Source organism: Dysidea avara, chromosome 11, assembly GCF_963678975.1.
Source record: "Dysidea avara chromosome 11, odDysAvar1.4, whole genome shotgun sequence".
Lineage (NCBI taxonomy): Eukaryota > Metazoa > Porifera > Demospongiae > Dictyoceratida > Dysideidae > Dysidea > Dysidea avara.
Window position 1 is genome coordinate 25,600,513 of NC_089282.1, and position 144,179 is coordinate 25,744,691.

Consider the following 144,179-nt stretch of genomic DNA (forward strand, 5'->3'; position numbering starts at 1 on the left):
GCATTAAGTTCCCTACTTGATATTTCTGAAGATGAAATCACTGAGTCAGCTATTCCCACAATTAGTACTTCGTTACTAATGACAACCAACAAGAACCCACAATCGATCCTTAAATTCGTTTTATCTTTCTTGGGGTACGTTTGATTACCTGCTGGAAGTGCCACTGATAACTTGTACAGCAATGGTAAGCTGCAAGCTTCAATCTGAGAAAGCATTCCGTTCCGCAGTTTAGTCCATCATTCCGTTCCGTTCCGTTCCGTTCCGTTCCGTAGAATAGTCCCCACCACAAAATTCATAAAATGCGCAACAATTTATATATTGTTGCGCAGTTTGTGAACTACCGTAAGAGCTGCGCATTTTATGAACTGGGTACCGCCGTTACGTTCTTGGCCGATCCAAGTACGTATCACAGGGAGGAATGATAGGCTTCTCATTTTACCCCCTTTTACTACCTGAAGGGACATGGATAAACTGAACTGATGACGCATTCTACCCGACTATCTCTGCAGCTAGCCTGGATAAGGTGCACTGTCTTTCTCTCTCAGTGTTCCGCTACGTATACTACAGCATTTGTGGCAGGCTAAGCCATTCGTTTTGATCAGCTGATATTGATGGGCACAGTCCAGCCTGCATGTTTTACTTTTCCTAGCAGTTGTCCAGCACATGCAAGCACTGCACAAGTAATGAAATGAATATCAGCACATAATGTTTGGTACATTGTAACTCAAGTCCAACATCATATATTTAATGTCCAGCCTTAAATGGTACACGTAGTTAGTTTCACTCTCACATTATCCCTTGCATCCAGATGCAACACAACACGTGGTTAGCTACATAATGTCACTTCTGTGTGATACAGTTATTAGTGCAAACATATAGTGTTTGGAATCAGGTATGCTGTGTTACATGCACACAGCGGCGGAGGAAGTAGTTGATATGAGGGGGGGCTGGGCTAACCCAGACTTATTTCTATACTTTGGTAAGGTGAGACCAAAAAAAAAAGGTCACAACCAACTGACAAGAGCTTTCCACCTCACCAGCTACCATTTCTAGCTGATAAACTACATAAAAATCCTTACATAGCTCGCTACACACTGACTACTTTATTAGAGTGACTGCTCTATTGTAGAGTATCTCGATCTTTATCACGGTTTTCAGCCCCACTCCAAGAAAGATAATTTCGTTGTGATATCATTCTGAGGGGGGGCTTTAGCCCCCTAGCCCCCCCTTTCCGCCGCCTATGCCTGAAGTACTGACTCGGAAGTATGGACAATTACCTTTGTTGTATGACCGAGTCTGACAAAGCCAGTCTTACAGCCCAAATAATATTGTGTATCTCCTTTTCTGTAAACTACAATGATTCTGTGAAAATCTACAAGGATTTTATAAAGTGGCAACAGACCTTCAGTGGAACTTTGTGCTGTAAAGCTTTAATAAATAAACTAATGTCCATTAGGTTACACATGGGGTACTTTGCAGTGGCATAGCTAGACTTTTAGTTATGGTAGGGCCAAGGTGGGGCACATCTCCACATAAGTCTGTCCATGCAATTATAAAATTAATACACAAGTTACAAGTCCATCTCACTTTGTACATTATATAGAAAGCTTATTAAAGTGCATGGTTGTGCCTAGCTAGCTAAATATACCGCTACACTGCTGTTTCTGAAGCCTAATTGACACTACAAGCTATGCTATTGCATGATCAGCATGCAATCTTACCCGATTTCCACAGCTCTTATGGATTAATTCTTGAACCAAATCTTTAATCAGCTAGCATCTTGTAATATCATCTCAGCGCTATTGAAGATTTGCTAAACCATAGCAGGCATTAAAAGGAATGTGTAGTGTGCACGTGCCTCATCATGTCGACAATCTCCTTTACTCCTTACTATCATTGATCCAATCTCTGATCATCAGCAACTTTTTATTCGTAACATTAGTATCACCGGCTATCAGCTCACTATTCACAATCTTATTCACAGCGGGCATGAAAAGGAATACTTCACTTAACCACTTGCACATCTTCTATCAGGAATGCCTCACTCAACACCTCAGTTATACAGTAGTGTGTTATCACCTTGACCTTGACTTGAGAGTGGATAGTAGTATACAACAGTACGTCATCAGCATATAATTTTATGTCTGTTAGGCAGGTCATTGATAAAGCAGAGAAAGAGTAGGGGCAGGGACTGTCCCCCGAGGAACACCAGAAGAAACTCTAAATATGTCACTTTACTGACTGTCAATTATTACCTGTTGAGATCTATTCAAGGTAAAGTTCTTTATCCAATCTAGTATATCTCCACAGATACCATGATAGTGATGAAGCCGCTTATGAAATAGGTGATGATGGGATACTCTTTTGAATGCTTTGAAAAAATCCAAAAATACCACATCAGACTGATCTCCTTTATTAAGTGTTTCAGCAAAGTTGTTAACAGTTAGTATGAGCTGGGACTCAGTGATTGTTGAAATCCGTGTTGTTGATCACATAAAATTCTATGGTGAGATAGATGGGTGAATATGTGTGGATCACTATACTATGTGTTCAAGAATTTAACAAGTTAAGGACACAGGCCTGTAATTGCATATATATCCGCATGTAGTGCATAGCTACAGTCAGGGGCGGATCCAGACTTAAGGAAAGGGGGGATCAAAAATGAACTGGGGCACTACATTGTTTCTGATTTGATAAAGTGAGACAAAGAAAGGTCACAACCAGCTGACAATAGCTGCCCACCTCACCAACCACGAATTTATAGCTGATAAAGTAAATAAAAATCCTTAAATAGCTCACTACACACTGTTCTAATACTGTGACTGCTTTATTAGAGTGACTGTTCTATTAGAGTATCTCGATCTTGGTATACTAAAAAATTTGGAGGTCAAGACCCCCTTTCAGCGGCGGAGGAAGTAGTTGATATGAGGGGGGGGGGGCTCCGCTGAGCTGACTCAGACTTATTTCTAGTTTGGTAAGGTGAGACCAAAAAAAAAAAAAAAAAAAAAAAGGTCACAACCAACTGAAAAGAACTTTCCACCTCACCAGCTACCATTTCTAGCTGATAAACTACATAAAAATCCTTACATAGCTCGCTACACACTGACTACTTTATTAGAGTGACTGCTCTATTAGAGTATCTCGATCTTTATCACGGTTTTCAGCCCCACTCCAAGAAAGATAATTTCGGTGTGATATCATTCTGAGGGGGGGCTTTAGCCCCCTAGCCCCCCCCTTTCCGCCGCCTATGGTTACACATATAGCTAAGTATGCTCCAATACATGAGTTACAAAGGTACAGCTCCATTTGATGAACAGCAAGACCCAGAAAAGTTGTATCCATTTTCATCTTGCCTGGCTATAACCACATGTCTTCCTAAACACCGTTCATGGTACCCCCATGAGCAACTATTACACCTGACCTATGGAATCCATACATTAATTTGTATGCATAAATAGACCTCACCATGTCAGTTGTATCATCATCCAAACTAATCATCCCACAAGATTGACAATAGTCATCCAATGATTCTAAATAAACAAACATTAAAATTCATGTGACACATCATAACTCATCAGTACAATACAACAGACGATGAAAAGAAATTTGCTGGTTCACAAAGAAATCCAACTATTCATCAAGAAGGTTATTTAAGCTAATATAGATACATTTTACCACAACATGAACAAACACGTACATGTTTACTTAATGGTACAAATGACACAATGTGCATGATGATGTATATCAAACTGATTGCTGAAGCAATTAATAGGTGCATAATTATAATAATTTTTGAGGGAAGCCATTACATGGTGCTAGCTACCACAAATCAACACCTTCCGCTGTCAGCAAAGATACATAAAGGAGGACTCAAGTAGGTCCATGGTGTTCTCATTATACATACTGCAGCATGCCAAATTAAGGTACCAAGCAATGTTGAACAGTGAAGACATCAAGCCCGTAGCAGGGGGTCTGTTCCAGGTAGTTGTAAAGCTGAGTACCGTGTACAAAATACACACATGGTCTTACTAGGGGGTCTGGAGGCATGCCCCTACAGATGATCACTTACTGACTGCTCTATTAGAACAAATGACTGTTCTATTAGAATGTCGTAATCTTTTTGCAAACTAATATATCAGAAAATTGATAGGTGGGCTCCATAAATTGATAGGTCAATGGGGACCACAAAGGTTTGGTCTCTTGCAAAAATATCAGCTAAAATCCAGCCTGACTTGTCCTTCACAACTTGGCATTATTACAAACTTGGGAACCGGACTACTTGTTCAGTACAGAATATTGGTATCACCCATCTCCACAACGTATGACTAGTGGCAATAAATTTTTGTGATGCTTAAGAATATGATAGCATACATCATTCACTATACTTCCATATCTCTGCAAGTATTTTCTTGTAGTCTACATGTCCATTTTCAGTTGAATGCACACGCTCTACTATGTCATAAAATTTCTCAACTGTCGCAACTAAATGATGGTCATTCTCATTCTGTAATTACAAAATTTTGTGAAGGGCAGGCACAAAGTTTCTTACCCTTTGTTTGTTCCAACTTCAGCTCTGGGTAGTTTAACAAAACAAACTTCTTTGTTGTAGTAATGAAAGGCAGGGCTAATTAGAGAATAACTTCTTTCCACTCCATTCAAAACGGTCTGGTATCAAACATGATCTTCTGCACCTTCTCCTCCGTTACTGTTTTATTTTGCTTTTTGGAAGTGTGATTGGGACTAAGATAATTTCCTCTACAGAACCTTTCGAATAGCCAGCTCTCTGTAACCCTTTTTTGACGTACCTCACAAACTCATAGTGAAATCCCACTCGTGAAATCCACACCTCGCATACACTGCCACGAGGAAATCTCGTGATCCAACACTTGGAATGACAGAAGGTCGGAAACCGATACAACAGGCTGTACGTGTCGCATCTCGCCTTGCCATATGGCAGCGCGACCAGCGCAATTTATAAATTGTTGCGCATTTTATGAATTCACAAAATGCGCAGCGCAATTTATAAACTGCGCAAATTCACAGATTGCGCCTTACAGTAACTTTGCTTCGCTATGTCAAATCCCGTGTTGAAACTAGGGCCAACAGTGGGGATTTGACACGATATGTTTGCCCTACTATGGGGCATTTGACATTCGGCTGTGTCAAATCCCCACTATAGCCCCATATATGCCCGAGGGGTAGTCTCACGTAGCCAGACCCTATTTCTCCGCACGGCGCTTATCGATTGGAAATTATAAGCGCCTGCTCCGAAAGGGTCTGGGGACTCTACAATAGAAAAGTTCTGCAGGCAAACTACCCCTAGGTAGGTGAGCGTTGATTGGTCTTAAACCACTTTCAGAAGAGGTGTGGATGACCACAGTTGGCTTCATCCTTAGCTATAGGCAAGGCTTCAGCCTGTTCAAACTCTAAAGCAAGGTAAGAGAGCTATAAAATTTGCTTGTAATGAGCGTAATCATGCCTGAGGTGTGAGCCGATCAGTCTCGCCTCCAGACAGCTCGCAGAGAAAATGGCAGATGTAGCTGGTATATATAAATCAAGGTGAAAGTAGTAGCTAGTACTGTATTGACTATGCCACGAGCCCGGCTATCTGGATGCGAGACTCAGTATATTTGCGTGACATATCTCAGACATGATTACGCTCATTTCAAGCAAGTTAGTAACTTTTACCTTGGTTGTAAGGCCCCTATTTGGTGATTATTAGTTTCTCATCCAGCCTTTCTAATTATTATGATGCGGGCGGGAGGGTATTACCATTATGCCATTATTTTCACACTGATGTACAGACCTTGTTCAAATTGTCTTTCCTTCTTACTACAAACATTTCCTTCACCAGCTGATTCTACTTTTCGTAATCGCCGACTGTTTTTCGACAGTCAACTGAAAGTGAAGTCGATAGAACACGATTGCAACTGGCACTGCAGCAATTTGCTAAGGAAAACAACAGTTCTCCTGGCGATATATAGCGCATTGTAGCGTTCATCAACAAAAAATTATAAGAGCTTGGCATCACATGTTCTTCTGAGCATGCACAGTGTAATAATGGCTTACCATGCGGTAGCTTAAGAAGGATGCGGGCGGTGGATGAGAAACTAATAATCACCGAATAGGGGACTAATTAAAGTTTGAACAGGCTGAAGCCGACCTTGCCTATAGCTGAGGATGAAGCCAACTGTGGTCATCCACACCTCTTCTGAAAGTGGTTTAAGACCAATCAACGCTCACCTACCTAGGGGTGGTTTGCCTGCAGAACTTTTCTATTGTAGAGTCCCCAGACCCTTTCGGAGCAGGCGCTTATAATTTCCAATCGATAAGCGCCGTGCGGAGAAATAGGGTCTGGCTACGCGAGACTACCCGAGGGGGGTAGTGGGGCAATAAATTGATAGGTGCATAAAGGAAATCACACACACAACACGTACGCACACGCACGACCATAACGGCAAGTCTAGTAATCTCCAATCGATAAGCCCAAGCGCTGAAATATTGGTCTGGCTGCGCGAGACTAAGCGAGTAGCTGGAGTTTAATGGCCCTGAATTGGGCATATTTACGGATTTTTCATGCGTCACGAAAATTTACGAAACTGGACCATGACTGGACGTATAAAACTTGGCAGTCAATAGACAAAATGTGAAAAAGCAGCTCTGTCAGGTACTCTTATATATAAAGAAAGTTTAGGATTGGTTGCTAATGTTTTTAAAAGCTTTCTATCGACATATTTAGCGAGAAAATTCGATAAGAGGGTGGTTTTGCTCGTACTCATGCCTGATACGGACATTGGCATAACAGCCTCACTGTTAAAGCTTCGGAGCTCAAACTCCCGACACAACATTGGTGTGAACTGGTTAACAACAAGACGTGTTCAGGGGCGGATCTAGGATTTATAAAAGGGGGGGGGGGGCTAACTCAAGGTACTAATCTCTTGGGTAGAGGTGTGCAAAGCACACTTCCCAGCATGCAAAATATGCTGGAACTAGGGGGGTGTAGGGGCATGCCCCCCCAGGAAATTTTTGAAAAAATAGATGCTAAAATACTGCAATTTGGAGACATTTCCACATAAAATTCATAATATTTTCTGCCTGTAGATATTTCATATACTGCCTTTAGATTATAAGTATGGCTTTCTAAAGCATTTTGCTAATGGAAGAGTTTGGGTAGGTACAGACAACCAAGTACATGATGCACCCCTCTCACAATTGCACAACACTGAATAGGTGCATGTTAGAATAATAATTTGAATATGGAAAATTTTGAAATTTGAACAATACAAGATTGAATCTGAGAGCATTTTCAATGGAAATTGTGTACCTGAATTAAGTATTGCCATATATATTAACTACACATCGTCAAGTGGATAAATGAAGCCCTTTAAACAAACCAATGCACTTCATTGTATGTATAGGTGCAGGCAGATTTGGAAAAATTCCATAACAGAACCAACTACATGAATGTTCTATTAGAGTAGTTAGCTGACTGCTCTATTAGAGTATCTCGATCTTGTACACCCCCAATGCTGATCCGGGTCCTTGTTGCATAAACTTTAGCATAAATCCACTGATAATACCTTGGAAAGATGTTTATAAGGTGGTTTTACGAGTATTTGTATTATTAGTAATCATATAATTATGCTAAGACAAAATTTCATTATAATACTCAGCATATTGATCAAGTAAAGCCTAAATATGAAGGGGGGCTTCAGCCCCCAAAGCCCGCCCCTGGTGTTCAATTACAAAATCGGGCTGCTTGTTCAGCAGAAACCTCGACTTCAATTTCGCCATTGGAAATGTACGGTGATATTGAAGTCGAGATCTCTACTGCATGAACACGTAGCGCGATTTTGTAACTGAACACGTCTTGTTGCTAAGCAGCTCACAGCAATGTTATTATTATTATTATTGTTAATTAGCAAAGCCCACTAGGGGCAACACGCCAATGAGCATTACAATCACATATTATATTATTATATTACTTACAGCGTTCTTAAATGTTTCAAGATCTATTGTGTCGATGTTAGGAATTTGAAGGGAGTTCCATTGAATAATTGTTCGAGGGAGGAAGGAGTATTTGTACACATCAACTCTTGTTTGCAATTGAGTTAGCTTGAGAGGATGTTGAGCATGGGTGGAGGACACTGGAGTTGGTGACGGTAAGCAATGATCAGGTATTGCTAGTAAGTTCCTGACAATCTTGAATAGGAAGGTGAGTCTAGCAATTGTTCTTCTGTTTTGAAGTGTAGGTCATTCAAGACTGGTTAACATGTCATGTTGTGTCGGGGGTTTGAGCTCCGAAACTTTAACAGTAAGGCTGTTATGCCAATGTCCGTATCAGGCATGGGTACGAGCAAAACCACCCTCTTAGCGAAGTTTCTCTCTAAATATCTCACTAGAAAGCTTTGAAAAACATTAGCAACCAATTCTAAACCTTCGTTAATACACAAGAGCACCTCATAGGGCTGCTTTTTTACGTTTTGTCCAGTTGCCTCATAAATTTATACGTCCAGTTTTATTTATGTTCCGTATACTTCGAGTATGCATATACCACAAATTCCCCTATTAGAGTAAACCACCGATGTTCGACCACCATCGGTTCGGACTCGATTTTTCTTTAAATCCGCAAAGAAAATTTCTGCTCTTGCTATGCCTTTGGAGAGGTCTAGGCCATAAACTCTTGCATGCAAAATTTCAGACCTGCAGCTTTCTTTGTCTGGCTGCAGGAGCTGCAAAAGTGACCTGTCCGAATGTTCTCAATTCTCGGACAAAAAATATGTACTATCGGTCGAGTGGCACTGTTCGTAATGCTTGAAGCTGATCAAGTCTTTCTGTGTTTGATATGAAAGAGCAACTCTTATACTCTCCAAATATATGCAGATATTTGGCTTAGTCCTTATTGGCTGTGAATTACAAAGCGTCAAAGTCATCTCTGTCGAGCAATCTTAAATTCGGCCACATGTGAAGCTCGTACAAATCAATTATTATTATTTATTATTTATTACAGGTAATTTATAAGGCTAAACAGCCTGTTACACCTGATCAACAGGTAAAAAAAGTACAAGTAGACTAATTACATACATTTATACATAGTGTTAGATGAATATTGGTCAATCAATTTCTTAAAATCATCAACTGATGCTGCACATGCTACTTCTTGGGGTAAATAATTCCATGGTTCAACAACTCTTCTTGTAAAAAAATATTTCCTGGCATCTGTTCTTGAAAAATATTTAAATAGCTTAAATGTATGACCTCTGGTATGGGTAATGGGTGAAAAAGTAAAAAAATCAGAATGGTCTATATCATACTTATCATGTAGCATATTGTAGACAGCAATCATGTCACCTCTATAACGTCTATAATGTAATGATGGCAAGTTAAGTACTTTCAATTGCTCCTCGTAGTCAAGATTTCTTATAGATTTGATCATTCTAGTTGCTTTCCGTTGGATTTTTTCTAATTTTTTGATGTCTGTTTTATAGTGAGGTCCCCAAACCAAGTTACCATATTCTAAAATAGGACGTACTATTGATTTGTATAAACATGTAAATGAATCTACAGAAATATCCGAAAAGGTCTGTTTAATAAGGCCAAGAAGTCTATTAGCCTTATTAACCACTGCTGAACACTGACTATGAAACTTGAGATTGCAATCAATCAACACCCCCAAATCCTTTTCCTCATTTACCTTAACAATATCCATCCCATCCATCTTATAACAATATCTTGGATTAAACTGACCTATATGTAGTATTTTACATTTAGAAATGTTGAAAGGCAACTGCCACGTTACTGACCATTCAATGCAAGCATTAATATCATCTTGCAGGGAGGATAATGGGTTAGCACGACTAATGCTGGAATATATTTTTGTGTCATCTGCAAATAAAAGAACTTTATTCCTTAATAATGATGGCAGATCATTGATGAAAATTGCAAAGAAGAGAGGACCCAAGACTGATCCTTGAGGTATTCCACTTATTACATCACTCCAACCAGACATTGAACCATTCACAGAAACTCTTTGTCTGCGTCCTTTCAAAAAGTCTTGTATCCAATTAAACAGATCACCTCTAAAACCATATGCATAAATCTTTTTGAGCAACTTTTCATGAGGAACAGAGTCAAAAGCCTTCTTAAAGTCAAGGTACAAAACATCTACTGAATTACCACTGTCCAAAGTCTCTGTCCAATCATCAAGTGCACACAGTAACTGTGTCATACAAGACTTGCGAGGGAGGAATCCGTGTTGACATGGTGACATCAAATTGTTGTTAAACAAATGCTCTAACATTCCCTCACGAATAATAGATTCGAAAACTTTGGAAACAACAGATGTTAAACTTACAGGACGGTAATTACAGGGTGAAGATTTGTTTCCTTTCTTGAAAATTGGGATAATAGTTGCTACTTTCCAGTCTGGGGGTAGTCTACCCTCGCTTAATGACTTCTTAAAAATTATAGACAAAGGTATGCTTATTTCAGCAGCAGCTTCCTTCAACACTCTGGGGGGAGCTCATCAGGTCCAGTAGCTTTGCTAGAATTTAAATCACACAACTTTTCTTTTACAATGCCTACATCAATTGCTATGCCATCGAGACTAGTTACAAAGTCACGGTCTTGAAACTCAGGGATGTTATCCATGGATTCTCTGGTAAATGTGCCGGTAAAAAACTTGTTCAACATTTCCGCTTTACCTTCATCAGTTGCTGCTTCAGTATCATTAAGTGACTCATCAACCAGGGTAGGAATGGAGGGTTTAACTCTGACCTTAGAATTTACATATCGCCAAAAAGCTTTAGGGTTGGTCTTCACTTCCTTAGCAATTCTCATCTCGAACTTAGATCTCAAGTCACGTGTAAGGCGTCTAAGCGAATTTCTTACTTCAGTAAACCTAAGATGATCCAAATGATTGCCAGTTCTACGGAACCTTTTCCATAATGTTTCCTTCTTATGTTTAAGATCAATTACTTTATGATTAGTATATGGTAATTTTCTACATTGGGGTTTATGGTACCTTGGGATAGAGCATTCCAAAGCAGACTTAAAACGTTTCATAAAAAAATTCCAAGACTGGCATACATTTAGATCCTGTAATTCCGTCAACCAGGCAGTTTCGTTAAGGAGGCTTTTAAGCTTCATATAATCCCCTTTGTTAAAATTGTAAGATAGTACATCACTGGACTGGTTGATAGTTATTGGAGAACATGAAAGAGAAATATTCAAACACAAATGATCACTCAACCCCAGTCCAGAAGAATATTTGATGGATTTTACTATGTTCTCTTCATTGGTAAGTACTAGGTCTAGTACATGGGGGGATGAACCTGGTCTGAAACGTGTTGGCTCATTAACATGCTGAAATAAAACACATTCTTGTACTGTATCATAGAATTCCTGCTCATACGAATTGCCAGAAAAAGTATCATCACTCCAATCAATGCCAGGCAAATTAAAGTCACCAGCTATCAATAAATATGGTGGTCTTGACTCTAAAACCTCCTTAAATACACAACACAATTTGGATATGCTAACATTGGGATCAGTAGATGGTGAACGATAAATAGTACCAATTAGTAAATAGCTGTAGTTTAATAACTTTATTTTAATCAAATAGTTACCTATATCGAATTCAAAGCTATTTTTATGAACATTGAGAGCATCAGCTACTGTTCAATAGTAAATAGATGCATGCACAATGACCGCACCTTGATTTTTGCCCACAATGCATTTAGGCTTCTCTGACGGTAGCAGCCTACCTACTGCACAAAGCACACATATACACAATCCAAATCCACTTAAATGGGGTTTTTACTATCCCCAAGTCTTAAAAATGTCAAAAGTTTCTCTTCAAAATGTCCAGGATATTAGCCAGATCGAAATACTCTAATAGAGCAGTCAAGTACTCTAATATAACGATAATTATTATTATTATAATATTATTGTTTAATTAGCAGAGCCCGCCTGGGGTATAAGTGCTAATGTACATTAAATTAAAAGTGATTGTATAATAATTGTTTGAAGCTGTCAATAGTTTGTTGGTTGATGATGTCTTGTGGTAGTCCATTCCATTCTGGTATTGTTCTTGGAAAAAATGAGTACTTATAATTGTCTATTGATGTATGATAGTGTAGGAATTTTTGTTCATGATTAGATCTTGTAATAGTGACAGGTGTTAATGTTGGTAAGTAGCTGTTAGGTATTTCAGTTAGGTTGTGGATAATCTTGTATAATAGAGTTAATCTTGCACATTTTCTCCTTAATTGGAGTGGTGATCAGCCAATGTAATATCACGTGTAATCAGTATTTAAGCATTGTAATCAATGAAATTCACATATTAATAGTCTTATTGAAGTGAATATGCCTCAGTGTGGCCCTCAGATTTCTGACTTGTCCAATTGTATAATAGGTGACTGTTCTATTAGAGTGTTTCGATCTGGCTGATGTCTTTGACATTTTGAAGACAAACTTTTGACATTTTTAAGACAGGGGTTAGTAAAAACTCCATTTAAGTGGATATGGATTGTGTATATGTTTGCTGGGTGCAGTAGGTAGGCTGCTACCGTCAGAGAAGCCTAAATGCAATGTTGCTATTCGGGCAAAAATCAAGGTGCGTCATTGTGCATGTATCTATTTACTATTGAACGGTAGCTGATGCTCTCAATGTTCATAAAAATGGCTTTGAATTCGACATAGATATCTATTTGATTTGTACGAGCTTCACGTGTGGCCGAATTTAAGATTGCTCGACAGAGGTGACTTTGGAGCTTTGTACCAATAAGGACTAAGCCAAATATCTGCATATATTTGGAGAGTACAAGAGTTGCTCTTTCATAACCAACACAGAAAGACTTGATTAGCTTCAAGCATTACGAGCAGTGCCAATCGACCGATAATGCATATTTTTGTCCGAGAATTGAGAACATTCGGACAGGTCATTTTTGCAGCTCCTGCAGCCAGACAAAGAAAGCTGCAGGTCTGAAATTTTGCATGCAAGAGTTTATAGCCTAGACCTCTCAAAAGGCATAGCAAGAGCGGAAAATTTCTTTGCGGGTTTAAAGAAAAATCGCGTCCGAACCGATGGTGGTTGTTACAACTTGAACTAGAATTATGTAATGTATTTTTTGGCCATTTTGATATGATGTAATGCACGTGATGCAATATTGTTGTAAGTTTTCTTTTGATTGTTAGAGATTAGTAGAAATTGTATTAAAGTTAGCAGCTTGTTTCTGTGGCTCGTGTCAATTCGACCGTATCTCCGCAATATCTGGCGCCCAACGTGGGGCTCGAGCGACTCACTCCGTGACGACAAGCTACCGATTATCCTGCAGCGAGCAACCGACCGAAATCGACTGGGTAACTACCAATCCTTCATAGAAGTCAGTTGATCACGTCCCGAGGACTCCGTGCCAGGACTCCCTAAACGCTAATTCCTTGGTGCCGGGTGTTAATAGGCACCCCAGAAGGTTAAGTAAACCATTTTCGATACTGTCGATTCTTGTCTATTTTGTTCTAGCTCGCCATTTGGAATGTCGGACGATGAGCGATTACGTGCAATTAGAGGGGGCCATCGTGGAGTGGTTACCAAGCTAATAAAGGAAGTTGATGAGCTGCTTACTACAGGAGAAACGTTTACCGCAGAACAACGGACACTGCTGCAGTTGCCAAGAAAGCTAACAGACTACTAGCAGTTATTCACAAGACATTTCAGAATTTCGACCATGCTACATTCATCAACTTGTATAAATCATATATCCGCCCAGTGTTAGAGTATGGTAACGTCATCTGGGGACCACAATACATTCTAGATCAAGAACAAATAGAGAAGATACAGAGAAGAGCCACTAAATTGGTCCAGGATCTTCAAAACTGCACATATAATGATCGCCTCACTGCTCTAAACTTGCCATCACTTAAATACCGCAGACTGCGCGGAGATATGATAATGTTCTATCAGCTATTACACAGCCATTTCAGTCTAGATACATCAGATTTGTTTACTACTGCAACTTCATCAACAACTAGGGGTCACAATTACAAGTTATTTAACCTCAAGCAACATCAAGAGTGAGATCTACTTTTTTCACTGTACGAGCCATTAATGACTGGAACAGTTTATCCAATCACATAGTTAATGCTCCCACACTTAATGATTTTAAAAATTTTCTTGACAGTGGCTGGTCTACTTTATTGTATGATTATTAATTAGTTAACTATTATTGTATATAATTTTTGCTATGTAGTTGCAAATTTGTTAAATTCTTTTTGTACAGATCAGGCTTTACAGGCTCCTTGAGCCTTCTTTACCTGTAATACTAATACTAATACAAGTGAAACAACAGCAACTAGACTCAAAATTGAAAGTGCTAGACGACATTGACAAACAGATTCTTGAAAAGTGTGAGACTTCACAGATCGAACAGGAAATAACTGAAGCTGAAGTCGTCTCTGCTAAGATACTTGCGTGTAAACAGCGCATTTCGGAAGCCATTAAACGACCTAATGAAATTCATCCACCATCTGCCAGTCTGTCTGTCGGCTCTCCTCCAGTCCTTAATAAACCAAAGTTTCCTAAATTAACATTACCTAGATTTCGAGGCGATCTGACGTCATGGACCACATTCTGGGACCTTTTCCAATCCACTGTACACAGCAATGCAGGGATGTCCAAGATTGACAAGTTCAGCTACTTGAAGTCATTGTTGGAAGGGGCTGCTGCAAGAACTATCCAGGGGCTTACACTATCAGATGCAAACTATGATGCAGCCATAACACTGTTGGAAGAACGTTTTGGAAGATCTAAGGAAATCATTGCTGCCCATATGGATGAATTACTCAAGATACCAGGCTGTACTGTGGATCATCCCTCTGCACTTCGTTCAGTTTATGACAAGATCATTGTTCATGTACGTGGTCTGGAGACTCTTGAGGTAACATCTGACCAATATGGAAGTATACTCACTCCAGTCATCATGTCAAAGTTTCCACCTGATGTTCGCCTCAGAATAGCACGAGAAAGTGAAGGGAAGGTGTGGAATATTGTTAATGTGCTAAAGATAATCAAACAAGAAGTAGAAGCTAGAGAAGCAAGTGAGAACACACATGTCAATCCTCCCAAGTCTACCAATCAGTCCGGTCGTCCACCAAGTAGCCATAACTCCACTGGAAGCTCATTAGTGATAAATGGGAGCAATGTCAGCTGTGTTTACTGCCATCATAATCATTTTTTGGCTTGTACTAAGGTTGTTGAGCTGAATGAGAGAAGAGATATCTTGAAGAGAAGTGGGTGCTGCTTTAACTGCTTGCGCAGCAACCATAAGTCTAAGGACTGTGACAGCTCCAAAAACTGTAGATATTGTCATCGTCGACACCATCAGTCAATTTGCGAACAGTGTCCTACAATCAAACGTGAACCTGTGACATCAGACAGAGGGATTCCTTCTCAACAGAATGCTGATCAGCAGGTTTCTGTTAGCAACTTTGCTAGCCAGGTTGATGGGAAACGAATTGTACTGTTGCAAACTGCACACGTTGAAGCCATTGGAGATCAAGCTGCCGTACCAGTTAGAGTATTACTAGACAATGGAAGTCAACTGTCCTACATCACCACTTCGGTAAAGACCAGACTAAACCTTAAACCCATTCGACAAGAAAGACTGTCCCTGAATACCTTTGGGAGTAATTCCTTTACTACAAGAGGCTGCGATGTAGTTAGACTGGCCTTGCAGAAACCTGGACACAGTGAGAGGTTAGAAATAACTGCACATACTTCACCTGTTATTTGCTCAAACTTGCCTGTGCTGGTTAATGCCAGTAAGTATATCCATCTGCAGGGACTTGATTTAGCTGATAATAGTAGCAACCACCAAGGTGGCATTGACGTGTTAATTGGATCAGACTATTACTGGCAGATTGTAACTGGTGATGTTGTCAGTGGCGAATCTGGACCCGTTGCCATGAATAGTATCTTCGGTTGGCTCGTGTCAGGACCTATCAATGACTCCAGTGTTGTCAATTCAAAATATTCCTCAAATTTAGCTATTATTGGAGATCAACACACAGTGAATAAGCACAATGACCAGCTTACAGGAATGCTGAGACAGTTCTGGGATACTGAAACCAATGGAATTAGAGATGTACCTGAGGGGGAGGAATCTACTACCTTCATTCCAGATATTAAATTTGAGAGAACCAGGTATGAAGTGAAGCTACCCTGGAAGGAAGAGTGTTCAGGTGATAATATTCCGACCCATTTTAACCTATGTTTTAACCATTTGAAGTATCTGCAGCAGAAGCTACTGAAAAGGCCCAGTATCTTGAAGGAGTACAGTAAGATCATCAAGGAACAACAGGATCGAGGAATTATTGAAGCCATTCCCAACCTTACTAGTGGTGAGAGAAATTGTGAAACCCATTCGCCAGTTCATTATCTTCCACATCATGCTGTTATTCGCCAAGACAAGGAGACCACCAAGGTTCGTATTGTGTATGATGGGTCTGCAAAATCGGCTGATGATCCCTTATCCTTGAATGACTGCTTGCAGACTGGTCCAAATTTGATCCCTAAGCTGTTTGATATTCTTCTCAAGTTCCGTTGGAATCCCATTGCAATCACAGCAGACATCAAAAAGGCTTTCTTGATAATTTCCATTCACCCTAGTGACCGAGACACAATACGATTTTTATGGCTTGACGACCCTGCTAACTTGAACAGTGAGCTGATTCATTTCAGATTTACTCGACTCGTATTTGGATTACGTCCATCGCCAGCCATCTTGGGCTCTGTGATCTCTCACCATTTGAGCAAGTATCGTCAACAATACCCTGATGTGGTTGGCACAATAGAGAGCTCACTGTATGTTGATGATTTGATAGCTGGTGCAGCTAATGTTCAAGATGCATACAACCTTTATGTGAAGGCCAAGTCAATAATGGCAGAGGGTAACTTTAATTTGAGGAAGTGGAATTCAAACTCTCCACTGCTTGTTGATCAAATAAGAAAGGCAGAACAACATCCCGTGATAGTGCCCAAGAAAGCCACTGACCTCAAGATAGATGAGTCTAGTGCTAAAGTTTTCGCTACATCCGATAATTCTTGTATTGAATCTGGACTGACGAAGTTGCTTGGAATTACTTGGAACAGTGAAGAAGATGTGTTTGTGTTTTGTTCCACTGAATTAGTCACTTTTGTACAACAGCTCCCAACTACGAAACGTTCCTTACTAAAGACTTCAGCCAAGATATTTGATCCCTTGGGCTTTCTGAGTCCATTTGTTATTAAGCTAAAGATTCTATTTCAAGTTTTATGTGTTGAAGGGTCAGATTGGGATGAGCCATTGAAGGGTAATGCCCTAGACCAGTGGAATCAATTTACCAATGAGTTTGCAATGCTTGATAAGGTTAGAATACCTAGATGTTATTTTTTGTATGGGTCAGATCCTGTTCATGTTCAAGTACATGGTTTCAGTGATGCTTCTGAACATGCCTTTGCTGCTGTTGTGTATATAAGATCCAAGTATTCTGATGGTAGAGTTATAACAAGATTGATTGCTTCCAAGACAAGAGTGGCTCCCGTTAAAAGACAGTCTATTCCTCGACTAGAATTACTTGGAGCATTAATACTGGCAAGGCTCACTGAAACTATTTTGACATCTTTGGGTAAAGATATTGAAGCAGTTTACTGGTCAGATTCAATGCCTGCTCTTTGCTGGATCAGAAATGAAAGACAATGGAAGCAGTATATTGCTCGCAGAGTCAGTGAAATTCGTCGTCTAACATCCAAACAAAATTGGAGACATTGCCCTGGCCCTCTGAACCCTGCTGATATGCCCTCTCGGGGATTGAATGGACAGAAGCTCTTGCAAAGCACTTCATGGTGGGAAGGACCGGTTTTTCTACAGCTACCAGCAGATTCTTGGCCTGATGAGAATACTGCAGAAGATGATATTGTATGTAAGGAACTGGCAAAGAATCCACCACAACCAACACATGCTTTAGCTGTCCCCAGCACTGCAGTTCCACAACTTGAGGAAGTTATAGATTGTAACCGATTCGGTAACTTTAATCGTCTTATTCGTGTAACAGCATATGTTTATAGATTTGTGAATTCCCTTAGGAAAAGAGGTGCCAGTCATCATTCCACTGTTCAGTTATGTCCAGATGAGCTGTGTAAGGCTGAGACATATTGGGTGAGTCATGTTCAGTCACAGAAGTTTCCCAAGGAGTTGCAGTATTTAGAGAAGAAGAGTGGTCAAGCTGCTCCAGCTTATGTGAAACAGTTTGGAACCTACCTGGATGATAGCCACCTTGTAAGATGCCGAGGAAGAATCAACAACGCTAATATTGCATTCACTCAGAAGAATCCAATATTGTTGCCAGCCAAGCATCGTTTTGTTGATCTCCTGATCAAGAACTTTCATGAAAGGGTAAAGCATAATGGAGTCAATGACACACTTGTCGCACTTAGAGAGAATTATTGGATAATACGTGGTAGGCAAGCAGTCAAACGAATTGTTAGGGCCTGTGTCATATGCAAGAAGTTTGAAGGCTCACCTTATTCAACACCCGTAAGTCCTGATTTACCTGCTTGTCGTGTGTCAGCTGATCCACCATTCACTCATGTTGGGCTGGACTTTGCTGGTCCACTGTATATTAAGGCAGGTAGAACCTCAGCAGAAGAAAGTACCCAGAAGGTATACATTTGCCTCTTTACTTGTGCCAGTACAAGGGCAATACACTTAGAGCTTACTGAAGGGCTTAATGCTGAGACATTTCTTTTAGCATTTCGACGCTTCTCTAGTAGAAGAGGGTTGCCTGCCACATTAGTTTCTGACAATGCTCGAACATTCAAGTCTGCTTCCAAGGAAACCTGTAGTATTACTCGCTCCTGTGAAGTATTCTGCTATTTGACAAACCAACGAACAGCTTGGCATTTTATAGTAGCTAAGGCCCCATGGTGGGGTGGATTTTGGGAGCGTATGGTACGAAGTGTCAAGAGATGTTTACGAAAGATCATTGGTAGAAGCTCACTTGGATCAGTAGAGCTACACACATTGTTAGCCGAGATAGAATCTGTCATCAATTGCCGACCACTGACATTTGTTTTTTTTTATTGTTTACTGAGCAGTCAGCCCTGCTGGTGTGCTCAGGAATCACATAAACAAATACATTAGGTACAATAATATGATTGGAGTCTAGCTGTAAATAGATCAGTATCTGCAATTTCAATTGTGTCAGTTGGTAGTATGTTCCACTCGTTTATTGTTCTTGAGAAATAGCTGTTTTGGTATGCCGTGGTGGATGAGGTAGGTAAAATATAGTGAAGATGATGTTTATGATGACCAAGAAGGAGTTAGTTTTGCTTTGACACCTTCTCACCTGATTTATGGTCGTAGAATCACTAATGCTTCTAATGCCACACATTTTGAGATTATGAGTACTCATGTATCCCTGAACCGGAGAGTGCAGCATCACAGACGACTGTTGGAGCAGTTCACCAAGAGTTGGCAACGAGACTATCTCTTGAGCCTCAGGGAACATACAACCAACAAGCAGCGTTCCACAGGACAGAGTGTGAAGGTGGGTGATGTTGTATTACTGTCTGACGAAGGGTCAAAACGAGCATTCTGGAAGCTTGCCTTAGTCAATGAACTGTTACCAGGAGAAGATGGACACGTTCGGGATGCCGTGATTAGAGTGGCAAATGAACAAGTACCTGCCAGACTACTAAAGAGAAGTGTTCGTCATTTGATACCAATAGAGGCATCCACTGATGATGAAGCTAGCCCACATGATCATTCCAGTAATGAGACTGACCAACCAGAACCGGAAGTACCTCAGGAAGTCATCCATCCAGTCACTCCACAGAGTTCATCACTACGACCCAGACGTCAGGCAGCTGTTGAAGGTGAAGCCTTACGAAGGAGTTGGACCATGAGTAGTGTTTGATCAGGGATTAAACCCTGGGGGAGTGTTACAACTTGAACTAGAATTATGTAATGTATTTTTTGGCCATTTTGATATGATGTAATGCACGTGATGCAATATTGTTGTAAGTTTTCTTTTGATTGTTAGAGATTAGTAGAAATTGTATTAAAGTTAGCAGCTTGTTTCTGTGGCTCGTGTCAATTCGACCGTATCTCCGCAATAGTGGTCGAACATTGGTGGCTTACTCTACTAAGCAACGAATAACATAACAAATGCACCACAGCTTTCTTTTTTCAGTAGCGTTCTTCGGCTTGTAATGCACCTATCAATGTCAAGCCCCACCTACCCCAGGTCGGGCAGAGGTGGGGATTGTTGGGGATTTGCAAATGCGAGAATGCAAATTCCCCACCCCTGGGGACAACTTTGAGTTACGAATCCCCTACTAATCATCCCGGGAATCACAACAGTACGGAAAAGTATGGATATTCGTGTTGCAAATACCCTGGGGACGAGCTTGGGTGACAAATCCCTACCTGCTGCCCGAACTGGGGCAGGTGTAGTCTGGCGCGGCCGCCCCTTCGCAAATAGGAAGGGTCTGGAGATTCTAGCATAGTGTACTTGTGCGAATGGAATGTAATTAGTGGTAGAGTCGTGGTTTTCCGTAATTAGATTGCACCATTACCGTTAGTCATTGCGATATTCATATCCAGTGGAACGCTAAAAAACTCACTGCTTCTAACTTACAAGACAACGTAACGTACTCTTTGTTCTTTTTAATATGTCATCCTTATTCGTGACAAGCAAAACAGAAGCCATAGTTTGCCGCCTATCAAGTTAGCCAAAACGGATATTCACGTCACGGGCTTTGCAGTGTGAGGATTCTGATTTTCCTTTCCCCAAACCCCCGTTGTAATTAATTGTGTTTGTAGTTTAGTTGTAGAGTAATTTGTATTGTAACTGTATTAAAAAAAAAAAAAAATTAAATAAAAAAAAATTAAAAAAAAGATATTCACGTCACTAAATGAGGGTCTTGCAGAAATTTACTTAAAACGCAAAAATTACCATACCCTTTACGGGAAAATTTTAAGTAACCAACGCCATCATACTTACGGAGTAACTTTAAGTTATGTGTTCCGTCTTCATTACGGGGAAACTTTAAGTAATCATCTCCGTCATCTTTACGGGAGAATTTTAAGTCATTGCGTCACGTGATCTTAGTTATCTGTAGTTGTGACGTGTCTGCCTCCCACTGTCACGCAATCCTTCCCATGAATTCACTACTACAGTACCGTATTTATTAGCTTATTACTGGGCTGCTCCAAATCAATTGTGGTACCATCGCGAACACCCTCTATGATCACTCGCTGCCTTAGCCAGTATCCCGTGATTTTAGCGGCCCTTAACCACTTGATTTTGATCACGTGACTTTGGCGGTTCAACCACATGGATTATGAAGTGTGCTGTAATGAGGCTGCAGATTTTCTATGCTATGACTGCAGTCCTGAAGGAAGGCCTCTTTGCAGCAGTTGCTCAGAATTATTACAACATAACCCCAAAAGAACTGGACATTCACTGGTGAGTCTTCCAGTGAGTCTTATACCTCATGAATCTTCATACAATATTAAATAAAACTGTGTTGTGTACATAGGTGCATGTAGAAGAGAGTCCCAGCACCTGACTGCCCAGCACCAACACTTAGTTCTCAGAGCTCCCATCACAGTAATGATTCTTTGGATGGTGCCGAGGCCAGTAAAGTTTTAACTTTAGTTGAATCTTTTTCGCTTCTCTCCTTTTATCCATATCAGAAGTCCATCATTGATGCTGTACTGGATATGAAGAACACAATCATTATCCAATCTACTGGAAATATGAAAAGTCTTTATATAGCAATATGTTAATCTGTGTCAACCTTAACCATAACTTTAGTATTGTCTGTTTAGCAAAATGATGACTTTCACTGTCCGTACGAAGGTAATTTTTTCTGAACTCAAGGCGAGCATGGATTGAAGTGAATAACTGAGCAGACCCTAACCAAAATTTATACTAGTGTGTTTGATAATACTGAAGTCTGTTGATAAATATTAGTGGTAACATACGAAGAATTAAATAGACTGGTTAAGTTGGCTGGAAGAATAGCCTCTATGCTTATTAATGCACTATCAACAGGGTCAGTAAAATATTTGCAAGTGTTAATATACCCTAGCAAAATATTGTAGGTATGTAGCAACTATGGGCAGCACTAGTTAGGTACCATAAATGATGGTGACTTAATTTTGGCGAATCAGCATGCAAAGCAGGAAATGTTTGGCAAACATACTGTATATGGCCAGTACTGAACAGTATAAAAATAACTAATAGGCAAATAAAGTTTGGCAAATTTCCTTTGTTTGTCAAATTTGCTTAAGCCACGCTAAACTTTCGTTGTTTATGGTAGTAACAAACCTAACAGTATCTTCAGAACAGCCAATAAATGTTTCGGATAGATTGATACAAAATTTTTAAAAACAGAATTTTGGAATGACGGACTGCCTTCAGTCAGAACGGCTAAGGATACAAGCTCGCTGTTAGATGTTGACCGTTGCCTTTTGGCATACTGTAGTATATACAATGCACACACATCATGCCATTCACATGCTTTCATTTGTCCTCCTTTTTGTCCAATTTCTTACAGCGCAAGGTGTTGATTCTGTAACTCTGGCCACACAGTGGCATTTATGGTTTCCCAGTGAATTGTCCATTTCTCCATAATGACTGGATTGAATACAGAATGGCTTTTCTACTAAGTGTTGTTTAAATGCTGTGTAACGGGGACATAGCTGTAATGATAATGATACGGCTAACAAACTTTTACAAATTAATAGGAGGGACACACATTCGGACAATAATTAATGTCTGTGTTAGCTATGCCAAATGAGCTATGCACAGGATTACCAGCACACTGATTCTTATCTAAGCACACCATACAAGTACAAGAAATACGATTACATTTGTTTACTTATTTGCACCACAATTATCACTGTAATTAGAGTCTTGTATGTAACATGTACTGATAAACAAGTTATTAAATTCTGTTATAACAAAAACAGGTAGAAAGAAAAATATTAATAAGCTTTGGATTCATGGAGAAAGGTCAGGAAACAAGGGAGATTACCAGCACCTGTGGACCCCTACTGACTGTTCTGTGTGTGCAACATTACAATACTGTTAATATATGTGACCAGATTTTACAGAACCGATCCAAATCGCACATCAGGCAAAATCAAACTAACACCACCAGTGGATAGCTACACTATCGTACTACAAGTTTGACCCTCAGCACTACTCAAACTACACGAGGCTGGTTTTTACACACGTCTTTTCTGGGTGGTGTGGAGTGCTCAAATGGCGGTTTCAAGCCTTGTGAAGGACCTGGCTTGGCAAGAGTCAGTGGTTTACTGGTGGACAGCCTTATAATGTTGGCCAGACGTGTTCTCTGTTGATTTTGCTACATATCAGCCACTAAGAAGCCAGCACAGCCCTGTAATCTCGTGTCTGGACTCCAATCGTGGTCTGCCTCCATTTTGAGATCTATCTCTTGCCCTCCCCGCCACTCCCCAGCCTCCACCTCTTTGTGAGCACTCGTGATACTACTTCGCTCGTCCAACTGCTCAGATTTTCTATCTTATTTGGCGGGAAACTGTACAAGCAGCTACAAGTACTGGAAGTGGCTTGAAAGGTAACAGATTGATGCATCTTTTGTGTAAATTTCATACGCGTGCTTGCTATCCTTGGACAGTTATGCTAGCTTCAATTCTTTAAAACCGTTTATCTCGGAACTTCTAATGTGCGATTTGGATCGTTTTTCCAAAATCCAGTCACATATATTAGTTAATGGCTTAATGATTAATGTTATATGCTATTGGTAGATCAGAGGATGCTAAAAAGAAACGATTACAAAGCAAAAGAAGCCAAGAGATACTGCAGCTATCTATGGTCCTCCAGACAAGCAGCAACACTTTTTGAATGATGAAGATGACTTAAAGCAGGCAAGAAAAAGAAGGGTGCCAGTCCTAACAATAAACCCAAGATAGGAGGAAAAGTAAAGGCAAAATATGACTGAGAGTGGTTTACAGGAGAACTGGTTTCCTACAATAAAGACATTGATCAGTGGACAATTTACTTTAAAGATAATGATTATACCAATTATGTGATTTTTTCCAGACGGACATTAAAATGGAATATGACAAGCTTTAAGCAGGAAATTTTTATTATGTAATTGTGATATTGACATAAAATTACAATTTCATGCCTACATGTACTGAGACATATCGACAATATAAACCCCCATGTAGCAAAACTTGAGGTTCATGGCTAGGAGGGGATATACACAGTTGCATGTATATGTGATCTATATTCTGACTTTGAGCCAGGCTTTAGTAATACAAGTGTAGTGGCTGGCATCCAAAGAATGTTTCAAATCTTGCATTGGTATTGCTCTTGGGCACCCTTAAATTTTAACAATACAACCTCCACCTTCCCTTAATGGACCATATCCACAATTAGAGGTGTACCGATAATCAGATTGGCCACCAATATGGGAATTTTAGCCCATATCGGTAATTGGTAAAGGTGCTACAAGAATCGATATTGCTAGCAATATTCACACAGTGGGATTACATTGGTTTCTTACTTAATCAGTGGCACTTTTAGTGTCACTGCTCCTTGTTTATTGAGGCTGTGCTGAACAAAGCTAGAAGCCATACAAACACAGGCGATTGTTTCCTTGCTGAAGTGCTTATCCATTGTTTAAAATGAAATAGTAAAATCCAGTACTTTAGAGATGATGAAAAAGCCACAGGAGAACTAAGGAAGGCAGGATCTGTCTTCTCTACCAGCCATTAAAATGTGAAGTAATGCAAAGTAATCCGTTTAAGCCTTGATGGGAGCATGCATAAAATAATTATTTGTGGTGCTTCTGGGTTGCACAATGGAAGCGACACCACAAACATAGACCATAGATTGCATTTAGCATAAAAGAGCTACAGTAGATCATAGATAGGTGTAGTATTATCTATGGCTGGCTATATACATTTGTTGAAAACTGTGCCTTGCAAATATCAGATCGACCATCTGTTATTGGTTTAATTTCTTTAGGTGACATCAGTATCGGATATCGGAAAATGACAAAAACCCATATCGGTAAACCTCTATCCACAATGACATCATAATTGACAAAATAGCCATGTTAGTGGGGTCTTCACTACGTTTTCAACTGTAGTAGCCAAAAGGAATTTCACTTGTGGCTTTTACGACATGGAACCATTAGATAAGGTAGCATGTATGATCAAGTGATGTGACTAAGCAAAACCAGACCAAAGTTGTGATGTGGTTACAGACTATCAGAATTTGTCTTGTAAGTAGATGTATATGCCTCACCTTCCCACTTGCTGCAGTGCATGCATTATCACCACATCTCCCAATACCCCTCTGTACAATTGCAAGTTCCCCACTATTGCCACCATTTTTATGTTGTAATATCATTGTGTATAAGGTTCATACCCTCAGCCCATACTTGTGGTATTCGGACATTACATTGATAGGTGCATTTAAGGGTATACAGGACTAAACAAGCTGAGAGATACCTTACTACAACTAATTGGTTTCTCGTGGTTTGAATTGGCCATTATGATTATCAAATGTACAACTACATTAATTTTATTCCCATAATGCCTATCCCCCTAACACAGTATGGGCAGGGTGAGGAATGAGTGGGGATTCACAAATCGAAGTGGAAAATGCCCCACCGTTTCCCTTCCCAACTTTGAAGTAATTCCAAAGAACCAACACGAAGCCCGGCCAGAAAACTAATGCCAAAGGCCATTATAAATGGTGAATCTCCATATAGCTAATTCCCTCTGTACTGTGGGTATACCAGGGGCGGATTTAGGGAGTGGGTGGGCTAAGGTGGCTGTAGCCCCCTTTCCTTAGTACTTAGCTAATAAAACCCTATATCTTCTGTGTATCATTATTTCAGGAACTATATACATCACTACCAACACAAATAATGTTTATGTAACTATACCTATTGTTCAACTCTGTTCCAGTAGAATATAGCTTCCATTTCCTATAAGTTCTTCAAAACAAGTTTCGATTGTAGGTTGCATCTCCAGTTACAAAAGTTGTATCTGTGGGTTTTTTTATTCAAATGATTAGCAGTGTGGCTATAAGAGGTGATTAGTGTGGTTTTTATATTTAAAATAAATTATATGATTCAAAAAGTGTTAGTTGGTTTAATTGGTTAGATTTATCAGCTTCAGTATAATATGTAACTACCAATTCAGCCATTTAGCAAACTGTAGTCTTTGGAAATTTGCAGTCTCATAAGGCAGCTATAGCATATTCACCCACTTTGCTTTAAATATAAAATATGTATCAGTTACCTTCTGATATGACCCCATGCTGTGGGTTATGGTGCTGGCATTTGAAACTAGCCTATAGTTCAGTCTTCATAACCTGGCAGATCTAATAAATTGACTATCACAACAATAAATTCAGAAAGTCCATAAATGCAAATATAGTTGCACTTTGCTAAGGATTACCAGTGGACTAGCTAATAACTACTGGTACCCTTCATTGCATTCCATTTTCAGTACACTTCATTGGTTTTATGGCTAACAAATAGGCTAAGGAGCATGCATCATAGTTGTGACGTTCAACACCACTACTTAGCTATACATGTTTCTGCTTCACAGATTTAGGCAAGGCTAAGAGGAGCTGATGCATAATGGCATATAGCTAGCTATATCTAAAAGCTTGGTAGCTACAAGTAAAAAGGAATGCATGATAGCTATACTCAATGCATATTGCAATCAGTCTTGATTTAATGGAAAGGTAAAATTTGAATGATAAAATAATAAACTTCCATTATTTTCCACTGAAAAACTGCTAAAATACTCTCAGATTCACTTTAGAGGGCCTAATTTTCAAACATTTCCTGGGGGAATGCCCCCAGACCCCCTAGGTTGGTTTGCACACTAATGTAGTCATTATTATTATTATTATTATTGTTACTGAGCAGACAGCACAGCTGATATGCTCAGGAAAAAAAAAAGCAATCATAAAATGAATTTAGCTACGTAGTTACAAAGATTACAGTTATTGGGTTCCATACAATGTTTGCAGTTCCGCTGAAAAAGAGTCAATATTGTTGCTCTCAATGATGGAAGATGGTAAGTTGTTCCAATCCTTAATTGATCTGGAGAAAAAGCTCTGTTGGTATGAATAGGTAGATGAATTTGGTAGAATAAAACGATGTGGGTGATATAGTCTGGTGGATCTTGTCATTGAAATAAAATGAGGAGGAATTGACAGTGAATAATCTTGATGTATAATTTTAAAAAGTGCTTGTAATCTGGATATTTTACGTCTCAGCTGAAGGCTTGGCCAAGAAAGATGCTGTAACATAGCTGTGACTGAACTGAATCGATTGAAATCATTTAGGACCCATCTAGCTGCCCTACGCTGTACTTTCTCTAGCTGTTGAATATTGTTATGGTGGTATGGGTCCCAGATGACTGCAGCGTATTCCATTGACGGTCGTACTATCGTAAGGTAGGCTGTTGCTTTGATGTTAGACGAGCAGCAACTCAGATTGCGTTTCAAGAAGTTTAATGTTCTATTGGCCTTAGCAGCTATATTACTAATATGTGGAGACCATGATAGTTTGTTATCCAATATAACACCAAGGTAGGAGTGTTGGTTTGATGTACCCAAGTTGTGATTGTTTAGCTTGTAGTTGAAAATGATTGGTGATAATGATCTGGTAAACCACATAATAGTACATTTGGTTACATTGAATCTTAATTGCCACTTAGTTGCCCATTCGTGTAGTTGATCAAGATCATGCTGAAGTTGAATGGCATCCTCCTTGGTGGTGATAATTCTGTAAAGTAAACAGTCATCAGCAAATAACCGTAGTGGCGAATTTACATGTTCTGTTATATCATTAATGTATAGAAGAAACATCAAAGGGCCGAGAACCGTCCCTTGAGGGACTCCTGAGTGAACAGCTATCGAGTCAGAAAAAGTACCGTCCAAAGCTACTTGCTGTGACCTTCTGGTCAGCCAAGTATTGACCCACTGACAGATGTGATCGTTGATACCATAGTGTCTTAATTTAACTAATAGTCTTTGATGTGGGACACTATCAAACGCTTTAGCAAAGTCAAGGAGAATGACATCGGTTTGTTTCTGTTGGTCTAGAGCATGTGACAAGTCTTCTATCAGTGAAATAAGTTGGGTAACACAAGAGTGCTGGGATCTGAAGCCGTGCTGGGTATCAATGAGAATGCTATTTGAGTTTAAATGATTCATTATGGAATGATATATAATATGTTCCATAGTTTTGGAGCATACAGAAGTCAATGATATTGGTCGGTAGTTTGCGGTACTAGTACGGTTTCCTTTCTTGAAAACTGGACATACATTGGCCATGAGCCAATCGGAAGGTTGTATACCTGTGTCTAGTGATTGAGTGAATATAACTTGCAGTATAGGAGATATTTCGTTTGCACAATTCTTCAAGATATATGGATGAATGTTGTCTGGCCCACTGGCTTTGTTGGTATCTAATAGGGATAATTGATGTTGGATACCAGCCACTGAAAATGTAATACTTGGCATAGTAGGCAGAGCATTCACAGGGTTGTTGCAACCATTCATGGAAGGGATATTAGATAAGTTTTCTTTAGTGAAGACTGACTCAAAATAGTTGTTTAATGCATTGGCTTTACTCTTTGTATCTGAGATAGATTCACCATCTACAATTAGGGTGGAGATATTATGGTAGTCCTTACGTTTTGCTCTAATATACTTCCAAAATTGTCTACGATTTCCATTAAATGAGTTGTCAAACATTCTATTAAAATAATTATTGTGTGCTACTTTAATCTTGCTATTTATAGAGTTTTTAATCTTGCGATAGGCATTCCAGTCATTACTAGATTTGGTTCTTTTAGCTATGTTGTATAATTGTTTACGTCTCTTCATATCCCTCTTTATTTCTCTGTTTATCCATGGTAATTTGGAGTTGGAACGTATAGTTTTGTATGGCACGTGCTTTGCAACACTGTCATTGATTACACCTTTTAGATCAGTCCAGTTTTGTTCGACGGTTTTACAGTAAGGATCATTCCCAAGAAAATGAGTTTGAAATTCAAGTAGGTCTCTTTTAATATTCTCAAGATTAGCTCGGTGGTATAAAGCAACTTTGTGTTCAGATTTAGTATTAATATTTGTGTTATCTATATTATGATGGAAGACAACGGCCTCATGATCCGACATTCCTGGTGCAGTAGTTAAGTCCAAAATGGTAGATGAGGTAGAAAGTACAAGATCAAGTATGTTGTTGTTTCTAGTCGGAGTATTGACAAATTGATTAAGGCCAATATCATTAATTTGATCAAGAAATACATTATTTAGTTCTACTCCATAGCTAGGATTAGAGGTAACCTGACCACTTCCATCTAACCAATTAATACCTGGAAGGTTGAAATCACCCATTACTATTACATTAGGTAGTTCAGTAAACCTACGTGTAAGAGTGTCATTATTCCAAACAGGGGCAGATCCAGACTTATGGAAAGTGGGGGTCAAAATTTAACTGAGGCACTACATTGTTTCTGGTTTGATAAGGTGAGACCAAAAAAAAGAGGTCACAACTAGCTGACAATAGCTGCCCACCTCACCAACCACGCATTTATAGCTGATAAAGTACATAAAAACCCTTAAATAGCTCACTACACACTGTTCTAATACTGTGACTGCTTTATTAGAGTGACTGCTCTATTAGAGTATCTCGATCTTGGTATACTAATAATTTTTGGAGGGGGGTCAAGAGCCCCCCCCTGTATCCGCCTTTGATTCCAAATAGCTAATTTTACCTTGGATACTACATGAATCTTACAACTAGGGCCTTGTGAGAAGGTTTGGTATCTTCTGATGTCTGGCTAATTACCTCTGTCCCTGTCCAGCTTAGCCCCCCTTTCAAAAAATCACCCCTGGGTACTAGGTGATACAAATTATAGGTGTATAATTACTAGCTTACCACAACTGGATGTCAGGAATTAGTGTGATACCAATTCTCAGCTATTCCGGATGCCGCAAAGGCACCATGCTACAGCTGACTATTCACCATTTTGTCTTTCACGTCAACACTAAGGTTAATGGATCACGTGATCTTTTGAAAAGTACTTAAAAGTTCCCCGTATAAGGTATGGAGTTGCTTACTTAAAATTTCCCCGTAATATAAGTGGCGTTGCTTACTTAAAGTTATCCCGTAATAGATATGGAGTACCTTACTTAAAGTTTCCCCGTATATATCAAGGAATTCATTACGTTTTTAAGTAAATATATGTAGGACCCTAAATGAGCAGGCAAGCGATTTGATAGGACGCACCAGTTTTCGGTAAGTTCGCACAAGTGCACAATGCTAGAGTCCCCAGACCCTTCCTATTTGCGAAGGGGCGGCCGCGCCAGACTTGGGTAGGTGGGGCGTGACATTGATAGGTGCATAACTCACTCTTGCTTCACGAAGATAACCTGTAATTATACGGAAAATATTTAGTGTGACGTCAAACGGATAAGCTCTATACGTCACACTACATTTTACACTATTAATAGTTTAACACCATAATTAGTCCGCGACGGTAGAGATCTAACAAACTCAATAGAGAGGAGGCTGTTGTGTAGTGCTACCTCGCGCTCAGCGCGAGGGTCGGCTACGCTAGACTACTAGACATGGCGGATGGTGTGGTGAAACTTGAAATGCCTTGTAAGTCAGTATAGTTTTTAGTCAAATATTTATTGGCGTGTTACCGTTTTTTCCTTTTTGTACTGAAAAAAAACTTATACTTTTACACTCAACTTTGAGTTCTGTACAATAATCACTAATAAAAAGAAACCATTTTGTTCTTAATCCCCAGATTGTTGGATTATCAAGCTACGAATAAGATGTTTTCTTGTTCCTTATGCCTGCTTTACTGTACCGAGCGATTACTGCAACAGTGCACGAAGCACAAAACACTTACAAAAACATAATCTTTACTTTGTTTGCGAGTTGTTCGCAACCATTCCAACTATCCTTTTTTCCTTTTGTATTGTGAGAAAGGGTCTGGTGTAACTCCAATAGCCATCTCGTTCTGAATCCCCAGATTCTAGAATAGTTTGAAGGGGCTATTCGTCCGGTTCAGTAAACGAAAAAAAATGAATTCTTTCTGGGTTCGAACCTGGACCACCGGTGTGAAAGGTCATTGTGGTGTCTTAGACAAAATAGGTTAAATAACTGCAAAACTTCCCGTGCTTGAACCTGGACCACTGCTGTTAGCTCCCTTTACTTTTACGAAGTGGATATTTAGCCGGTCACCGGTCATGGTGCAAATATTTATTTAGCCGGTCGTTTGTTGGGAAGTGTCACCTATAACTCTAGTATCAAACACACTAGTTGTATGAAGGTAAGTTTTTGGGTGAGTTTGAGGCGAGCTAGGGTTGGAGCGAGCGAAGCGAACGTCCCGGCGGAGCCTGGCCTTACAGGCAGTGAAAGTCATCATTACGTTTAACAGGCAAACGTCAGGTTAGCGTTAGGGTTAGGGTCGGGTTCAGCTTTGGTTTCTTCTTCACTGGTATGGTTAGACTATATAGTATTTTATATTTGTAACATTTAAATAGTACAAAAACAAGAGGAGTAGCCAGCAAGCACTGGTGGTACAGTGGCAGAGCGTTGATACTCTAAATCTGGGTGTATAGGTTCGAGTCTAGGTCACATCACACTTTTGTCTTCGTTTCTTAAACCTTTTTGTGTCACGATTTTTTCTCTCTAAATCTGGATGTATAGGTTCGAGTCTAGGTCACATCACATTTTTGTCTTCGTTTCTTAAACCTTTTTGTGTCACGATTTTTTCTAAGTTTTTTTTTTAAATTGCAATGACCGGCTAAATATCAACAACCTTACTTTTATTATAAAGTTGATTTAATAACTAACCTGTATAGTAAGAAGACTGGTGAAGAAAAAACCAAAGCTGCACCCAACCCTAACAAACCTTAAGTTTGCCTGTTAGTACAATGATGTCTTTGAGGTGAGCTAGGGTTGGCTCGCCTTTGTCGGGATGCTTGCTTCCATCCTAGCTCGCTTCAAACTACCCAAAACTTACTATTTAAATAATAACATTTTGAAAATCAGCGTATCACTATTTTATTGTGTTATTTCTATTCAACCTGTTAATGGTAGTAGCCATATGGCGGCATAGCATTATAATCACGAAGGAAATAAAATCTAGCTTTGCTATAAACTGTTCAGTGCGTTTAATAGTGAGATGTGCTAGTGCTAGAGTGCACACACCCATAGGGGTCCTATTTCTGGGATAACTGGATTCTTCCCGGACTAGTGCGCGTTTGTTACCGTATAGTAAAAGACTTTGGCGGTAAATAAGTGTGACGAAACCCCTCTGTTGAAAAAATTGGTGGAAAAAACTTTGGCGATTGAAATAATATTTGCCAAAGTTTTTACTGTATGGTACGTAAGGATAAAATGACAAGGTGTCAACTCATCAGTTAAGTAATGTAGTAAGCGTATAGGTAGCTAGCGTTGTTGTTGTAGCAGTACTTTGTAGCTATTGATCTAACGACCTGCTAGCAAAGGCATGCTTCTCTATCTCTTGCGATGCCGAGAGGGACCGTATTTGCTTTTTCAGTGAACTCCAGTAGCAGAGGTTATCAGTATTTGGCCAATCCATCACGAGATGATGAACTAACTGATGTCTGAACTGGGAAGCCAGTTGGAAATGCTATCCAAGGAGTGCTTACAACTGTGGGACACATTCCTAGGAAGATCAAGATCTCTAAAGTCAGCTCGATCTTTATTGCGTGGTGGTAAGAGCTGACCTTCATCTCAAGTTCTAGTTACTCAATGTGCTCATGTGATCATCTAAAATAATTGGCGGAAAAACTTAGGCGAATTGAATGCTATTCGCCAAATTCGTCAAAGTTTTTTGCTGTCAAAGTTTTTTACTATATGGTATGTAATAGCGTAAAGTGTAATCTTTCATAATAGGAGAATTAAATCGTTCTTTGAGTTGAAAACAAGTTGTTAATAACAAAGAAAGTGTTATACATTGATGGAGACAGGTAAACTCAACAGTTGGCTACCTTATCCCAGATGTGGCATGGTGGACACGAGTGCAGATATGCATGCGCAACAGCAAAAATGGGACAAATCGTGAAGAGACAAGCTGTGGTGGCATGGATCACATGTACTGTAAGTAAACGGTATAGAATAATTCTTTGGAGTGTAAGGCACCTTTGTAGATAGCTTTGGTTACTTCAGATATCAGCTGTGTCAGTTACCAGTTACTTTTACTTTCATGGGTGCACCTGTTTTACAGCCTAGGTGTTCTTGTGTTAAAACTTTGGTAATTATAGTAAGATTGGTTCTTGGCCACTCCAGATATCAGCTCTTTAAAATTTTACCAATTATTTTTACTTTCATGAGGTATTTCTCTACAATTGAGCTGTTTTTACATTGGATTGCAGGTACTTGTAGTTTCTTGGACGTGCCTTTTTTACAGCAAAGGTGTTTTGGGGTGGATGAGGGTTATGCAAAATATGTGTAAAAACGTTACACCACAACCTTTATCATTGAATAAGATCTAATATAGGAAAGACTTTTTACTAACAAGGCAGGAATGGCCAAGCCCTATATGATAAACAAACTATAAAAATTAACAAGAGTAATGTTGGAATTAATTACACCAGCGATTTCACATATTATGAAAATCCTGTATAAACATTCATAATAAATGTAACTGGATCTGTAAGAATCCCATACGTTATAGTACGTTCACGTTGAGCTGAATCCTGGGTCGTTGATTAAGGAGCCATACAAGATTAAAGGCTTCAAAAATGATGTTCATGATGCATTAATTTGTAAGGTGATGTTACGGGCACGCACTTAATTGTTGAGAATATGGCGTCCAGTGTGCAGCGTCAGTGAGTGTGGAGCGAAACCCTCTCGCAAAGAGGTTAAACAGCCAAATGAAGTATCTACTAATGAAACTATCGGAGTACTTTAAGCAAGAAGCGAAGAAGTGTAAATTTTCTGTCATCATCAAGGAGAGAATCTCAAAGGCCACCAGTAATGCCTTCTTTGCTGGGTTTTGGCATACATTATGCCACGCAGGTATTTCAAAGGCATCCATTATAAGAGTTAAAATGGAGTACTGCAAGAAAGGCGGTTTATCTATGTCAAGAAAAAGGTACTAAAAGCACTTTGCACAAGCCTGCTCAATTGTAATCGTCAGATACAAACGTTCATGAGTCCATGTTGATGCAGACAGTTTCGACCGAGATGCCATCAGACGGAAGATCCATTCATTGTATGGAAGGAAGGAAAATCTATCGCTCTCAAAGATTTTGTTAGGTTAAATTTTGAACCCTGGAACTTTGTCACGTACTCCGTCTTAGGCCAAACTTAAGAATGATGGTTTTTTTCTCTGGGGGTAGAACATAGCTTTAAAGAGTGTTGAGTGATATGGGATTTAAGTACAAGACGATTAATGACAAGAAGCTAACATTGCAACAGTTTGTGCTTTAATGTCACTACACATATACGCAGGGTATACTATGAGCAGCCCTACATAGCCTATCAACGTCATAAATATTAAAGACAATGAGGTGCAACAGAACTGAAGGAAGACCAGTTGTGTACTTGGATGAGACTTGGGTAATGAAGAACTTCTAGAGCAATTCCTCATCCAAATCAGCAGTGATAGTGAAGATTGTGATGGTGGTATTAATGACTCTTCCACTAGCAGCAGCAGCAGCAGCAGCAGCAGCAGCAGCAGCAGCAGCAGCAGCAGCAGCAGCAGCAGCAGCAGCAGCAGCAGCAGCAGCAGCAGCAGCAGCAGCAGCAGCAGCAGCAGCAGCAGCAGCAGCAGCAGCAGCAGCAGCAGCAGCAGCAGCAGCAGCAGCAGCAGCAGCAGCAGCAGCAGCAGCAGCAGCAGCAGCAGCAGCAGCAGCAGCAGCAGCAGCAGCAGCAGCAGCAGCAGCAGCAGCAGGTCCAAGTCTTCTTATGAGCTTATTTCATCTGACGTAAGATTGTTTGATATTTGCAGCATTGGTGTTACAACTTGATGTTGTTCCCCAGGAGTCATTGGGTAGCTGGGATTAAACTCTGTGAAGTACATAAAAATACAGATGAAGTGTAAGTGTGTGAATTTTAATAAAAAAATTATTGCTTTATTATGCTAGCAGAAGTTGAACATACCATCCCTTGTATATTTGATCAGTGCAGGAGTGTTTGGAAGTCACTACAGGTATTATCAGCCCAAATCCATACAAACAATATTATTTCAGTTGTTGAAACTTCTAGAGCTTTGTGGGAATATTACTTCAAAAACACAATGCTGGCTGGAAAAGCTGTTGTGGCGAAGTGATGAGAAAAGGATTTAAACGACAAATTGACTAAATGGGGATAGAGGACGATGGGCAGCTGTGTGGTAAATGTGAAGTAAATACATGTTATTTGGCTCACTTGCAGGTACACCAATGCTGCATAACAGATTTTGAGCTGTTATAATTTGGGGGTTGGCTGAAAAAGTTTTTTCCCTTAACATAAGTAGGCCACTTATCTTCTAAATGCAATGCAACAGTGGCTCCAGCTCTTCTACTCATGCTACTCTGTTATACACACACAAAAACTGTTTTATTTTCTTGCAAAAGTGTACTACAACCTCTTACATAATGGATGGTGAAATCATTGGTGTTGAGGGCGGGAGCGTGACGTCTGGCTTCACCACAAACATGTGTCAACATGAACATCAAAGGGCCATGCTTTAGGGGCTTCCCTATTGAAAATGTATGGCAAAACTTTACTGTGTCATAACTGGAGTGTCTTACATTCGAATGAAGCACTTAAAATATATTTGTAGTGATTGAGAAGTGCTACCTAACGAGTGATACTGGAAGCGCGTGCGCGATGTAACAATGGCGAGTTATTAATCATTTTTGGAGTGTGACGTCTGGCTTCACCTCAAACATGTGTCAACATGAACATCACAGGACCGTGTTTTAGAGGCTTCCCTATTGAAAATGTATGGCGAAACTTTACAGTGTCATAACTGGAGTGTCTTACTTTTGAATGAAGTGCTTAAAATATATTTGTAGTGGATTGAGAAGTGCTACCTAACGAGTGATACTGGAAGCACGTGCGATGTAACAATCGCGAGTTATTAATCATTTTTGAGGATTCAGCACAATGCGTACGTACTATAGTGCAATCCAAATTTTACAGTAGAATGCAATAAACGCAATGGGTGAATGATATATGAAATTGAAAAATTCCGTGAAGTTTCTGAGTACTTGTTTCATGATGAAGGAAGGTGATAACAGCAAAAACTATGGTAGCATTGTGATTCCCAAAGCAAGAGGAGTTTGAAAATCTTTATTTTGTGTCAATATTCCTAAGGAGAGAGAAGATATGAACGTTAATTTTCCTTATATTAGACAAGCAGTTCGTCATCATTTTTTCTCATGTTTTCACCTTCACCCAGTTTCTATGAAAAGTCTGAAAGACATGAATTTGAACCAAGTTTCAAGTTTTGGCAATTTTTTTACAATTCTATATCTGGTCGTCGCTAAGTGTTTTCTTGTTTTTAATGCTGTATTTCATGTTAGATGGACTAATATTATTCCATAAAGGTGATTTTCGTGGTGTAAGATGTGTTTAGGATGATTTTTGAAGGCGGCATTTGAGGTGGTGCGCGTCAGTTTTTGGGGGATCCCTACTTAAACAGTACTACCGTGCTGTTTGATTAATATGTTTATTGCACTAATTTCATTATGAATAAACTCAATGCCTTGCATATAAGTTCAAGCCTATGGCACAGATTTGTGTGTATTGTGGTTGTATAATGTGTAGTGTGTGAATATTAGTAGTCTCATGGTAAGACATGAAGCACCATGCAATATGTATTCCAATGTTCAGAACAGGACAACATGTACTTTAGACATCATTCATATCCTGGTACTATGACCCCCACTTAATTGCACACATTATCTGCTTGTATATGTTACATTATTACCATTGTCATTATATATCTACAGATGACGAGAAGCCTGACATGAAATACCTTGGCCAAGTACTGACCGACTACTGTGAATATTGGGAGGACATTGGTGCTCAACTAGAATTGAGAACTGGAGTACTTGATAACATAAAATCTAGTAATACGGACAATAGGTATCGTTTTAGAGAGGTTATTAAGAAGTGGCTTAAGATGGATCCAAAATCAACCTGGTACAAACTCGAGCTTTCCATTAGTAATGCAATCCGAGGAACCCTTGGTCTTCCTAGATTGCCATCAAGTAAGCTGTGATCTATACTAATAATTTTTTGTTATACTACTTCTAAAATGCTTATGTGATTTGATAACTAAATAAGGGTATTATTTAAATAATTAGTTATTAATTTGAATACTATTCAAGTAACTAATTCTATAGCTACTTGCAAATTTGCTTATTATAATTTGAACGAATGTTGTAATAATATACTAATCATTCCATTACTATGCACTGCTATACAGAAGCATAATACTCAAACAAGGTATTTTAAACTACAAAATATGAACAGAAATGTCTTCTGTACTGTTTTATAGTCATGTTGTCTCACACAGATCAGATTCATTAGAGAAAGCCTCAAGGCTGCCTTTCACTTTGTTTGCATAAGTATGGGGGCAAACACCCCTTTCAACTTGAAAGCATGCGCTATTTCTGGTAGCTTATGTTTCCTGCAATGATCTTATTCAGTTGTTAAACACCCGCTAAATCCAAAGAGTAGGTCATTCATAAAGATTGTGGGGAGCAATCACATGGTGCTCCCACATCAAGGCCATGGTACATTTTAAGCATACCATGGCCTTGATATGGGAACAGTAACACCATATTCTTTTTGTAAACATTATTATTTTTAGGTTGAAATGATTATGGGAGTTTATTATAGTTCATATGATGAAAACCATGTCCTATTGAGCAGTAAAAAAGTAATTTGTCACCCTTGGTATCCTAGTACCCCATGAGTTGAGCAATGCTAGTTTATGGTGAGAACTAGTGCTATTAATAAAGCAGCTAAGCAATAAAGTCATTCACTTTTTGATAAAAGCAGAAACTTGGTAAAAATTCATACAAGATAAGGTGCCATTAAAATTACAAATCATACCACACACAAAGAACCCGACAAATAAAACCAATACAAAATATATGGGGAAATCACAATAGTAAAATGTGTAATGAAACTTAGCATCTTTATTAGCATAGTCATAAACCCCAATTTCGCGACTATCCTCTGGCTAAGATGTTTTGATGATGGAATTGAGTTCTAGAGAGCTTTTCTAAGAATTTAGCCCCATAAAATCCTTCCCAAAAATGTTTTGTCTGAGGATGGAATTTAAAATGGCCGCCAGCATGCTAACTTTTGAAGTATTATAGCTAAAATCTTTAAGGACACTTTTTTGGCACGTCAATCATCAGGATTCTGATCCCATCATCAGTTTGATGCTATGAAGTCATTGTGATCCTAAATTTGAAGGTATGTAGTTGCCATCCAGTAGTATATGTGACCTGCTGAGTAAAAAACAGACTAGTTAATTTTTCTCAAACTTCTATTTTGTTATCCAGAGGGAAAAGCCAATGGTTTGTCAAAGTTTTCACCATTTCTGGTGAATAAATGTGCGGTAGACAGCTGGAAAAGCAAAACAATTGATTTGTACAGTGACCATACAGAAAAGTTAAAAATTACAGGCACTTGTCTAATTGATCATAATTCACGAAGAAAATAAGCTATGGAGAATGGGACTTGGTTCATTGTCTTCACAATGAATTGGAACATTTAGCAAGGTATAGTGTTTGTCCTACATACTCAAGAAAGAAGGCTATTTAAGCTTAGAAACGGCGACGTTTATGTAATGTGTTACTGCAATGTAAACAAATACTCATAACTCATGTTTGCTTCATGGCACTGAAACGAAACAAAGATATTCTTACTCACCATTAACAGGCAAATCCGTTGGTCATGTAGTTCTCTTGGTTCTTGTTTCGATTACAGAGCTACATAGGTGTGAAAATTGCGTTTTCATTCTTCCTGTTAATATACTCACGGTGTGGTGCACTGGCTTCTTGGGCCGCACAACACACTACTATGTGTTGTGATATGTACGAATATGTATATGTGTTGTGGCAGTAGGTACAGGTGACCCACAGACCTTTAATGTAGACCTGATTTGTCTGCATTAAAAGCCTATTAAATAAATAAAATGGCTAAAATGATGCAGTGGCCAAGAATTATATAGCTGCAATGAAGCTAATGCCAATCATTTTTGATCATTAAAATGATTGGCATTAACGTCATTGCAGTCATTTCTTGGCCGCTATCTTTGATTTTATAACTTTTTTTCATACTGGCCTTTTGGAGAGCTGTACCCTTTTTTCATAGCTTACATGACTGTTATGGCATAGATATTAATTTTGCTGCATTTTCTGTTTGTAATAAGCACTTCTTTTTGTCAAAACACCTTACTGGGGTTATTACCCATTATACAGTTATACATGCATTTCCAGTAAATTCTTCGAACATGCATGGCTTCACAGGAATGTAAGTAGCTACAAAACTTTAATTTGTTAGTTGTGTTGCTGCAACCATTTATGATATTGTCTACAGTTTACCTTGGTCAACCACAAGATCATGGCATTCAAACCCTAAGCGAACATCAACTGACCAACAACTGGTACAGTAAGGGTGCCAATGAGAACCCAGAAGAAGTTGTTCCATCTAGTATTGCTAAGATCACAAAGAAAACAGGTATGTATGATTGAATAAAAGTTAATGATGTTTCATTTCCTAATTATTTCATTTTCTGAAATCGTGCCGTGTGCCCCAATTATCATCTGAAAAGTGAAGTATCCATTATGCTTCTCGGGTTGATCTGAAAGCTTGTTTGGGCTTAGTTTTACCTAACCGATACTGCCTCATCGTCGTCTGGGAAAACTGAGGCTGGTTTTTGGTGATGTTATTTTGTGGGCCATGCCTACTCCTTTGTGGTCCCTACTATACAGTACTATCATACTGTATGATAATGCAATACAAATAAGTATTTGTGTCTGAATTTAAAATTTTCAGTCTGCTTTCCTTGTTGAAGCACGTTTTGCATCATTATGACTTGTGTAGTACTTCTTACCTTTATTATCTCATGGTTCCAAGTGTAGAAAACTACAAACAACATTCAGTTTGAATACTGCATGCTAAAGTCTCTGAAGCTCCCACACTAACACAGCCATTTTTACATCAAAAATTTTGTCATTGTGGAAATTGTCCATTAGAGTAGTGACTTGATATTTAAAATTTTTCTTTGTGCTATTTTAAGGTTATTTATACATAGTTTCAGTGATATGGACTTTTCAGAATTATAGACCACTCCTGGTCCCAAGGGGTTCGGATAGCTGAAGTTCCATTATATTAGCTAGCTAGGTACGTATATTTATGCACTTCTGAAACAGTTTTTAAGCAGATTGTATGTAAAGTCCACTAAGGATGGACTTACATTTTGTGCTAGTTAGTTACATGGGGTGAGTGTGCCCACCCATCCCTGAAGGCCTGGCTATACCACTTGTATCTATATTCTTGTATTTGTGAATTCTTGTAATTAAGTGTGTGAATGGGAGTAAACAAAAATAGCCACATTTGTTGGTGATTCCAGATTTCAGGTTTTCTAAACATTTAATGAATTTCTGATTGAATTTGTTAGAGAGTCCCAGCTCTACAACTACCCCTACCATCTTTTATCTGGATAGCCAAAGGTATGGTCAATCAAAGTTTCAGCCTTAGAAGCTGAAAACTTTTGAAGCTACAACACTGCAAAGTGGCAACACAGGATGTTTTGTGCAGTGACAATATCAAAAGTGTACTACAGCTGCTTAACTTTAAATGGTCGACTTATGAATGCAGTCCTTTACCAAGATGCAACTTACACTATCACTTTCTCCATAAACAGGCGAATCCATTGCTGAGTAAGTTATGTCTTCCAGGTCCTTCTTACGGCTGGTGGCAAAATTTGAGAAAAATGCAAGTGAACCAATTGCTCATATCTTCTGTGCCAGATCCTGACTATGCAATGGCTGGTAGTACCAAGCTATGTAGTTGACATCATGCTAGCCATATCTGTGACTTCAAAGTTCTCTATATACAGTACAAGGCTTTCCAGGATGAGATGGTACCTCTCAACCACCAACATAATTAAGATTGTGAATATCTAACACCTTGAATCATGGTATAAATGGATACATTTCATTGATGGAAATATATTATATATATATATATATATGTATATATATTATATATACTGCTAGAACTATCACTAAAGGCACCATGTATATATAGAAATATACCCACTGTAACTGATTTGAAAATCATTCTCCATGTGAGCTTCATTGTAGCTTTGCCATATACAGGTACTTTCCAAGAGACAGGAGATGTCTTTAAGGCTTTTGACATCCCTCGTTTCAATGCTACAAGGTTAATTACTACCTATACCAAAGCATAGTCTGGAATGCCTCACATGTGTTGGAGAATATGCTGTGAATCTACCAATACTTCTTGTCAACAACTCACGAGACAAGCAGCTGATGAAACCTTTTATGTGTGGCTGACCCAGTGGTGGGAGAGACGATGGGTGAGCTCAATTGAATACCTTGCTCATGATATAGTCAAGCTACTTTGTGGTTAGTGGTCTTAGATCACTGACCACCTTACACTATTAGAACATCTAAATTTGGAATTAGCATTTCCTGTAGGATTAAGTATAGGTATTTTGTTAGGGTTTTTACCTTTATGTATTTGTGGCTAGTTTTTGTGGTATACATTTGCTTTAATATGCAGAAAAACATTACTAACTGTATAGTTTAATAACTGTATAGTTCAAGGGTTCTAGTTTGTCAAGTCTATTACTAAAAATGGGTGTGTTAGTTGCTATTCACTAACATACTGTATCTGAGTAGTAGGTTCAAAACTAATAATCAAATCAATCAACAATCCATCACTGACATGAAACAAGGATTGTTGAACTCTTCTTTATTTGGGGAGCATGATGCCACCAAGGTTCTTGTTATTAGCACCTTAAAACAGGTGCTTGAAAGTTTTACAGATTGATGTCACAGAAGGACTTTTAAGTTATAACAAAAGTCCTTATGATTCCTTCAGTACAAAAGCCCTTGTGACAGAATTAATATCATAAAGGCCTTATAAGGCAGTAGCTACCATTTTAAAACACTACTTTACCATTTTAACATGTGGTTGAGTAGTGATCTGTTGTACGGTATGATAGTAACTTGAATCAAACATACAAGTTGGCACAAGTTTAGAGAAACAATAACAGTTTTTAAAATGTGACTGGATCTGGGAAAACCAATCTTATCACCCATTATAACAGATTGGATTTTTCACCAAGAACACAAAAGTACGTTAATATACTGTCAAATTTCATATTCAAAATCAGCTAGACTTGAGTGGTCTGCTTTTGCTGGCTGCTTTTCCCAAGCATGGTGGCGATCCTACAAATGATCTGGGGCTCCAATGGAGCTCTGGCCAGACTGGGAAAGGCTGTGTGTGGCTGTACAGCTCCAAGGTATTGAATAAATACCTGTGCTGTAAATGGCCTAGCTTTTATTTTAGCCAGTTGTGCTACTTGAATGGCTCATAACTTGGCATCCTCTTTAATTTAAAAAAAGTCCCTTGCCCACTACCGGCCCCAGCCTCCAACCCTTTTTTGGAGCTTGCTTGGTAGAGTCAACATCGAGTTATGGTGGGAAACTCAAGTGTTGGCTACTTCTACTGTGGATGCTTTTGAAGGTAGGAAATTGGTGTAAAACGTGTGAAAATGTGGTACACATAGCTTCTACCATTGGCGAGCTACAACACACTGAATACTTAAAACCGGCATTTCTAAATTGATTGTTGATTGATTGATTGGATTAATCTTGCAGCATTTGGACTAGCCATTCTTCCATGCTGGAGTGTTACATATACAACATACACAACAACAACAACAATTACATACACATAGTGCAACAAAAACTGTTTTTTCGTTTCTTTGATTGCTGGTTACTTAGCTTTTATATAACTTTGTTTGTTTACTAATTGTATTTTTTCTTTTTTTTTTAAAGTTCGGTATTGAATAGTAGATTCAAATGGTAGCCATCCAAGTCTGGAATGGTGGGCAGAGACTTCTTGAGCCTTTTAGATAAGACTGGTTTTTCCAGACTGGGTCACAAAAATGTCCAGCCAAATCAAACGATCTCCACTCAACTTTCACATTGCCCTGATAGGTTGTCAGCACATGTCTGATGTCTGAAAAGCTATTTCACACACTGCATTAGTAACACTAAGACTTCCTACCAATTTTTCACATATATATGTATTTGCTAATCAAATTACACACCTTCAACAAACATTTGACGAGCTACTGTTATATATGTTGTAGCCAAAGCTTTGTACTTCGTAATACACTTTGCCGTATTAAAATTCATGCAGTATTTATTTAAATACACAAAATCAAAGTTGAAGAAATAAAATTCCCCATAGGGAGCAAATACAAAAATAATCATATGTAGAATTCTACGAGAGTTTATGGCACCACTTATAGTCAAAATTTGTCAAGTTTTCTGCGAGTTTCTGAAGCGGTGAAGCTGAAAGAAGTATCCCTGGGCAAAGTAGATATGCTGATTTCAAATTTACCTTCTGTTTTTTGGTGAAAAGACATCTTCCAGTGGTTCACAACGAAAATATGCCTTGTAAAATGACATATCACTATCTAGGACTGTTCAGAATTTTACGTAACAACCACACTGGAATTCAAGACATTCATCAGCATCAATCCAAGTGTAGTTTGAAAGTGAGCAGTGTGTTGTGTTGTGTGGAATTGCTTTATAGCATGCAAGGTCATGGATAACTTCTGAGAAAACAGTGTTTAGCATGTAATACAAACCTGGTAAGGCTTTACAACCACTTGTTGAGATATACTGATGTATCTATACTCCTGTTATTATTGTCTATTTATTGTGACTGCAATGACTGTATTTTTGGTTAAAGACAGTTTATTATTGCTCTTGATTATGTAGTGATGTCATCATAATTATTGCCATCCTCCATACTTTTATGTAGCAAATAAAGGAAAGTTGTATCCAAAAATGCAACCTTACAATAATATTGAATGTTACTGATTGTATACGTTGCAATATGATTGTCGTGTTTTATAAAGTAGTTGTTAGCTGTGACCTGTAATGCCAAAGTTCACTGTGTTATGCAATATCACTTGTTATTATCTCTGAATATATGTGGTATACGAGTGTATTATTAATTCTGCACAGACAATGCAGTATTATTTATTAGCAAAATCAAACATATTATGTTTCGTCATTCTACAGAGGAGTGGTCATCCTTAAGAGGTTTTACCTAGCTCATGCATTTTACTGCACTAAGTGGTTCTGTGGTGAAAATTTCATGTCATTAGGAGTTTACTATTCAACTTTATGACACGTATGATATTGTGCTTGGTGCCATATAATGTACAGAAAATCCCTAAAAATGCTGTATTCAAAAATCACCGATCTATCAACGTCTTTTGCTAATATCTCTTGATAGGAAGCATCAATTGAGGTGGGGTTTGCACTAAAATGATTCTAAAAGATTGGACATTATTTGTCATATCAAAGAATGTAAGGAATGTAAATATTTTAATTTGGTTGGAAATCCCTATTGACAGGAAGAAAATGCAATTTTCATACCTATGTAGCTCTGTGATCCCTTATCCAATTGGAACCAAATTTGCTACAGAAATTTCGGCCAGGTAGGGGAGTCTACATATCAAATTTGAAGAAAATCGCTCCAGACAGTTCCGAGATACGAGCGATCAAAATTTGTTTTAATTTCTTCATTTTTTTTCTTTTTCGTTTTGCACACTTTGCAAAATCTGCCATAAAAACACAAATGCGTACTCCAGTCAGGCTGAAATTTGGCATACTTAAAGGGCTCATTAAGGTGGATCTCAGTATTAAGTTTGGTAGGAATCTGATGAGCACTCACAGAGTTATGACCGATTATTCACATAAATTAAGGTCAAAGGTCTGTCACGCCCACAGGGTAAACTCCTTGAAGGAGTGAGCTGAAAATTTGTATGTAGATGGAGTATCCATCGTAGGAGTGCCTTTTGTGATTTGAAAAGAATTGAGGTAAAGACCATGGAAATATGACACAAACCCCAACCTGTGTCACAATTACATGATCTATTTTTATGAATAAAAAAACTATTAGTTTTTACGCCTACTAGGCAAACCGCTTAGAGCAATGAGCTGAAAATCGGTATGTTGCTGGAATGATCATCATAAAAAGTACTTGCAGTAGTACAGATGAATCGGATTACAAACCACTTTGTCATGATTTGAAATCAAACTATATGTAACAAAAGCAAGATCAAGATACTCTAATAGAACAGTCACCCTAATAGAGCATTCAACTGCTAAAATGCTCTAATAGAACAATCACCATGCAGCTACAAACAAATCACTCTAGCAATTCAGACCATTTAATACAGATCACTGAGATCAGCTTGAAACCCATTCACGCTGTAGAGAGTTCAGCTAGAAAAAACACCCTGTGGAGAGATCAGCTACAAACAAGTCACCCTGTAAAGAGTTCAGCTACAAACAAATCACCCTAGTGATATCAGCAATTCACCTTGTAGAAAAATCAGCTACAAACAAGTCACCCTGTAGAGAGTTCAGCTACAAACAAATTGCAATGTTGAAAATTTGGCTACAAACAAATCACCCTGTACATAGATCAGGTCACCTTGTAGAGAGATCAGGTCACCCTGTAGAGAAATCAGCTACGAACAACATCACCCTGTAGAGAGTTTATTTACAAGCAAATCAACCTGTAATATAGTTCAGCTACAAAAAGATATCCCTGTAGAGAGTTCAGCTAGAAACAAGCCACTCTAGCCGTAGAGATAATCTGTAGAGAGTTCAGCCGCAACTAAATCACCGTGTAGAGTTCAGCTACATTTCAAGTCACCTAGTAGAGAGATCAGCTCAAGTTATCCTGTACGGAATAGTTTGCATGTAATAAGTATATATCTGCATCTAACTTGGCACCAAATTCACCTGAGTTGCCGTTATTAAAACTTTTACCATTAACCTACGATCACAGCCATTTCTTGGCCGCCACCTTGGATTTCACATCTTTTCACCATAGTGTTTTTGAGGGCCGCACTCCTTTTTTACAGCTTGGCTGTTTTTGGTTAGATATCACTTCTTTTTGTATGTATTTGTATACCCCAAAGCCGGCCATAGGCCAGCTTTGGGGCTTTTTAAACCAATTTTTTTTCTTTACCACAGGACAAAAAAAGATTCAAGGTTTAAAGCAGATATTAATACTTAAACTATTTTGATTTAATCAGTAATTATACAAATTATATATATATATATATATATATATATTTATATTTATTAAATGCCAATTATTTCCTACAGGATAACTTGTTTGCAGCTGATCTCTCTGCTGGGTGACTTGAAATGTAGCTGAACTGTCTACAGGGTGATTTCCGTGTAGCTGAACTCTCTACATGATGGTTTTTTTGTAGCTAAACTCTCTACAAGGTAACTTCTTCTAGCTGATCTCTCTACAGGGTGACTTGTTTCTAGCTGAACTCTCTATAGGGTTATCTATTTGTAGTTGAACTCTCTACAGGGTAATTTGTTTGTAGCTGAATTCTCTACAAGATGATTTGTTTCTAGCTGATCTCTATATAGGGCAGTAGCTGAACTCTCTACAGGGTGATTTGTTTGCAGCTGAACTCTCTACATGATGGTTTTTTTGTAGCTAAACTCTCTACAAGGTAACTTCTTCTAGCTGATCTCTCTACAGGATGACTTGTTTCTAGCTGATCTCTCTATAGGGTAATTTATTTCTAGCTGAACTCTGTACAGGTGGTTTGTTTACAGCTGAACTCTCTAAATGTTGGTTTCTTTGTAGCTGAACTCTCTACAACGTGATTTGTTTGCAGCTGAATTCTCTACATGATGGTTTTTTTTTTTGGAGCTGAACTCTCTACAAGGTGATTTGTTTGCAGCTGAATTCTCTACATGATGGTTTTTTTTGGAGCTGAACTCTCTACAAGGTGACTTCTTCTAGCTGATCTCTCTACAGGGTGAATTGTTTTCTAGCCAGTTTCTCTATAGGGTGACTTGTTTCTAGCTGAACTGTCTACAGTGTGATCTGTCAAGCTTGTAGCTGAGCTATCTCTTGTTTCTAGCTGATCTCTCTATAGAGTTATAACTTGTTTGTATAGCTGAACTCTATAAGGTGGTTTTTTGATTGGTTTCTGAACTCTCTACGTGGTGACTTGTTTGTACTACATAGTGACTTGTTTGTACTACATAGTGACTTGTTTGTAGCTGAACTCTCTACAGGGTGACTTGCTTTTAGCTGAATTGTCTGTAAGATTAACCAGTTGTAGCTGAATTCCCTACAAGGTGATTTGTTTATAGCTGAACTCTCTACATGATGTTTTCTTTGTGGCTGAACTCTCTACAAGGTAATTTCTTCTAGTTGATCTATCTACAGGGTGACTTGTTTGTAGCTGAACTATCTGCAGGGCAATTTGTTTGTAGTTGAACTCTCTACAAGATGATCCTTCTAGCTGATCTCTCTTCAGGATAACTTGTTTCTAGCTGAACTCTCTACAGGGCGATCAGTTCGCAGCTGAACTTTCTACAGGATAATTTGTTTGCAGCTGAACTCTCTACATGATGGTTTCTTTGTAGCTGAACTCTCTATAGGGTGACTTGTTTCTGGCTGATCTCTGGATGACTTGTTTGTAGCTGAACTCTTCCACAGGGTGGTTTCTTTGTAGCTGAACTCTCTACAAGATAACTTCTTCTAGCTGATCTCTCTACAGGGTGATTTGTTTGTAGCTGAACTCTCTACAGGGTGGTTTTTGTAGCTGAACTCTCTACATACAAAGTGACTTCTTCTAGCTAGTCTCTCTACAGGATTACTTGTTTCTAGCTGATCTCTATGCAGAGTGATCTCTCCGTAGCTGAACTCTCTACAGGGTGATTTGTTTGCAGCCGAATTCTCTACATGGTGGTTTCTTGGTAACTGCAAGGTGACTTCTTCTAGCTGATCTCTCTACAGGGTGATTTGTTTGTAGCTGAACTCTCACTTCTTCTAGCTGATCTCTCTATAGGGTGATTTGTTTGTAGCTGAACTATCTGCAGGGTGATTTGTTTGTACTTGAATTCTCTACAGGGTGAATTGTTTCTAGCTGAACTCTCTACAGGATGACTTGTTTCTAGTTGATCTCTCTACAGGGTGAATTGTTTCTAGCTGAACTCTCTACCGGGTGATCTGTTCGTAGCAGATTTGTTTGCAACTGAACTCTCTACATGGTGGTTTCTTTGTAACTGCAAGGTGATTTCTTCTAGCTGATCTCTCTACAAGGTGATTTGTTTGTAGCTGAACTCTCTACAAGGTGACTTCTTCTAGCTGATCTCTCTATAGGGTGATTTGTTTGTAGCTGAACTATCTTCAGGGCGATTTGTTTGTACCTGAATTCTCTACAAGGTGATGTCTTCTAGTTGATCTCTCTACTGGATGAATTGTTTCTAGTTGATCTCACTACAGGGTGACTTGTTTCTAGCTGAACTGTCTACAGTGTGATCTGTTAAGTTTGTAGCTGAGCTCTCTCTTGTTTCTAGCTGATCTCTCTATAGAGTTATAACTTGTTTGTATAGCTGAACTCTATATAGGATGGTTTTTTTGATTGGTTGCTGAACTCTCTACGTGGTGACTTGTTTGTACTACAGAGTGACTTGTTTGTAGCTGAACTCTCTACAGGGTGATTTGCTTTTAGCTCAGTGGTCTGTAAGATTAACTGGTTGTAGCTGAACTCCCTACAGTAAAAACTTGCAATGTAATATAATTCTATTATGGAGTAAGTTATAAACATAGCTGAATGCTCTATTAGGGTGACTGTTCTATTAGAGTATCTTGATCATGCATTTGCTACACGTAGTTGGCTTTCGAATCATGACTCCGTGGTTTCTAATCTGATTCTTCTGTACTACTGCAAGAGCTTTCTATGATAATTATTCCAGAGCTACTACTGATTTTCAGCTCATTGCTCTAAGCGGTTTGCGTGGCGGGCGTGAAAACTTAATAGTTTTTTTTATTCATAAAAATTGATTGTGTAATTGTGACACAGGTTGGGTTTTGTGTCATATCTCCATGGTCTTTATCTCGATTCCTTTCAAACCACAAAAAAGCATTCCTATGATGGTTACTCCATCTACATAGCAATTTTTAACCCATTCCTCCAAGGGGTTTACCCTGTGGGCATGACAGACCTTCGACCTTATTTTACGCGAATAATTGGTCATAACTCCGTGAATGTTCATCGGATGCCTACCAAAGTTGGTACTGAGATCCACCTTAATGCGCCCTTTAAGTGTGCCAAACTTCAGCCCGATTGGAGTATGCAATCGTGCTTTATGGCAGAATTTGCGAAGTGTGCAAAATGAAGAATAAAACGAAGAAATTAAAACAAAATTTTGATCGCTCGTATCTTGGAAATGGCTGGAGCAATTTTCTTCGAATTTGGTATGTACACTCCCCTAATTGGCCAGCAGTTCTCCAACAAATTTGATTCCAATTCGATTAGGGATCACAGAGCTACATAGGTGTGAAAATTGCATTTTCTTTCTTCCTGTTAATATACTCAAGGTGTGGCACACCGGCTTCTTGGGCTGCACGACATACTACCGTGTGTCTTGATATGTACGAATATGTATATGTGTTGTGGCAGTAGGTACAGTTGACCCACAGACCTTTAATGTAGACCTGATTTGTCTGCATTAAAAGCCTATTAAATAAATAAAATGGCCAAAATGATGCAGTGGCCAAGAATTATATAGCTGCAATGAAGCTAATGCCAATCATTTTTGATCATTAAAATGATTGGCATTGACATTATTGCAGTCATTTCTTGGCCGCTATCTTTGATTTTATAAATTTTTTCACACTGGCCTTTTGGAGAGCTGTACCCCTTTTTTCATAGCTTACATGACTGTTATGGCATAGATATTAATTTTGCTGCATTTTCTGTTTGCAATAAGCACTTCTTTTTGTCAAAACACCTTACTGGGGTTATTGCCCACTATACAATTATACATGCAGTTCCAGTAAATTCTTTGAGTATGCATGGCTTGACTGGAATGTAAGTAGCTACAAAACTTTAATTTGTTAGTTGTGTTGCTGCAACCAGTTATGATATTGTTACAGTTGACCTTGATCATCAACAAGTGAAGATTGCTGAACAACCACAAGGTCATGACATTCAATCCCTACATTTTGGACAACAATTGACCAACAACTGGTACAGTAAGGGTGCCAATGAGAATCCAGAAGAAGTTGTTCAATTTATAATTGCTAAGATCACAAAGAAAATAGGTATGTATGATTGGATAAAAGTTAATTATGTTTCATTTTCTGATTTAATTGTACCATAGTGGAGGAGCCCAAAACCGTTAAGGTATTTGCTGGTGGTTGTCTGGAACTGCTGTTTCCAGAAGAGTCAGCACATGGAGTGAATATAATATACTTATGGTTCCGGTGTTCCAAAGATGGACTTGTCGAAAAGTATCTAGAGTGCCGCAATAGCAAGATGGTAATATCTAATGTAACCTCTTCTCATGAAGGCTATTACAAGTGTATATTAATTCCTGAGGTGATCACTTCCAGAGTAGTATATGTGGAGGTGATAAGTCGAGGAAATATTACACAACAACCACTTAACCAGCATACAGAAGTTGGTAAAAAATTTACAACAAATTCTGAGGCTGGATGTAAGCAATACCCAGATACCTGCCATGAATTCTGTGACAAAGATCAACCCATTAGGAGTCAGCTATTGATACAACAAATAAGTAAGGAGGATGTTGGTGTTGTATTACTGTAAAGCTAGTAGTGAAGGGGGTAATCCCTTCAGAAAATAATTAAGTACAACTAAGTGAGTTTCTTACCATGTAAATGTTACTATATAGTACAATTAAAATTATTAGTTTAAAAATGAAGTACGGTTCCAGCTATATGAAGAAATGAAACAAGAGATATGAATAATGGTAGCTATTATTTTCTACATGGCAATGTGGGAAGATCCCGTTATTTCACTATCCAGAACTAGAAAGGAACAACTCGTGTAACAAGTATTGATCGTAATGAGCTACCAGCCAGTGGATTTTCGGTGCTGGCTGCAACTTGGTGGGTCGTGGAGTCTTTTCATGGCACAGGAGTATCAAATCCATGAAGGATTTGGTGTGTTCCTGGTAGCCAGCTGCAGTAAATCGTGATAAGGATGGGCAGGGTTTAAGCCGATTTTCTACTCATTTAGGGTTTCAGTAGCAAATCTACCTAATGCATCCAGTGGAAAAGTATTCAATGTGTTTCTTTTGAATGGAGTGATGGATATTGTGTATATTGAGCATTTGCTTCCCCAGTAAAAACTAGGTACCCATTGATGTTACTATGACAGCTGGACAGGCTGCTTTTCCAGTTGACAACAGGTCCCCAACAGTGTACAGATGGAGCAATGTGAGTAAAGTTTCTTGCTCAAGGAAACAACAATTTGGCATAACTGGCCAGGCATCAAACTTTGACCTTTCAATTACCAGGCCAGTAATCTAGCCATTTGGCTATGCTGCCTCACGGTCCTTGTCTCAACTTTGTGGTGTAAGGGTAACTTAGTGCTGGTTTGCTTAAAGTCTCTTTATAGTCTATCTAGATGTTAGTCCACAACATCAGTTTCCAGCACTTGAAGGGTTTTAAGAATACTGTCCATTTTTGTGACAAACACAAGGACATCACTTGATATCCAGTGGATGGTATTTGCTGTGAGCTGCTACAGTTACATTATTCCCTGTCTAAGCTTGATGTCATGCTATACTACTTTTTACCACCAGTAGCTTCTTTGTGTTGATGCTGTGCAACACCTTTTATATCCCATTTTCACATACTTTGATGGCTAATGCCACATCTGAATTTAAGCTCGTGCATATTTGCATTACACCACCAAAACATTGAGCTCTCTTGTGCTGAATAGTAACTTGATGCTTCTTCACATAGTACCACGATAAAACCCAGCACAATTAAACAGCTTCAAACCATAGTTTGGGTAAATAGTACGCCTACACAAAGCAAAGTATCATGCTCTATGATTAATTCTTTATATACATTGTTTGGAAAAAAAACTCTTTAGTTTCCTTGTTAAAATTCCAGAAATGTAAAAACCATGAAGCAGAGGGCCTTATCTTGTGCTAGATTTTGACAGTGTATGTCACTCTTTTATATCATCAGATACTTACCTGAGTAGTTGTATGTTCATTTGGAGTAAACTTTATGTCTTTATTGAGTGGTACTCTGCTACAACACAAAGAATGAAGCGGTCTGTGCATCTAGCAACTGGGTGAGAGGGCGTGTTAACTGGATGATGAAGAGGATTGTATGTGACATCACTACAGGTTTAAAAGGTGTGTTGCCAATCCTATATTATGTGTACTATCCATGGAATAATCCCATACAGCTGCATTACAATAGCTACCATCATTCATAATCTTGTTTCATTACTTTTAATCGCTGGAACCATACTTCATTTTTAAAGTAATAATTTTTAATGGTACTAGTTCGTTGACGTTTTTGCTCTGACATAGCTATGCTATACCCATGTGCTGTGACTGCATAATATCAATCTCCCTGCTTGTCTTGAATGATCTATGTAATACATGGTTTACCATATCTGCAAAACCATAGCTAATTGCAGCTAAATCATTGAGAGGTGTGGTCACAGAATGCACTCACTATTCATTATTATCGTACTCTATAGTAGGGACCACAAAGTGGCCCACTAAATAACATCACCCAAAAACCAGCCTCCATTTTCCCTGACGACAATGAGGCAGTATTGGTTAGGTAAAACTAAGCCCAAACAAGCTTTCAGATTGACCTGAAACGCTTTCAACAAGTTGCTACAAAATTTAAAAAAAAAAATTTATTTTCTACTGACTGACTGACTGCCTGATGCCTTCAGACAAGTGTAACTCAATAATGACTAAAGCCACAGGCTTGCTTTTTTCACTGTTTGACGTTACTTCGGCCTGAGAGGTGCCTTTTGGCATATCACAGTACGTACAATGCATTCTACATGAACTAACCAGTGTCCTCCTTTGTGTCCCATTAATCTTTGCTGACAGCAAAAAGAGTTGATTTGGCGGTAGCATGTGATGGCTTCCCTTCATAATGGAAATTGTCCGTATTTTTCATAGTGGCTATTTTGATTGCAGAGATGCTTTTCAAACAGTTCTTGATTCGTATTGCTGTGTAACAGGTTGAACATAGCCGACGTGTAATGGATACTTCACTTTTCAGACAATAATTGATATAACTGGGAAACGCGGCACCATTTTTTCAGTATGCATGGATTGTAGAGGTGCTCTTTGAACAGTTCTTGATTCAAAATGCTGTGTAATGGGTTGAACATAGCTGACTCTAATAGAACAGTCACTGCACAATCCTAATAGACAAATAGTACAATCATGTATACCTTACTTGGAAGGAACTTATTAAACTCTATTGCAAACAAATACAGGCAACTTTATAGTCATAAACAAGTGAGCACACAATTATTACTAGTATATAAATTGACTTTGGGTATTTTTCTGAATTGGTAGAATGGTTTGTCTTATTATCACCTTCATTGCATCTGTAGATAATGATTTGTGTAAAAACAAACCTCAAAGCCAGATTATGGTTGGCTTTGGGGTATATATTTAAAATGCAAAAGAAATGAAATCTGTACAAAAACAGCCATTCTGTATAAGAAGAGTGTGGCCTTCAAAAGCTTGGGTAAAAAAGTTGTAAAATCAAAAGTGGCAGCCAATGATGTTGATGATAATAAATTTTAATAATGGCTGCACTATTAAAATGTATTGTCATCAATATCATTTCAGCCATTTCATGGCCACCACCTTTAATATCACAACTGGGCTGCATTAATAAAACTTATTATCATCAACATCATTGAAGCCATTTCATAGCTGCCACTTATGATTTTGCAACTTTTTTCCCCTAGGCTTTTGAAGGCTGTACCCTTGTGTGGTACTATTTGCATAAATCTACTGAGGGTTTGTTTTAGGTGAAGATAGTGCTGATACTGCAAGGTGTCGTCGACGTGATAAAGTAACCAGTTTTGTAGCAAAGAAAAAGTCTTTCCTCATACCATCTGAGCAACCAACCAACAATACAATTGAAGGAGAGTACATTCAATTGTTACTTGATGTTATGAGTATGCTAGATAAGGCTACTGGTTTTAAGGACTTCTTGAAACCTTTAAAGCTTTATAGAAACGTAAACACTAGAAATCCAATTCCAAAATACCTGTATGAAAATGTGCAAAACTTCGAAGAACTAATATTCTCATTTAACGACCATGATTATATATCACATTTCAATGTTTCATGGCTGCAACTCTTTGCTGAAACTATTCTGTACTATCCCGTTGTGCTTGATAGAATTAAAATGTACAAAAAAAATATTGGGCTGCATTTGTTGAGTAAGTATTTATGGAAAGATTATCATTTAGAAGATGGATTCTTCGCAGAGACTGAAACCCAGGAAGAGCATGCAACTGTTGATTATATGTGCAAGGTTGAATTTGTCACGAATGTTTTGTTTAGAGTTGATGGCATAAACAGTGAAATATGTTCAGTGAGTGCTGACCCACTCAAATTTTACTTTAAGACATCCTCTCAGCTGATTGTAATTCTTAAACTTCCTAAAAAGATCTCACCAGCTACAAAACAACTGTGTGATGACATTAAACTTACACGTATTGGAATAATTGATAAGAACCGACACAAAGCCATTGATATTGGTTGTCTACAAGTAGAAAATAGTAAGTGAATTTAATACAGCAAATCTGATGCTAATATTTATTCCCTAAAGACTGTCACTATCATACACTCAACTTCTCATAAACATTGCACATAACATACGGTAATGCATTACTTGGGATGCAGCTGTCCTTACTTCCATCAGTTTGTTTGCTACCTTGTACAATGTTCACTGCTACTAATATATAGCACAATACAGGTATATTAAGTATAAAAACAGCTAATCTTAGTTTGTTTGTTTGTTTTTACTGACACACTATTCACAAAACTAAGGTACTCTTTAAATCTCTTTCTTTACATAATTATATGCTTATTCACAAGTTGACTTTCTGTTTTTTCATCTCTCTCAGCTTCCAGTGAAAATTTACTACTACAAAAGCAGCAAATAGAAGGTAACATTGATACCTACATATTGTATTATTGATATTATTTACTCTTACTACAGCTGAAGGAACAGTTGGACATGGTAAGTGATGGCAGCTGAGCTGTGATATAAATGGTTTAAACTTCACATAAATTTGTGACTGGTCTAGCAAAAAATGGGCATGTTGGCACATAAAAGATGCTTAGTTTTCCAAACTTCATCACCCATAATATTTCGTGTCATCACGCTATGGCTATGTAATTTTCAGTGTATAGTAAGCATTTAATGGTGGTGTCTAATCACTGGACTGGACAACTATGGTGGAATGCTGGACTGACATTTTTTGGTTTTGCACAATTGTAAGGATAGGGGTAATTACTGTACAGTGAGTGACGTGACAACATTTCAGCACTGTGTGGTGATATGATGTTCATATCGTAAAAACACAGAGGACATGTGTAAAATGTGACCAGATCTGCAAAAATCCGACATAATGGCACAGCCTAAATTTTCAGTATAGGCTATTGATTGCAATGGGTAAAATATTTGTGTAAATGAAAAAAAAATGTAAAATTTTAAAATTCTGTGTTCTTTGTGAAGAAAGGGTGTAATGATAAAAACATGAATACCATATTATTCGCTCACTCAAAGGGAGTTCGAAAATCTTTATTTCATAGCAGTAGCCTAAAGGATATGTGAGTTATGGGCATTTTTTTACGTCGTGAGGAAGTGGTCATATGTGATCAATTTTTCTTCACTGATTCCATCTCTGTATGTAGTGAAGAAAGGTGGTAGGAGAAAAAAGTACCATGTAATGGACTCCCCTATTCATGGTGAACACGATGGTGCAAATTGCAACTCTGTCCTGCATTGCGTTTGTAAGTTACAGTTGTTTTTGTAAGCACCTGTAATTTATTTTCTCAATATTTGCTGTAAAAATCAATCTTTCTGTTGCTGCTACTTTGTAGGGCTGTAACTCCAAAAGTTGTTGGCATACAAGGATGAAACTTGGCTAGAGCATATACTCAGCTAAGTAGATTATAAGTATTCAATAATAAAGAATTTGAAAAATGCACCATTATGTCGGGTTTTTGCAGATCCGGTCACAAATAATTACAGCTACCACTATGTGCTGCTACAGATCATTCTAACTGAGCTATGCATAAAAATTCCCAGTGTCAAATTTTAGCTTCCTTGATACATAATGAAGCTTATTAATTAAAGAATACTGAAACACAGATTTGTCCTGATTGTGTTTGCAATTTACTTATCTATAGCTGCAATAAGCCAAATGAGTTCATGGATTCCTTTCACAATATCTAGTCTGCTTTTTAGCAGATACACACTGAAGTGTAGGTATATTCAAATGTTTCTTTTACTATGTGATTATTGTGACACGACTTTCTATTATGTAAACAGGTGACTAGGAATCCATGTGATTGCAGGGCTACAAAAACAAGGCATGTAGGCACATTACTTTTTCAAGGTTATATGATTCATAACCTTTACTATGATTGTGCAATTTTCTGCTCTTGCTTCATTGGCTTTGTAATGCAAGTTACAGAATGCATATATTCAATTCCAATAATGGGATATAATCTGTTGTGTGATGACAGAGTGTAGCTTGTGCCCACATGCTCAATTACATAATCTGTTTATATAGAATCTTGTAACCATATCATGCTAGCAGCATCAGTCCTGGACATTGTAGACAGAGCTTGAAAAAGACTTGTTAATATCAGGCCGTAAATTAACATACGGTCAGTGGACAAAATCCACTCAAAGAGCACAGTATCTGCACATAATTAGTTTTGGGCGGACACACATGTCCTTGCAAAACCAATAGTGGTACCATAAAAGCTGATGTGTACGGGTGTCTAGATTCAGTGGAATGGAATGGACTGGAATGGTATGGACTGGAATGGTGGAATGGATTGGAATGGAATGGTACTTTGGTAATCGCAATTGGTGATCACCTCTTTATAAGACCACCTTCTAACAAAGACCACCTCTTTATAAAGACCATTTAAATTGCTATCTTGTTGTTTTAGAGTGTATCCCCTAGGATGTCTTAATGATCAGTTGTGTGCCACATGCCTAGAAAAGTCAGTGCACGATATCTGATTTTATACAGCAATATATCCCATGCAAAAACAGTCAACTTTGGCTGTACAAAAATGACGACCCCTTCAAGCTAAAAGTAACTGACAACTAAAGGAGCTAATATCTGGGTGAGACCAAGAAATACTGGCAAATAACTCACTATAATTTATAAAAATTTGGTCCTTTATCATGGACTTATATATACAATCTTGCTGCATTCCTAATTAATTCCCTGTAACTCTAATTGGCTAGTAATTTAGCCACCTTTTTTCTCCTCTACAATGCTGGACTATTGGGAAAGGTACCAATTTACTAGCCTATTAGATTTACAGAGAATTAATTAGGAATACAGTCAGACAACACAAGTCAATGATAAAGGACCAAGATTATTGTAAATTATACTTAGTTGCCAGTATATATTAACATTCATCTCTTGGCCTCACCAGATATTAGCTCCTTTAGTTGCCAGTTGCTTTTAGTTTCGTGGACACATCTTTTTGTATATATAGCCATGCTGTTTTTGTATGGGATATATGGCTATTACTGTATCGTATCATAAATCAGATATCACTGGCTTTTCTAGACAACATCTGGCACAATTCATCAATAAGACTAGCTGTCTTATAGGGTTCTAAAACAATAATTCAGATATTAAAGTAAAACGGTCTTTGTAAAGAGGTGGTCTTTGTTAGAAGGTGGTCTTTATAAAGAGTTGACCACTAATTGAAATTACCTACGTACTACTCCATTCCATTCCACCATTTCAGTCCACTATTCCATTCCACTGAATCCAGACGCCCAATGTGTACATGTTTGTTTGCAGTGCTAACAATAACTGTGACTTGGTTGCTAGGAGATACTACATTTTCCCAACCCAAGGATTTACCAATGCCACCTCTCCTTTGTGTACTGCTATCACCAGCAGCTGTAATGACCACAGCCTGGTGATACGTTGCAGCTATGTGGTTGTATTTAACTTCAAAACTTTCAATAGAAACTCCCTATTCTAATTCCAGCAGTTTAAAGTGCTCCTCTAGCTCATGTCTGTACAATTTGACTCTTTGTCTGTACATTTGTGAATATGTAAGGACATTTGTCCTCAGTATCTTAAAAATTAAATTAAAGCCTATAATACACATTATTTTTTATTCGCAAACTTGGTTTTTTAAATTTAGTCCAAGTCCAATATCCAGTCCAGGATTAGACACTATCAGCATTTATTATATCTTCAATACAAGTTTTAGAATTCAAATAGTCTATTGTAGAACTGTTGTGTGATAGGTTATAGTTGGTGCCATGTGCCATATTGTAACAGGCCCAGTCACATTTATTGTCTATGATGTTATTGTTGCCAATTTATTGACAATAATATTGCTGCAGTTATTTCTTACCACAAATGATATTATATCTCTTTCACGCTAGCAATTTTGAAGTTCTAGTGAACAAAAATTTACCCTAATGAAGATTCCATCTGTTTTGTCTAGGATTAAGAGTTGTCTTTTGTGTGCTAGCACTAGTTTCATTGTCATGGCACACAACATACCTTGTGTCTTGTTAATAAGGACAAATTATTTAATTTTATGTGTTTAGCGGCTGATCATATGGCATTGCTGATTGGTAACACCAACTGCAAAGGAAGTACAAGAAACCTGAAGAGTCCATATAGTGATGTGAAAGCAATGGCAAAAGCGTTACAAGATCTTGGCTTTAAGACTCTTACACTGGTGGATGTGACACTCAATGAAATGTCCAGAGCAATAGATTATTTCTGTGGACTTCTTCGTAAAGCAATGCATGTTGTATTTTATTATGCAGGATATGGACTAGGTAATGAAAGTACTACCTATCTGATGCCCATTGATGCTAATGATAAACAAGTGAAGATTGAGGAGTTTATAAGCTATAATGATGTCAGGCAGAAAATGCAGCATCGACATGTCAAAGTCATTTCCATCTTGGATTACTGTAGGCCGTGGATAAAGTAAGTTACCTACTTTTAAACAAACTATTGGGTAGTTAGTATTATGTATGTTATTGCTAAAACTCAAATTTGTAAGAAATCATTGTATGTGTTTATTGGAGTAGTTAAGTAAATGATTTCGTGAGCAGAGTTGTCCACTTACCAGCAAACTTCACTGACTAAGATGTAACTTAATATTTAGAGGTTGAGTGCAGAATTCTATAAATCCACTTCCTAATTTTTAGTATGTATAAACACATTATAATTGATACAAGTTATGTATGCTATTTAGCTATGATATAGTAAAGCAATGAAAGATTCCATTTTTGCATATTTGTAATTGCAGGGGTCCAGTAACAGTCCAATTGCCGTTAAAGGATAATGCTTTTGACAGCTTTGCCAATTTTTATCAAATATTTGTCTAGTGAGTTGCACTATTATAGCATACATATTTTATATTTACTATCGCTCATCTTTACTTCTATGTCATAGTGGTTATTAGTGTAACATTCTTTGTACAGCGCTCCATTCTGTGAGGCCTTTGAGATGGAGGGAAGACAATATTCATTTTTGACGCATGCAGTGTTGGAAGCTTTAAACACTCCAGGAAGTAGGAAAAAACTCAATGGAAAGATTTATCCACTGATAATGAAAAGTTAGTTGTAGTATTCTTGTTGTTCATTGCTTGCATTCTCTGTAATAGATTATAAACGTTTGTCAAAGGATGCAGCAATTGAATGTCCTTGTCCTTTGATGTTGAATCAGTTAGCTGAAGACATTTTCCTCCAGGATTCCATCCAACCTAACAGTGACAAAGAGACAGATGTCAGGGACTTGTTGTTAGGTAAGTCTTTGTTAAGAAATTTTACGTGATGTTATATTTACAGAATTTCCAAATACTGTTGAGTTACCCTTTAACCACCCAAGCATGAAGTTTTATTATCGCTGTATCCAACTGACATTTAAAGAAGAATTCTCAAACATTCTACTAATAAGTATTGCTCATAAAGATAACCAGCTACCAGATCATGAATTAAATGTTCAAGAATTGGTGAGAACATGTGATGAGTTAGTATAACATAGCTTCACTGGTGTTGGTGTGTAGGAAAAGTTGGGACTAATTGTGACTGAAGTAACAATGACATCTTATAGGATAAGCAACCTGCTTGTACTAAAGGTTAGAATTATCGTCGACTATACAATGGCTGTGTGGCATCTTGTAAAGTTCTATTGTTACAGTGCATGTACTGCTATTATGTAGCAATATTTCTGTTTATAGTATAAAGGACCATCGGTAGTGCACTATCAAACAGTATTGTATTGTATTGTATTGTATTGTATTGTATTGTATTAATGCTTTACGGTGACCAGCACTGAAGGGATCATCCACAGCATTGTAATACTGTTTAAGTAGGGATCATCCATAAATTGACATATGCTGCCTATAAAATCATCCTAGATACATCTTGAGCAACAAAAATTACTTTACACAATAATATTTGTTCATCTGACGTCAAACGCAGCTGCCCGACCACAGTCACAAGACTGGAGGCCAAACAAAACAGTTAACAGCCAACGTTTTACGCCACCACAACAAACTTACCAGTGGCATGTGCTTTTTGGGGTTCTGATGAATGTATTCCCTCTATGTCTTGTCTTAATTCCTTTTATTTTATTTGTCTAATTTGTCAAAATGATAGGGTGGCTCCGAAAAGCATAGTGTGTACAAGGGTGCTTTCCTCAACAGATACAGTGCAAAAATAACATTACAAAGACAAAGGATAACAAAGGTACACTACAAAGAAAAAAAAACAATACACAAAACAAACATGCTGAGACTCAAAAGCTAAGTATAGAAAAGACGATAATGGTACGATGAAAGGAATTTACAGATTCAATAGTGAGTGTATCAAATGATACAGTGTTCCAAAAAATACAGTATTCACAAAAAAGAATGACGGTGACTGTTGATAGAAGATGGTAAAGGTACAATAGGCAGTTCATGGGCTCTGGTACAGGAAGTATTACAGTGACAGTAAGATTAAGAGACATTCTGTTGTTGAGGATATCATACATTGTTGACACAGGCAGGTAGTTGCAACAATCAGTAAGACTAGGCTGGACAATCATCAGATGAATTACTCCATTTCCTGGAAATAGGATCCCACTGGCTTCCACCTGCCCACCTAGCAGCACGGCGTTGCACAGACTCTAAGCCAGATATGTCCTGAGCCATGTGTGGATTCCACACTTGACAAGCATACTCAAGCAGTGGTCTAATTAAACACTTGTAAGCTACAGATTTTGCAGCTGTGATAGCTCCTCATAAACTGTGACACAGGTGGTTCAGTGATCTCCTGGCCTTGGCAGAAACAACTTTACAATGATGAGACCAAGATAAGTTAGTACACTCCAAGATATTTAACAATAGAATTCTACGAGATGGTGATGCTGTTGATTTTTTACATAAAATTGATAAGTTTCCTCTTGTTAATTAAGAATGTTAAACACTTAGATGCGTTTAGATGTAGCTTCCACTTGATTGTCCAAGAAAAGATGCTATCAAGATCTTGCTACAGTAACAAACAGTCAGCAGAACTTCTAGTTTCTCTATACAATGCAATGTCATCTGCAAATAGTTTTAAAGTGGAGTGGCTTACAACATTCTGCAAATCATCTATGTATAATATGAACAGAAGGGGGCTGAGTGCAGAGCCTTGTGGAACTCCTGATGTAACAGGGAGCTAGTCGGAATAACTACCATTGATGATCACATCATCAATTAGGCTGGTCATTTTCTTCTTGATACAATGAAACCATATTGAAGTATTAATTTTCTATAACAACACTTTACTTGAGCAGCATATCTAAATGCCACAAATTATTATAGTGCCTATGTTTGGTAGATATCTGTAAATTTATGATAGGTTTGAGACCATGTCTGATCGACCGTGGAGACCAGAACTGGCCAGGCTGAGTAGGCAGCCTTCCTAGGGCCTCAGGGCAAAAGGGCCTTCAAGCTCCAGTTAAAAGGGCCTCAAACGTTTAGACTGACTATGAAGTTATGTGTCAAAATGCTATTCATAGAGCCGATTGCATTCTCACTTCCTTCTATGCAGCCATAATACTGTATGTCACTTCTAAGAATTTGCATGAACACAATCTGCTTAGCTATAATATATCCATGCATATTCGTTTTCTGCCAATTAAGAAAAGGCCTCCAAATTTCATTTGCCTAGGACCTTAACCCTTAATTGTGCATGAAACTTTTAAGCCATAAATGTGCACGTAACTTTTAAGGAATACGTGTTTAGACAAAGCAAACTTACATGGTGAGGCAAGATAGCCTCTCTTAACTCTATTAGCCTAAAACAAGGTATCAATAGAAAGCTTACTCATTGGTCTACTTGGGGAAGGCTAAATAGCCACTGTAACTACAAAGGCTTACTTGTTATAAAGCGAGGAAGAATAACGTCTTATTTTATTGCAACAGCACATTCTTCGTTTTGCTTGTCATATTGATTGTGGGTTTAATGACGTGAGCAGTATATGGCCTGATTCGCCATTGAATGGCGATTCGACTAATACTTGTTTGCAGCGCTTCGGACCAACTGGCAAGGAGTTATGGATCATTTTCTAAAGGTATGTAGCACATTTTTGTAGTTCTTTGTTAAGAATTATTATTATGGCGAGTTTTAGTTCCTATACTTTGGTCGTAGGGTAAAACCCTAGGTACCATTCTAATGCTTATTACATCATGAGTAGAATGGCACAAATTACAAAGTCATACGATGAACACTTGTAAAGTTACAGCGCTTTGTTTACAGCCATGTGTAAAAGCCTATATATAGGCTTATGTGTTTTCCAGGGGCATGCTTAATCTGCCTATATATAGTCTTGTGTGCGTTTAAGGGTTAAGGATGCTAAGGCCAGCCCTGGTGGAGACCACACCTCTACTTGATCATGATGACCACACACTCTTACTATTTTAGAATGCTAGCACAGTCGTACTATAAAATATGAAACAGTGAACCACGTCTTTGGCAGGGGCGGATTTAGGGGGGGGGGCTCCCTCCCCCCTTTCTTTTCTAAGTTAGTACTTGGCCAATAAACCCTAAATCTTCTATGTGTATCAAAAGCAGACTTATTTCAGGAACTATGTATCACTACCAACACAAATAATGTCTATGTAACTATACCTATTGTTCAACTCTGTTCCAGGAGAGTATAGCTTCCTTTTCCTCAAGAGTTCTTCAAGAAAAGGTTTTGATTGTGGGTTGATCTTTAGTTACACATGTTTTAATTGTGGGTTTTTAGATAATTAGCAGTGTTTTCCACTATGGCTATAGGAGGTAATTAGTGTGGTTTTATGAATTTATTATATGATTCAAAAAGTGTTAGTTGGTTTAGTTATCAGCTTCAGTATAATATGTAGTTACCAACTCAGCCATTTAGCAAGCTGTAGTCTTTTGGTATTTTACAAGTTTATAAGGCAGCTACATGTATAGCACTTTTGTCTATGAATGTAAAATCTGTATCAGCTACCTTCTGATATGACCCCATGCTGTGGGTATATGGTGCTGGCATTTGTAGCTAGCTATAGATCAGTCTTCATAACCCAGCAGATCTAGAAATAAGTTGACTATCACAACAGCAAATTCAAAAACCCTATATAGTTGCACTTTGCTAAGGATTTCCAGTAGACTAGCTAATAGCTACTAGTACTCTTCACTGCATTCTGCTTTTCAGTACCCTTTATTGGTGTTAAGGGCTTAAGTTAACTACAGGCTAACAAAGTGTCACTAGGCTAAGGAGCATGCATGCATACTAATAATTGTGATGTCCAACACCACTACTACTTAACTATACCACATGTTTCTGCCTCTGTTTAGCTATACATGTTTCTTCCACACATTATCCCACAAAGGCTTCCCCTATTGTCTGGCTTTGTTTGATTATGGGAGTATTTAGAAACAGCATCCTTCATGCAGACTGCAAAATCACCACAGTCAAACTTGTGTAGTTTGTAGTCATAGTTACCCAATGTTGATGAATCCCAGATGGTCTATAGAAGATGATAGTCTAGTGTTCCATAAAGAGAGTCTGTCTTGAATCTGTTGATGTTGAGGCTGGGATAAGTATTTTCCACAATTCTTCCAACTTCATCAAGTGTAAAATAATGTACTCCAACCTTCCAGTGGGATCCAACAACATTATTTTTATCAGTAAGATAGACAGTTGAGGCTGTTGAAGAGGAGCTGATGCATTATGGTATATAGCTAGCTATATCTAAATGCTTGGTAGCTACAAATGAAAAGATCATGCATGCATGATAGCTACTCAATGCATATTGCAATCAGTCTTGATTTAATGGAAACATTTGATAAACTGAATTTCCATTATTTTCCACTGAAAAACTGCTAAAAACACTCAGATTCACCTTTAGAGGGCCTAATTTTCAAAAATTTCCTGGGGGGGGGGGGGGGGGGGGGAGATCCCCCAGACCTTCCTAGGATGTAATGTAGCTAGTCATTATTCCAAATAGCTAATTTTGACCATGGATACTACATGAATCTTACCACTAGGGCCTTGTGAGAAGGCTTGGTATCTTCTAATGTCTGGCTAGTTACCTACATCCCTATCCAGCTTAGCCCCTCCTTTCATAATAATCCTAGATCCGCCCCTGCTTGGTAGGTGTAAAAGGTGGACTCAAGATACTCTAATACAGCAGTCACCCTAATAGAACAGTCACACATGTATAGTTGTATGGCATTATAAAAACTTTAAAAAATTTGAAAATTTAGAAATGAAGTAGGGATCCAACTGATAAAAAAGCGTCCCCTTCAAGATACATCCTTTACCATCAAGATACTTAATCCGTGACTCAGTTATTCAACCAACCCCAATACAGTGGCGTAGCCAGGAAAAAATTTTTACCGAGGCAAAGTTTATACATTGACCAAATTAAGGGGGTCTGCTTCTGACTCAACTGTTTCACAAACACTGATGGTGCAGGTTGACTCTCTGGTTGGATGGAAGAAACTATTTCAGAAGACTCTGAGCATGTCATAAGTAATGCTATAGCTTAGTTAATGCTATAGTATACCATGCTTAAATTATCAGACTAGTTTAATTGCATTGAACCAGTACAAAAAAACTGACTTACTCCGGAGATATTTTGAGTGGTCAGGCCATTCATAGACTGCAACAGAGGTCATAGTCATGCACTCTGCACTTTCATTGATCTGATGTCAGTGGTGTAGCCAGGAAAAAATTTTACCGAGGCAAAGTTTATACATTGACCAAATTAAGAGGGTCTGTTTCTGACTCAACTGTTTCACAAACACTGGTAGTGCAGGTTGACTCTCTGGTTGGATGGAAGAAACTATTTCAGAAGACTCTGAGCATGTCATAAGTAATGCTATAGCTTAGTTAATGCTATAGTATACCATGCTTCAATTATTAGACTAGTTTAATTGCATTGAACCAGTACAAAAAAAACTGACTTACTCCAGAGATATTTTGAGTAGTCAGGCCATTCATAGACTGCAACAGAGGTCATAGTCATGCACTCTGCACTTTCGATCTGATGTGATGTTAAAGTCAGAGATTATTTCTTTCATGTGGTGTTCAACTGCATGTGCTAAGCATGTCAAGCTAGGGAGTCTGGGTGGCATGCTCCCTCAAGGAAATTTTGAGCTATTTTTTTTTATTGTAACTGCTAATGCATGATATACATGATCAAATAGCTCAATGCAATTCCATGCAGTTGACACATCAGAAGTTTTGAAAAGTATTAAAGACAATTAACATAAAATAAATGTAAATGATTTAGACCAAGCAGTGTAATGAGAACAGTGGCTATAATCTGTACTGAATGCTCTATTAGAGTATATAATGATGACTGCTCTATTAGAGTATCTCAATCTTTTTACAAATTCAAGTAGCTGAAAGGTGATCCAGCGCTGTGTCACCATGGGCTCCAGCCCTGCTTAGTACTACAGCCATAGATTCTATTATGTGTGATACAGTAATGCTGTCTAGTAACATTTGAGCAGAAAATCCGGGGTGCCAAAACTCAGGCCTGCTCAGCCTGTTGTTGAGCATTTTTACCGAGGCAGCTGCCTTGGTTGCCTCAATGGTAGCTACGCCACTGCAATAGTGTCAAATGCCTTAGTGTTACTATAGCAATCTCTCATGGTCTGAACACATCAACAAGATAACCAACAAAGCCAATTCCACCAGAGCTTCTTAGAAATCTTAATCATCTGTCGAAGCAGCTTGTTCCACAAACTACATTTGTCCCATACTAGAGTATGCTTCAACCGTCTGGTCTCCCCATTTAGTTGGAGATATAAACAGGATTGAAATGGTCCAGTGTCTCTCTGCAAGGTTTGTGCATATCAACTTTAACAGAATGACTAGTGTCCTTAAACCACCTGATATGGCCAACTCCAGAGCTCGAAAAAAGTCTAAATATATCTTACAAAAACCAATAACCTTACATATCTCATTACCACATGACCAGTCATCTTCAACCACCTGAGGTCACAGCATGAGATATATACAGCTGGCAGCCAGAACAAGCACATATCTGCACTCTTCTTCCCATTCACCATCAGACTATGGAACTCCCTCTCAGAAGAAATTGTTCGCTCACCAGACTTTGATCACTTTTAAAACACTTTTAGATAATCATCTTAATTAATTGTATGGTGCCTACATCCATAAATTCCCAAATTTTAAAACACCCATAACTTCCTTCTAGATAAAGATTAGTACATCAACTTTGGACACCAAGTGGAAACTGACTTGACTTATAACATACTTCAAAGGTGAAGTCATGACACACCCCCTGGAGACGTGGTTGATTAAACATCAAATATACGTTTTGAGAATTTTCTGTGCTACCATTTATCTCAAGGTGCTATCCTTTCTTGCACAGATTCCCCTTCATATCACACAACTTTTCACAGAAGATATTTTACATACAGAACAGTAGCCTTGATTTATAACAGTTTCAGTCACATTCACATCATTTTTATAAAAAGAAATTTCAAGCAGCATACAAAAGCTATTGACTTACAATCAAGATCACAAGAATTTCAGTAAAATGTTCTTGAATCTCACAGAAGATATTTATCTAACACAAAATAGTAGTATAGAAGTAAATCCATGAAGTTTGAAAGGTCTTTTTTCCTCTTCCATCACATGCGTAATTGACAAGATTCATTTTGCATCAATCGCGTTTTTGTCTTGTTCTGCCATTTTATTAAGTTGCAATCACGTGATACTACATACCGCATGATGTGCCATGACGTGATGAGTCTTTTGATCTTTATTGCAGCACTGTAGTGTAAACGGGGATGAAGTTACAGTAGGTTTTCTAAGTATAAACGAAGAATTTAGTTTTAAAGTGATGTTTTAACACTTTGCTACTATTCAACAAAGAAATCTGTGGTATCATCGAGATCGCCAATCTATAAAGAATAAAATGGCAGTTGATTCGTGGAAATAGTGCAAGCGAGTGTCGAGTTATAAGAATTTTAATAGAATGGTGTAAAATCTAATGCGTAAGTCTTGGGCATTTATGGATGCACGCACCATATCACTATACTCAATTCTGAGTCCTATACATTATTAATAAATAAATTAATAAAAAATAGTGAAACAATAGTTGAGTGATGGTATTACAGCATAGCTTGTAGGGCTCTCACAATTAATTGATGAAAACATATAATTGATTACCGTATAGCGGGTTATTTTCGAAACAGAAAATTTTGCACAACAAGCAAAATCTGAAATTTGAAGAATTTTAATTTCGAAGAGTGCATATTTCGAAGTCTGGATAGAGTTCAAATAAGCAGAAACCAGATATGGAGATGCGTGAATGTTTGCCAAAAACTGACTTAACTGATGGAATAATCCCCATCCCTGTGCACTGGAGAGAAGACTGAGGAAGTCTCGAGTAGAGTAAATTCACTGGCTTGATCGTGCTCAATCGTAGCTAGCTATCTACCATAGATTATGGCATCAATTCCCATTCTGGATCACCTGTTTTCTGGTTATTGGCACAGTAATGATACAGTTTACCCATTATCATCAGTAATTTGAGCTAAAACTCGAGGAATACACAAACAAATCGCCAAAAGTTAGATCGTTGCGTTCACTTGTGGGAATTTATTTTCAAAGAACAACTGGACATAGGAATTTATTTTCAAAAAGAAGGGCCTCTTCGAAATATCCAAAAATAAAAACCTTGTGAAAATTACCGGCTATATGGTAGTAGGCTGCTTATTGTTAATTTTATGTTTGAGATAAAGAAGTTCACCTAAACCACTGCGGGCAGGTACTCATTCATAATTCATTACAATCTTACATGAACCTGACTGCTTTATTAGAGTTAGCTGAATGCTCCATTAGAGTATTTTGATTTTGATTGATCACTATCCTGCTGTTCTTAGAAGTGAAAGAGTTGAAACCTCCCCTGACATTGGGGTTAGACTTCTCAGCCCATCTAACCTCCCTTCTTCTGTGACTAGCTATGCAAATAAGTTGGTTTATAATTTCTATGCAATCATTAAACATTGGAATAATGGTGAAAACTTGTATGATGTAATAGTAGTTACCAAATTTAGGTGGTGAGACAAAGCAACGAAGGTAGGAACCTGCTGATTGTGCTGGCACAATAATGAGCATAATAGGTGCCTGAAAACATTGAGTATAATGCTAGCATAATAGGCAGAACACTTGTGCAACGCTATACATTCTTGCTTATCAAAATACATATCACAGAAAAAAGATCAATATACTGTAATAGAACAGTCAGTAACTCTAATAAAATACTCGGGTAGCTGACTCTTCTATTACAGTATATCAATTTTTTGGATATGCAAGCAAGGATTTACAGTCTGTGCTTCAGCCACTTACTGTTTTCTAAGGCTCAAACGAATAACCGATTATTCGTATTAATATTCGTTGGCATAGTATTCGAATAATAAAATTAACCCCCGAATATTCGCACATGATCGTTATACAATGGCACGTGATTAGCTGTAAGCAATTAAGGAAGCGGAGACGATGCCATTGAATGGAAAGAATGGTGTTGAAGAAGCGAACAGTAGAAATAGCATTAGGCAGCCACTAATTGGTGAAGATGTACTAATGCTGTGGCAGATCGCCGTAAGCACAAGACTTCATATGGATTCATGGTTTACTCCAGATACTTCTACTTTGTTATAAACACTTTCCATCACAATATCGCTGCGGTAATCCTTTCAGAAAGGGCACTATGCTACCCTTTTCTTCTCAGTAAGTTATTCATACGAAGCCACAAACTTGTTTGTGGTTCTTTATAGGTTTCTTGGTAGTGGCCACCTTAATTACTGGATTGCATTCATAGCAATGAAACCTTACACCGAATATTCGAGTATTCGGACAATAGTTGAGTAAATATTCGAATACAGAAAGCTACTATTTGTTTGAGCCTTACTGTTTTCCTATAAAGTGCAAAGTTATTAGAAAACCATGGGAACTGAGGTAGCTATAAATATTGAGCATAATTTGAGTATAATAGGTAAATATTGAGCATTATAGTTTAAGCATAATAGGTAAATTTTTGAGCGGTGCAGCATAGCATAATAGGTAAAATAATGAACTTAATCGGCGGGTCCCTAATTGTGGGCAGGGTATTTGAAACATAAAAATAATTAGCTATAAGTGGCCTTATTATTTTGTAATCGATTAATTGTGTAGTAAAGGGAAATGATGTCTTTAATATGTGCAAACATTCCTGGCCTATACTCTACATGTTATTGTGTACTCATCTGCACTTCTCTCTACCAAGGTGTGAGTTGTGAACAAGATTAGTATCAACATTTCAGATTGCATGTAATATGGTTTGCTTACCTTTGAATAGAGCTAAGGTCACAAAATGTCCAGTTTCAACTTGTATAGTGAACAATCCTTAAATACATTCATAGAATCGTGTGCAGCATATTTACCACAGCCAGTCTATCTGAGAATACTGCATTCAAAATGGAGTGGTGGTACTTGCCCAAACCTTTGGATCTAGCATTAACAGAGATCTTGGTTTATCAACTAGGATCAAAATACTGGGCTGCAGCGATCAGGTTCTTTAGAGCCACAAAGCTCTTTGTTTGTTCATTTTGCATGTGTCAGTCAACATCTTTTTCTAGCTGGGTCCAAAGTGGTGCTACAACATGGGAATGAATCTGCTTAAGTAAGTCGACGTACCTAAGAATTTTTGCAGCTCTTCTTTGTTTTCTTATGTGAGCATCTTCCTTATGGCTTCTGTCTTTGTGGATCATGTCTTATTGAAAAAGTGCTGATTTTATTCTTTTTATTTGGCACTTGTGTTTATTCAACTTGAGTTGTGTCTTCAGCTGCTTCAGGTTTCACTGCCTTGCTCTGACAAGAACCTGCATCAGGCAGCTGTCATGCTGCTTGGTGCAGGAACTCTATCCTTTCAACTTGCAGGGTTAGACTATTCCCAGCTGATAGTTAAGAGGCCTGCACCCTTGTTTTTTAGTTGTCAAACGCCTGTAAAACCGAAGGGAAGGTAGTTTATAAAGTCTGAGTAGAATCACTATGCCTGTATTTCAGCCTGACAAAAAGAAACCACCTCAGAGCAAAGTTTACCTGTATGAAAGTTTAATACAGACTTCATTTTGCTTTTACTTCTTATGTGTGCCAGGATGCTTTTACCATTTAACGGTTTTGCTTATGTGGGTGTATACAGACAAACATAGGTAGATGTACAGACAGACACACAGACACACCTTGGAACCTTGGAAGCCGCTCATGGCAACATGTACCATGATTAGCAGAGCCTCAAGATGAATCCTGGGCTAGTGACAAACTGTACACATCACAGAAATGACGATGTCTTGTCAGATCTCCTTGACGTTTGAAATATCTTCCACAAATATAAGGAAAAAAATTTTTTTGGATGCTCTGTTGGCAGCACAAGTATTTCCTTTCCTACACCGTGCCACCTCATCAACAGCTATTGCACAACAAGTTAGACCATCTTTCATGATCTTGACATACCACATACCAATCCTCAACACTAATAGCCCGTAAGTCAGACATCACTTCATCCCTCCATCACTTCTTGGCACCATAAACTGGCCTTTTCTTCAATAGCTCTCCAAACAAAAGTAATCTGTCACTAGTCATATGACCCAGGTTACCAAGCCACCGTTGCCTTTGATTCAAAACAAAATCAGCTATTGACCAATACAGGCCAAATTGTCCAGATAACTGCCAGGTAGTAATATGATTTTGCCATTGTTGGAATCTAGACACACTCAAAATTGTTCATACATAGCGGTTATAAAATGTGGTTAGCCTTCTCACATCGGGAGCCTTCAGAGTCCACATCTCTACTCCATGTAGCAAAATAGAAATTACCACAGCCTTATAGACAGCTCTCTTAGTATTAATGGAGAGAGTGTGATTAAGAAAGATCAGTACCCTCAGGCAACCAAAGGCTATGGAAGCCTTAACAATTCTATAGCTAACCTCTGCAGTGGTCTCACCATCACTAGACAACTTGGAACCTAAATAAGTAAAATCTCTCACCATTTCCATCTCGTCACCTTCAACCACCACTGGGGAATCTTCACCCTCACCAACTGAGGCTCCCACCGCCAAACCTTTTGTCTTAGGCAAGCTAACAGTTAGACCATAAAAACTTGCCACTTGTACAAATCTCTTACAAATTGACTCAAAGGCTGTACTAGTTACAACATACAAAGCAAGGTCATCAGCGAACTGTGACTCAGTCACCTGCACTTTCAGTAACCTAGACTTTGCAGTTTGATCTCCCACCAGCTTCCTACCTTGTTTATACAAAATAGGCACTCCAGCCTCTCCACTCTGACTACGCCATCTGGTCACCATTGTATTAAAATAGATGTTAAATAAAGTTGGTGCCATGGTACAACCTTGCCTCAAGCCATTTCGAACCTCAAAACAATTGATAACAGCACTACCCACCCTAACTCCAGCCTGCATCCCTTCATGGAAGGACCTGATAATGCTCAGCATTGTAGGAGGCACACCACACTTAGCCAAGACAGTCCACAGAGCATTTTTAGGTACAGAATCATAAGCTTTCTTCAGATCCACAAACATCATAAATAGTGAGTCATCATGTTCCTTTGTCTTCTCCATCAACTGTCTAGCCACAAAAATTATATCCACACAACCTCTTCCCCTCCGAAATCCACATTGCAAGTCTAGTAACAACTCTTCAGTGATCACCTGAAGCTGTTCCTGAATAATCCTACCCATTACTTTCCAACAAGCTAATCCCTCGCCAGTTGTCACAGGATTGGAGGTTGCCCTTCTTGGGCACTGGTATGATCACAGCATCCATCTCCTTCCCTACACACAGCCTCCATCAAAGTAAGCAACCTGCTATGCAAAGCAGGACCACCATGCAAAATCATCTCTGGAAGGATCCCTAATAGTCCACCTGCTTTCCTCACCTTCAGTTGAGACAAGGCAGTCTTGAGTTCCTCCATCGTATGGGGATTAGGGCTCAAACGAATAGTGATTTTTACTATTCGAATATCCTTTAATCAAAACTACCGAATATTCGAATATTTTATTTTTATGCATATCAATTAACTTTGTCGGTGACTCACTGGAATCAACCACTTACATAAGAATATTTGAGTTGTTTTGTTTGAAATCATCTTGATCACACATACATGTAAGTCAAATGTGACTAAAACATACACAGTTCAGATACATTACTAAGTGACAGTAGTTAGGATTACATGTACTTATGCATTGAGCAGTTATGTAATTTTTGTTTAAAAATACTAGCATGTTCAAGTGTTCTGGGTTTAAACCTGATCGCAATCGGTTAGCTATAATTCCAGCACATGAAAAGATGCGCTCCGATGGAGTTGAAGACAGAAATACTTTTGAACTAAAGGTACGAGTAAACTGTAATGTGAAGTACTAACTTTCCACCATTGTAGAGGAGAAGATTCACGGGAAGGAACGTTAGCTGATAAATAAGCCCTAACTATTTCAGAGATATGATCACCACTTCGACTATTTTCAGCAGACTCATCTTCCCCAAGTAAAATATCTAGGGCAGACAAGTGATGTGGCTTAGAAGCACATGTTTGAGAACTAGTTTGGCCACTTGCACTAGCAGTAGTGTCCCTGTCATACTCAAAGCTGTTGATAAGGTAAATTACTGATGTTTCAAGCAAAGATTTCTGTGAGCGGTTAAGAAACTTGGTATCTTTAAACCGTGGATCCAAAAAGGTAGCTAGTAATGGAACACTAGGTTCACTTGGATCAATTTCATTCAAGTTCCATCGTTGGGTAAGTTCTCTTATAACAATATTCTTAAAATTTCTAACTGGTACTGAGTCACCACTTTCAGCCTGCATATTTTTGATAATCCCATGTATAACTGGTAGCATAGTTGAAACTGAAACATTGTATTCACTGCTTAAGTAGGTAGTGGCTACCTGAAATGGGTACAATACATCTCTTAGCTGTTCTAGAAGATCCCACGATGAAGGTTGTAAATCAAGGTGACGGTGATCTCGTCTGGTTACAGTGCTATCAGCTAGAACTGCACTAATTGGCAATCGTAACTTCAACAGACGATCAATCATGTAATAGACACTATTCCATCTTGTCTTTACATCTTGAACTATCTGTAGTACATCTTGGTCTGGTGACATTTGTTGCTGACGCTTCTGCAAAGCAGTATTAGCAAGTTCACTCTTCTTGAAATGCTCGACTAATCTTCGAGCCGCACTAACCACTTGCTGAATTTCATTTACTTCCAGGCCAGCCTTAATACATAATTGCAAATCATGACCAGCACAACTTTCACTTGACCACCCAAACTTTTCTGATAACATTTTTCCAGCACGAATAAAATTTGACCCATTGTCATGAACAAAGCTAACAACCTTTTGTGTACTTATGCCAAAATTTCCCTGTATCTCCTCAATCCACGATGAAATATTATCACCTGTGTGCCGTTCAGATACTGGCATGGTACCCAAACAAACTGATTCCATATTCCACTCACCAGAAATAAAGTGGGTAGTTAGGCTAATGTAAGCATCATTGGCAAGGCTGGTCCACATGTCAGAAGTGATTGATATGTAATTAGCTGCTTGAAGAGTTTGTTGAACTATGGCTACAGCTTCTTCATATTTGAGCTCAATCAGTTTCGTAAAGTAAGTTGCAGACGGTAAATGATAGCCTGGTTCAACAAAACTCATGAGGTTCTGAAAACTTTCTCCATCTACGAAATTTATTGGCCTTAAATCTTTGATGATAACACCAGTTATACGGTCTGTAATAGCCTTTGAACGGGTCCGAGAACACACAATACTATGGGTAAAACTATCTAGTCTGGTTTGCTTACTTGTAGATGGAGTATCACTCGAATCATTTGTGGTCGCTTCACAAAATGCAGTATAGTGGCGTCTCTTTAAATGTTCACGCATCGATGATGTCCCTCCGTGATATGCAAGTAAACCATCATTATTTCCAACTGGACACAACTGACACTGAACTGATTTTCTGCCCTGCAAGGCACTGAAAAACTTCCACACCACTGAACGAGGTCGGCGTTGTCTTGAAGAATTACCTTGAGAACAATTACTGGCAACGGTGCCAGTCTCATGAGTCTCTTCTTCTTCATCATCGTCATCTATTCTTTCTCACCTGAGTCGTAGCTAGAACTATCCATTGCCACGTGTAGTCACGCAGCGCAGAACAAAGGAAACAATTGACTTAGTACGTGATAACTTATTAATTACAGAATTCGGATCCCACGTACTTTCGATTACTCGAAGACATTATTATGGCTTCGAGTACTCGATTCGGTTCCGAATAGTCGAATATTCGGATATTCGTTTGAGCCCTAATGGGGATCATCAAGATGTAATATTGGCTCAAGAGCAGACATAGCAGCAACCACTTCATCATCATAGATACTCTGGACATTAAGTACTTTCTTAAAATGTAGGTACTGACGATCAAGTACCTCCTCAGGTCCCTTAGTTAACTGACCATCATCCTTCAGAACTGCAGTGGGCCTCACTGGCCTCCTGCCACCATGAACTCGCTGTAACTTACAGATACAGTACCGTCTAGTTCTACCATCCTTCACAGCTTCCTCACCTTCTGCAGCCACTTTCAAAATCCACTTCCTTTTGGCATTAGAAACAGCCTTCTGCACTGTACGTTGAAGCCTTCTAAACGTTCGTTTACGAGATTTTGTACCAACTTGCAAGTATCTTGAATGTGCCTGGTTCTCCTCTATCAGTGGTTTCAGCACATTGACACTCTCCTCAAACCACTCTGGGTTAGAGCAGACTCCTCTACCAATAGACCCTTCAGCAGAGCTTGTTATACAAGATTGCAGATGGTTCCAATACGTACTCTCACAGAGGCTCCAATCAGACAACTTCTCCTCCAATGACTGCACATAAGAGTCATGCATCTCAGGCACAGCAAACCTATGCACAGCAAATGGTAAGGGACGCTTCTTAACACCTGCTATCAGTGAATGCATCATTCTCAGTATGCCTCTTACCAAATAATGATCAGTCCAGCGGTTAGCTCCTCTCATCACTCTCCTTTGGCTGGTCCTCATCACTATAAAATCGATTATATGACAACACTTGGTTGCTGGGTGCACCCAAGTGCCATGATGTATTGACTTCTCAAAACAACTATTCATCGCTGTGAGCTGATTTGATCCACCAAACTGAAGAAATTCTTCACCAGCAAAGTTTCTTTCTGCAATCCCATGTCCACTAATAGCTCCATGCCACAAGCCATTGGCAGGATCAAACACACCCACCCTAGCATTAAAATCTCCCAGGGTGTCATCCTGAGGAACATCATCCAATGTATCCTGCAATTGTTCCAAAAACTGGGATCTAATGCCAAGAGGACCCTTGGCAGTTGGAGCATAGGCACAGACAATAGTCACAAAAGTTTCATCTGATCCCTGCCAACATTGTTGAGTCCATTTCAACCTAACCATGATCACCCTAGAGCTAACTGGCTTCCATAGCTTGCCAGCCAATTTCCATGCAGCAGTAGCTCTCTTATCCAATACAATACCTACACCTTCCCTCCGAGCAACCACATCGCCAGCACCAGGAATAGACTTTCCAGAGTGCAGCATTGTATACCCACTGGTAGCTGGCCAAACATCTGCTCCAATTAAACCATTTGGTCTCCTGAGTTCCTGCCACTGACACCTTATAATGTTGTAACTCTCCCACCAGCAAATCCAACTTCTTATCTACTGAATCACACAACAAATCACCACCAAGGCATTGCTTTCGACAAATACTAATATTACCTCTGTACCTATACTAATATTACCACACACAATTCAATCATGATGTTTCTTAAGATGTTTCACAGTCATGTAGCCTACTAACTACACAATTAGATTCTGGACTACTCCACAAGTACACCAATTGTGGCTTGTTGGCTTTAGTCGGTATCTGCAAACACTGCAAAACACTGTCCAGAGGTTACCACTAGAAGGTGCCAATAAACATAGTCTTGATAAAGACTGACCCCTCCCTCCCACGCACGCACACAGACACACACAGACACACGTTTTGGAGAACAACTTCAGGAAACAAGGCGTGCCCACAGCTGGACTTTGGCCAGCTGCGGGCACGCTCCTGATTTTAAAAATAATAATTTAGTGGAATTTTCTACTGACTGACTGCCTGACTAACTGAATACCTCAGGTAAGCGTAACTCAAGGCTACAGGCTGATTTTTCATTTTTCGACATCACTTCAGCCCAATAAGTGCCTTTTGGCATACCACAGTACATATAATACAACAGTACATACAATACAATGCATGTTTTTTGTGTTCCATTTACCTTTGCTGACAGTGCAACGTGTCAATTCATGTTTGCACTGTGTGATAGCTTCCCTATGTTTGACGTGAATCGTCTGAGTTTTCCATTGTGACTGGATTGATAGCATAGGTACGTTCTTCTCCTTGTGTTTCTTAGTTTGTAATGCTGTGTAACAGACTGAACATAGCTGAAATCAAAGCGTAACAGCCACTTTGCTATTTCACTTGGGGCACACACGTTCATACAAAAACAATGCAACCATTCCTTTTGTTCTAATTCAGTATGCATGGGTATATCAGTTGTATAAGGCAAAAAAAGTAAACAAATAATTATAAGAAATTGAAGTTTGATTGATCATGTAAATAAAAATTTGTGAAACAATAGAGGCCACCCACACTTAAAGATACGGTACAGCCCAAGCGCAACTCCGCACTCGCTTGCACACGCAACTTTACTCGAGATTGTAAAAATCGTTAATTAAAGGGCGTAGCAACTGTTTCGCTCGCGATTCTCATAAATGAAACAGCTGCCACGTTGTCTCACGAACGAAACAGTTTCCATGCCCTTTAATTAGCGATTTTTACTATCTCGAGCAAAGTTGCGTGTGTGAGTGAGTGCGACATTGCGCTTGGGCAGTACCGTATACTAGTGGACACATATCCCTAATTAAGTCAATTAGGGTTAAATGTCTACTAGTATGTCTTCAGTATTTAAGTATTGTACTAATTTTGTTAATATGATCCTTAATTGAACTTAATTCTTCTTATTTTTCCTTATACTTGTATAAAATGTATCAGCTTCAAGTAATTCACTTATCTGAACATTTTACAATTGCCTGAGAACATTGAAATTTGGATAACCAAGGGTCAACTGTAGTGATGCACTGATTAATATTATTGGTAAATCATATCAAAAACTTTGACGCATTTACTGTACATTAAATTTTTTACGGATTAAAAATTATGGAAAATGACACTTTGTTTCAAACAACACATCATAACTTTCGCATACAGTACGTGTCAGAAGTAGCTGTAGTACACAGTAATACGCTTCATACTACGGCTTGGTTCTACGTCTAACTACAATAAGTACTATGATGTATAAATTTTGTTACTATATAGCCGCTAGCTGTTCTAATTTATATGGTGAAAATAGTTGTGAAATCAAAGGTGGTAGCCAACAAATGGCTGCAATGATGTTAATACTAATAAATTTTAACAATGCACAGCCATTATTAAATTTTATTAGCATTAATATATTTGCAGCCATTTGTTGGCTACCATCTTTGATTCACAACTTTTTTCACCCAGGCTTTTAAGATCGCACCTTTTTTTCACAGCTTGGCTCTTTTTGTGTGGATATCACTTCTTTTTGTAATTGCAAGTCCCAAAGCCAGCCTGTGGTTGACCTTGATAATTCCTTTTAACTTTTCCCCTTTACTACAGGAATCATCGAAGATTGCGTAGCTGTATGAAGAACTGAAATGAGATGAATTTTGAAGGTGCGTATACCCCCAATGATAGCTGGGCAGATTCGACTCAAACTAGGAATAGGAGATTCCCTACCCTGAGGAAACTTCCACTGCAGAAATGGTTGCTTATACCATTCAAGCGCTATGGAGCTACGGATACATTAAAACTTTTTCTTTTTGGATTTTTATTATTATTCCCAGGGTTACTTACCACCATCCTGACATCACAGAACTATAATATGACACTACTTCTGAAGAGACAAGGAGAGCAAGTCTTCTGTAAAATACAGCACTACCTCTAAATGCTGAAAATACAAGTGGGGTAAAAGAACCCATCTCAAATTCATTGTTCATACTTCCATTGTTTCTCACGTTTAACCCTTTCATGGCTGGCTGTAACTGGATTTTTCTGGTTGACTATATAAAACACGCACTGAATGCAATTACTGAATGCAATTTCAACATGCTAGCGCTTCTATTGTGTGTTTCATAGTGTGATGCGCTAATCCTGAAGTGGACACACCCTCAGAGGTCCTGTTTCTGGGATATCCGGATATTTTGCACACTATTGCAGGTTTATTACATAAACTGGTAAAATTTTTCTTTCGAAAATAGGGCTGTTTTGTTTATATTTGAGTTGATAGTTACGTTTTGAGCAATGATACATTGTTTTAGATAGACTGGCGAATGGCTGCTGATGGTGTTTCAGACATGTGGCGTGATTTATTCGCATGTGTTTACGCATGCGTGACACTGGATTTGTGATAAAACTCAAAGAAACCAGTCATGAAGACGATGATTCAGTAAGGAGACAATATAAAGTAGTTTCATACCAGTGCTCTAAATATTGTATTAAAAATGATCTGTCACAATGTCTGGACAAAGCAGTAAATGAGTTGCCAAAGTATAGATTTGTCCTGCATCACGGTTTTAGTTTGACCCATATATACAATGTACACCAGATTAACACATGGAGCAAGTGATGAAAGTACTGTAACAATGTCATAACATAATGTACACACTGTTTCTAGTCAAGTACAGCAGAAAAACATGAGTTTTAAGCTATTACAATGAAGTTATAAGGATCCCACAAGTCAAGGTAACACTGGTAAACAAGGTTTTTATAGCTGACGAGTACAAGTAGGATGGTGTTCAAACCTCAATGCTTGTCTGAGGTATACACCCAGTTGCTTGTGTTCGCCCACAAGCCATCAACAAATTACTTAATGAAATTCCACTGTCTTTGTAAGACTGCTCATTAACATTCTGAGTTATCCAGACACTATGTATGTCTGGACAACAATTAAATTGACCAGAAATGTGCAATATTGACCGATATTTCCCAGAAATTGTCCGGTTGTCAGACGTTAATTCGAGCACTGTTTCATACATCGTAACACTTATTTGTAGATAGTTTATTTGTGGCCACCTGTTTCTCAAGGCTGCTTTTTAGCATATTTTGTAGTTTTGTTGTCTTGTAATTACTTTGTGGTTTTATTTTCATAAACAAAAACAACCTAGAAAAGATTGTTAACCCACAGCATTTACGTAAAGGTATAGTAACCAAGTGGTTTAGTGTACGGTGAGGCTTACGCAGCGTGATTTGGCGTGCCTTGTAAAGTGCGCCGGAAAATTCAGCCATGAAAGGGTTAAAAATTAAAATGTCAGTAAACTACGGTGAGGATACTTGGGTACCATGATATAAAGGTGCAATAGCTAGCCTTAACTTTGACATCAAAAAATGCCTTCAGATGTTTGCTTACCTCCCCAGAACGCTGAAGCATAAACATCTACATGAGCTCCATCCTCTAGCTGTTGCATATCGAAGGCCGGGTTTCACCTTTAAAGAGGCTACAATGGATGCATGAAAACGGCATTTCTGGTTCTGCAAAATGAGTATGTTGCCTGCCCACACTGGCTGTAGCTACTTAGCTGCATGACACGGCAAATTTCATAATTTTTGTATAGAACGTTCTAGAACAATCTAGATTTTCCATTGGTAAATCTATGAAATTATGAACTTGACTACTGAGTAGATTTTTGGCTAGAAGTTTCATTAAATAAAGTGGAGTGATCAGTTGTGATAGCAGCGCCAGCTGCGGCTCCGTGGTTAAGGATTTGGGTGTTCAGTATGGAGGCCCCTGGTTCAAATGCTGGTCAGTAACTTATTTTTCGACATTTTTATTCATCTTTTTTACTCCGCGGTGACTGTTCTATTTGAGTATTTCAACCCCGCGATTTACAGTTGCTTGGTTTTTTCCTTGTAACTGTAGTTGTCAATGCGATTTCTTTTAAACCACAAAAAGTTTGAGCTATATATGATGGTTAACCTATTTGCACACCGATCTTTAAGTTATGTGATTGTGCCACAATATGTTCTTAAAGTGTACCAAAGCTCAAGACAATTGAGCTACACGTTTGAGTTTTATAATGGTTTTTGTAAAGTGTGTGCAAAGAATCTAAGTCTCCCTAAGTGGAGAAAAAAAAAGAAGAAATTAAGCCGATATTTGAAGGCTTATATTTCACAATTGACTTAAGCAATCTTGCTCAAATTTGGTATGTGGGGTCCTGAAGGTGGAGGGCATTTGCAATATAAAAATGATTTTAATTCGAGAAGGAGGCATGGAGCTACATATGCATGAAAACTGTGTTTTGCTTCTTACTGTACATATACTCATGGTGTGGCGCGCCTAGTGTGTATCCTATTTATTCCAAAATTGGCAATATCTATATTGGCTGTAGACTGAATAGAAAGCTACGTCAGTGCCCTAGAATTAATTGTAGCTCAACACTGATTAGGCCTTTGTCTATTTTACAAGCTGTATGTGTGCTGAACTCGGTGCTGAGCTACAGCCTCACTGTGCTACCTAGCCAAGTAAGTATGTATAATTATACTACTTATGTACATACGCAGCTAGCTAACCACAACAAAATATTTAATTATAAAGATAGGAAGGCACAATCAGAAGTTTATAAAACGTGTGTTATCAGCAAAAATAGTGGCTGCTCAAGGACAAGGAACACATCAGGGATCTTCGAGGGGATTTCAGCTCAAGACACCTGTGTAACAAACGCGTAACACACACACACATTAGTTTATATGTATTCTGAAAGTGTGGCTAGTAGCTCTTACAAGAGCGTCTGATAGTTTCTAATGTCCTGCTGTAGCTGGAGTTAGTGAAGATTGCCGAACACCTGTGTAGGGAGAAACAATATAGTGTAGCAAGAATAATTAGTTGCGTAGATAGCTAAACATACAATGATCAACTAGTTAGTTGCTTTCTACCCATCAAAAATGTGGTGTCGCATGATCGTAGTTTACACTGTACTACTTTGTGCTAAATGTTGTAGTACAATGTCATACAGCAATACATTTTACTGCTGCTATGGTTAAACTACAACAACAATTACCACTACATTACACTGCACTACGTTAACTTTATTTTGATGCATACCGTACTTCAGTTTATGGAGATGAAGTTGCATTTATCAGAATCCTTGATAAATTGCGCATTGAGTGATATGCAAGATTTTGTGTAGTGATCAATGGAAGAAAGAGGAGAGCCTTGTATGGCGAATTTATGTGTCCAGTTACAACATTTTACTGTGAAAAAGCCTTGTTTTTTCATGTGCTTTGTAATGTATCTTTGTAGAATGGCCAGTTAAGCCATTTGTTCGGGTGGATTCTTAATCAGTATGATTAACTTATCAAATGAGACCAAGTTTAGCGAATTTGGGTAAGGGAAACCCAGTGTACTTTTGATGTTTGCATATATACTGAGGTAACAAATTTCATCTATACAAAATTGTGTAGCGTGCATTGTGGTGGAGTCAACTGTTAATAACTACCACTATATATGAAAGTTTTACAACAAAAATTCGGATGCCATTGTATAGAGAAACTCAAGGGCTTTATTTTTATGCATGGTTTGTCAGGCAAATAATGGATCCTAATGGGTAATGCAAATACATGCTGAACATAAACCTGACTTATTTGCATAATTCTGTTTTAATGAGGCTGAAACTTTGCCTGTGGTTACACTAAGTGAATTATATATATTTAATAAACAGGAATTCGGAAAATGCACAATTGTTGGGTTTTCACAGATCCTGTCACAATTTTATGCAATGTTTTAATCACTTCAGTAAACAGTGAAAGAAGACTCGAATCGAATAATCTAATATAGCAGTAGATTCGCGTCTTCATGGAAAGTAGAAATATTTTTGGTTCGTTTCTGTGTCATGGAGAAAATGTGAGTTACGCGTGTTTGTTTACATTGTGGTAAAACAGTCACATTTTCTATTGGGCAAAAAAGTTGACAAGAGTTTTATTTTAACTGATCAGTGGGACCAACCTAAAGCTACAAAAGGACATGAAGTAGTTTTAATGCATATTTCATAAGAATGAGGTTAAAATTTAGTGCTTGTAAAATTAACAATTTCCAATAGCCTTTGTTGATATGTAATCAGAAATCAGTTTATTGGCCAAATTTCAGTATTGGTAATTATTAGCAGGTTGTTTAGCTGATTAATTTTACTGACCCTAGATGCTAGTGTTTTCATAATAATAATAAGACAAAAATAAAGTTAAAAAATTTAATGTGAAATGTTGGTAAAATTAAACGTTGGATCAGTTATCAGTATTGGCCAGTATATGATTTCAATATTTCAGTATCAGATGATCAGCAAAATATCTTATCAGTGCATCTCTAGTCTACTGTGTCCGTGACGACAGCAGTCAAGTTAGTTTCACCCATGCCAGTAGCTATTATTGCTCGCAAGTCTTTGCAGCATGTGCACATGTCTGGATAATCACAAGATACCTGCACCGCCGTGATGCTTAACCCAACAGAATATTTACAAACATTTTCTAGATGTTGTGAAAAAAAAATGCAACTCATATTTTACAAAGTTTGGTGAAAGTTTCATCCCCTCAAAAATTTCTGGCTATTAATGCAAAAAGTGCAAGAGTTATGGTCCTTTATGCCATAATTGTATCACTTCTGTTTTGTAGTTAATTGATATATTTTTACAGGATGCAGTTCAGAATTCTGGAATACCTGCTCATCTCCGATTCTCCTTCAGGATGCCTCACAACATTACAGTGACTGACAAGATTGAATATGAGTTACCGTCTACACTGATCAATCCGTCATTTTAAAGTTAACTACTATATTTTACTGCTGATCTGCAAACATAGCTACACATACTAGGATACAATTGTGCATTGTCACTATAGTTTTGTAATTTAGTTTGTTCTTTTTGACTGCTCTGATGAGTATCTAGTTTAGCATTGCAATATAACTACTAACTTTGCTTAAAAGCATGAATAGGAGTGTGGAGCACATCTCTGGCTTATCTAGGTATGCGATGAGTGTTTTATTAGAGTTGTTGACTGCCGTATTAGAGTTTATAAAAACTATTTGAAGTCAACATTGATGATTACACTTTGTTTAGACCACTTCTGATGATATAACAACATTTGATTTTCTTTAAACCTAGTGCACAGTGCTACTGTAGCTACAAAACCATTTTAGCTAGGATTGGGTGTACCCCTCCCTTTATAGCTCTTGCATGGTCTCTAGTAGCAGTAATACCTACTATGTGTACCAGATCAAACTGAATTATTGAATTTGAGGTTGTTTTCATGTGGTAATGTGGTTTAACCGTCACATAATCACACTCATAATCACATAAGTTACTTACATAGTACAGTCCCTGTACAACCTTGATTCGTGTGCCGCACAACTCAAAGTTACAAATAACAACACCTTGCCAGACTATCATTACATGTCATGAAACATACATTACAATACATTTGACATCCCACTACCGTATAGAGGGAAACTTTGGCGAATAGCAAGCTAAATCGCATTTGGAGAAATAAACTTTGGCGAATTCAATTGGTAGTGAATCGCCAAATTTGCTAAAGTTTCCCTCTATACGGTATATAGGAGGCTGGTCCATTCAGCTACTCTTGCAGCATGGACCTCCACTAGATGTACTGCAGCTTGTCTTATGGTTATACGTACTTCTGATCCAGTCTAGGTAGTTAGCAGGTCTGTTGGTCCTGCAACTGCTCACTCAGATGTTAACAGCTCTGGTAATAGAGATATTCCATCTCCATAGCGATGAAACCCAACGGCCATATTGTTGTGCAGGTGTTCGCTTGTTTGGTGTACTCGGTCTTGTTTTGGTGTTATCGCGGTTACTTAGAGGGATTCTGTGGAGGATGGTGAATTGTGCTATTGTGGAATGTCGTAGTCGATCTCCTGGACATAAAGTACGATTTTTCAAACTCCCGAAGGTGGTGACAGATAAGGGCATACAAATGCTTGCTATCACCAGTAGCCGCAGATTGGCTTGGCTGAAAGCGATCTCTAGGGAAAATTTACCTGAAGATGCAGAAAATGTTTGGGTTTGTGAGAAACATTTTGTGAAAGGTCAGTACAGTGGACTTATCAGTATAACGACGTGATGCGCCAAAATGATGTGCGATCATGTGCATGATAGGCGAAATTTGGCTAAATATAAATAATTAGGCTTGTTGTTTAGCTGTGTAGTCTTGAATACATACACAATGTGTATCCTACTCGTATTTAATAATTGTATAGCTAGCTATGTTAATTGATTTTAGGTGAACCTGCATATGAAATGTTCACCACGGATGAGGACTGGAGTCCGTCGACAAACCTTGGTCATGACAAAATTTCTATTAATATATAGTTCCACCCAGAAGCAAGCAGAAGAGAGAGCTCACAGAGCTATTGCACGAGCAGTTCGCTGTGAAGAAAAACAACCTGCAAAACAAGTTCTTATGGAAGCCCCTTGTGATACCCCCAAATAAATTAAAGCCTCTAAGAAGATGTGTGACAAGGGAACACAAACTGATCACACTGGTGATATTCCGGTAGACTTTTTCAATGAGGAGCAATTTCTTAATGATGATGGCAAGGTACTGTATTATACTGGTTTGCCGAATGGGGAGCTTTTACAGAATATGTTTCAGCTAGTTGTTCCTTATCCAGTTCAAAGGCGAGAATATTACTGGCAGTCATTAATTGTCACTTTGATGAAACTGCGTTTAAACTTTGGTCACCAAGACCTAGCTTATAGACTGGGGGTCAGCATGAGTACTATATGCAGACGATTCCAGGACATGCTGGACTTGATGTATGTGAGACTGGATTTTTTAATATCGTGAGCAATTAAGAAAGACAATGCCTCTTTGTTTCCGCACCACTTATGGACTAAAGGTTGCAGCCATCATCGATTGCTATGAAATTAAAGTGGAGAAGCCTTCCAACTTATTAGCCAAGGCATCAACTTGGTCCCAGTACAAACAAGCTAACACTGTCAAAGTTCTAATTGCCATTGCCCCACAAGGTGTGACAACTTTTGCTTCAGACAGCTGGGGGGAAGGGTAAGTGATAAGCACCTGACACGAGAGAGTGGATTGCTAAAAAACCTTCCTGGAGATATCATATTAGCTGATCGTGGGTTTGATGTGGCAGAGAAAGTAGATTTGGCACAAGCAAGTCTCTGTATACCTGCCTTCACGAAAGGAGTAAGCCAGTTGCCACCCACAGAGATTGAGAAGACCCGAAAACTAGCAAATGTCCGTATACATGTGGAGAGGGTAATTGGAGCTACGAGACAGCGCTATTCAATACTGATGGTAACACTACCTATACAGTATTTAAAAAAAATCAAGTGGAGATATTCCAACTGTAGATAAAATAGTACATGTGTGTAGTGCTTTAAACAATTTATGTGTATCAGTTGTACCTTTTGAATAGTTGTGAATGGTTTTGATACTGTAAATACATGAACATGGTTGTAACATATGTAAACGTGGTTGAAACACACGTCTAGTAATTATTACATAATAGACTACTGATGTAACCTTTGATTGTTTCATCTGTTTTCGGCAATCTGGACAATACCAGTGTTTTACTTTAGGGGCAGACTTTAGATTGAGGCACTTTATATGTGAAACCACTGTCCATACTGGCAGCTATCATTATCGCAGCAGACCATTTCACCACCTATTTCGTCTTTACAGTAACAATAGTTGTACTCTGATGAGCTTTCATTTTTGGGAGGTATCACAAGGCTTCTCGTAAACCATTTTCCCAGAAGTTCAGGTAGAATAGCTACACTGAAAAATTGAGTTGCCTTCTGAATACAGTCTGCCATAAATTCATGATCAATTTCGATCCTCTCTATATGTAGTGTTGGAGTGAAGTTTGTGAAAGTACATACAATGAAGTCAACAAAATCAGCCCCAGTTACAAACAATTGGGTTTATATTTGATAATAGTATTGGTGGCTTCTGCATAGGGATCCATTTTCAAGACACTCTGCTTCCTCTGGATCAATATCTCTTGTTGAGAAAGGGAATTTAATCTACTCCATCACCATGGCAATCACATTGGGTAACTGCATCAGGAGTAGCTGCTAGAAAGTTATGTTCTTCATTGATAATAAGCCCAGAGCAAAAACAACAAAAGTTGGTGTGCTGTGTTTCCATGCTTTGAATATAAGCCTCACGTGCAATACTTTCATGATCGCAGCCCCACTTGATAGCTTCTGTTGAGACACGGTGTTTCTCTGGATAGCAAATCTGATCCACCAAACTCACCGAAGGATTACTGGGCTCAGTGTGGCAAACTGATTTCATTTTTAAGGCTGTTATTCTTCCTGCTCTTTGTAAAAACCAAGCATCACTTTTGCTTTGGTCTCGAGTCTCTCTTTCAATTTGGAGGATATCTTCCCTGGTTAAAAAAGGCTTAGTTTCCTCACAAACATTGATCAGTTCACGATATGTCAATTCCTCATTTTGTGGTAAATACAAGTTCCCATATGAAGGTATTGTGGAACACACTGTTTCTTCAGTCTGTGGTACATAACTGTCTGAGTATGGTGATTTCAGGGACAAACAAGATGGACTATGTTTGTTAACTGCATTGAAGAATGTAGTAATATGATCTGTGGTTGGACATGCTTGGGTTTATCATTGGAGCACTAGATGGTGCAGTGATATCATTAATATGAGAATTGCTTGTGCATTCAATATCTGATGGATCACTCAACATACTGCAGTCATTGTTACAGTGAGCACCTCTCTTTACAGGCAAGATTCCTGGCTTTGGTCTAGTGAAATCAATGTCAGCTATTCTGCTGTATGGAATGCTATCAACACTCGAAGGAATCACCCACTGACATGGGATTTCAGTACAAGTTTTGTTGTGATAAACAGCATCAACATAAAACAAAACAACAGCTATGTGTGAACATACTTCATCAAGGCCAGCCATACACTGACAATGTGCACATTTCACTACTCCATCATGATCTGTTCTAATCCAAACCTTCAATGGAGGTTCATTAGCTTTCTGCGAATGTTTGACCTATAATACAATAGCAGAGTAAAACAGCCAAAGAATCACACAGCAACCTATTTGTAGCTCTGTGATATTAATCAAACATGCATTGTGTAATAGCTAGCTAGCTAGCTAGTTATGCTAGATTAGTTTTATATGAACTACTTCACCTTTCCCAAAACGACATAATCTTCAGCTTTCCTAGTGGCTGCTACAGAACTCACAAAACCACTCAAGAAGTATTTGAAAGAATCAAAACTTTTGTAAGCCTTGAATCTCTCCCCAGTACAGAAACTGGTCGTTAACACCAAGTAGTTGAAGATGTCAGTAGTTCTAACGGGTGGCAAGTTTTCAGCACTCAGATCATGTGTCGAATAAGCATAAGGATAACCTATGTCTTTTGTCTTTTCTAGATATCTTCTTCTGTCACTGATCTTAAGAGTCTCTGCATAAGGGACAGGTTCTGCTCTGTTCCCAGTCGCCATTGCTGTGTAATTGTAATTGTAATTGTAATTGTAATATTTAAACAGGGATTCCACTCAGTGAAAAACACTGATTTTCAGTGGAGCCCTGCGAAACAAGCATACATACATACATACACAAATACATATATACATACATACATACATACATACATACATAAACATACAACACAAAAGGGTATACAAAGAACAGTACACAAAACTACACAGATACAATCAACTAAATTTATCATGATATAACCGTACAAATTTAGATAAGTTGGTTGCTTCAGTAACAGTTGATGGTAAACTGTTCCATATCATAGCTCCCCTGTAATAAAAACTTCTTTTCCCATAATTGTTGTTTACTCTAGGAACAAAGAGTCTATTAATGTTTCGACCAATATGACCTGTGATATCTCTGGAATAGTGAAATATATTGTGGAGATACGAAGGTAGCTTCTGGTGAATAGACTGTTTAAAGATCTGTATAGCGTATTAAATCCAGGCATCTATAACTGGAAATAACAATATCCAGTTCACTATCGCACAATTCACTATCCTTCGCTTAAACAAATAAATAAACCGCGATAAAACCAAAACAATACCGAGTACACCAACACTACACGCGAACACCTGCACAACAATATGGCCGTCGGGTTTCGTCGCTATGGAGATGGAATATCTCTATTCCGTTATGTTTTGTTATTTACATTTTCAATTACTGTGAGTTTCCAGCTTGTTCTGGTAAAGTCAACGCAACTTTGCCATCCTTGACTGCCTGAGCATTACAATCAAAAAACAAATTAAGAAATCACATTACACCGGCAGAGACCTCAACCTGGAAAGTGCACTTGGAGTGAGACCTGAGGTTAAAATGAGTGAGATTTTCTTACTTATGCGTGAGGTCTTGTCTTGGTAGAAAAATTCCGGTAAAAATTGCAAAATTCGCAACCTTCTTTGGTTATTTTCGGTTATAGCTACCTCTCCATTTTTAGCCATTAGAGCACTGTTTGGTGCTTTGCCAAGAGGTTTGAAGTGAAATTAACTTACATTAGAGCTTAATTTTCCAGGAATTGCAATGCATGAGATGGAAAACCATGTGTGAGACAGCAATCCGATATGTGTGTCTCACGCGTAATGCGTGAGAGTTGAGGTGTCTGCATTACACCACACATGTACAGCATTTCAACTAGCATGATATCATGCAGTGCGTATATATGTATCAAATGTCATCACAGCAAGAACAGCCTCAGTGCGCAGATTGGAGCATGTACATACATAAACACAAGAATTTACACATTTGCACACACTGCCAGATTCAGTTTGAAAATTGTTTGGAAATGAACTCAATTTCCAAAGAATTTTCCTAACTGCACTATTTTGGAAACCTACCTTTATCTTGGTACAAAATATTAATTTTCTGTATGATTTATGTGAATGACTGCTCTATTAGAGTAGTTCGACATTATGTAAAAATTGAATTTTCGTACAAGTTTTGCATATGAAAATTATTTACAACGAAAATAAAACAAATTGGGTATTACTAGCCACAAACCACACGTGTCCCGTAGCTACATTAAGTGAAAACTTTATGAACAAACATTAATGTATTCACAATAATTATTATTTTTTTAAATCGTGTTGCTAGGGGTGGGCGGTATCTCGTAAAACCGCATTATTCTGATGTAACGATACCAGTATCGTCAAAAACGATATTATCGCGATATAGTGATTATCGCGGTGTTCACCAATAATATTCGTATCTGTAAACGTAGTGCTGCTGTTTAACTCCAGGAAAGATCGAGATACTCTAATAGAGCAGTCACCTATATATACTCTAATAGAGCAGTCCAGTAATCATGCGAATATGAAAGTAGCTACTGAAAGAACTTGGAATTTTATCGAGGAAAGAATATTTCTGCACATTGTGGCATTATAGTTAATAAAATGTGCATGGGTGAATGAGCTTTTGTTGCTATAGTTAGCGGTCTTTTAGTTTTATGCATGGGAATCTGTAGAACTCCTGAATTTATGTCATGCATTTGGGTGTGTAAGACACATGCTTAATAGTAGGTCTAGCTAATGTCTATCCATGTATAGTTCAATAAATGGTTAATGCCATGTACATGCATTTTGCACATCCATTCATGTTACTGCAGGTTATATCACATGTGTAGATAGGTGTAGTTTCATAGTACAGCATCTATCAAAACATGAAAAACATCGTGATAATTAGTAATATCGCGATAATTTTCCCATGATATACCGTGACAGTAAATTTCTAATTGTCCGGCCCTACGTGTTGCTACAGTTCAATGAATAGTAAAACTATCATATTAATATGCAAAAAAATAATATTAACAATGTTATTCATGCCTTCACTGCATGGTTGACAATCATCTGCACACTAGCCTTCAATGTGTGGTTGACAGTCACTGCAATCATCTGCAATACAATCTAGTAATGCACTAAACAACATGCAGTAATGTATGTACCTCATATAGTCCTTGCAGATCCCAGTGTCTATAGTTCAGATATTTAAGTTCTTTATGACCTAGCTATCAAAACATATGCACACATTTCTATATATGGGATGTATCCATTAACATTATCTCATTCTGAGTTTCTTGTTACAGGCTTATATAAATGGATGCCATTGTCATTCAAGACACCTATAGGCTACTTGAGAATAACCATTAACTGTACATGTATAAAATCATATCCACTTTATCAGTGTTATCCTACAAACATAAACATATACCACAAGGCAGTGCCCTAGGGCCACTGTTGTTTTTAGTTTATGTAAATGCTATGCCCCCTCAGGTACGCCATGGAACATTGTTACAATTTGCTGATTATCTGTTGTGGTGATGAGCATGTTTAGAGTACATTATGTGATGATGTAACCTAGTTATCAAGATGGATTACAAGCAGAAAAATAAAGTTTCAGGCCCGTACGTAGGAGTTTTAAAAGGGGGGCGGGTTCTAAATTGAAGCGGTAGGCGATCCCAGACGTTGAGAAAGGTTTAATATTCAATGTCCTGAGAATAGCCTCAAATTGCTTAAATGCAGAAATGCATGCACTGATTAAATAAACTTCTCACACATCATTGTGTTGACACAAATTCCTCTCAACATGGGCCCATCGCACACTAATGCAAAAAAGAGATGAAAATATGGTTGTAGTGCATGTACACTCCAGCATTTCTAAGACTGCTCAGGATCATTCATTTCAGCTATAGCTATAAGCTAAACCTTACATTTCACCATTGTCCAAAGATGGATGATAACCACAATAAAGTTAATATGACAGACTCACACACTTGACACTTTAGAATTCATATCACTGGATGCTTTGCTTACTTGTGTTATAGTTGTTGTTATAGTTAACAGTCTATCAGTCACCGGCAATGTTCATCCAGTCTGGTGTTCATTGCTATTCCGGGCTCTTATTAGAAAATATTTAACAAAATTAATTACGATTGGAATTAATCGAAATAATAATAATAATACAGTGCAACCTGTCTATAATGGTCACCTTGGGACCAGATGTATCTGGCCTTCATAAGGTGGTTTGCAGCATTTTAGTGGCTATGACCATTATAAATGAGTAATTATTATTAAGAGGCTCGTGCCAACCGCAATAGACCTTATTCACTGAATTAATTTCATAGCGCTTATAACCCGTTACGAAGGAGTTGTCCGCCATTTGCAGTACCTAAACCATGGTAACGTCACAATTCTCCGCCAAATTCGCCATTTGCAGTACCATAACTATGGTAACATGATAGCAACCGTTGTGCTCGCCCAGTTTTAGAACTCAAAATGGCGTCCGAAAGACCATCACCATGGCAAATAGGGAGCCTTGTATGGCTTCGCGTGACATCAGAGGGCGCTTACTGTTCTAAATGAATAAGGTCTATAGAGTATAATTTATACAGAAAGGGCAAGGTGAGCTTGTTGATTATAGCTATTGAATACGTCTAATTAATGAAGCCTGATAGTTTGTATAGCATTCATTGAAAGGCAGGAAGTGTGATAATTGCGCATTAATTGAAACGGTGCCGTAGTGTCAGACTATTAGCTTAACAAGCCACCATAAAAGGAAACGACCGCTATACGAAGGATGAAGAGTGATTCATAGGCGAATTCTTGGTTGGCCGTTATACGCGTTAGACAGGTGACCGCTTAATGCAGACCACAATACATACATTTGTATGGGAAAATATTTGGGACCTCGTGACCATGGCCGTTATGCAGAGGTGACCGCTTAATCCAGGTGACCGTAACACAGGTTCCACTGTAATAGAAAAGCCGTTAGGTACAGTGTTACCATTACAAAAACGAAAAAAAAAAATTTGTCACAACGGCCACTCGAACACAGACCTCTAGTCTGAAGTGCAGTGTTCCTAACTGACGAGTCGAGTGTGATACGGTTCGCTCCTAGAGGTTACTAACTCGGATTCCCCAACCACGCACGGATACAAGAATCATTACTCTAATTAAAGCCATCATGCACATGCGCATTACATCATACATTACATCATTACAATAAGAGTTAGTTAATTCTCTACATCCTCCGGGGCCCGAAGTGCATCAGTCCATTCAGTTAACTTCTGGCAAGCTCGTAAAGCAGCTGCCCGTTTAGCTCGAGTAGTTGTACTGAGTTCTTCTGATGACTGGAAGACTTCTGAGTTGTCAGGTGTAGTAGCTTGATTTTCTACTTCAGACACTTCAAGGGGGTATAACTTAACAATTGGACGTGTAGTCTTAAGTTTATCCATTCTGATATGGGCAGCTCGAACCATCCCATCTCTGCCTTCTATCAACTCTTCGACGACTGCTAACTTCCACTGAACTCTGGGCTTGTCATCATGGACAATCACTACATCTCCTCTTCTAATAACCTGTTTATTATTTCCAGAAGCCTTATGAAATTCTCTGAGGCTGGTTAGGTACTCCCTCTTCCATCGTCGCCAGAACTGTTGAACAAGGCGTTTTTGTTTATCTACACTTCCTCTGAGGTCCTTACTGGAAGTAAACAATGGGTCACTCAGGTCTTCTGGGTCTTCAAGATGAAAGGGAATCGACTGTATCCTTCTGCCATACAATATGTGTGAAGGCGTCAGCGGCTCTGGGTCAGAAAGATCCGAGGACACATACGTTAGGGGTCTATTATTCAACATGGCCTCAATTTCAACAACGACAGTCTCCAATTGATTCTGGGTAATAAAGGCCCTCCCAAGTGTCTTCTTCACTGCCTGTTTGGTCAGCCCTATGATTCGTTCCCAGAAACCGCCGTACAATGGGGCTCTTTTAGGAATGAAAGTCCATGAGATATTCTGGGATGCTAGTGCCTCCTTGAGTGTATCAGACTCAAACATCTTGCGTAGCTCCTCCGCCGCCGACAGATATGTAGATGCGTTATCTGAAATCAACTGTTTAGGGAGTGACTTTCGACTAACAAAGCGACGGAACGCCAATAAAAAGGTATCCACAGTAAGGTCACTGACCACTTCCAAGTGTACAGCACGGGTTACTGCACATGTAAAAAGGCAGATATATACCTTAGTCTCTCCATTAGTAGAGCCTTTGACATACAATGCTCCCGTAAAATCTACACCAGTTATGGTGAATGGTGGGGCTTCAGTGACTCTCACTTTTGGAAGTGGTGGGGATTCTGGGGCTACATAAGGTTTACCCATCAGCTTTCTACATGTCACACAATGTCTCAACAATCTTCGCACATACTGTCGAATGGTTGGTATCCAATACATTTGCCGAAGTGCTGTTACTGTAATACCTACCCCTCCATGGTGAAGTCTTTTATGAACATCTAAGACAATCAGCTTGGTTACTTGATGATTAGGGGGCAGAAGATGAGGAAATTTGGTAGCATCTGTAGCTGGCGCATTATGAATTCTACCTCCACAGCGGAGCAACTTTGAGTCATCAGTGAAAAGACATAGTTGTTTAACTAATGTAGGACAGTGTGATCTTGATTTGTTCAGAAACGCAACCTCATCTTTGTAGATGGAATATTGTACAGCCATTATCAACTGTTTACTAACGGAAGACAGCTCTGAACTGGTGAGAGGTCCAAGCTTACGAGTACGAGGATTACGCAAGTTGTGAATGGCCCGCATGACATGAGCAGCCACAGCTTGTAACCGATGAAAGCTGCTGTATCGTGAAGGATCAAGAATGGCTAGAATGCTTGTGAATTTCTCATCCAATGTTGTCTCTTCACTAGGAGTAAAGGATTCCACTGTGTCATATGCTTGGATTTCTAGAACATTTGCTGATGTTCACTTTGGCCAGTTTGTTGGATCAGGTAGCCAATCAGGACCACGCGTCCAGAGTTTACAAGCCCTCAGTTGGGTAGTAGATATTCCCCGAGTGAGAAGATCCGCTGGATTGTCCTCTGAGGGAGTAAACGACCAGGTAGTTGCAGGAAACTGTTGTATGATTACATCAATACGTTGATTCACAAATGATTGTGCATGGGATCCATTCCATAGCCAGTGTAATACTATTTGGCTGTCAGTCCAAAGATGTACAGGAATAGGTGTGTTGCTTGGAGAGAGTGAAGTCTGAACAAATTTAGCAACTCTGCTAGCACTGACAGCAGCCATAAGTTCTAACCTTGGGAGTGTCAAGGCTTTCAGTGGGGCTACACGGCTTTTCGACATGGCGAGTGAAATTTCAGACCCTCTGTGAAGATATGCAACAGCACCATATGCTTTAATACTAGCATCAGCAAATACATAAATATGATCCGGCATACCTGACTGCTGGTGAAAGTAGGTCCTTGAATGGATCACCATGGGGAGGTCAACAATATCTCGGCGAATACTGAGCCATCTGTCACACAAGTCCTTGTCTAGAGGGGTATCCCAAGAGCACTTCCGTTGCCATATGTCTTGAAGTAAAATTTTGGCCCGAACAGTCACTGGAGTAGCCCACCCTAAAGGGTCATATATCTGGGAAGAGTCTTGGAGGATACTGCGTTTGGACACTAAACTGTTGGAAGGTAATGGCTTTGGAGCTAGAGACATAGTATCAGTTGCAGTGTTCCACTTTATGCCAAGTATACTGACGGTTCACTGTGAAAAAAGAGGGATATAAGATGGTATTTCCAGTGGCTTATTGAATACAAAAAAGCTTGGTATAACCTGTATTATACTAACAATCCCTATAAGGCTTTAGTAAATGTGTTAAACATACTGAAACCTTATTATGTGATAGTATAGTGTGGGCATTATATCAGATATAAGCTATTCCAAGTATTGTGGTAATTAAACTGAAACCATACATGTAATAGTATAGTATGCATTATACTAAAGTATAACATGAGTATAATACAGGGTTTATATTAAGGCTTATTTGTATTTAATAAGCCACTGGAAATACCATCTTATATCCTACCTTTTTCACAGTGGTTGTGTTGCAGTCGATGGTCTGGTCATTGGTGGCAACTTGCCGTAGAGCAGCACTGTTTGATGCCCATGATCGTAGGTTGAACCCGGCTTTACGCAGGATACTTCGTGAGTGATGATAATACTCAATCAAATGGTCTTCAGTAGCACAGCTGGATATGATGTTATCAACGTAAATGTTTTTCTGAATGTCGTCAGAAATAGGGGAGTGAAATTTGCGTAAGTGTAAGTTGATCGTAGCATTAAGCATAAATGGCGAGCTGGCAGTGCCAAAGGGAACTGATGTAAAACGATACACTTGAAACTTGCTGTCCACATTCTCAGGTTGAAGTGGCCAAAGAAATCGCGTGAAGTCTCTGTCTGCCTGGTCAAGGTGAACATGTAGGAACGCTTTTTCTATGTCTGTGGACAAAGCAAAGGGGTGTAATTGAAAACGGAGTAAGATGGCACAAAGATCATTAATGAATGATGGTCCAACTATTAAACAATCATTGAGTGAAGCAGCCTGGGTACTCTCACAGCAACTACAATCATAAACAACTCATATAGGGGTAGTCTGAGAATTTTTCTTAACTGCATGATGAGATAAATAGTGAACATTGGAAGTGTTTGAGGTGTCATCAACTTGTTCGATAAATCCACGTTGTTCTTGATCCTTAATGATATTGTGATACAACTTCAGTAGTTCTGGATGACGCCTGAGCTTTGTGACAAGTGACTTTGTTCGTCTGGTGCAAATATCAAGGTTGGGTGGGAGGTGTGGTTTGTCTTCTTTCCACGGGAACTTGGCTGTGTATGTTCCATCTGGCTTCTGAGTGATATGGCTTGACTGGTAAACGTGGAGGAAGGTGTCTCTGTCCAGTTCAGGATTGGTTCCAGCAGCCTCTATGGACCACATTTCCTGTGGATTAAACTGTTGATCAGCTGGGGTTGTGATCTGTAATAGGGCAGATGTTGAGAGTTGAATGGTCGGCGATGGTAAGGGTCCAGAGAGAAGGTAACCAAGTCTGGACTGCTGTGCGGTTGGACCATCTCCTCGGATGATGTGATCCTGTACAAACGACCAATAGTGGTCGGCTCCAATTAGAATTGACACTGAAAATTCCAGCTCATCTGAAACAGGATTTGCAAGCTTCAGCCCTCTTAAGTGTGGCAACGTATCCAGTTCTAATGTACACGAATTCTGTAGAGGCGTAGCAATATGTGGAACAATGAGAACAGAGACTGGAATACGATCACCATTGAGTGTTTGTATCTGGATAGTTGTCATCTCTAATGTCTGTAATGATGGTGAGTTGGCACCAAATGAGGAAAGGGCCACTTGGGTGGTCGTGTCAGGAATGAGTTGGAGTTTGCTAGCTAGTTCTGAGCATATAAACGATTTTTGAGCTCCTTCGTCAAACAAAATGTTAGCATTGATCCTAGTACCGCCACTAATGACTGGAGCTATTGCTGTTTTCAGCAGACAAACTGATGAACGATTGGATGCAGGAGTGAAATAGGAGGATACAGGTGTAGCGGTGGTCGGATTTTGCTGTGGAACTGAGACTGGTGGAGTTGTGACTTGGGTTTGTACATCAGCTCTGTTATCCCCATTGCACAAACTTGTATGATGTTTTCGCTTACAGTTTCTGCAGCGAAACTTGGAGGTACACTGTGAGACCTTGTGTCTCGCAAGACAGTTAAAACAGAGGTGGTTTTGTCTGACTACTTCTAGTCATCTTTGATGGTCTACTACAGTGGTACACTGATTGGTAGCATGGGTCCCCTTACAATACACACATGTTTGTGGTCCCTTATCTTGACTCTTGTTAGTACGTGGAGGTTTGGAACCGACCACAAAGGCGGCTGTAGAATAGGATTTGTATGAAGTACTGTTACTAGTTTCTAGGATTCTAATTTCTTTAAGAATAGCTGCCATAAGCTGTAAAAATGTCATCTCCGGGGTGGTAGTGTCTCTTGCTAGATTCTGTCTAGTTTCTTTAGGTAGCTTGTTGAGAATAATGGGCACTAATAGATCACCATAGGTGTCTTCTGATTTTCCAAGTGAGGATAGACCACGAGAATGGCTGTTGATTACATCATGAAATGTGCGCAGGCTAGTAAGTGTATTAGATGGACTTGCTACTTCTAATAAAGCCTGCATGTGGGCTGCCACTAGCTTATGTGTTTGACCAAAGCGGTCCTGGAGAATAATGACTGCATGCAAGTAGTTTTGATCACTAAGGGGGAACCCTTCTATTGTCTTTGCTGCATCCCCATCAACCTGAGCCTTTAAGTAGTTAAACTTCTGTACTGCACTGAGATTGGGATTCAGATGAATAGCTGCTTGGAAGGAATCCCAAAAGGTTAGCCAATGTAGGGGATTACCAGAAAATGTTGGTAGGGTCAGTTTTGGTAATCTGCTTGCGGTGAACGGTTGAGAGTGAGTACGACCTGTTACATTACTACTAGTGGTGGGCATGACCTCTGTTAATGATGGGTTAGCTCTCGGTTCTATTGTGGGTACCCTTGCAAGACTCGGTGAGGTGCTAGTACTGAGGTTCAGGGTTGATAATGATGGTAACAATAAGGGATGATCCATGGTAATTGGAAGAGGTCCGTACTGACTTGGATTTGTCACTCTTGGTATCAATGGAGGGGGTCCCAAACTATGTATGTAACTCACAGATGGATTCGCAGCTGAAATTGAGTAAGATGGGACCAGCTGAAATGACAAGGTTGAAGTGCTAAAAATGGTAGGTGTGAGTAATGGAACTGTTGACATAGCAGTAGAGGTATTAGTTATCGTAGTAGTAGTAGTGGTAGAGACTGCACTAACAGTATATGTAGGTGTATGGGATGTGCTACTTGACACCGATACACTATTAGTGGTACTCACATTCTCAATGTTCTCAATGCTTGTCTCAGTAGCTACAGTCTCTCTACGGTCACCTGATGTCGTATCACTATTGTTATCTGTCTCCGGAATTGTAACTGTATGATCATCACCTGATTTCTTTGAAGATGGCTGGGAGAGCAGTTCTATACGTTTATTCAACTCGTTGATCTTCTCAGCTATTGTGTCTTGTAGCTCTTCTGAATCCATGATTGTGTCTTCTAGAGTGTTGGCATCTTCTATAAGGCCACAAATCTCTTGGTCCATCTTCACAATTTGATCCAATTTCTTCTCAAGCTGGGTGACAGCGGTTCTAAGATACGTGATGGCCAGTTCATCAATCTCGTGCTTTAGAGTGTCCTCAATCTTGTTAAAAATTCTTGTCACGTGGGAGCGATAAGCTCGCCGCGAGGTCTGGAGACGAGTTAATTCCTCCATCGATGTAGAGTCCACTAAGGAAACACAAACAGCAAACAAATGTTCGAGTGACTAGGGTGCTTGCCTCTCCGGGTACCGTTAGTAGACGATCTAGTATGCCACGGTACCACAGCGTTTGAGCCTGGGGTTCTAAAGATTCAAAGTGGACGAGATTTCCTTCACAGCACCAGAAATGACGAGTCGAGTGTGATACGGTTCGCTCCTAGAGGTTACTAACTCGGATTCCCCAACCACGCACGGATACAAGAATCATTACTCTAATTAAAGCCATCATGCACATGCGCATTACATCATACATTACATCATTACAATAAGAGTTAGTTAATTCTCTACACTAACCACTACACCACCGGTGCTAGCTGCCCGGCAGCTTTTGTTATTTTTGCCATACTTAAATGTCACAAATGTAAATCACTATATGATCTAATCCATACCCTAACCCTAACCTAAATTACCTAATGTTTTAAAACATTGTCCTAATCCTACTCACGCTTCTTCCCGCAGGCTAATCCTAAGCAGGGGCGGATCTAGGATTTATAAAAGGGGGGGGGGGCTAACTCAAGGTACTAATCTCTTGGGTAGAGATGTGCAAAGCATGCTGGAACTAGGGGGGTCTGGGGGCATGCCCCCCCAGGAAAATTTTGAAAAATGGATGCTAAAATACTGCAATTTGGAGACATTTCCACATAAAATTCATAATATTTTCTGCCTGTAGATATTTTATATACTGCCTTTAGATTATAGGTATGGCTCTCTGAAGCATTTTGCTAATGGAAAAGTTTGGGTAGGTACAGACAACCAAGTACATGATGCACCCCTCTCACAATTGCACAACACTGAATAGGTGCATGTTAGAATAAGAATGTTGAAAGTGGAATATTTTGAAATTTGAACATTACAAGATTGAATCTGAGAGCATTTTCAGAGAAATTGTGTACCTAAATTAAGTATTGCCATACATATTAACTACACAAGTAGATGAATGAAACCCTTTAAACAGACTAATGCACTTCATTGTATGTATAAGTGCAGGCAGATATGGAAAAATTCCATAACAGAACCAACTACATGTTTCCAGTGAATGTTCTATTAGAGTAGTTAGCTGACTGCTCTATTAGAGTATCTCGATCGTGTACACCTCCAATGCTGATCCGGGTCCTTGTTGCATAAACTTTAGCATAAATCCACTGATAATACCTTGGAAAGATGTTTATAAGGTGGTTTTATGAGTATTTGTATTATTAGTGATCATATAATTATGCTAAGACAAAATTTCATTATAATACTCAGCATATTGATCAAGTAAAGCCTAAATATGAAGGGGGGGCTTCAGCCCCCAAAGCCCCCCCCCCCCCCCCCCCTGGATCCGCCCCTGCTAAAGGCGCTTTTCCAGGCTAATCCCAAGAGCGCTGTTCCTAATCCTAAGGGTTCTAATCCTAAGGGCGCTGTTCCTAATCCTCATTTTCTAACCCTAGGGGTGATGTTACTAATCCTAGGAACACAGTAAGAGCGAGAGTAAGAGCAAAATTACGCGAAATTACGATGAAAACTGAAATGGTAACATATACTGTACGTACAGATGGCTAGTATTAAAATCGTATCGCCACACCCAAAATATTTCGCCAGTGCCTATAAACTTGCTATAAACAGCTGGCACTATTTACAGCCCAGTGCTTCGTTTCAGTTTTGGTTGCTGTAGGATGCAGGGACCTTTCCGGATAAGGGGATCTTTCCATCATCCAATTATTACTATATAAAAGTATTAAACTTTAGTGCTTTGCTCACACAGCGCGCAACGAGCTAAAGTCTTATTCTTTTCAAGTTTTGAAAATTGGATTTCGCCAAATCAAATTTCCAAATTTGAGCTTTTAACTGGTTTGCTTGGCTTTTGTGGCCACCCAGCGTTAATTGCTCCATTAATTGAAGCCATTATACGCATACACCATTACACTACTCTGAGTGGCTATAATGTTCCTATACAGCATTGCGATACTACCTTTAGCTAGGGACCCGCCGATTATGCTGGCATAATAATGAGCATAATAGGTGCCTGAAAGCATTGAGCATAATGCTAGCATAATAGGCAGAATAATACTTGTGCATTACCATAAATTCTTGCTTATATAATATAATATTTTTATTATTATTTACCTATACTGTACAACTTCAGAAATGAAGAAAAATGTACAGACAAATCACAAAAAAATAATAATAATAATTCAATACAATAAGTAAATTATAATTTAATTATAGATTTAAATACTTCAAGTGAATTAGAGTCTTTAGCTAGGTTAGGTAAATCATTCCAAAGTGAAATTGTTGCTGGAAAAAATGAGGACTGATATGAGGTCTTTGATGCTTGCAATGATAGGAGGTTAAAAGGATGATAATTTCTTGTACTGGAATATGTTGCAAAGTTAGTATACAAATCAAATGGGATATCAATTTCATTGTGGATAATTTTGTACATCATGGATAATCTTAATTTTAATCGTCTGCTTTCAAGTGATTCCCAGTCCAGCTGGTCCATAAGGTTAGTTACGCTAACAGTAGGGTCACGTGTGTATGTATTGGTCACAAACCGGGCTGCTCTTCGTTGTATCTGCTCTAACCGAGATATTAAAACAGAGTTACTTTCCAAGAACTATCAAGCAATGGAATAACCTCCCTAATCACATCATCGATACAGAGTCACTAGAACAGTTTAATAATTGTATTTTTGGACTAGATTTGTTGTAATTAACCCCCTTTTTGTTTTGAGGGTCCCCCCCCCTCCTGGATGTAACCAGCACTGAGTGCTGTCTTTCCAGTATCTAATCATAATCATAATCATAATTATTAAGGTAGACTGCCAGGGTGCCCACACTGTTGCAGCATATTCGAGTTGGGAACGAATAAATACGGTGTATGCTAATTTCTTAGCATGGATTGAGGCACATGAGATATTACGTTTGAGAAATCCCAATGTTTTGTTGGCTTTAGCTGTTATGTAGTTGACATGCATGTTCCATTTTAGGTCTGATTGGATGATGACACCTAAGTACTTGCAACTGTCAACTTGGGACAAGGGAGAGTTATCCATGTAATAGGTTCTTGAGATAGTATAAAGCTTACTTAGGGTTACACCCATGCTGTGACATTTATCTACGTTGAGTTTCATTTGCCATATCGAGGCCCATTCCATAAAGGAGTTAATGTCGCTTTGGAGTAAAATAGCATCTTCTGTACATTTAATTTGTCTGTATAATATGCAGTCATCAGCAAATAGTCTTATTGTGGAGTGTTTGATGACTTCTGGTAGATCATTTATGTATATTGAAAACAGTATGGGACCTAGGACTGTGCCTTGTGGAACTCCGGAAGTAACTGGAATTGGAGAAGAAATTGAGCCATCTATGATTACTTGTTGATGACGATTTGTTAGAAAAGATTTAATCCACTGATAAATATTGTTGTCTATGCCATACCATTTCAGCTTATAAAGTAAACGCTGATGAGGAACCTTGTCGAAGGCTTTGGCAAAGTCTGTATAAATAATGTCGGACTGAATACCATTGTTGTGGTTCAACATCAGATCATGTACAAATGCAATTAATTGTGATTCACAAGATCTATTTCTTCTGAAACCATGTTGCGAGTCAGAGAGAATATTGTTAGACTGTAGATGGTGCATTATTTGTGACGCTAAAATATGTTCAAAGATTTTGCTACTGATAGAAGTTAATGACACTGGTCTGTAATTGGGGGCATATCAAAATACAAATCACAGAAAAAATCGATATACTCTAATAGAACAGTCAGAGAATAGTCAGACAGCTGACTGTTCTATTAGAGTATATCGATCTTTTCTGGGACATGCATTTTGCCAAGCAAGAATTTAGAGTCTGTGCTTCAGCAACTTACTGTTTACCATAAAGTGCATATTTACTAGAAAAACATGGGAATTTGAGGTATAAATATCGAGCATAATTTGAGCATAATAGGTAAATATTGAGCATTAATTTAAGCATAATAGGCTAAATTTTGAGCAGTGCAGCATAGCATAATAGGTAAAATAATGCAGGGGCGGATCCAGGAGCTGGCTAGGGGAGGGGCACAAATAGGGTAAGTTGTAGGTGGTTGCATGCATGGGGAGAACCATATTTTCTATAGTTCAGTGCTGCAAAAAAGCAGCAAATAATCACCTCTTAGTGGTGTCTCACTGTTGATATTTGCCATTTTGGCCTTTTCAGATGGTTGTGAAGTCTTAAAACTGTTTAAAAGGCTCTGAATGTCTTAAATAACAGCAACACGATAATTATTTTTAGAGGCGCTTAGTACGCACGAAGGTGCTGGGTGACTATTTTACAGTTAGTTTGACTTCCGTTTCGCTTTGGTCTCAGGTGAATTTGTAATAAATGCTAGTAAAATGTGCATATTTTTGTAAGTTTTAAACTGATCTTGGTTGGCCTGACATAAAACTTACTAGCTGTTTTAATCAGAAGCATGGCTGGTTCCTCCACAAGGAGGAGAGGGGGGGGGGGGGGGGCATTTGCCCCAAATGCCCCATCCTGGATCCGCCATTGTAATGAGCATAATCGGCGGGTCCCTACCTTTAGCTAATCCCAAGGAACACATCGTGAATGCCTCTCCCCCTCTACCTTGCCCTCTACTCACTTTCATACATGGGGCTGGACAGCCTTTGACTAGGTCTAGGTTATGTCAGTGCACGAGGCTTCCCTTCTAGCCATGCATGTCTCCGGGACGGCTTGTGAGGCAGCTGCCTCATAAAATTTTAGTAAACTGATAAGGCATTCGAAGCTTGCAATAAATTTTAATGAACTGTATGTTATCTAGTTTACTTGATACAATGCTAAGTGAAGACTTCAGTGGTAATTCTAGGTAGGTTTCAGAAATTTGACATGCAAGATCGATATACCCTAATAGAGCAGTCAGCGTATTAAAAAATCCTGGCAAAGCCCTTGATATCACTGACTTGGCAGAGCAAGTGCCATGCATGTAGGAAGGGGTTGCCCCACGATCTGAAAAGATGGAAGATGATCTTGAAAGATGTTAAAGTTTCATATACCCTTAAGCTTACTAAAATTAATTTCACTGGCTCCCATCCGAGCTACCAACAATGTTAAATCTTTGCTATTTTTTCTAGTACATAATATTGATCATAGGCACAATCAAAGTATTTGTATAATAATTTACAGCAGCAAAATTTATTCTGTACACTTAAAAATAGGCGCTTGTCAAATTCCGTCCAATCCATGATGAAACCTTCAACTAAGCTGTCACACTTTGAGCAGATCCACCACCATAGGGTTATGAGGACGTTGAGCCAATACCACCAGAGGTAGAAGCTTCAGCTGTACAGTAGCTTCCACTTCAAGGCAATCATGTAGCTCCAAGTGCCCCAAGTGCTAGACACATCAATATGGAAAAGAAATTTGCAATAGCTAGCACTTTGTATAAAACTTCATACACTTACTGAAGCTGCTTCTCCACTCTGGGAAATTGGCATAAATTATCACACAAGTATTGCTGCACAACTACAGTTATCCTTTGCTTCACTAGCTTCAGCAGAACTGATTCCACTGTAACCGCTCTGTACCATCTCATCTGAAGGCATCAGGCAGACAAGTAGGCAGGTTTCTAAAATGTGTGGGGTACTTGCAATAATAACAAGGATTATCAAAATAATATTCATCAAAAAAGTTTCCACCAACAGGTTGCAACCACAACTATTTCACAGGATACACACTTCATGGAGTTATTCTATGCACAGCTCATACGAAACACAATCAGTGTACATCATAGCAATAAGTGGACAGTGCAATCTGATAGTCAAGTCTTCAGTAGAGTGAATCCATAACTACCGTATTTTACTGGTCGAAACCTGCCCCTCCTACTGCATAACCTTGAAGTATTGTCACAAGTACTGCCCAGCAATGTGTTGCATCTGAATATGCTGATGCAATATGTTTGAGAAGAAAAAGCCGTTAAAAGCCAGGATATAGTATTTTTGAGAGGAGCTGAGTAGATAGGATGGTTAAACAAGGTCAGTCGTTTGAAAATCTCATGAGCTGCTGCCATAAAAGCTCATATTGTAGCCACTTTTGCATAGTAACCACGTGATATAATAGTGGCTGCTGTTAACCAGTAAAATGCAGTACTCCAAAATTATGTGAAAAACGATGATTGTTCAATTAGAATGTTTTGATTACTTTAGGGAAGTGTATCTACTATTAGAGCAAGTTAACAGATTCCCGAAGAGCAAGGTGTAATGTAATCTATCAAGGGAGAAATGACATCGTCTGCAATACACAGAAGGAGTTTTGCATGCCAGTGTACTAAAACAATGACACAAATTGCAGTATGTCACATTGTTGCCATGCTGTATACCAGAACTTTTGATCAGGTTATAATCGAAGAAGAATTATTTCACCAACGCCTTGGAGAAGTGGGATTTTTGCAATATTGTAGTACATTACTAAAGTAATTGAGAATAGTATCGCCACAGTAACTGCTGTGATGAACTCTTGCAAGCGGAAAATTAGCTTGCTCTCTAACAGTGGTTAGTAAAATATCATCATATTTATAAAGAGGCTCTGTGTACTGTGTACAGACAACTGAACAACATTTGTACCTGTAATGTTTTTTTTATCCTGGATCAGTTAGATGATAAAATGATCCTTCTTTTCAAATTTATTCTTTAAAGGTTCTCTTTGGGTTTGATACAGTAGTATATACTCTCCTAAAACATGCACACCATTAAAACATGACTGCTACAAATTACTTACCTATTGTTTCTGTCTCATTGGCCAGTTGGACATTAACATGTTCGTACTGTTGTAACTGATCTAACAGATCAGCTTTCTCTGTCATAAGCTGACTGAAATGTTCCTGTGTGAATTATAGTACAACATATAGTTCAAATTTACATATGTAACACTGTACTAGGGATTCCAAATCGATAGTACCAGAAATGGCTGAAAGAGAAACAACTTTTATAAAGGTAGCTAGGGTATTTTTCAAGGGGAGAGAGTTACAATTTTAACAAATGTGTGTTTGTGTTCCAGAATTTCCTAGCAGATTTTTAGGTCCCATTATTTAGTTAAGAGCTACTACTACCCTTGAGTGTCATCATGCTCAACAAGTTCAGTTCTATCGTCTTGTTGAGATATTACCTACTGTGACCTACTGGTAGTACATCAAGCCTGGCTGCTAACTCATCTCTCTCTGTTTGTACCAGCCTCAGTAGCTCCTCCTGAGAAAAAGCAAATGTGCTTACATATAAAATGGAATCTTCCACAAAGGCTAAATACAGTAGAACCTGTCTAAGCTGGTCAGCCTCGGGCTAACATTTCTATGCTTTAGATGGGTGAATTAGTTTATACCTTCTTCAGTATGTAAATCTAAAGTTGACCTTTTAAGAGAGGTGGTCTTACCATAGAGGTGGTTGTTAAGACAGGTTCCACTGTAGTCCAAAACACTCCAACATAAAAGTTAAGTATCTCAGCATCTAAGTATCTTTATAAGTATATGTGACCAAATTTTACAAAAACCTCGATGTACGCACACAACCTTGAAGTTGACTTTTCACCATAAATGGATAGCCACATCAATACACTACACTTTTGCACCAAATTTTTAAAATCGCACCACACTATTATTCACAGTTCTAGAGTTCTCCGGAGCTATATGTACTGGCTTGGCCTTACGCTATTGAGAGTCCCACTTGACTTCTAGCAACTTCTTTTCTCTGCACTATTATATATCACATCGTGCCCAAGCTGATCTTTTGAGTCAACATGGCACTTACTGGAGCTATGATGGCATTGACCAACAACGGAGAGCACATCACAGATGGTGGACACACAGTTGAAGAAAGACAAAGGGCACACACAACATACATGCATAATGACCATAAAGTGTGCCAGCAAACCTTTAGATTTCTTCACAGGATCAGCAAGGAGAGACTGCTGGCATTAAAAATCACTGCATCAGCGATATTTGATGGCTTGAGCATTCATGTACTGGGAAGTTATCAACCAATGTCACTCCATATGAGGTCTTCCAGCATATAGTCCGTTTTATCAGCGATTACCCTGAAGAAAATGGCATCCTTCTTCCTGCACGGATTCCTGGATACAAGCGGGATGATGGGACGATGTTAAGATATTGCCATCAAGCATAAGCAAAAAGGTAACACTGTAGAGTTGATGACTTACTTTATTTTAAATTTTCTAATGCCAGAACACCCTTTATGATGAATCGTGTATAGTCAGTGGCATGTTATCAGTCAGTCTATCAACATTTTGCAGATACTGGAAGACACTTCTACCTTATATCATCATAGGGAAGCCAATGTCTGACCTGTGCTGGACTTGTCACCAAAATAGTGCAATGATTACTAGATCAATGAATCGATGTGAAGGTGAAAAATCACAGGTAGTCTGTTAGTATACACCTGCTATGGGGGCAGAAAGTGACATCGATCAGAGCACTGCAATGCATGCTGGCCCTCATGTAACTCAATTCCAAAGATTAATGTACCTAGTTTGTTCATCACTGTAGATTAGCATAAGTATGATATGCCTTCTTAAATGGCAACTAACCACAAACATGTATAGGTCAGTCCCTTGCACATGATTGAAGGATATTGCTTACATCCCTAATATGGTTTGTGGCAGTCCTAGTTTGAGAACAAAATTGTTTGTTCAGTTTAAGAAGCCATACGACACTTTTACTAACTTTATTGTTTACTAAAATTAGAGATGTGCCAATACCACCTTTACCGATACTTCCGATACCAATATTTTTAGCAAATAATTTGCCAACACCGATACTAATATTAAGCACTGAAACCTAGACAGTGTTTAATCAAGGGTTGTTAGGCAGGATAACCCCCTAACAGTTTCAGAAGCAATCAATACTTAATTGGAAGATACAATGACATGATTGCTAACAAGTTGCTCAACTTGATCTCAAAAAATTATACTGGCTGTGAACTTAACTTTGTGATCACTTGAATTAAGATCTCACCTTTACACAGAAAGGGAGGATAACTCCAGATTGAGTCAACCCCAAAAAAATAATCCTCGAATAAACACTGAGCCTAGACAAGCATTATCACTATTTAAAAGTCAGACTCCTACAAATTAACATCTGTGCTTTGCCTTTACACATTGTATATTACTGCAAACTCCATAAAACGTGCTCCTTTCTGAGGAATAATTGCACTGGCAAAGAATTCATGAGTTCTAATTTATTAGAATACACACGAAGCCAATGTAGCAGGTTAAACACATAATTATTTGCTACTTTGTTAGCCCAGCCAACTCATTCCCTACTGGAAACGTAGTCAGGGATGGTTGAAGATACAGTACATGAGATGAGTGTCCTCTGGTGGTATCGACAGCTTTGTATTGCCGATACCAATCTGTTCCAATACATTGGTATTGACTAGGGCTCTTAGTTTCAATTAATGTATAAATCAATTAGCCATCAATTATCAAAACAACTATTAGCAGGAATTTTTCTAGAAAATAATTTCAGGGGAGGCAAAACAGGTCTTTCAAAATTATGGGCAGGAGGAGGGGGGGAAGAACTTAAATGATGTTGGGACACTTTTTCAACTGACATGTAGATCATAGCCTACGAGTACAATACAAGTATAAATACACTCTAATTGCTTGTAAAATTGCATAGCCATTAGACATAGAGATGTACTGTCATAGTGTGTGAAGCAAGCGTGTATGGTGAGACGTATAACACAATGGGACTGAGGTATTGACTGGAAAAGTGCAGAAGAATGAAAACTGATCAAAATTTTTACCACCTTATCAACACCTCACATTCCTACAGGGTGATATCACAACTTGTCTATTGGAAGTGTATCATACCTCTTGCAGCACGGGACTAAAAAGAGTGGGTGTGCTAGAATATTATGTGTGGCTATTGTGTATATCAGCAGAAAATCTGGTAGTGCTTATGCCTAGCGTTTCTATACAATTTTAATGTAGTAGGTACAATGGCTACTCTTTTACTATTGGTTTCTAAAGGTAGGTCCCCATGCTCCAAATAATGTACTATTATGTTTCATAGTGCATGACCTAAGCATGGAAGTGCAATATTTTTATTTGAGAATGATAACTACTGTACTTATAACAGGTCAAGTTAAATTTTTATGTGTAGGCCATCAAAACTGCTGAAAAACATCTCAAGATAGTTAAGGAGGAGCGTGACTATTACAAGAAACAATGCAAGGACAGCAGAACCAAAATAAAGGCATTATTCATGGATGGAGAAGAATACAGACCAACACCTGTCATCATGCAATCTCTTCCTATGTCAAAAGCCTAACAGCTCACTACAACTTTGACATAGCCCAGCAAGTAAGGAAAACTTAATGCCGTCATATCTATGCTGAATTCGGAAGGCAAATTTGGACAGGCATGTTCCATTACAATGTTTTTCATTTTTAAGGTTTGTCTTATGCGTGTAAATGGTGACATCACTTAGTCTCACATGGCCAGACCACCTTTCACCTTCACAGTGCATATCTATTGAGTTCCTATTCTGAAAAAAAGGTCTGGGGAAACTCAATGCAAAAAAAAAACGTGGCATCACTCGAATTTGAGTGCCACCGATCAAATTGCTTCATGCCAAATAGATGATAATATTGATGCCAATTAGTATGAATAATTCTGTATGTTTGTCACTTGTTTACAATGAAATACATTGTTCCAGAGTTCTTAAATTGATTGTCCGAGAACTAGAATATAGCCAGTGACTTCCTTATGCCAACAAACCGCTGTGGTTCAGCAGCTGTACCAGAGTAGAATTTGCTTTCTGGCACAAGAGAAGTGTTAAGTTGAAGAAAAAGATGTTGAAGAACAAGATGCTGAAGAACAAGATGATAATAGGCATTAAGTTGAAGAACAAGATGCTTTACAGGCTTTTAAGTCTTTCACAGGCTTTTCACCTTCTTAGTATTCTTCACATATTTACAATCAATAATAAGTATATGTTGGTGTGAGGTCACTGATTACATTCCAGTGTGCATCTTATTGCATTGAGTTTTCCCACACCTTTAAAGTTGGGCACTAAGAGACTAGGTCTGCAAATACAGTGTACTGCAAGGCACACTGAATACACTTACGAAGATAATGGCATGTGTGGAAATCTATACTACTGTTTGTATTGCACCTTGCAGTATATGGTAGTGAAGCAACCCCAACCTGCATGGAACTGCACCCTAAACATTAAGCTACAAGATCTGGCTTTGAAAACACTCAGAAGATGAATATTGAATGTTTGTGGGCTCAGTTGTGGGTGTTTGTGGGCTCAGCTATCATCTCCTAAATTAAGTGGCCTTTGTAAGGTCGGACACACTTGAGTATGTGTGTGTGTGTGTGTGTGTGTGTGTGTGTGTGTGTGTGTGTGTGTGTGTGTGTGTGTGTGTGTGTGTGTGTGCACACTATAATCACTACTAGAGACATTGCCATGCATGGTTATTCCATGAATTTCTAAATGATCAGTGCAAATGTGCCATGAAAATGTCAATTATCACCAATACCATGGAAATTTCATGGGTCTTATTTAACCATCTCTTTCATGTGTATTTCATAGTAATTTTCATGGGCTGTGCCATGAAAATTGTCAAGAAAATAACCGTGCATATTTCATGGCCAAGTTCTCAGGTAAGCAGAGAATTAAGTAATAGCTACTGGAAGTTGAGTGTAGATAGTCTAACAGGTGCACTCATATTTATCCAGCAGCCTGAAATGCACACTGGTACTTTAGTGGGTGTAGGTTTAATAGGTGGCCATTTTCAGGTAGCCAGATGACCTACACACACACAGCATAGATTGTCATCACTAACCAAGGCACAATTCCCCTGGTGCTTAGCTACATATTGTGTGTGTGTGTGTGTGTGTGTGTGTGTGTGTGTGTGTGTGTGTGTGTGTGTGTGTGTGTGTGTGTGTGTGTGTGTGTGTGTGTGTGTGTGTGTGTGCAGGTGACAAACTATTTGCTGTTGTTGGGGTATTATGCATTGCCTAACAAAAAAATATATATATCCCTTTACAATTCTGGGCTGGAGATGATAGCTAGGCAAGTCAGCATTTAATTAAAGAAAATAAAGCACTCTGTTATTATCTTTCATTCCATTGTTTAGGTTAACTGACAGTTGCAAGGGCTCTATAATTTGGGATTTCCTATAGGGCTGCAGTACAGTTGCTAATGAATCTGTTAACACTGGTGCAGTCAAAGGTTAGCTTTGACATTATGGGCTTTACCATGTGGGTTTTTCTTTTGTCATCTTTCTGGTCAGCAAATGTATAATTATACCAACATCAAATGGCTTAGATCAGCTTGCACTAACACATACACTATATGTAAAAATCAGGGGAATCATGCCTTAATTTTGTAATGACACTTCAGGCTGCTCTTATCAATGTCACTTGGCTAACTGAGGTCGCATACTGGCTACCTGAAAATAGACAGCTACCACCTAAAAGATAATATTCCCATGTCCAGCAGTGTGCATTTCAAGCTGCGTCATAAAATTATGAACAGACCTGTAAAGTAGCTATAGCTTAATTGTCTGCTGTCAAACCACTTTCACTACCAGAGAAACTGGCCATGGAATAAGGATGGTTATTCCATGAATTTCTAAATGACCCACGGAAATGTGCAATGGAAATCATGACAGTTTCATGGCATGGCCCATGGTAATTGCCATGAAATAATGTTTATATAAACCCATGAAAATTCCATTCTACAGGGTAAGTAAAATTTTCATGGCCCATTTACACTGTTGGTTTAGAAATTCATGAAATACCCATGCATATCCATGTCTTTGGTAGCTTTGATATTGTATAAAACACACACACAAATCAAAAAATAGCAAAGCCTTTGGCTGCCATATTTCCACAATCATGCCTACCCAGTGACTAGCAATGGGATACCTGTGCGCTACTCAGGCACTAGAGATGGCGCTGGCAAATCTTCCTGGGGTATGACTAGTAACCTGCAGAAAGCTGTACCATGCCTCACAGGTGAGGGTGTGGGCACACAAAGTCCCACCTGAGCCTTCACCTGTTATGTGAGACATGGACAGTTGGCATTTGCTTCCCCAGTAAACACCAGTTACCCATTGATGTTACAGCTGCTGCTTGCCCAGTTGACACCAGATCACAAGGCTCCTATTTAACAGCTGGGTATACTGGAACAATGTGAGTAAAGATTCTTGCTCAAGGAAGCAACAACATCACCAAAATAATTGGGCCTTACCCGGCATTGAAACTGAAACCTTTTGATTACTAGGCCAATGCTCTAGTCCATTTTCAGGTAGCCAGTCGGCGACTTAAGACAACATTGATAACAGCAGCCTGAAGTGTCATTACAAACTTAAGGCATGATTCTCCTGGTTCTTACATATAGTGTACTTGTGAGTGTGTTAGTGCAGGCTGATCTAAGCCATTTGATATTGGTATAATTATATATTTGCTGACCAGAAAGATGACAAAAGAAAAAACCCACATGGTAAATCCCATAATGTCAAAGCTAGCCTTTGACTGCACCATTGTTAACAGATTCATTAGCAACTGTACTGCAGCCCTATAGGAAATCCCAAATTATAGAGCCCTTGTAACTGTCAGTTAACCTAAACAATGGAATGAAAGTAAACAATGCAATGGTCAGATCTTTCCTAAACACTAACCTAGTTATAATATCCAATCCTGAATTGTGAAATTAAGAATTCTATAATTTGGGATTTCCTATGGGGCTGCAGTACAGTTGCTAATGAACCTGTTAAGACTGGTACAGTCAAAGGTTATAGCTTTCACATTACAGACTTTACATGTGGTTAAGTTTTTTTTCACTAGACATAAGATTGGCTTATTCTGCATGCACACACACACAAGAGGTAAACCAGCACTATAGGGAATCATTTCATACGAGTAGTGATGATGATTTTGTGTGTTTATATGTGTAACTGCATATTTGAGGTCAGTCAGATTTTGCGGTGACTAACTGAAAGACAGATGAAAGTTTTATGTGTTGTCTATCTTTCACTGTAGATATACAACCATTTCATAATGATGTTAACATAGATCATCACTGATGGACAATATGTTAAAAAATTTACACAAAGAGAAAAAGATAAGGTGAACGATGATGACTGATTAAGAAAAATAATGTTTAATTTTCTTTTTTTGTTTGCAATCTGTAGACCCATGTTGGATTCAAGGTTTATCACCAATAATGAGAGTATATCATCACTTGATGAGTCTAATAATATGGGTGGAGTTATGGCTTTGAATTTATAGCATAATGTCAGGCAAACGTGTTTAATTGTTTTATCATCCTGACCCATGCACATTACTTTTACCTGGCCTCCTCAAATGCTGATATTAGTCTTGTACCCATGTATCGTGCTCAGATGCAGACTTTCACTTTACAGCACAAGAAATGTCCCTAGCAGCTCAGTAAAAGAGTGTAGTGTGAATATCACTTTTAAGAAGGCATTAGTTAACCTTTAATTTACAGTTACAGATAGATTGTTACTGCTGTGGTTTGGAGAATTTTCTTTCAAAATGAATAACAAAATTGACCTCCTGCCAGCATCCAAATTCCATATTTTGCAGATGAAAAAAATGATCAAGTTTGCCTAGCTTAAGCACTAAGCAGATTCAGGGACAACCCCAGACACTTATAACTCTAAATTCTTATGTTCAGTAATTCTTATGCATAACTATAGCATCTTGTTGCATTTGGTTGGTGATGTATTCTGAACAGTTTTGACATAATATTATGCTTATGTTTACTTTATATATCTATTGGATAATATATAGGTGATTGACAATCTTGCAGAACATCAAGAGACGAAGCCTTGTATGGTGGTACACTATGGATTTTAACTTTAGTGAATTTAGGATATGTGATATACTACTTAATCTGCGGTAATTTGACACAATAAAACGAGCAGCACGCTTCTGAATAGCTTCTAGTTTATTGATGTAGTATTGCATGTGTGGGGACCAAACTGTCGCAGCATAGTTTAAAATTGGTAGAACAAATATCTTGTAGGCGTCTAGCTAAACTCTTTGGTTACAGTGTTTCAGATTTCTTCGTAAGAATGCTAAAGTGTTATTAGCTTTTTGGCAAACAGTGTCCACATGATGGTTGAATGTAAGCTTGCTATCAAAATTGATACCCAAGTATTTAGCATTTACAACAGGATTCAGTTTTTTACCATGGAGGGTGTATCCCGTAATGTAAGGATTATGTTTTAATGTGATTGTTAATATCATGCATTTCTCTATATTGAATTTCATCCCCCCAGGTCTCTTCCCATATTTCCAGTTTTCTCAAGTCTTCTTGAAGTATTTTAGCATCATCCGGTGTATCAATCTTTCTGTACAAAATACAGTCATCAGCGAATAAACGACAGGAAGATGATAAATTGGTGGTGATATCATTAATATATGCTAAAAATAATAATGGTCCCAACACACTTCCCTGAGGTACGCCACTAGTTACATTTATAGGTTTAGAGGTGACACCACCACATACCACACGTTGAGTACGGCTGTCCAAAAAGTCAGTAATCCAGTTCAAGATGTTACCACTTACACCATAATGTTGAAGCTTTGTGAGCAGTAAGTGATGCGGTACTCGGTCAAAAGCCTTGCTAAAATCTAGTAATATGGCATCAGTTTGGCCTTTGTTGTTTAAGCTAGAAGCAAAATCATGAGATGTTTTTATTAATTGTAATTCAGCTGAATAATTCTTACGAAATCCAAATTGGGATTCAGAGAGTACACTGTGGTCAGAGAAGTGAGACATGATGTTTGTATGTACAATATGTTCCAGAACTTTACAGCATATACATGTAAGTGATATTGGTCAATAATTTGAGGGGTTAGATCTATCACCTTTTTTAAATAAGGGTGTCACGATAGCCTGTTTCCAAATTTGTGGGATGGCACCTTGATGAAGGGAAGCAGAGAATATCAGCTTCAAGCTAGGAGAAATTTCAGCAGCCATGGATTTCAGTAATCTAGCAGGTACCTCATCAGGACCATGGGATTTTGATGGGTCTAGATCATTAAGTAAGCAAGCGATTCCTTCACAACAGATCTCAATATTAGGTATATCTGGATAGGGGCTAGGCCCCATATCCGGGGGTGGTTGGAGATGTTCATCATTACTAAAAACTGAGGAAAAAATAAATGTTTAAGGGTTAACTAGGTATCTAACCACTTATCTAGTATATATAACTATTATAAGTTATCTACACCATGCAGGATCTACAGTTCATAATAGTAATAAGCTTGCAATAATGTCTGGGAAATGCTTGCTAGATGAAATGGAAGCATTTATAAGGGAGAAAATAGAAAAGGAGAGATGGACCCACAAAACACTGTGAAAAAGGTGAGATATAAGATGGTATTTCCAGTGGCTTATAGAATACAAATAAGCTTTAATATAAATCCTGTATTATACTCATCTTATACTTTAGTATAATGCATACTATACTATTGCATGTATGGTTTCAGTTTAATTACCACAATACTTGAAATAGCTTATATCTGATATAATGCCCACACTATACTATCACATATATGGTTTCAGTATGTTTAACACATTAACTAAAGCCTTATGTGGGATTGTTAGTATAATACAGGTTATACCAAGCTTTTTTGTATTCAATAAGCCACTGGAAATACCATCTTATATCCCTCTTTTTTCACAGTGAAAGACTTAGTCTTCACTTAGCTACAGCACAGATTTCCTGGCAAGAGAGGACTGAGCGTTTCCTCTTTGGACCGGTTTGCAGCAGTGTTCTTTTTCATTTATTACTGCATTAGCTAGTCAATATATGGTATGGCATGACTAAATCAGTAGCTAGCTAAGCATGCTAGCTACATGGCGCCACTGTAAATGGCATACCAGCAACTAGTGCTGGCGTTCTGATTGGCTAATAAAGCTTATAGCTACAATCACAGTCGATTTGAGAGAAAACCATCATTACATGAGAAAAATAAAAGGTATGTGTGACTCGATGTGTGACCTCGAAGTCGCGGCTCGAACTGCATGCGACCACAAAGTAGGCTGCTTTAGCTAAAGTCAGTATTCGAGTCGGGAAGCTTGCAGCAGATAATATAACACCATAAAATCATTGTTTATCTCTAAGAGAGGGATCTACAGAGTGAAAACGAGCCCCCTTCACTCCATTTTCTTTGAAGATAGAGATACTCTAATTGAGCAGTCAGTTATACTCTATTCTGGGGCGGCGGATCCAAGGGGAGGGGGAGGCTAAGGGGTTATTATTATTGTTAATTAGCAAAGCCCACTAGGGGCAACACGCTAATGAGCATTACAATCACACATTATCAAGACTCACGGTAGTGAGTCGCGCGGCCAAGAAACTACAAAGCGCACGCCCAATTAAAAGACGCGCGGCCACTACTGTGAGTTATTTACGTGTAGGGCCGGTTTCGCAATATTAGTCCTAAATTACGCAACATCTCTCAATAGATTTGTATTGCGTTACGTGATTAAAAAATCTTTAGGAGTCGTTATCATCATCATAGTTTGCTTGCGACCTCGCTAAAATAAAAAAGTAACCATCGCAAAATAAAAAATAGGCGTATTTCACTTTATTTCTCTACCTTATGTTACAACTACTGTCACGTTATACCAGTCAACCAGTCAACATAGCCGTGTTTGTATAGTCCATCTAGCACTGACATTATCCAATCCTGGTTTGCCTATACGCGTATTTTCTTCAATCAACCTCTAATCCCTACAATAACTTTTAAAGACACGACGTGGACACAAACTCTAATGCCTGATAAACAAGTTGTGACAGCGTGCTGAACCGTAAGTTCCCTAGGGATGGCGTTTTAAGCAGAAATCTTTTAAATTCCATTTAGTACCACACCCCATGCGAGCGTTTATAAATCGCCAGTTGTCTTATGGTGTGAAGAACAAAATCACTAGCGAAGGTGCTTTAAGCATACTCTTCAATTCTCTATTTACATGTAATTTTTAATAGATTAACCACAAAGGCCAATAAGGTGAATACAAAACAGTGGCGGATCTAGGAATTTATAAAGGGGGTTTCCAGTTTAGAAGGTGGAGATATATATTGACATGAGATACGCAAACGTTTGCACTACATCGTCTGGTTTGGTAAGGTGAGACCAAAAAAAAAAAAAAAAAAAAAAAAAGGTCACAGCCTAGTAATAGTACATAAAATATATTAAAAACTTCCTACACACTACTTTAGTAGCTACTGTGACTGCTCTAATTACAGTATCTCGATCGAGACGCACGCCGCGATAATTAAAACATTTAATTGTTACGCAATCATTTTTCAAAGGGGGTTTCCGTGGAAACCAATGAAACCCCCCTGGATCCGCCACTGCAAAAGGTAACAAGCCTTTAGGGGTTACCACCTCTATGTAGTGTTTACCATGTAACTTGTGTTGTGGCTTTCATTAAGTATTATGCACACACAAATGGTGCAACAAAATTTTGTAATGGATTGCTCGAATGTGGTTGGTGGTGTTGTGGTTCGTGGTTTGCCAGCGACCATGTATGAGTTGGGGTTGGTCCACACAACTTACACAATATTCAAATTTCATGATGGCCATGATAATTTCTTGCCATATGGTAAACATACAACAATGTGTAACAACGTTAATTAACATCACATCAAGACTTGACTAAAAATAGTTCCAACAATAGTGATGATTTCTTGTATGTCAGCATGACGATACTGAGACCTGTAAAGAATAAGCAGGCACTGAAGTTAACCTTAAATTAAACACTCATGCAACTGACCTGGAACATCAGTCGCAACACCAAAAACACTTGTTTCGATATCTGATGACACAATCCAGCAGGCACTGAATTAAAAGAGAATGTACAAAAAATCAATATGCCGGGCTGAGTCAATAATAGCATGGATAATCAAAATGAACAAAAATTATATCCCAGGCTAAGTGAATGAATAACATAACTGTTGGGTAAGCGGAACATTAGGACATTAGTCAAACCAGAACATTAGGACATTAGTCAAACAAAAGTACGCTATCACAACTTGGTTATAATACAATATTTGTACCACTGGACTTCACCCAAAAATTGTGCCATTTCGGGACAACAGCATAATATTATGAAACAAATAGTTACTACAACACAGAAGGCTTACTGTTGCACTGTCTACACTGATATACCATAATTTAAAAACATAACAGGTGGGCATTAAATACAATACACTTAACATCTGGGTACTAGGAAAAAATCACTAACATCACAACACGTAAACTGACCTGGAAATTAACACCCTTGATGCCACTACAGTCTACACTGGATACTTGTTCGAACCCATCAACACTATGCCTGATACATCTGAGTAGACTGACCTGCAAATTCACATCACTAGTATACAGTGATAATTGATAACTACAAAAACAACAATTGCAATAATACAATTCTTCTGTACATCAACTGACCTGAAATTCATGACACTCAATACCGAGACCTGTAAAAGAATAAACAGGCACTGAATTAAAAAGAGAATGTGCAAAAAATCAATATGCCAGGCTGTACCAATAAAGGATGAATAAACAAAATGTACTAAAAAAATATATCCCATATGCAGGTTAAGTGAGTAACATAACTGTTGGGTAAGCATGTAAACCAGAACATTTGGTCATTAGTCAAACAAAAGTACGCTATCACAAACTGGTCACTGATAATTGATAACTACAAAAAGAACAATTGCAATAATACAATTCCTCTGAATGTCAACTGACCTGAAATTCATGACACCTGTATCTTTGTTCCTGCATGGTCTCAACTTACATATGTACCATGATCACATTCAACTGCTAGTGGATAAACCAGTATGACCAGATGGCCTGCAAAAACCAACAAGCAGGTGTTAAATACAATACACGTACCTAAAGCCTGGAATATGAAAAATATTATATAAGCATTATTCCACAATGATATAGTAATAGATTATAGGATGTTGTGGAACTTGCCTAAACGTGTAAACTTGAACATGAGGACAACTGCATAATCTGGACACTTGGAATTGTCCAATACCTGATGAACTGCAAGTAGGTACTAATGACATTCACTTCAACATTTTATCCCAGCTGGGTGAATCTCTTGTAACTGAGTAAAAAGGTGTTTATTTTCCACCTGCAACCAAAGTTCTACATTTCTGTGGTTGGGTGTACATAAACTGACCTGGAAAATCAATATGCCATAGGGGTATGGAAATGGTTCCTTTCCTTCTGTTGTGATATTACTTACAGCTGACTGGTAAATGATCATCGATGTCCCCATGAACCCCAACAATGAGTATACCAATAACTTCACAAGTTGGAATGAATTTCCTTTCAACATGTGGTGGAATGAATTTCCTTTCAACATCTGGTGGACAGGTCCAAAAACCCTATCGCACAAACACGGTGAATCAGTGTGTGGCGATGTGACACGTTGCACAAACTTCACTCCTCGTTTCGTTAGCATTCAATACCGGCATATATCATAGAGTCCCTCAGTATTCTTGACTCTTACTTTTTCAAGCGTTGCTCAAGCGATGTAGTTTCTCATGAGGGGCTCGAGTTTCTCAGTAAAGTCGAGCCGATTAAAGTACGCCTCACCATCCAGTTACATTCTTAAACCATTCAATTTAAAACCACGTATCATGAGTGTCCGCTTAAGGTAATTAGGGACTTTCCACGAGATTTCCCCTAAATAGATCACGTGTTAGTTGTCAATCTGGTGGATTCTGGTGGTATACATGGTTCAACAATGCGGTAAGTGTACTTTATTATAGTATAAGCTGTCAATGAATAATTGTTTGTGCACTGCTAAACTAAGTTATTTTTGTGTGATAAGCATGCTTGAGGAAGGGTCTGGGGGACGAGACCAATGTTTTGACAGCAGTTGATGGACAGCAGTTGATGATGGCCAGGCAAAGAACTGCGAGAAGAACTACTATGATAGTATGATAGTAGGGAAAAATTCCCACTCCTATAGCTCTGCCTAGGGGCATTAACTAGCATTATCTACAGCTACTGTATTATGTTGCTGATATGTACATTCAGGCCAAGAATAAAGGTGAAAGTGGTAGTAAGGCTCAATCCTATTATTCTGCTGAACAGGCAAGGGAGTCTGGGACTCTGGGGGCATGCTCCCTCAGGAAAGTATAAGTACTACAACTTTTTTGTTTTAATTGCTTCATCAAGTATAAAAATTTCAGTCAAAAGGTGATGATCAAGCTCTGGTCTTATGCACTGGTTGGAGTGGTTGTATCGATACTGCACTGTGACATCCTTGAGGGGTTAGTGCTGGCATTGTCCATGGCAATACTATTCCATCTCCCCGAGTCTTGATGATTGAGTCCTCCATTCCTTTCTCTGCTGCTCCAATCCTGAAGTTGTGACCACAGTCAAAAGGTGACGATCGAGGCTCTGGTCTTGCATCTATACTGTACTGCAACACCCTTGAGGGGTTAGTACCGGCATTGTCCATCGCAATACTGTTCCATCTCCCATATACAAGTCTTGATGGTTGAGTCCTCTATTCCTTTCTCTGCTGCTCTAATCCTGAAGTTGTGACCTAAATATTAAAAAATGGTTATAACATGATAAATGATTATGATGATAACAATTACAAATGTATTTATAGCTGTGTAGCAACTGTGAACTAATTAGGCACTTGCAAGTTTAATTAGGTGTCTGAAGCATTTAACATGCACAGATATGAGATATATTCATCACGTGCAGGCAGTAAAAATAAATTTACTCTAATAGAACAGTCATACTACGCCGTAAATTCATACTTCCGAATTTACGGTGTTATGAAACTATCATTATTATGTATGGATTTTACTGACTCCAAGATAATATTCTGCATTAATGTTAATTGCTCATTTCCAAAAAATTACCTTTTAAATCAAATGTAGAGTCTATCACTGACAAAAATGAGTGATATCCACCCCAAAAACACCTTCGCTGTAAAAAAGGCGCGCCCAAGAAACTACAAGTACCTGGAACCCAATGTAAAAAACAAAAAGAAATAACAGCTTAGCTGAAGTGAAAAGTAACTGGTAACTTAAAGAGCTGATATCTGAAGCGGCCAAGAATACCATTACTAAAGTTTAATCCATGCAAGAACACCTAGGCTATAAAACAGGTGTATACATGAAAGTAACTGGCAACTGAAATGGCTGATATCTGAAGCGGCCAAGAATGAATGGTCATATACAACTAATTCAAAAATTTAACACTGAACCTTTATAATTCAGCTGTGTTCTATATTCACTCTTGCTGCATCGTAAAGTAATTTCTTTTAACTCTAATTGGCTGGTAATTTGGCTGCCTTTTTTAATAGTCAGTATAATAGAGCAAAAAAAGGCGGCCAAATTACCAGCCAATTAGAGTTAAAAGAAATTACTTTACGATGCAGCAAGAGTGAATATAGAACACAGCTGAATTATAAAGGTTCAGTGTTAAATTTTTGAATTAGTTGTATATGACCATTCATTCTTGGCCGCTTCAGATATCAACCATTTCAGTTGCCAGTTACTTTCATGTATACACCTGTTTTATAGCCTAGGTGTTCTTGCATGGATTAAACTTTAGTAATGGTATTCTTGGCCGCTTCAGATATCAGCTCTTTAAGTTACCAGTTACTTTTCACTCAGCTAAGCTGTTATTTCTTTTTGTTTTTTACATTGGGTTCCAGGTACTTGTAGTTTCTTGGGCACGCCTTTTTTACAGCGAAGGTGTTTTTGGGATGGATATTATATTACTTACAGCGTTCTTAAATGTTTCAAGATCTATTGTGTCGATGTTAGGAATTTGAAGGGAGTTCCATTGAATAATTGTTCGAGGGAGGAAGGAGTATTTGTACACATCAACTCTTGTTTGCAATTGAGTTAGCTTGAGAGGATGTTGAGCACGGGTGGAGGATACTGGAGTTGGTGACGGTAAACAATGATCAGGTATTGCTAGTAAGTTCCTAACAATCTTGAATAGGAAGGTGAGTCTAGCAATTGTTCTTCTGTTTTGAAGTGTAGGCCATTCAAGACTGGTTAACATGTCTGTGATGCTATCATGGTTTTGATTAGATCTGTGCCAGGGTTTGTTCAAAACGAAACGAGCAGCGCAGTGTTGAATCATTTCTAGTTTACTAATACTAGTGTGATGATAGGGGTCCCAGATGGTTGAGCAGTATTCTAATGATGGTAAGAACAATTGTTTGTAGACGGGTTATGCCCCCACCTTTGCTTTATCAACTTGTAGTTGCCCCTTATAGCCCTAGATTCTGTATATACATCGTTTTTGACACAAAGCATGTGATGCTTTTAATATTAGAGGTCATAAGTTATAGCACATATAGTTATGATATTGCTCTATTTTAAAAAATCATGCTGAAACCACTCTGAAATTCACGTTAGCAGTGGCGGATCCGGGGGGGGGGGCACAGGGGGCACGTGCCCCACCCCACCCCCTCCCTTAAAAAATGTATAAGATCGAGATACTCTAATAGAGCAGTCAATCACCAATCACTCTAATAAAGCAGTCACAGTGTTCATGGGGAAGTGTAGCTTACTTAGGAAGCTATAAATAGGATTTTATTTTACATAACATACGTGATATAATATATTTGGTAAAGGATAACTAGCTATTATTGTTGTGACCTTTTTTTTTTTTTTTTTTTTTTGCTCTTCAACTTTTTTTTCAGCAAGGTGCTCCCCCTCTTTCCAGACTCTGGATCCGCCCCTGGTTAGAGAGCCTAATTTCCAAAATTGTCATGACCATAATGACTATGCACTGATTAGCATGATCTCTTAATATCTGCATAATAACCATTCAGCATCACAACAATCATTTCTCAGTCACCTGTACATGTGTTGTTATGTCTGTAACCAGTTCTCCCCCCCCCCCCCCCCCTCCCCATTTGGAAAACTCCTATATCCGCCCCTGATATTTATTTATTATTTCTGTACATGGAAGCACCCAGTGCTGGTTAGCTACAAACATTTACATAGTTACAAAGATTATACATGTAACAAAACAGTAATGCACATCACATTATCATTATCAACACATATGAATGGATATTAACTATTGAAATAATTAATACAGAATATGTAACTCAGGATGAATTTCTAGACCAGATATTGTAGGTGGTACAAAACTAGCTAAGTGTGAACTTATGCATGCTAGTCTGCAGTACATTGAGCATGGAATTTAAATAAACTTATAGCTACCATGATCATGCAAATACTTGGGTGCATACATCTGGCACATACTTGATCAATTGAAGTAAGAACTCAAACTAAGTTGAGTTTTGTACAACAAGGTTTATCAGCAGCCAGCTTTTTTTTTGTTGCAGACCCTTCCTTCCCATGTGACAAAAATCCTGCAGTTACAAAGCCTTCAGATGAAATAATATATTATTAACAATGGGTCAGGAATTATTTTTACTTAGTTTGAATTAAATCAAGCGGTCAAAGTGAAATTACACACTCAAACTTGTTGATCCTGGTGGTGAGTGCTGTTCAATAGTGACTAGACAGGCATGATTTTTGCTGGTCACACGGAATGATCACATTTCTATCTCTGTTAGCTAAGGCTCACTGAACATTATGACCATAAAGAACATCTAGCTATGTATACAAATATACTTGTTAAATGTGGTTGCATGTATAGCTGTCATTGATATGTGTGCCACATGCCTTGTAAACCAGGGTAGGATGCATATGGCAAGGTTTGTAAGTGAGTACATGATGGCGAGAGTAATGTAGACTCTATAAAGACAATCTATTATAAAACTAAAAAAAGAGTCAGATTGAAAAATGTAGGTAGCCATATTGGGACCGACAAACAGCTTTAAATTCTTCCGACCATGAATCTCATTGCCACTTCACTTAATGATTGGGTTAATGTATAGATCATAAGATGACATAATGCATTAGTTTATATATACGTATACAGTCAGCTATAGTTATTTCATTCTGTAGATTTTGCCGTGAAAGAGACATACACAAGACAAGCAGGCTCCTGGCTCACAAAAGCTGAATTAGATAGGATTGTAACCGCTGCTGTCAGTGAGGTGAGTTAGCTCTTTCCATTTTGTCAATTTATCTTTTGACATTAATACATATAAATGTGTTATACATTTAAATATATACACTGTATTATAGTGTGCAAACCCAGCAATATGTAGTACTGGAATTAGTTGAATTTTAAAATACCATGAGCCTTTACACATGGCAAGGTTGCTCAACAGGTAGTTAGCTAGTACGTACAGTAATATACGATTGGATTAGATAAGTAATAAAGTTATATTATCACTCTTAACATGAAAAAATACACATTGTTTAGTTTATTTCATTGTTAGCTTATAATATATTATTATCAGATTTGTTTAACATTTGAAAACCAGGTGGGTCCAGTGTATGGACGTCAAACATTGACTGGGGTATTGGCATCCAAAGGACTCAAAGCTGGAGAGAAGAGAGTAGGGGAGTCTCTGAGGCTTGTTTTGCCTCTGTACTCTCAAGCCCGCAGACATTCTGTTGCTCGAATGAAAAACCCTGGAACCTACCAGGCAAATTATTTTGGTCAGAAACTGCACATCGACCAAAATGAGAAGAACGTGATGTTCGGAGTAACACACATATGTGCAGTTGATGGATTTAGCCGTAAAATTGTGGCATTTACTACTATGCCAATCAAAACAACTACACTGTTTACGAGACAGTGTATAGGTATTACATTACGCACTACAAGTATAATACGTGCTATATGTACTGTACATACTACCATCTCATGTATATGTACAAGTGTCTGTTTATTATTGTTTAGACAGATCATCTGCCACTATGGAATGTGGGATCAACTCAGGGTTGATCAGGGGAAGGAGTGGTATCTAATGCTGTACATGCAGGAACAGCTGGCAGAATATAGAAGAAACCCTTCTGCACCACCTCATTTGCAGACATCATCAACCCAGGTGAGATTTTATGACGTGATGAAATAACCTTAACCTTCTAATAGTAAAATTAGCAATGTCAGCAACTAGCTAAAGTAGATATTTCAATTGGATACACATACAGGATAAATAACTTTGATACATTTTAAAGATCGGATAAAATATTAGCATTGATGCAAAATTAAATTTTAATTAACAAGCAGTACATACATACTATTATGCTATACAGTGTACTTGTTAGCATTGGATAATGTGCTGACTTTTGTATAATAGAATCATGTGGTTGAAAGGATCCGGGTTGAAGTCAATGGAAGGGTAAACTATCCGATTAAGGCCATCCTAATTGAAATGCAAGAAAACCACGATTTTAACTTGGAACATGATGATGTCAAATTTTGTGTCTCCTGGTATAGCATCCAAGTTAGCCAAGTAGGGATGAAAAAGTTTGTGGCTGCCTGGAATGAGCATCGGATCCGAGGTATATCAACAAAAATTAATGCACAGTGTTTATGCATAACTACCACTAAATCTTATAAGTTATATCATCATTTCTTTTTGTACAGGCAGGGGTATTCCAAACGTGCTGATGGCTCAAAACAATCAGACAAAACCTATTGACAATTCCGTCATCCCAGCAGCCGACGAAGCTGGCAGACAATATGAAGAGAATGGAGGTACTGTTCAGTGAGTTCGGACAAGATCCATTAGCAGAATGGGAGGATTTGGTGACTACTAGGATGGAGACATTTACTGAACAATCGCCAAGCTTTGAAGATATTTTTCACAACTTAGTGAATAATAACAAAACAATGTTTCGTGATGGACTTTTATGTTTTATTGCTATAACCATGCAGCTTAAAGCACAACTGTAAGAACCTTGTACATGTGTGTTACTTTTTTCACTGAATCTAGCTAGTTTATCTGCAGTATTATACATGCGTAATTGGTGCAATCTTGTATATCTTTAAAAATTCCAATAATAGTGGAGTCATCCAGCAGTGGTATTGTGACCAATGTTTGAACAAAGTTGATTGAACATAAAATTTCTACATTTTGGTTTTAAATATTGTGATTCTCAAATGTGACATCATGATACTTTGTTAAATAAGTGATGTAATATGATACATAATATAATGGTCTAATTCAATGTCGGTCCATCAATCTGACTCATTTGATGATCCAGATTCAATGTCAACATCAAAATTGATTCAGATGCAGCTTCAGATTTTTAGACTCGAACTCTGTACTGGTCTAATAGTCATAGTGACAGTAACCCTGTTGGATTGGCGGGACTGGAAGCAAATGGGAGAGGGCACATTTTGTGTGCTCACTGGTGTCTGACCCGTATGAGATGGGCATCTCCTTAAATCAGAAAGACACTGCATGTAGACCATAAAGATGGCACGTAAGATATTATGATTGATAATGATATGATAACAACAAAAACAAAAAGGCTAATGTTTGTCTTTTACACCTGGTAGCACGAGCTAGAATAAGAGAGGATTCTTTTGTGCCAACATAAATGCAGAGGATGTACTTTAGGTCATTTAAATGATAAGCATGATACATCTATCAAACTATTAAAGGATAGCACTGCCACCTTTACTGTAATCAGGGGGACCTGTAGTTTTTACTCTAATCAGGGGTCGAGATATCCGTTTTGATGTTATTTTTATATGGATGTATGTATACTAAAGATGTGTCAACCATCAAGTAGCTAGAATGGTCAATGGTTGTCTGTGTAGATCACCTCACATGCAATGATTGATGGTGATGTGTCAACCATCAAGTAGCTAGAATAGTCAGTAGTGTGTAGACCACCTCATATGCAATGATCGACGGTGATGTGTCAACCATCAAGTAGCTAGAATAGTTAGTAGTTGTGTGTGTAGACCACCTCATATGCAATGATCGATGGTGATGTGTCAACCATCAAGTAGCTAGAATAGTCAGTGGTTGTGTGTGTAGACCACCTCACATGCAATGATCGACGGTGATGTGTCCACCATCAAGTAGCTAGAATAGTCAATGGTTGTGTGTGTAGACCACCTCACATACAATGATCGACGGTGATGTGTCCACCATCAAGTAGCTAGAATAGTCAATGGTTGTGTGTGTAGACCACCTCACATGCAATGATCGATGGTGATGTGTCAACCACCAAGTAGCTAGAATATACAGTGGTTGTGTGTGTAGATCCCTCACAGGCAATGATCGATGGTGATGTGTCAACCATCAAGTAGCTAGAATAGTCAATGGTCATATGTCTAAAAATCATCTCACAATGCAATGGTTGATGATTAAGAGTCAACCATCAAGTAGCTAGAATAGTCAATTGTTGTGTGTGTAGACTACCTCAAATTCAGTGATCCATGATGGCACAGCAAAAATTATGATATGGTGATCCATTCTAGCTACTTGATCTCTGACACTTCACTGACTATTATGAGGTGGTTTACACAACACTATTGACTATTCTAGCTGCTTGATCCTGGAAAGATAACCATGGACTGCTGTAAGTGAGATGGTTTACACACTGTGTGTAAACCATCTCACAACAGTCAATGTGATGTGTCAAACATCAAGTAGCTAGAATTGTAAATGGTGGCATGTAAACCATCTCACAATAGTCAATGAAACTTCAAGTAACTCAAGTAGCTTTAATAGCCAATTGTGATGTGTAACATCCCACCGTTGACCATTCTAGATACTTGATGTATGACATGTCACATAGCGATTGACAGTTGTGAGATGGTTTACACACCACCGGACCATTGACTATTCTAGTTACTTGATATTTGACACATCATTGATTATTGTGAAATAGTTAACACAACTACATTGACTATTTAGCTAGCCAAGTGAAGAAATGATCATTGACTACGGTGAATGGCTGTATCGTTTTGCACTTGGAATTGTCTTTAGAAGTCTTATCAATGAGGCCATTACTTCTTTCATAAATGAAGATGAAATATACACACTTTTCATACAATGTCGAAAGCTTTTACTCACTAAGAGTTTAATGGAAGATCTTGAAAAACTTTGCATTTATCTTCTTGTTAGTCCTAACATCCCTAGCACCGGTGCTGGTTTCATTGGCAACTTGCACAATGCACCTTTTGTTTTTGCTCTAACAAACAAAAGTTTGAAAACCGGAAAGCAAACAGTTTTGTATGCTCGTTTTTTGTTGTCTAGAATTGGCATTTTTAATTTCCTTGTTTTGTTTAAGCCAGCTGATTCTACGCTTATTGCAGATGAATGCATTATACGCCCTGAAGGTGGAAAATTTAGAATTCCTTCAGAAAGCTCTCGGAAAAAGATGATTCCCAAAGGTGTGACTAGTGTTTTAGATGGCTTGGCAGTGGTCTCACAAAAGAATTTACTAGAAATTGACAAAGCAACAGTTTATACTCTTCATAAAACACTTCATCCCAGTGATAGTGAAATTCCACCTTCTGAACTTGCAAAGGAAACATATGGAACACTACCAGCATTGGAATATGACTTTGATAAAATTTTGAAGGGTGAACTTACCAATCATTTTTCATCAGAGAATCCACAGAATATAAATTTGCTGCCCAAAGGCATGGAAATTGATTATGAAAATGATCTGGTAATTCTTCCTGAAAATCACTCCATTATTCTCCACAGCACATTTCAGGGCAAAACAGATAGAAATGACAGCTATGAAGGGACCCTGTTCCTTGTATCTGGAGACAATCCTCTGGAACCTTACGTCCTTATGCTGTGCGTAAAACCTGGGCTCACTGTTAGTCTCGGGTATGTCATATCACTGGATACCCTTTGCCCTATTGAACTACTACAAGATCAAAACCCAAAAATATTTTTGCATGACATGGCTAAACATCTAAATGCTTTTACTTGTATCCAGAGAGCATTGCCTCATTTCTTGAAAATGAAAGGGCTTAAAACATACCACACTGTCATTCATCATTCTTACCTTAAATGGTGAGTGACAATATGTCTTATCTTTTTTATATACCATGGTCAACATACATATATGCATGCATGCATAACACACACACACACACACACACACACACACACACACACACACATAATGAACATACATACATACATATGTACATGTAAACACATACTTTTTCACTACAATTTGTTATTTTATGCTTGTATGGCTCCCACGTACTGTAAATGGTCTATATGCATTGCATAGCTAAATGCTCTGAAATCATATAATTAGATTTGTGAATGAATGTCACTATAGGGCTGTCACATATGATCTGGTTTGTGAAAAACGCTGTTGGTACTGTGACCAGCGTTGCAACAATTGCTTGAAGTCATCTTTCTCCAGTTACAACACCAGTCACCCCAGTATGCTGCTCATGAAGTTCTGCAGTAAAACTTGTCAAGACACTTACACTTTGGGTCAACTGCCACCTTCACCAGTTTTAGATGTGTCACCCCATCTTATGCTCTTCAACAAAAAATTTCCATTACCATTAAAGCCTAATGGTTTTATTTATGCACGTGTTGGGGTTTTCGTAGGTGATGGTAGCAAATCTTTTTCAAAAAATGATGCTTATGTAGTGTACCAACATCGTGCACCATTTAGCCAGACATTTTTGGAATATTTCTTGACTAATGACTTTTCCATAAGGCAGCCTTTAAGGTACTACAGTGAAGAGGACACGGAGCAAGTACTACAGTCAGAGCTACACATAGTATTTATTTGTCTAGCACTGCAAGCAGAAGTTAAAGGAATGAAAATAAAAGATTTGAACGAACTCATAGATGACAAACTTAAAGCAGAAAACCAGCCATGAGAATTGATGATAGTAACTTTATAAGTAGCCACACACGTACAATTAGCTTAGCTACAACCATAAGTATGTTATGTACTATGCACATAATGTTATCCACCATGCTTGTTCAATGACGTTATAACATACTATAGCCTTTAGTTTCTTAAAGGAATAATTCTATGTGAATGTCACAATATGTAATAGCTTTGTTGTAGGTAATCACTTGTATGGCTAAAGCCTTATAGTAGCTTACACTGACATCTGTAAGGTGTATTTAAAATGGTAAAATCTGGTATACTACTATAAATACAACGACTACTATTTTAAAGCAATTTTATTTTATAGTGGACTGTAAGAAAGAAATTAAACTAGTTGATTGTAAGGTAATTTTTAATCAAAGAGTAGACCATTAATTGGAATATTTTTGAAAATATCTATCTCAAGATTGGATCTTGAGATGCTTTTAGTCAATTAAAGCCTTAATTGTAGTAAACTGTAAAAGGTTTAAGATGTGTAACACATAAGTTTATGCTTTTCTGTCTAAATTTTACACTTAACCCAACCATCATTTACAACTAGCCAAAAGTCAAACTTTTGGGCCACAACTAGCCCCCCTTTTAGCCCCTGTAATTGATTGTTGATAGCAGTATAATACACTTGTGCATCACACTAACTATTTAATTCAATTACCTTGCCAAAGAGTTAGTTCACTATTATTAGAATAGTCTCCTGTGAGCAATACGTCTAAATTATGCACTGCTATTAATTAACTCTTCAAGTAAATCATTGGATTCATTATATTACGTTGCAGGTGTGACAAGATCTGTATGATATTGGCCTGCTATGTGCAAGCAGTTTTTGCTATTTTACTTTATATAAGCATTTTAGTTTACCTTCTTGCTGTATTCCCTTTCCACTGTTACAAAAAATCCTTACTTAATCAAGGAAGTCTTAATCATTTACTGTTCCCTATTTCTGTAGCCAAGGGTGTTTCCAGTCATAACTATTGGATGAAAAGGTCTATAGGAGCGCAGTCTTCAGATGTTAGTTTCTATCACCAAAACTGAAATCTAATATAAAACTTGTCTTATTTTATTGATTTAGTGATTGATTTTTGTTTAAACTCGTAACATTCAGCATAGTCATTTTTCCACGTCAGAGTACAAAGAAACACATACAGATATACAAATACAAAACTGAAAAACATACAAGACATGACAAAAATACAAAGCAATAAAATTACATAATACACAAATTAACTATTATTAGTCATATAATGAGTCTTTGTTAAAGTAACAGAAAAAGGAATTAGTCCATACTAATTATACTCTCCAAGTCCATACTAATTATACTCTCCAAGTCTGTACCAGTTATACTCTCCAAGTCTGTACCAGTTATACTCTCCAAGTCTGTACCAGTTATACTCTCCAAGTCTGTACCAGTTATACTCTCCAAGTCTGTACCAGTTATACTCTCCAAGTCTGTACCAGTTATACTCTCCAAGTCTGTACCAGTTATACTCTCCAAGTCTGTACCAGTTATACTCTCCAAGTCTGTACTAGTCATACTCTCCACGTCTATACTAGTCATACTCTTAAAGTCTATACTAGTTATACTCTTAAAGTCTATACTAATTATACTCTTAAAGTCTGTACTAGTTATACTCTCCATCTATAGAAATTAGAATGACACTGACTAGTGGCCAAAGGCCCTAAGCAGTATACACTTGTCACAAGTCCATCCCTCTACTGTAGTATATAGTTTCGCTGTACTTAAAACTGAATTTTGTGTTGTATCAGGTGCTTGCACCTCATAACACACTTAAAACTTTAGCAAACTGAAGGGGGTTCCTGTAACCCACAACCCCATTTAAAGTAATTCCAATAATTTAGTCATTTAGTGGGCTTCAACCTATACTTAATCATTTTGATATGACCCACAAAATTATAATTAACTAATTACTAATTCATTTCATAATTAATTAACTATTATTAGTTTCTATAACATTGATTGTACATGTTAGGGAGGTGCAGCTATGAATGCTGGAAATTGCTATGCTGTTCTGTTAAAGTTCTAAATTGACTGTTACAAAACTTGATTGTTTCTTCTCCTTCATTTTATCCAGTTAGTTTTTGTGTTAGCTTTGTCAAATCTGGTTTTAAACATTTTTTCACTAACAGAAATTTCCTGCTTGATGTGCTCCACCCATATTCACCCCATGATTTTGTACCACTCCAACTAATGCGAGGTGTAGGTAGCGATAGCTGCATAACATAGAGCATACAAATTATACAATAAAAGCTAGATAATAATTACCCATCCTCCACCTTCAAAGGTGATTGTTTTTGACTGGTACCATGGCTCAATGTAAATATAGCTGTAAGGATAACCATGATAAAGGGAGAGACAAGCTTCAAAAGGTTTGGTTTTATCCACAAGGGATGCTTGGACACATGCGGATGGCTCCAGATAATATCCCAGTTGTGCCCGTACATCAATTCCTCCACGTACTGTGCTCTATATAGGAATGATTCATATACATAATACAGTATGTTTGAAAGTACTGTACAGCAGGAAAGTTTGGTAAATAAATAGCATTTTACTGAATTAAATCCTCCAATTTTTTTTAAATTTCAATGTTGACTGGTTACAAATAAGCCAAACGTTACCTGCTCGCAACTGATACATGGTGCTTACTAAAAGACTAGCAGAGCCTCCTCCATTGACTTGCAGAGTTACAGAACCCTTCATATCAAGACATCCAAGCATCTCCAATGGAGAAAAACAAAGATTAGCACCAGCACTGCCACTGAGTGTTCCTCGAAGGTAAAAGTAAATAGTTGATATGTAAACATAGTAACCCTTGCGGTAATTAAATGCAGTCTGGCCACTTCCACTCCATAAAGGGATTTTCACTGATTGTAAACAAAGTGCAAGATCTATGCTGGTGTCAATATTTAGGTGCACATCTAATCCCAGTATTTTCCTATACTTCCTTATAAACAGAGTAGAATTAGATGTCCGATAAGCAAATTCAATGTCTACTAAATTGAATGTTCTACCCAACACATCAGCTTTGATTTTAAATTTTGAAAAAAACTTGAGACGTTTATTTGAGTCAGTCCAGTATGATCCAGCAAATGCACCAGCCCCTATTTTCATTTCCATTTTGCTGGTACCTAATGATTTACCCCATATGTATGCTAGGTGAGAGGGATAGTCTGTGACATCATTTCTGCGCTCTGAATAGCTTGCTACTGTGTCATAATTAGAATTGGATTCATCCCAATCAGAGCCTCGCTTAATCCTGCTTGCTTGATCGTGCACAACTTGTCCATAGTTGTGTTGTCTTCTTAGTGTGTTGATGTGTTGTTGTGCTCTATCAGTACCGACCAGTGTAAGATATTGGATGAGTAATTCATACAGGTTGGGGTTCTCTAGCTTAACAGCAGTCTTCACTATGGTGTCCAGTAAGTCTTCATTGGGATTGACTAGTATTTTATCATTGCATGCATCTTTTAGTATCACTAAAGCCTCTTCAAGAACTTTATCTTCTTCAGTTCCATTCAGTAAAATGATCAAAGCATTCTGCACTTTTGGTTGATCAAGGTGAACACCAAGTCCCCTAATAACAGAAATCTGTGTGTCAATGTCATCATGATCAAGACTGGACAGTAAAGCATCAATGGCTAATTTAGAGCCAGTGTTACCGAGAGCATAATTTAAGAGAATGATCAATTCAGTGTTGTTGGTAGATGATTTAACAGTGTCAAGTCTCCTAAGAAGTTCACCAACTACAACACTCTGAATAGCGGGGTCATTGTTCCTAGCTAGTGCTCCTAATACCAGCAGCAGACCGTCATCATTGGATGGGTTGATATTGATGACAGTATCTACTATTTCAGGTCCAGCATTACTAATCTGAGCCAACTGATGCAATAAGATGCCTTGTTCATCTTCTCCCATACTCTTTGTTAGTAGTGACCCCAGTAACTGTTATAATAAAATTATGTGTTTATTGTTGAGACTAGCTATAAGCTAGCAGTATTGTGTATGATAATGTATGATGATATTTTCCACAGCTATACCTGTTGTGATCTCAAGCTACCATCAACGGCCAGGAAGGAATATATCAGTTTTCTCATTTCCACACTTTTTGGCTTGTTAGATAATGTTATCTAGCACAATTTATGCCAAAATAATGATCCAGTGCATACAACAGCTCATGTACCTTCTTGTAATACTCTATCAATTGGTCAATTGCTGGTGTGTGGTGTGATGGAGTACCATATTTTATCTCCAATGCCAGTAGCTCTCTGAAGCTGTTCACTATATTAGCTAACAATGTGTGAAGATTGCAATCATTTCCACACACATAAGTAATTTACCTAATTCAGGATCAGTAGGATTCTTGTGAAGTCTTTCAAACAGTCCAGCAACAGATGGGATTGTATCTCTTATCTTTCTAATTCTAGACTGACCAAACTTAGCTGTACACATGTGGAAGACACACCATAATATCCACTTGGATACATGTCATCAACACATTTTAATGTACTAACCTATATCAATGACTGCTAAAAGGCTTCCTCTTTCAATGTCAGATGCTGTCAGGTCAGCAAATACAACATCTCTTTTGCTTCTTTTTTGACAGGAAACCTTTTCAGTAGTGTAAGTTCCATTAGATTGAAACTGATTACCAAAATCAATGGTATTGTCATAAGTGCCGCTATCTTCATAATAGTTATTATCATTTTCATTTGTAGCAGATCCAAAGTCAATTTTTATCTTCATTGCTCCATGTGACTCTTGTAAGATTGAACCAGTAAATGTGGATTCTTCAACTTTATCATATACTAATGAATTCTGTGGTACTTGACTTGCCATTTTAATGAGGTCACCTGTCCCAACTTTTCGAGTGAATTTCACATCATCAGATTCTTTGTCGAATCTATTAGTAAAGAGATAATTGTATAATGTGTATAATGCATTTCTTACGTGTAATGTGAGGTATGGATAGAGCCAGCATCAGACTCTTCAACATCTCCATCTTCACTTTTAAAGTTTGTCTGAAATGTGCTAGCAATGCTCCTCTTAATATTAATGGCCTCATGATTTTCTGTTGTTCCATAGTGTACAGACACAATCTTCCCATTAGATGTCTGTACATAACAGAACTCTCCATGAAGTTCATCTACTAATAATTGCTGTAGATCATCAGATGTGTAGTTCATTGTGTCACTATACATATAATAATATTGCATACAAATCAGCTAGAAAAATTCTCATGTCAATATAAAGCCCCACTATAGACCATCCTGAACTTGTATTGTACAAAACACTGAGTTGTTTGGGAGTTGGGCAGTTATCAATAGCACTATATATTAGGGATCATGAAGATTTGCGCTATATATAACCAAACCCAAAAGTGCCTTCAGTATGATTTGAAGTGCTTCTAATAAGTTGCTACATTTTTTTAAAAATTATTCATTTGTAATATTCTGACTGACTGACCAACTGACTGACTAACCAACTGTCTGACTGACTGGTTCACTGCCGACTGGCTGACTGACTGGTTGACTGAGTGATGCCTTTAGATAAGCATGTCTTGATAGTAGCTAAGGTTATGGGCTTGATTTTATTATTGTTCAATATCACTTCAGCCTGACAGGTGCCACCTTTGTGTCCCATTTATCTTTGCTGACAGCCCAAGGTGTTGATTCGTGCATGATGGTTATCCTTCATTTGTAACAGTCTTCTGTTGTGACTGGACTGATTGCAGAGGTCCTTCTTGTAGTGTTCTTCATTTGAAATGCTGTGCAATAAGCTGAACATAATTATGTAACTGAAAACAAAGTGCAATTGCCATTATTTCAGCAATTGATAGTTGGGGTGTGTGTTCAGATGAAAACAATAAGCCATTACTATTATATTCTTGAATAATAAACTTTACTTATATTACTCAATCCAGACATGCATCGTGTTGACTGGGGGAAACAGTCTATGCAATTGTATATGGAAATCTGTTGTTAACTGTGTGACCACGGAACTCTCCCCAGCTGTATCAGGGAAGTAACCTAGTATTATGCAGGATATAGACTACTATTACTCTAGTATCAAGCTGTCTATTAAGTTGTATTAATAAGGACATGATGGCCCAACTAGGGAAGTAGTCTACCCATGCAGCTATGGGGACTTACATATACAGTTGGTGTTAACTGGGCCGGTGAGGCAGTTTACCCAGGATAACTGGGAAGTATATATGTCTACCCAGTTGTACATGCGTAAACAATTTTAATGGAGAGTGGCATTAATTGGGGATTCAGTCTATCCAGCTGTACTAATGGGGACCTAGCTGTCTACCCTGCCATATTAATGGTGAGCTGGTGATGATTAGGAAAGCTGCTATAATCAGTGGAGACTTGGTGTCATAATTAATTTGGGAAGTAAGGTCTACTCAGCTGTATTAATGGGGACTTGGTGTTAACTGGTGAAGTAGTCTACTCAGCTGTATTAATGGGGACTTGGTATTAACTGGTGAAGTAGTCTACCCAGCTGTATTAATGGTGACTTGGTATTAACTGGTGAAGTAGTCTACTCAGCTGTATTAATGGTGACTTGGTGTTAACTGGTGAAGTAGTCTACTCAGCTGTATTAATGGGGACTTGGTGTTAACTGGTGAAGTAGTCTACCCAGCTGTATTAATGGGGATCTTGGTATTAACTGGGGAAGTAGTCTACTCAGCTGTATTAATGGGGACCTGGTGTTAACTGGTGAAGTAGTCTACCCAGCTGTATTAATGGGGACTTGGTATTAACTGGTGAAGTAGTCTACCCAGCTGTTTTATGGGGACCTGGTGTTAACTGGAGAAGTAGTCTACTCAGCTGTATTAATGGGGACTTGGCATTAACTGGTGAAGTAGTCTACCCAGTTGTATTAATGGGGACTTGGTGTTAACTGGTGAAGTAGTCTACTCAGCTGTATTAATGGGGACTTGGTGTTAACTGGTGAAGTAGTCTACTCAGCTGTATTAATGGTGACTTGGTATTAATTGGTGAAGTAGTCTACCCAGCTGTATTAATGGGGACTTGGTGTTAACTGGTGAAGTAGTCTACTCAGCTGTATTAATGGTGACTTGGTATTAACTGGTGAAGTAGTCTACCCAGCTGTATTAATGGGGACTTGGTGTTAACTGGTGAAGTAGTCTACTCGGCTGTATTAATGGTGACTTGGTATTAACCGGTGAAGTAGTCTACCCAGCTGTATTAATGGGGACTTGGTGAAGTAGTCTACTCAGCTGTATTAATGGTGACTTGGTATTAACTGGTGAAGTAGTCTACTCAGCTGTATTAATGGTGACTTGGTATTAACTGGTGAAGTAGTCTACTCAGCTGTATTAATGGTGACTTGGTGTTAACTGGTGAAGTAGTCTACTCAGCTGTATTAATGGGGACTTGGTGTTAACTGGTGAAGTAGTCTACCCAGCTGTATTAATGGGGATCTTGTGTTAACTAGAGAAACAGTCTACCCAGCTATAATGCTAACTGGGGAAGCAGTGTGAAAATGAATGCTCAATTAACACATAAACAAAATGATTATGTAGAAAATTATATTTTGCATAAACAGTACAAATAATGCAACATACTTGGCAACTGAAATTCTGATTGATGCACTGTATATGGTGAAACAGAATTCCTTAGCTGATTGTGAGCCAAAACTACCACCTGAGTATGAGTAAACCACGAAGCTCCTGCTTAATAATATGATATGTAATTATATAACAAGGTTTAAAATTTGAGATCAGAACAAACTGAGATACAGGAATCTAACAATTTAGCCATGCATTCTAGGACTACAATGGAAAACCCTTTAAAGCCTAACATTTGAATTGTTACACATCATAGATCTTTATTTGGACTCAGTGGATGATGGTAATACCCAGTCTGATGGTGATCGTGATATAGTAGAAAAACACTGATAAATATATGCAGAGATTATTGCTACACAATCCAACATTAATTTGTAGACCTAACTTTTTTCTGTAGTCTCCATACTCATTGAGTTCAAGTATAGAGAAATGCATTAAAGGGTTTGACATGTTCCATTACATTTCTAGAATGGTTTAACATGCTGATTGTTCTAGTTTCTTTTGCTTTTTGCTTAATTTCTCAAATTTTCAACATTTAAAATTAAGTTTACACTAGTTGGTTTACTTCTCTACAAATCCATCTATGGATAAATAGAGCACATTTTAAAGTCTCCTTATTTGGAAAGAATGAAAATGGTGGTGCGTTATTATATGTGACCGAATTTGATAAAACAAGGCTTCCACACACATCCAACTTTCTGACTTTAACAAACTGTAACTTGACTACTCAGTAAGCTATTGACCTAAAATTTTCACACAATCCTTCCACAGCATTGTAAAATATCAGGTCAAATTTGAAACTAATGGCATACTCCTACACTGAATTATGGTGCGTCAAAGCCAAAAAAGTGGATGTGTGTGGAAGACCTATTTAGTCAAATTTGGTCACATATATAGATAGACCTTACTGCTGTCACAGTGCCAGTTGACATCTGCAGAAAGTTCAATCACTTCTCGATCCTCTTCTCCATAGTTATGTTGTGTTGCAGTGTACTTGTACATGCATTCTTCAGCAAACTGCATTAGAAAGAGGGCAGTTTACAGCATTACTACATATACACATTGCTAATGGTATTTCTAGTTTCACTGAAGTAAACACTGTAAATTTAGAAGTATGAAGTTCAGTATACCTCCTACTTATATAAGTAAGTGCAGGAGGCATATATACCATCATTATGAACTTTATACTTATGAATTTACAGTGAAATATATCTGGCTATTGCTCACATCACATGATCCAGTTCTCTTGTATTCCACACTTTTGTCTACTGCAGTGGCACATACTGCAAACATGCACAATATAGTGCATGTTACAATATTGATCATCATCTTTCAGCTCCAACGGTTTTTGAAAGTAACCAGGTATGGCAAAACAAGCATCCTTATATACTTGTTCCCAACAGGAAATTGTGACATCAGTGAGGTGACATCAGTGAGGTGACATCATGTGATGACATCAGTACATCATGAGGCTTTTTATCAACATGCATGTATGTGTGATAAACTCTATTAGTAATTGAGATGATACACAGTTCAGCTACATATCAGTTGTTTCTTAAAATACCATCCCACATATGCAGATTAGACATAAATTCATATGATGAGGAACACAGACACCAAAGTAATGCTATACACACAAACGCATAAATATGCAATTGGTAATGGCCCCAAATTAAGCCTTATCATCTAAAATGACCTGGAAAATCAGGACACTTTGAAATCAGGACAATATTGGTTGGTCCCAAGGTGTCTTGATACACAAGTTTCATTGTACATGTTATTCATTTGCTGTAATGACAAACAGCCAACCATTACATAATTTCTTCAATGTTATGTGCATTACATTTTCACATTTATAATTAATAATTATACTGTTATTGGCAATTGTAATACAGTTAATGTACAATGAAAAACATGCAGATAGAACAAGTCACACACACACACACGCACACACACACGCACACACACACACACACACACACACACACACACACACACACACACAAACACACACACAAGCACACAGACTACACACAGACTACACACACACACTATACACTACACTATACTGCACAAGCACACACACATGCACACATGCACACGTGCACACACGCACATGCACATACACACAATCACACATACACATGCATACATGCTTCCTTTCTTCCTTCACAGCTACCCCTCCAGGTCATACAGCCTTCCAAGTTGGAGGGATAGACAACAGCAGAAGTGGACAATCATGCCACCTGGTTTACTGGCAATGGTCATGGTGAAGCCACATGGAAACCAGAGGATCTATTGAACTCCAGCAGCACCATGTGCCTTGGCATTATGACAATGTCCACCAAGCTGTAAGTACAGACTTCAGTATCCCCTGGGAGGCTTGCAAAACCTCAACCTGTACCAAGTGATACCATCAGGCAGCATCCTGGGCTTGGCATACAATAACCCAACCTTGTGATCATTAGCTGGCTAAAAGCCATTGCTTGTGGATCACTTCATGGAAGTCATGGTGTTGAAAAACACCAACCCACATGCACACAAGCATCACAGACACAGACATGTAGACAGACAGACACACCACACATACACACACATGTACAAACACACACACACGCACACACACACGTGCGTGCATGCTCGCACTCGCTTTGTGTTTATGCATACACGCTAAGTTACACTACTAGGGTTTGTAACAGCTAGCAGCATAAGTTTCTAATATTAGTGTAACTCTATAAGTGTTGTGGTGAAGGGAGAAATAATAGAACCTAATAACTGCATTACGTATACCTATAAATTTTACAATACCATAATTGACTACTTGATAGGTCCATTGGCTATTAGATGGAATTGTAACCAGTAATCAGCTATTATAGTAACCAGTAATCAGCTATTATAGCAACCAGTAATCAGCTATTATAGTAACCAGTAATCAGTTATTATAGTAACCAGTAATCAGTTATTAGATAGAACAGCAACCAGTAATCAGTTATTAGATAGAACAGCAACCAGTAATCAGTTATTAGATAGAATTATAACTAGTAATCAGTTATTATAGTAACCAGTAATCAGTTATTAGATAGAACTGCAACCAGTAATCAGTTATTAGATAGAACAGCAACCAGTAATCAGCTATTATAGTAACCAGTAATCAGTTATTAGATAGAACAGCAACCAGTAATCAGTTATTAGATAGAACTATAACCAGTAATCAGTTATTATAGTAACCAGTAATCAGTTATTAGATAGAACTGCAACCAGTGATCAGTTATTAGATAGAACAGCAACCAGTAATCAGTTATTATAGTAACCAGTAATCAGTTATTAGATAGAACTGCAACCAGTAATCAGTTATTAGATAGAACTATAACCAGTAATCAGCTATTATAGTAACCAGTAATCAGTTATTAGATAGAACAGCAACCAGTAACCAGTTATTAGATAGAACAGCAACCAGTAATCAGTTATTAGATAGAACTATAACCAGTAATCAGCTATTATAGTAACCAGTAATCAGTTATTAGATAGAACTGCAACCAGTAATCAGTTATTAGATAGAACAACAACCAGTAATCAGTTATTAGATAGAACTATAACCAGTAATCAGCTATTAGATAGAACAACAACCAGTAATCAGTTATTAGATAGAACAGCAACCAGTGATCAGTTATTAGATAGAACAGCAACCAGTAATCAGTTATTAGATAGAACTATAACCAGTAATCAGCTATTAGATAGAACAACAACCAGTAATCAGTTATTAGATAGAACAGCAACCAGTGATCAGTTATTAGATAGAACAGCAACCAGTAATCAGTTATTAGATAGAACAACAACCAGTAATCAGTTATTAGATAGAACTATAACCAGTAATCAGCTATTAGATAGAACAACAACCAGTAATCAGTTATTAGATAGAACAGCAACCAGTGATCAGTTATTAGATAGAACAGCAACCAGTAATCAGTTATTAGATAGAACAACAACCAGTGATCAGTTATTAGATAGAACTATAACCAGTAATCAGCTATTAGATAGAACAACAACCAGTAATCAGTTATTAGATAGAACAGCAACCAGTAATCAGTTATTAGATAGAACAACAACCAGTAATCAGTTATTAGATAGAACTATAACCAGTAATCAGTTATTAGATAGAACAGCAACCAGTAATCAGTTATTAGATAGAACTATAACCAGTAATCAGTTATTAGATAGAACAGCAACCAGTAATCAGTTATTAGATAGAACAACAACCAGTAATCAGTTATTAGATAGAACTATAACCAGTAATCAGTTATTAGATAGAACAGCAACCAGTAATCAGTTATTAGATAGAACAACAACCAGTAATCAGTTATTAGATAGAACTATAACCAGTAATCAGTTATTAGATAGAACAGCAACCAGTAATCAGTTCTCAGTAACCATGGATTGATTAGACATAGGCTTGTATAGATCAAATCAGACATGTCAGCTGTAGCATAAATTACATGACATTTAGTGTATAATCTTTAATTGTATTATATTAACTTACTAGTGTTCATCTGTGTAGGCAGGCTTGGCTTGTAGCGTCGACTACATAGTCAAGAGAGTAACTTTGAAATATCAGAATGCTTCTTCACCATCACTGTCTGAACTGAGATAGTTCCTCTAAACAAATGGAACACAAATCAGTAGTAATTCTTTTCTATATAGACATTAATGAACTCATTAATACTATGCTTGGTAATTTGGTATTGCATTGATGGCATAGAATTCTTAACAGCTGAGCAATCTTATCGTATGGAATCTATCAAATGCTCAGCAGCAGATCCTTAACGAATAACCCACAGAAACAAGACAATATTTGAGTTTTTAATTCATTGAGCCTTAGAGGTAGCTACTTTGCTTTGTATAACTGCACGTGGCAATTAACAAATTTACAAATGGTCTCCAACACCATTCAATTTTGATTTGCATATTAATGTAACTTTGTCATATACATCAACGTAACAATATAGGAAGATAGCTATGTACAGACAAATCATTTTTGTATAGCTACATGCAAGTCAGCACAAGTTAAAGCACACACAGACACACAGACACACAGACACACAGACACAGACACAGACACAGACACACACAGACACACACACAGACACACACAGACACACACACACACACACACACACACACACACACACACACACACACACACACACACACACACACACACACACACACACACACACACACACAAGCAAAGCAAAAGCAAAGACTCCAGCAGCCAAACACAGCAATATTGCTACCAAGAGAAAAAGCACTGGTCACCTTAATTTGCACCACTTGGGCACTCAAGTCTTGTGTAGGTAAGTCCTCCTGGTGCAGGACTGGTAATCTTGGCAAAAAGGACTGTCCAAGTCTTATGGCAGAGAGAAGCCACAAAACTCACATGGCACACTATACACTACACACAGTACACACATATACACACACACCACTATGCTACACTGCACACACACCACACAGGGGTGGATCTAGGATTCCCCAAGCAGGTGCTAATTTTATTACAGAAAATGCTTAAAGGTTCTTAGTTTACTAATTTGTTAAGCTACTTTACTGCTAGTATACTGATAGTAAAATATCAGTAACTTTTAGTGTATGGACCATGTTGTTTTGCTAAGTTTTAAACTTTCAGTAAAACTTCAGTGAATGCGGCTTTACTGAAAAGCTAGTAAAAGAGTATATTATTATTAACTGTTCCATATACTGGGGATATACGACTCTATATAGTAAACTAAAAAACTTTAAGCAGTGATATGTAAGGTAGGGGTGCTTACATTTGTTAAACCCAGGACTCTCATCACATGCAGTTGCAATTGGATATAGTATTTCTCTGAAACCAACACAGTATATATATAAACCAGAGCTATGGCTATAGGTTACATTCCCTCTTTATACTTATCAGATTATATAGATAGACTCATACAAGGTACAATTACACATTGTATGCTATAACTGACATGTCTGATGACCATTTGATCTACCAGCTGGTCTACTTACATGGTTACAGCTCTATCTAATAACTAATTACTGGTTATGATATGATTATCTACAATCAGAGCAAAACTTTATAATTGATAATGCAGTTACCATGCAATTTTCTCCCTTCACCACAACACTTGCTATACACTGACATTAGTAACTTAATGGTAGTACTAGCTGTTATAAGTCCTGGTAGTGTAACTTAGTGTGAGTGCATGCATTCGTGCATGAGTATGTGCACACAAGTGTGTATGTT

General features: G+C 38.3%; 6 protein-coding genes and 5 long non-coding RNA genes across 18 annotated transcripts; 5 read left to right on the forward strand and 6 right to left on the reverse strand.

The window, feature by feature from the left end:
• Positions 1–3,251: 3,251 nt before the first annotated feature.
• Positions 3,252–4,655, reverse strand: LOC136239597 (uncharacterized). The gene is made up of 3 exons (XR_010693530.1): positions 4,550–4,655; positions 3,466–3,530; positions 3,252–3,421 (listed from the first exon to the last, which is right to left on the reverse strand). It is a non-coding gene; the product is annotated as an uncharacterized lncRNA (long non-coding RNA).
• A 25,949-nt stretch (positions 4,656–30,604) lies between these two features.
• On the forward strand, positions 30,605–84,133 carry LOC136239355 (uncharacterized). Of its 4 annotated transcripts, none has more exons than XM_066030087.1 (15): positions 30,605–30,742; positions 37,066–37,326; positions 39,674–39,814; positions 50,348–50,515; positions 50,575–50,991; positions 54,252–55,010; positions 55,359–55,400; positions 55,454–55,474; positions 59,066–59,456; positions 59,782–59,859; positions 59,957–60,090; positions 60,139–60,279; positions 60,323–60,486; positions 60,541–60,612; positions 83,858–84,133. In XM_066030087.1, exons 1-15 carry the CDS (start codon positions 30,709–30,711, stop codon positions 83,981–83,983), a joined length of 2,949 nt encoding a protein of 982 aa, XP_065886159.1. In that variant the 5' UTR covers positions 30,605–30,708; the 3' UTR covers positions 83,984–84,133. The 4 variants fall into 4 exon arrangements, with proteins under 4 accessions (XP_065886159.1, XP_065886160.1, XP_065886162.1 ...); XM_066030088.1 differs by having other exon boundaries at positions 59,291–59,456; XM_066030090.1 differs by lacking the exon at positions 54,252–55,010.
• Positions 84,134–93,234: 9,101 nt separating this feature from the next.
• On the reverse strand, positions 93,235–95,730 carry LOC136237797 (uncharacterized). Its single transcript, XM_066028005.1, has 2 exons — positions 94,985–95,730; positions 93,235–94,921 (listed from the first exon to the last, which is right to left on the reverse strand). Exons 1-2 carry the CDS (start codon positions 95,728–95,730, stop codon positions 93,235–93,237), a joined length of 2,433 nt encoding a protein of 810 aa, XP_065884077.1.
• A 334-nt stretch (positions 95,731–96,064) lies between these two features.
• Positions 96,065–99,427, reverse strand: LOC136237798 (uncharacterized). The gene is made up of 3 exons (XM_066028006.1): positions 97,894–99,427; positions 96,686–97,659; positions 96,065–96,616 (listed from the first exon to the last, which is right to left on the reverse strand). The coding sequence occupies exons 1-3, from the start codon at positions 99,425–99,427 to the stop codon at positions 96,065–96,067; spliced, it is 3,060 nt and encodes a 1,019-aa protein (XP_065884078.1).
• A 5,204-nt stretch (positions 99,428–104,631) lies between these two features.
• Positions 104,632–107,117, reverse strand: LOC136238807 (uncharacterized). Its single transcript, XR_010693202.1, has 4 exons — positions 106,216–107,117; positions 106,062–106,169; positions 104,904–105,067; positions 104,632–104,835 (listed from the first exon to the last, which is right to left on the reverse strand). It is a non-coding gene; the product is annotated as an uncharacterized lncRNA (long non-coding RNA).
• Positions 107,118–109,363: 2,246 nt separating this feature from the next.
• Positions 109,364–113,847, forward strand: LOC136239604 (uncharacterized). The gene is made up of 3 exons (XR_010693533.1): positions 109,364–109,812; positions 113,506–113,592; positions 113,658–113,847. It is a non-coding gene; the product is annotated as an uncharacterized lncRNA (long non-coding RNA).
• Positions 113,848–118,058: 4,211 nt separating this feature from the next.
• Positions 118,059–120,452, reverse strand: LOC136239268 (uncharacterized). Of its 5 annotated transcripts, none has more exons than XR_010693394.1 (7): positions 120,032–120,452; positions 119,699–119,906; positions 119,488–119,650; positions 118,954–119,361; positions 118,771–118,903; positions 118,280–118,344; positions 118,059–118,221 (listed from the first exon to the last, which is right to left on the reverse strand). It is a non-coding gene; the product is annotated as an uncharacterized lncRNA (long non-coding RNA). The 5 variants fall into 5 exon arrangements; XR_010693393.1 differs by having other exon boundaries at positions 119,961–120,452; XR_010693395.1 differs by having other exon boundaries at positions 118,954–119,206; positions 119,257–119,361; positions 119,699–120,444.
• Positions 120,453–125,173: 4,721 nt separating this feature from the next.
• Positions 125,174–126,370, forward strand: LOC136239493 (uncharacterized). The gene is made up of 3 exons (XR_010693488.1): positions 125,174–125,485; positions 125,738–125,942; positions 126,028–126,370. It is a non-coding gene; the product is annotated as an uncharacterized lncRNA (long non-coding RNA).
• A 1,971-nt stretch (positions 126,371–128,341) lies between these two features.
• LOC136238306 (uncharacterized) lies at positions 128,342–130,414 on the forward strand. Its single transcript, XM_066028715.1, has 2 exons — positions 128,342–129,433; positions 129,711–130,414. The coding sequence occupies exons 1-2, from the start codon at positions 128,487–128,489 to the stop codon at positions 130,267–130,269; spliced, it is 1,506 nt and encodes a 501-aa protein (XP_065884787.1). The 5' UTR covers positions 128,342–128,486; the 3' UTR covers positions 130,270–130,414.
• Positions 130,415–132,225: 1,811 nt separating this feature from the next.
• LOC136239016 (uncharacterized) lies at positions 132,226–139,240 on the reverse strand. The gene is made up of 11 exons (XM_066029750.1): positions 139,124–139,240; positions 138,805–138,913; positions 137,894–137,972; positions 135,247–135,489; positions 134,811–135,199; positions 134,637–134,738; positions 134,480–134,586; positions 134,337–134,426; positions 132,946–134,241; positions 132,565–132,765; positions 132,226–132,512 (listed from the first exon to the last, which is right to left on the reverse strand). The coding sequence occupies exons 1-11, from the start codon at positions 139,223–139,225 to the stop codon at positions 132,366–132,368; spliced, it is 2,865 nt and encodes a 954-aa protein (XP_065885822.1). The 5' UTR covers positions 139,226–139,240; the 3' UTR covers positions 132,226–132,365.
• A 993-nt stretch (positions 139,241–140,233) lies between these two features.
• LOC136237799 (mucin-22-like) lies at positions 140,234–142,334 on the forward strand. Its single transcript, XM_066028007.1, has 2 exons — positions 140,234–140,247; positions 141,425–142,334. Exons 1-2 carry the CDS (start codon positions 140,234–140,236, stop codon positions 142,332–142,334), a joined length of 924 nt encoding a protein of 307 aa, XP_065884079.1.
• Positions 142,335–144,179: the final 1,845 nt, after the last annotated feature.

Excerpts from the sequence above, each read along its gene's own strand:
- LOC136237797 (XM_066028005.1), bottom strand. The coding sequence starts at position 95,730 with ATGTCTCTAGCTCCAAAGCCATTACCTTCCAACAGTTTAGTGTCCAAA. Across the intron at positions 94,922-94,984 it reads GATCCAACAAACTGGCCAAA|TGAAGAGACAACATTGGATG; the intron begins GTGAACATCAGC and ends CTTTACTCCTAG.
- LOC136237798 (XM_066028006.1), bottom strand. The coding sequence starts at position 99,427 with ATGGAGGAATTAACTCGTCTCCAGACCTCGCGGCGAGCTTATCGCTCC. Across the intron at positions 97,660-97,893 it reads AGATAAGGGACCACAAACAT|TCTCAGTTCCACAGCAAAAT; the intron begins GTGTGTATTGTA and ends CAACTCCACCAG. Across the intron at positions 96,617-96,685 it reads ACTATTTATCTCATCATGCA|GCTGCTTCACTCAATGATTG; the intron begins GTTAAGAAAAAT and ends GAGAGTACCCAG.
- LOC136239016 (XM_066029750.1), bottom strand. The coding sequence starts at position 139,225 with ATGATGATCAATATTGTAACATGCACTATATTGTGCATGTTTGCAGTA. Across the intron at positions 137,973-138,804 it reads CAACTGGCACTGTGACAGCA|GTGGTAGTTTTGGCTCACAA; the intron begins GTAAGGTCTATC and ends ACTCATACTCAG. Across the intron at positions 132,513-132,564 it reads CCTTTGAAGGTGGAGGATGG|CTATCGCTACCTACACCTCG; the intron begins GTAATTATTATC and ends TATGTTATGCAG.
- LOC136239355 (XM_066030087.1), top strand. The coding sequence starts at position 30,709 with ATGGCGGATGGTGTGGTGAAACTTGAAATGCCTT. Across the intron at positions 30,743-37,065 it reads GGTGAAACTTGAAATGCCTT|ATGACGAGAAGCCTGACATG; the intron begins GTAAGTCAGTAT and ends ATATATCTACAG. Across the intron at positions 60,091-60,138 it reads TTATCCACTGATAATGAAAA|ATTATAAACGTTTGTCAAAG; the intron begins GTTAGTTGTAGT and ends TCTCTGTAATAG.
- LOC136238306 (XM_066028715.1), top strand. The coding sequence starts at position 128,487 with ATGGAAGATCTTGAAAAACTTTGCATTTATCTTCTTGTTAGTCCTAAC. Across the intron at positions 129,434-129,710 it reads CATCATTCTTACCTTAAATG|GGCTGTCACATATGATCTGG; the intron begins GTGAGTGACAAT and ends ATGTCACTATAG.